Source organism: Arvicanthis niloticus, chromosome 30, assembly GCF_011762505.2.
Source record: "Arvicanthis niloticus isolate mArvNil1 chromosome 30, mArvNil1.pat.X, whole genome shotgun sequence".
NCBI lineage: Eukaryota > Metazoa > Chordata > Mammalia > Rodentia > Muridae > Arvicanthis > Arvicanthis niloticus.
In genome coordinates this window covers 9,050,964-9,167,031 of record NC_133438.1, presented here as the reverse complement: position 1 = coordinate 9,167,031, position 116,068 = coordinate 9,050,964, and the positions used below count along the sequence as shown (strand labels likewise).

At 39.2% G+C, this 116,068-nt stretch overlaps 1 protein-coding gene and 2 pseudogenes across 2 annotated transcripts; 1 reads left to right on the top strand and 2 right to left on the bottom strand.

The window, feature by feature from the left end:
* Positions 1–19,506: 19,506 nt before the first annotated feature.
* LOC143440930 (vomeronasal type-2 receptor 116-like) lies at positions 19,507–27,820 on the top strand (annotated as a pseudogene).
* Positions 27,821–50,185: 22,365 nt separating this feature from the next.
* On the bottom strand, positions 50,186–82,316 carry LOC143440928 (uncharacterized). The gene is given in 7 exon segments (XM_076927852.1): positions 50,186–51,336; positions 51,339–53,243; positions 54,130–54,256; positions 56,691–56,738; positions 75,843–76,005; positions 80,480–80,559; positions 82,164–82,316. Coding segments are annotated over 4 exon segments (2,145 nt in total). The 5' UTR covers positions 56,721–56,738; positions 75,843–76,005; positions 80,480–80,559; positions 82,164–82,316; the 3' UTR covers positions 50,186–51,253.
* Positions 82,317–88,866: 6,550 nt separating this feature from the next.
* Positions 88,867–113,695, bottom strand: LOC143440929 (uncharacterized; annotated as a pseudogene). Its single transcript, XR_013108239.1, has 6 exons — positions 113,542–113,695; positions 112,340–112,428; positions 107,793–107,955; positions 94,979–95,026; positions 92,363–92,489; positions 88,867–91,475 (listed from the first exon to the last, which is right to left on the bottom strand). The product of XR_013108239.1 is annotated as an uncharacterized LOC143440929 (transcript).
* Positions 113,696–116,068: the final 2,373 nt, after the last annotated feature.

Sequence of the window (116,068 nt, the reverse complement as noted above, 5' to 3'; positions counted from 1 at the left end):
ATACAGTTAGAGCCTAACTATACCAATTTATGTCAGTATGGTGCAAGATAGACCTAATACCCAGTTCATCAGTTTGTTGACTAAGCAGAACCTCTGTCATCTCTCCTAAATAAAAGACTTAGTTCTGAACCTGGCTTTTTTTTTTTTTTTTTTTCTTGGCTTTAGAATGAATGTCAGCTGAAAACCATCCTCTCAAATCTTTTCTCTCAAAGTAAATAGCAAGCATTGGCTATGAGACTATAAGTTTTCAACCCAGGCAGAAATCCAGAATGACTGAGTTAACTGATGTTATGGGAAGCACAAAGCGTAGCTTCTAAAACTTAGCCAATTTATAGAGACCGCTGAACACTTGGACAGTCCCTATACTACAGAATGTTGGAGCATCCGATCTTCAGCCTTCTGGCCCAGGATCATCTGACAGACCTTAGTGATGCAGAATTATTAAGGGCTGATTACTCTGTCTAGGCAGATAAAATCAGTCGACTATTCTGCAGGTGTGTCCTTTTCTGGACAGTGATTTGTCTGTAGATGGAAAGAGGCAATTTTTGTCTAGTGGCTGACTCACCACAACTGGAATAACTCCAAAGATGCTCAATTTCTTCTTAGAATCCAAGACAGGAAGCTCTCAGGAGCAGACAGATCCTTAATCAAAATGAACATTAATACAGAAATGTTTGTAACGTCAATTCTGTGGATTTCTGATGTTTTGAAAACCAACTATTTATGTAAGGCAATCTGGACTGTTGTCTGTTAACGCCTCTCAGCTATTTCTTTTTTTTTCTTTTCTTTTGTTTGATTTTTTTTATTAGATATTTTATTTACACTTCAGATGGCATCCCCTATCCCCATTTCCCCCCCCCACCCCCCTTAGGAAACCCCTATCCCATGCCCCCTTTCCCTTTTTGCATTTATACATTTTTTAAGATAATGTTAATCATAGGCTTTATAAGTTTGGTATTGTTCAATCAGAGGTGTAACCCACTGACCAACCTAGATATAACAACTATCTTTGACTGTTGGAGATACATGAATATCTGCCTCCCTGTCCCCCCCCCCTTCTCTTTCATGACCTAGCTTCTCCTCTCCTTCTTCTTCTCCTCTTCTTACTCCTTTTCTTCCTCTCAGTACTCCTCCTACCTTAGCTCCTCCTACACATCACCCTTCCTGTTAAAATGAAACTTTTCTCTCAAAATACAATTAGAGCATAATTATGCCAATTTGTACCAGTGAGGTACAGGATAGTCCTAATACCCAGTCCATCCTTTTGTTGACTGACCAGCTTCTCTGTCATCTATTCTAACTTAAACATTTAGTTCTGAACCTGGCTTTAGGATGAATGTCAGCTGACGACCATCCACTCAAATCTTTTCTCTTAAGGTCAATAGCTATATGTTTTCAACCCCATCAGAAATCCAGAATGACTGAGTTAACTATAATTGTGGGAAGCACAAATCGTAGTTTCTAAAACTTAGCCAATTTATAGAGACCTCTGAACACCTGGACACTCGCTCTACTTCAAAACGTTGGAGCATCTGTTCTTCTGCCTTCTGGCCCAGGATCATCTGACAGAACTTAGTGCTGCAGAATTATTAAGGGCTGATGTCTATTATGTCTAGGCAGATATAATCAGTCGACTATTCTGCAAGTGTGTCCTTTTCTGGACAGTAATTTGTCTGTAGAAGGAAAGTGGCAATTCTTGCCCAGTGGCTGTCTCATCACAGCTGGAGTAACTCCAAGGATGCTCAATTTCTTCTTAGAATTCAATGTAGGAAGCTGTCCGGAGCAGACAGGTCTCTAATGAAAATGAACAATAATACTGAAATGTTTGTCATGTCAATTCTAAGGATTTCTGACGTTTTGAAAACCAGCTATCCATATAGGGTAATCTGGACTGTTGCCTGTTAACTCCACTCAGCTATTTCTAAATAAAACATAGAGAACACCCTTATAATAAACTCCCAAGTCATGAATTTGCTATAGTCCCTTAACTCACAGGCTGACCATCTCAAATCCATTAAAAAAAGTTAAGGAAGGACTGGGTCTAAGCTTTATATTCCTAAATGTGTTATACTGGTACAATGCCTATGAGAGTAACAATATTCATCTCACTCTTATATCACTAAGAAGCTCATGCCAATGAAAACCTTAAAATTTGTAAACAAAGTAAATTGGTGCCATTTAAGAATTTATATCTTCATCTTGATATTAATTATACAGATTTTTACTAATAGGTTATGGCTATGCAATAAACCCTAGCTAATCCTCTCTATTCCGACAGAACCACTACTTTTCCCTAGAGAGATAGCCCAACATTTACCACCTTAGTCCCCAAGCCCAGGGAATAGGGGTGCTGACTCTTCATTAGCTTCTTCAAGTTGACTATGGGCGTTGAGATATTAGAAGAGGAGTGGGGGGGGGAGGAGAGCAAGTTGACAATCCTCTGATGCTGTGTCTTCGCTGCCTCCAGATGGAGTTCCCGGACCTCAGAGGTTTGAGCAGGTCTGCCCAGCTTGCTTGTTGAGTAGATACACCAAGGCTGATCATTCTGCAATATACAATTCTCAAAACAAATTTTAGTATCAAGATAGTTTTTTTTTTTTATTAAAGAGGGCTGACATTTTATTAAGAATGTTGGTTCTAGCCGCTTTTCTATTTTTCTCCTCTTTTATTGGATATAATATTTACATTTCAAATTTTATCCCCTTACCATATTTCCCCCACCACCCAGGAACCCCTTATCCCATCCCCCCTCCTTCTGCTTCTATTAAGGTGTTTACCCACCTACCCGCAGCCCCCCTCTCCACCCTCAGATTCCCCCTCCCCCCAGTGCTCAGCCTTCAGGGTACCAATGACCTTGTCTCCCACCTATGCCTAACAAGGCCATCCTCCCCTACCTATACAGCTGGAGTCATGTGTCTCTCCATATGTGCTCCTAGGCTGGTGGTTTAGACCCTGGGGAGCTCTGGCTGGTTGGTATTGTTGCTCTCCTCACGGGGCCACCAGCCCTTAAGGTTCCTTCAATTTACTCTCTAACTCCTCCATTGGGAACCTTTGATCAGATTAATGGATAGCTGTGGGTATCTGTCTCTGGGTATGTCCGACTCTGGGGGACCTCTAAGGAGACAGCCTTATCAGGCTGCTGTCAGCTTTCCCATCCTGACATCCCTATCAGCGTCTATTTTTGGTGACTGCCCATGGAATGAATACCCAGATGGAATGGTCTCCCTACAACCCCGCCTTCAGATTCTGTTCCACACTCTGTCTCTGTATTTGCTCCCTTGGGTATTTAGTTACTCCTTCTAAGAAAGACCTAGGCATTCTCACTTGTTCTTTCTTCTTCATGAGCTTCATGTCTGGTAGTTGAATCTTTGTTGTTTCAAATTTTTGGGCTAATCTCTGCTTATCAGTGAGTAAATACCATGTGTGTTCTTTTGTGATTGGGTTACCTCACTCAGGATGATATTTTCTAGTTCCATCCATTTACCTAAGAATTTCTCGAATTCATTATTTTTAATAGCTGAGAAATATTCCATTGTGTATATGTACCACATTTTTTGTATCCATTCCTCTGTTGAAGGGCATCTGGGTTCTTTCCAGCTTCTGGCTATTATAAATAAGGCTGCTATGAACATAGTGGAGCATATGTCTTTGTTATTTGTTGGGGCATTTTCTGGGTATATGCCCAGGAGTGGTATAGCTGGGTCCTCAGGTAGTGCTATGTCCAATTTTCTGCCAGTCTACCCGCAGCCCCCCTCCCCACCCTCAGATTCCCCCTCCCCCCAGTGCTCAGCCTTCAGGGTACCAATGACCTTGTCTCCCACCTATGCCTAACAAGGCCATCCTCCCCTACCTATACAGCTGGAGTCATGTGTCTCTCCATATGTGCTCCTAGGCTGGTGGTTTAGACCCTGAGGAACCGCCAGACTGACTTCCAAAGTGGTTGTACCAGCTTGCAACCCCACCAACAATGAAGGAGTGTTCCTCTTTCTTCACATCCTCGCCAGCATCTACTATCACCTGAGTTTTTGATCTTAGCCATTCTGACTGATGTGAGGTGGTATCTCAGTGTTGTTTTGATTTGCATTTCCCTGATGACTAAGGATGTTGAGCATTTCTTAAGGTGCTTCTCGGCCATTCGAGTTTCCTCAGTTGAAAATTCTTTGTTTAGCTCTGTACCCCATTTTTTAATGGGGTTATTTTGTTGTTTGGCGTCTAATTTTTTGAGTTCTTTGTAAATATTCGATATTAGTCCCCTATCGGATGTAGGATTGGTAATGATCTTTTCCCAATATTTTGGTTGCCGTTTTGTCTTGTTGACAGTCTCCTTTGCCTTACAGAAGCTTGGCAATTTGATGAGGTCCCATTTGTCGATTCTTGATCTTAGAGCATAAGCCATTGGTGTTCTGTTCAGGAACTTTTCCCCTGTGCCTAGGTATTCGAGGGTCTTCCCCAACTTCTCTTCTAATAGTTTCAGTGTATCTGGCTTTATGTGAAGGTCCTTTATCCACTTGGAGTTGAGCTTTGTGCAGGGGGATAAGAGTGGATTAATTTGCATTTTTCTGCATGTTGACCTCCAGTTGAGCCAGCACCACTTGTTGAAAATGCTGTCCTTTTTCCACTGGATGGATTTAGCTCCCTTGTCAAAGATCAAGTGACCATAGGTGTGCGGGTTCAATTCTGGGTCTTCAATTCTATTCCATTGATCATCCTGTCTGTCTCTGTACCAATACCATGCAGTTTTTATCACTACTGCTCTGTAGTACAGTTTGAGGTCCGGAATGGTGGTTCCCCCAGAGGTTCTTTTATTGTTGAGAATAGTTCTCGATATCCTAGGTTTTTTGTTATTCCAAATGAATTTGTAAATTGCTCTTTCTATCTCTATGAAGAATTGATTTGGAATTTTGATGGGTATTACATTGAATCTGTAGATTGCTTTTGGCAGGATAGCCATTTTTACTAAGTTAATCCTTCCAATCCAGGAGCATGGGAGATCTTTCCATCTTCTGAGATTTTCTTCAATTTCTTTCTTCAGAGACTTGAAGTTCTTGTCATACAGATCTTTCACTTGCTTTGTTAGATTCACTCCAAGATAATTTATTTTATTAGTGGCTATTGTGAAGGGTGTCATTTCCCTACTTTCTTTCTCTGCCTGTTTACCTTTGAATAGAGGAAGGCTACTGATTTGTTTGAGTTGATTTTATATCCAGCCACATTGCTAAAGTTGTTTATCAGATTTAGGAGTTCTCTGGTGGAAGTTTTAGGTTCACTTAAGTATACTATCATATCATCTGCAAATAGTGAAATTTTGACTTCTTCCTCTCCTATCTGTATCCCTTTAACTTCCTTTTGTTGTCTAATTGCTCTACCTAAGACTTCCAGTACTATATTGAATAGGTAAGGTGAGAGTGGGCAGCCTTGCCTAGTCCCTGATCTTAGTGGGATTGCTTCAAGTTTCTCTCTATTTAGTTTGATGTTGGCTACTGGCTTGCTGTATATTGCTTTTACTATGTTTAGATATGGGCCTTGAATTCCTGATCTTTCCAAGACTTTTAACATGAAGAGATGTTGAATTTTGTCAAATGCTTTCTCAGCATCTAGTGAGATGATCATGTGGTTTTTCTCTTTGAGTTTATTTATGTAGTGGATTACATTGATGGATTTCCGAATATTGAACCATCCCTGCATTCCTGGGATAAAGCCTACTTGATCTTGATGGATAATTGTTTTGATGTATTGTTGGATTCGGTTTGTGAGAATTTTATTGAGTATTTTTTGCATCAATATTCATAAGAGAGATTGGTCTGTAGTTCTCTTTCTTTGTTGGGTTTTTCTGTGGTTTAGGTATGAGTGTAATGGTAGCTTCATAGAATGAGTTGGGTAGTGTTCCTTCTGTTTCTATTCGATGAAATAGCTTGAAGAGGATTGGTATTAGGTCTTCCTTGAAGGTCTGGAAGAATTCTGCACTGAAACCATCTGGCCCCGGACATTTTTTGGTGGGAAGATTTTTAATGATTGTGTCTATTTCTTTAGGTGTTATGGGACTGTTTAGATGGTTTATCTGCTCCTCGTTTAACTTTGGTACCTGGTATCTATCTAGAAAATTGTCCATTTCCTCCAGATTTTCCAATTTTGTTGAGTATAGGCCTTTGTAGTAGGATCTGATAATTTTTTTAATTTCCTCTGTTTCTGTTGTTATGTCTCCCTTTTCAGATCTGATTTTATTAATTTGAATGCTGTCTCTGTGCCCTTTGGTTAATCTGGCTAAGGGTTTGTCTATCTTGTTGATTTTCTCAAAGAACCAGCTCCTGGTTTTGTTGATATTTTGTATAGTTCTTTTTGTTTCGACTTGGTTGATTTCAGCCCTGAGTTTAATTATTTCCTGCCGTCTACTCCTCTTGGGTATATTAGCTTCTTTTTGTTCTAACTCTTTCAGGTGTGCTGTCAATTTATTAATGTACGTTCTTTCCACTTTCTTTTTGTGGGCACTTAGAGCTATGATTTTTCCTCTTAGTACTGCTTTCAATGAGTCCCACATGTTTTGATATGATGTGTCCTCATTTTCATTTAAATCTAAAAAGTCTTTAATTTCTTTCTTAATTTCTTCCTTGACCAAGTCATCATTGAGTAGAGCATTGTTCAGTTGCCAAGTGTATGTGGGCTTTCTGTTGTTTTTGTCCATGTCAAAGACAAGTCTTAATCCATGGTGGTCTGATAAGGTACTAGGGATTATTTCAATCTTTTTGTATCTGTTAAGGCCTGTTTTGTGACCAATTATGTGGTCTATTTTGGAGACGGTACCATGAGATGCTGAGAAGAAGGTATATTCTTTTGTTTTAGGATGAAATGTTCTATAGATGTCAGTTAAGTCCAATTGGTTCATAACTTCTGTTAGTTTCATTGTGTCTCGATTTAGTTTCTGTTTCCATGATCTGTCCATAACTGAGAGTGGGGTGTTGAAATCTCCCACTATTATTGTGTAGGGTGCAATGTATGCTTTAAGTTTTAGTAAAGTGTCTTTTATGTATGTGGGTGCCCTTACATTTGGGGCATAGATGTTGAGAATTGCGAGTTCCTCTTGGTACATTTTTCCTTTGATGAATATGAAGTGTCCTTCTTTATCTTTTTTGATTACTTCTGGTTGAAAACTGATTTTATTTGATATTAGAATGGCTACTCCAGCTTGTTTCTTGGGACCATTTGCTTGGAAGATTGTTTTCCAACCTTTTACTCTGAGGTAGTGTCTGTCCTTTCCACAGAGGTGCGTTTCCTGAATGCAGCAAAATGTTGGGTCCTGTTTACGTATCCAGTCTGATAGTCTATGTCTTTTTACTGGAGAATTGAGTCCATTGATATTAAGAGATATTAAGGAAAAATGAGTGTTGTTTCCTGTTATTTTTGTTATTGGCAGTGGAGATATGTTTGTGTAGCTACCTTCTTGTATGGTTTTTGGAAGATTACTTTCCTGCTTTTTCTAGGTTGTAGTTTCCCTCCTTGTGATGGATTTTCCACCAATTATCCTTTGAAGTGCTGGGTTTGTGTTGAGATACTGTGTAAGTTTGGATTTGTCATGGAATATTTTCGTTTCTCCATCAATAATGATTGACAGTTTTGCTGGGTATAGTAGTCTGGGCTGACATTTATGTTCTTTTAGGGTCTGTATGATATCGGTCCAGGATCTTCTGGCTTTTATGGTCTCTGGTGAGAAGTCTGGTGTAATTCTTATAGGTCTGCCTTTATATGTTACTTTGCCTTTTTCCCTTACTGCTTTTAGTATTTTTTCTTTGTTTTGTACATTTGATGTTTTGACTATTATGTGGCGGGAAGTATTTCTTTTCTGGTCTAAACTATTTGGAGTTCTGTAGGCTTCTTGTATATTTATGGACAGCTCTTTCTTTAGGTCAGGGAAGTTTTCCTCTATAATTTTGTTGAGGATATTTACTGGTCCTTTAAGTTGGGAGTCTTCCCCCTCATCTATTCCTATTATCCTTAGGTTTGGCCTTCTCATTGTGTCTTGGATTTCTTGTATATTTTGGGTTAGTACTTTTTGTATTTTGCATTTTCTTTGACAGTTGTGTCAATGTTTTCCATGGTATCTTCTGCACATGAGATTCTCTCTTCCATCTCTTGTATTCTGTTAGTAATACTTGTGTCTATGACTCCTGATCGTTTTTTTTTTAAGTTTTCTATTTCCAGGGTATTCTCCCTTTGTGATTTCTTTATTGTTTCTACTTCCATTTTTAGATCCTGCATGGTTTTGTTTAATTCCTTCTCCCATTTGGTTGCATTTTCTTGCAATTCCTTAAGGGATTTTTGTGTTTCCTCTTTAAGGGTTTCTATCTGTTCTTTGAGAGTGTTATTTATGTCTTTCTTAAAGTCCTCTATCATCATCATGAGAAGTGATTTTAATTCTGAATCCTGCTTTTCTGGTGTGATGGGGTGTTCAGGGTGTGCTATGATAGGGGAACTGGGTTCTGATGATGCCATGTAACTTTGGTTTCTGTTGCTTGCGTTTCTCCACCTGCCTTTTGCCATCTGGTTAAATCTAGTGCTACCTGTACTTCTGTCTCTGATTGAAGCCTGCCTTTCCAGTTGTCTCGCTTGTGTTTGGTCTTCTAGGGGTCCAGATGTCTCTGTGATTTTTTCCAGCTGCACTGAATACTGTCGTATCTCTAGGATGCCTCAGGATATGATGCCTCCAAGGTAGCAGTCCAGCTAGTTGTCTGCTGTTCTGGGTGCAGTGTCTCCTCTTGGATATCTCAGGATATGTTGTCTGACACGCTGAGTTCAGTTGTTCCTCTGCGGCTCTGGTTTGAGTGGACCTTCCAGTATGTCTCAGGCGGAATCCAGGGTCCACACAACTGCAGACCTGACAGAGGTCTGGACCAGGCCTCAGACCCGGGAGATGGGCAGAAGGGGGGTGCTAGCCGGCAGGGGCGGGGGGGGGTATCTGCTGGATTCTGAGCACTCAGGGCACCCAGCTATGAGCTCAGGGTAGTATGTGGGTTTTCCTACCTAAAGCTGGTTGTGAGATCTGTGGGTCCCCCAGAATGTGTCTGGCAGTATCCGGGGTACACTCACCAACAGGCCTCAGAGTGGAAGATGGGTGAGCGGAGGAGGAAGGGGAGTGCTAGCACTGGCTATGGGTTCTATGGATCCCCCAGAATGTGTCTGGTGGTATCGGGGTGCACTCACCAACAGGCCTCAGAGCGGAAGAGGGGCGAGCGGAGGAGGAAGGGGAGTGCTAGTGCTGGCTATGGGTTCTATGGATCCCCCAGAATGTGTCTGGCAATATCCAGGGTGCACTCACAGGCTGGCCGGGCAGAGGTCCGGCCCAGGCCTCAGAGCGGAAGAGGGGGCGAGCGGAGGAGGAAGGGGAGTGCTAGCGCTGGCTATGGGTTCTATGGATCCTCCAGAACTCTCAGCTATTTCTAAATAAAATATATAATACACCCTAACAATAAACTCAAAGCCATCAATTTGCTATAGGCCCTTAACTCACAGGCTAACCATCTCAAATAATTTAAAAAAGTTAAAGAAGGACTGGGTCTAAGCCTTGTATTCCTAAATGTGTTGTAGAGGCGCAATGCCTATGATAGTAACAAATCATCTCCCTTTTATATTAATAAGAAGCTCGTACTAATGAAAATCTTAAATTTGAAATCAAAGTAAATTTTGTACCATTTAAGAAATTATAACTTCATCTTAATAACAATTATACATATTTCTATCAGTAGGTTATGGCTATGCAATAAATCCTAGCTAATCCTCCCTGTTCCACCAAAACCACTACTTTTCCCTAGAAAGACAGCCCAATATTAACCACCTCAGTCCCCAAGCCCAGGGAATAGAGGCGCCGACTCTTCATTAACTTCTTCAAGCTGATTATGGGTGTTGAGATATTATAAGATGGGTGGGGGGAAGAGTAAATTGATAAGCCTCTGACACTGTGTCTTCACTGCATCTTCACAGCTGGAATTCCAGGACATCAGAGGTTTGAGCAGTTCTGCTCAGCTTGCCTGCTGAGTAGATAAACCAAGGCTGTGTATTCTGCAATATACAATTCTCAAAACAAATTTTAGTATCAAGATAATTGTTTGTTTGAATTCTGGAATCTAGTCTTCTGGTGGCCTGCCTCTGTCATGTCTAATCCATATAATTCTGTGAGTTTCTATAAGGGTGTGCTCCCACCATCCTCCCATTTTTGCCTTCCTGCTCTCAATTTCCCAACATCAGGTAATCCAAACTTTTGGGCACCTAGGCCCTCCACTTCCACTGATGCCTAACCCCTTACCCCATCTTTCCTCCTCCAATTACTATGAGGGTGTACTCCCACCATCCTCTCATTCCTGCCTCCCTGCTCTTGCAATTCCCCAACACTAGGGAATCCAAACTTTCAGGTACTAAGGCTGTCCACTTCCACTGATGCCTGGCAAGGCCACCCTCAACTACCTATACAGATGGAGCCATGAGTCCCCGCCATGGTGTTCTCAGGCTGGAGATTTTAGAATGGCTACTCCAGCTTGTTTCTTAGGACCATTTGCTTGAAAATTTGTTTTCCAGCCTTTTACTCTAAGGTAGAGTCTGTCTTTGCACTGAGGTGGGTTTCCTGTATGCAGTAAAATGCTGGGTCCCGTTTATGTGTCCATTCCATTAGCCTATGTCTTTTAATTGGGGAACTGAGTCCATTGATGTTAAGAGATATTAAGGAACAGTGATTGTTGTCTCCTGTTATTTTTGTTATTAGAGGTGAAGTTATCTTTGTGTGGCTATCTTCTTTTGGATTTGTTGGAAGAGGGTTACTTTCTTGCTCTTTCTTGGGTATAATTTCCCTCCTTGTATTGGAGCTTTCCTGCTATTATCCTTTGTAATGCTGGGTTTGTGGAAAGATATTGTATAAATGTGGTTTTGTCATGGAATATCTCCATCTATGGTAATTGAGAGTTTTTCTGGGTATAGTAGCCTGGGCTGGCATTTGTGTTCTCTTAGGGTCTGTATGACATCTGTCCAGCATCTTCTAGCTTTTATAGTATTTGGTGAGAAGTCTGGTGTAATTCTGACAGCTCTGCCTTTATATGTTACTTGGCCTTTCTCCCTTACTGCATTTAATATTCTTTCTTTGTTTTGTGCACTTGGTATTTTGATTATTATGTGATGGGAGGTATTTCTTTTCTGGTCTACTCTATTTGGTGTTTTATAGGCTTCTTATATGTTTATGGGCATCTTGTTCTTTAGATTAGGGAAGTTCTCTTCTATAATTTTGTTGAAATATTTATTGGCCCTTTAAGTTGGGAATCTTCACTCTCATCTATACCTATTATCCTTAGGTTTGGTCCCTGGATATTTTGTGTTAAGAACTTTTTGCATTTTGCATTTTCTTTAACAGTTGTGTTGATATTTTCTATGGTATCTTTTGCACCTGAGATTCTCTCTTGTATCTCTTGTATTCTGTTGGTGATGCTTGTGTCTATGACTCCTGATTTCTTTCCTAGGTTTTCTATCTCCAACGTAGTCTCCCTTTGTGATTTCTTGATTGTTTCCACTTCCATTTTTATGTCCTGTATGGTTTTGTTCAATTCCTTCACCTGTTTGGTTGTGGTCTCTTGTAATTCTTTAAGAATTTTTTGTGTTTCCTCTTTAAGGGCTTCTCCCTGTTTCCTGTGTTCTCCTCAAATTCTTTGAGAGTGTTATATATGTCCTTCTGAAAGTCCTCTATCATCATCATTAGAAATGATTTTAAATCTGAATCTTGCTTTCCTGGTGATATGGGGAATTCAGGACGCTCTAGTATGGGAGAACTAGGTTCTAAAGATGCCAAGTACCCTGGGTTACTGATGCTTATGTTCTTGTGCTTGCCTTTTGCCATGTGGATCTCCTTAGTGCTACCTGCACTGTCTCTGACTGGAGCCTGTCTTTCCTATTATCTTGGTTTTATCAGAACTCTGTGGGGTGGGTGTTCCTACTGGGGTAAGAGCTGTGGCCCAAAATCTGCTCCGTGCTCAAGCGCAGATAGGATGCTGCCCAGGTTAGAGCTCTGGGAGCCCCGTTTCCTCTGGGTTCTTAGAGATTGGGCACAGAGCTGCCACCCAAGATCTGCTCAGTGCTCTGGCCCAGACCAAAGGGAACTAGTGCTCCAGGCCAGGAGTGACTTCCAGAGTCCTTGTGGGTCCCAGTTACTCCTTGTTTGGGGTGGGCCTTGCTGTCTGCTTACCTAAGATACTGCAGTAGTTAGGGCACCTGGGATCCCAGCTTCCTCTTGGTTCTTAGAGATTGGGGGCAGAGCTGCCTCCCAAGATCTCCTCGGTGCTCTGTCCCAGACAGGAAGGAACCAGTGCTCTGGCCGGGAGTGACTTCCTGGTTTTTTGTGGGTCCCAGTTACTCCCTGTTTGGGGTGAACGTTGCTGTCTGCTTACCTAAGATACTGTCCTGGTTAGAGTTCCTATGAGCCCCGCTTCCTCTGGGTTCTGTTTGATTGGGGGCAGAGCTGCCGTCTTGGATCTGCCAAGATCTACATTTTCAATTGAGCCAATTTCTTGAGCAATAATTTGCTCAGAATTAGTGAAGAGATAGTATAATGTTTACTCAGCTTAATAGATTTGTTTTGATCACAGATAATCTTTCTACTTCAGCTGAATGAGTTTTCACACAGGCCACTTATTTACAGATTTTTTTTTAAAAAAACTATTCTGTAGAGAATATGAGATTTCTGAAATTGTTATTCACCTGTATTGGTTGTGTGTGTGGTTTTTTTTTTTTTTTTTTTTTGAAAAATTAAGATAATATTAACACTGTCTCTTGTTTTTTTTCTATTTATGGTTGTCAAAATACTCTCATAACTTCCAAAATATTGATTCTGTTTCTTCGTTGAAACATTGGTTGAATGCAGTGATGTTTTGTACTCCTTAGTGTTAAAAAAAAAAAAAAAGAACTATTTGACTTTTGACTCATCCAAGAATTTGGCATTGTTTTAGAAAGCGTGCAGCACTGCACATAGGCCTTCGCATCTGAACTTAGCATTTTAGATTAGAGTCAACTGGGACCCAAATGCAGACAGATTGATCTAGACTTCATATTTCAACAGGATCAAAAGTTATAGAATTTGGAAGTACAGTTTTGTTCATTATAACTTCTCCATCTGAGAAGAAACACTGTGATCCTGTTTGATATCAATAGATCCTTTATAGAATTACATTTCTACATCCAGACCTCTAATGTGTATTTTATATTCCCTCCAAGCTTGCTGATTGTGAGGCCATCATCACGATGACCCAATTTTCACAGAGATAGAAAATATTAGAGAGAGCATGACTGTTCTAGACCGAGTCCTTTTGACTTATTTATTTGATTTAAAAAAAAAAAGATGTATTTTATGTGAGTACACTGTTGCTCTCTTCACACACACCAGAAGAGGCCATTGGATCCCATTACCAATGGTTATAAGCCACCATGTAGTTTCTGGAAGTTGAACTCAGGACCTCTAGAAGAAGTCAGTGGTTTTAACCAATGAACCATCTCTCCAACCCCTATTTATTTAATTTTTTGGAGACAGTTTGTGTGTGTGTGTGTGTGTGTGTGTGTGTGTGTGTGTGTAGCTCTGGCTGCTTTGGACCTGTCTCTGTAGACCAGGCTGGCCTTGAACTCACAGAAATTTGCCTGCCTCTGCCTGACAAATCTTGGGATTAAAGTCATGTGTCACTTTGCTCAGCTCAAACTAATCCTTATTAAAATTAGCTTTCTTTTTATTTTATGTGAGTATATTTGCATTAATATATTCATGAATGCTGTGCCTTCAGAATTCAGAAGAGAGCATTAAATCTGATAGAACTGGATGTAGAATCTCTTGTTTAGCATGATGGAGGTGCTGGGAACCAAGTGTCAGTCCTATGGAAGAGCATCTCGTTCTTTCCTTCTGAACCATCTCTGTAGCACCTCTAGAGAACTTTTGTCATTTAATAATTGTCCTGGTTCATATCACAAAAATGTCTCTAATTCATTACCTCTAGTTCATTAGGTAATTTTCTTTTTCCTAAGAAAACATTTTTCCCCCAGCAGCACATGGTAAATGGGTAAGTTTCCAATATAGGGTCTGTTGACATTCAGGGATGTGTCTGTGGACCTCTCTTAGGAGGAGTGGGAATGCCTGGACTCTCCTCACAGGGCTTTGTACATGGATGTGATGTTGGAGGATTACAGCAATCTAGTCTTTGTGGGTAAGAATGTTCTTCTTGTAGAATACCTGACTTATCCTTTGTATTTTCCTACTTAGTATGTATGTAAATTCTCTGAACTGTCTAGAGACCATCAGAAATAAGGGAGATTCTGATAATGAACACTTTTTCATGGTGCTCCTTTTACATTTGTCTTTGTTCTCTGCAACAGTAACCAATGCTATATTCTGTGCAGTCTCTCCAGCTCTCTGATGTAGATTTTAAGGAAAACTTCAAAGTTTAAAGAAAATTAAATATTCAGAGCATGGAAATACCTTGCTGTATGCTTAATTAATTGGACTATTTTGATTTTCATATTGAATTAAACTATTTCTTCCTGATTTTTAAAAATTGAGAGGTTTTAAAATAAAGAACTGTGGACAGTAAGCATGTTGTTGTTGTTTTCTTTGACATTTGGTCTCTATAGTCCTGGCACAGCATGATTTTTATCCTAGCGCTAGGGATGCTGAAGCATGAGGAGTTGGTGAGTTTCTAGAAAGCCTAATTTAAGTAGTGTGTTCTTAGCCAAGAAAGGCTGCGTAATAGACTCTATCTCAAAATATAAACTACAAGAAAATAGAGAAGCATGCTTCATATGACACTTCAGAGAGCTACTATCTCAAAGCTTATTATTGCTCCATCACCCATTTGTCCATCCTCTGAAAGGTAAGTAGTATCATAAGAATGAGGAGACTTATTGGTTCTTTCCCTTTGATGGAGATCAGAGTGGAAATTTTTGCTGAGCTTCCATTTAATGATAGTGAAACACAAAAGTTCTCTGCTGAGAGTGGTATTCCTAAGAATTGCTATTGTTACATGCTTTAGTGAACTTAAGGAATCATTATTGAATCTGTTACTCATGCATCAATCCCTGTTATCCATAATTGTGCTAACTTTCCAGAGAATTATTGTATAAGTGGAAAATATGAAAAAATCCTCTATCAAGGCACACAGTTCATCAGCCTGTGAATATCCAAGAGAAGTCTTATAAATGTAACGAGTTAGAAAAAATGGTTCATGAATCCTTCCAATGTATACCTTATGACACACATGATGCTGCAGAAAACTGCAATAAGTGCAGATATGGTAAACACAAGGATGCTTCTGTTGAGTCATCACCCATAAACAGACATAAAAGTGGGGATTCTAGAGAAGAACCTTCTAAGTTTAAAGACTGAATACTGTTTAAATTTGTTTCCCATCATCAATCAGAATCAAAGAATCCATTTGTGCCTCAGTATACACCAGAGAAATCATTCTGGAAAGAAACCCCACAAATGTAAGGCCAAGTGCTTTTATCAGTTGTATCAGGTTAAATACCATTACAAAAACCCATATTGGAGAGACCTTATAAATGCAGTTAATGTCACAAATGTTTTAGCCAACTCAAACACCTCAGAAGCCATCAGACAATTCATACGGGGGAGAAACATTACAAATGTAATGAATGTGGCAAAAACTTTACTCAACTGACATACTTAAGAACCCATCAAGAGAATTCATACAGGAGAAAACCCTTACAAATATAGTGAAACACTTCATTCAAAAAGCCCAACTTACAATACATCAGAGAATTCATACAGGAGAAGAACTGTACAAATGTAGTGAATATGAGAAGTACTTTACATTTTGCTCAGGACATAGAAAACATCACAGAATTCATACAGTAGAAAAACATTACAAATATAGCAAATGTAACAAATCTTTACCAGTGGCTCATATCGTAGAAGACATAGAAAATTCACGGTGGAGAGAAACCTTAGAAATGCAGTGAATGTGACAAATGCTTTATTCAGAAAGTCCAACTTAGATTACATCATGGAATTCTGTACTGTCTACTTTTGTGTTAACGACACACTGAGGCATCCAGCCATCATAGAACCAAGGGCCTCATCTCCCACCTATACAGGACAAGGCCATCCTCCCCTACATATACAGCTGGAGCCATGGGTCCCTCCCTATGTACTCCCAGGCTGGTGATGTAGACCTTAAGAGCTCTGGTTGGCTGTTATTGCTGCTTACCCCATGGGGCTGCAAACCCCCTTCAACTCCTTCAGTCTTCTCTCTAACTCTTCCATTGGGAACCCCATGATCAGTTCAGTGGTTAGCTGTGAGCATCCTCCTCTCTATATGTCAGGCTCTGGCATTTGATTTCTAATGGGTGACAAAAACAAACTTGATATAGAGAGATAGTGATGAACTCAGAGAAGCCAAGGGTGAGGACACCAAAACCAAAATATATTATGTGAAAACTATTTTCTTACCTTTTTTATTGGATATTTTATATGTTTACATTTCAAATGTTATCCCATTTCCTGGTTTTTCCTATGGAAACCTCAAATCCCATCTCCCCACTCCCTGCTTTTATTACAGTACTCTCTTTCCCACCCACACCCTGGCACTCTCCTACACTGGGGAATCCAGCCTTCAAAGACCCAAGGGTCTCTCCTCCCACTGAATATGCAACTTGAGCCATTGCTCACTCCATGTGTACTCTTTGGTTGGTACTTTAGTTCCTGAAAGCTCTGGGCTATCTGTTTTGTTGATATTGTGGTTCTTCCTATGAGATTGCAAACAAAATATTTTCAATAAAATTAAAAAAAATTAAGTATGTTTTCATGACATAATTACTCATTTTTATACACTAGTTTTTTTGCAAAATGCTTTTGAAGAAACAACAAAAAGGAACAAAGACTTTAAGAGAAACATTATTATGTGTATATATATTATCTGTATATTTTTAATATATTAACAGACTACCAAGAAGACACAATTTTATGTAATAAAATTTATAGTGGCTGGTATAAATTGTGTTGGCAGTAATTATGAACACTATATGTCTATCAAGTGTAAAATTTTGATAAAATATTGAAATTCCTTTTCTTGTTTTCCATAACAGTATAGTTCATGATATCAGACTTATTGTCTGATGGCAATAAATGATTCATTAATACAAACTGGGCTTTATGGTTTGGAGGTTTTATGGAAAAAAACATGGAAGAATTGTTACCAACAAACCAACTTGGCTATGTGCTTTGCATGTTGCTGAAGCAACATATCATGCCAGTTATGACACATTACGTCAAAAATTCTATGTGTATATTCATAACCGCTTTCAATGCTTTGAATATATCTTGCCTCTCTGCTGTATCAAACTAAGTTTCAAGTGATTGAAGAAACAATAAACACCATCCAACTAATGAGAAACAAGCAAGGCAAGTTTTCCCTAATGAATGTTATCAAACATTTAATGAAAATATAACACCAATTCTTCTAATATTTTTCTTTGAACTACCAGGGGAACAGAAACTATCACATGTTCCACATAGCCCAATATTGTATCAGATACCTGATACCAACAAGAAATAAAGACATAAGGAATCATAGGGACTCTCTAGAATAATATTTGTTAAACATCGAAGCAAATTTTTATTTTAAATATTCTTCAAGTGTTACAGTATCTTGAGATTGCCAGCCAACAGAATAACCTATGAGGAAAAAAGAAACCAAAGATTTTCCTTGATATATCAGTAAGAACATTGTAGTGTGTGGTATGTATTGTATTCACTATATTGACTCAATAAAATGAGCTTTAGACAAAAAGAAAAAGAAAGTGAACTACTAGGGTCCCAAGCAACATGATGTATGTCTCTGTAGAAAACATCATGGAGGCTAACCTCTCAGTCTGGGCAAAAGCAAATTCAATATTATCGAAAAACTGACCTATAGGCTTCTTGGATCCAAGTCCAATGTTTATGTACGCTAAATGATATCCCAAAATACTGCCTCAGCTCAGGATGTCATTTTAATAGCTGCTATAAGGAATGATGCTGTCACAATGGAGTGAAGAGTCAGTTGTCTTGGAGAGGATGCACATTCCCAATTCATTCACATGGCATCACCTTCCAGAATACAAAAAGGATAGAAAATCACAAGCATCAAGACAATTAACTCATCCTATCAGTAAGTATAAAAAAGTACTAAAAAATTAAACTAACAAAGACATAATTCAACCAATGTATAAAATAAATTCTAATTTATAGAACTAAGAAAATTCAATGAACTCTATTAGCAATATTCTCCTATAACCCAATGAAGTACCAACCATCCAGAAAAATGTATCCAGTGATGATGGATAGATGGAATTAAAGACTCCACTTGATTCCTAGTGGGAATATAAATCAGTGTGGCCATTATGGAGACCAGTACAAGATTAAAAATCAAATTCAATGCCCCATATGTGTCACACATTGTAATCTAACCCAGTTACTTAAATTAGTATATCAGACATACATTTGTAATGTTGCAAAGTACTAGAAGTCAGTACTATATCAAAACAAATAAGAACTAGATATGAATGAAAAATATAAGTATATACTAACAGGAATAAAATACTCTCATTTCATTTGAGTAAAATATATGAAATTGTTCTCAATCACCTTAGTGAGGTGTGAATAAACCTCAACCAAAGAAATGTTTCATCAAAAGGCAGTCACCAACAGGGGCTGAAGATCAGGCAAGAGAACAGTATTATAACACAGACTGAGAGTGAATGTATTCCTGGTACTGAGAGTGGACAGGACGAGTGTTGAGCCTGTATAATTCCAGGTGCTATTGAATTTTTACATACTGACAGGTTGTCCTGATAACAAGAATCTTAGTAAGCTTGAGGAGATTTTGCAAACATGAATATCATACAATAGTATATGAACAACAGAAAGCATTCTCAACTCCTGCCTCAGTGTTGCAAATGAGACTGCCCTTCCAGACACTACACAATGGAAAGCATAAATCCCATGATTCAAATCAAAATCTGACTGACATGGGACCTTTATGACCTTCTCAACTCTTGTCTTACTATAAAAGTTCTGGTGAAATACATGATCATGATAGCCAATTGTGTTCATACTTATCGCCGTTGACACATGATCTAGCCCAGATGGCTGAGGAAAAGATTGTCATTGGAATTCATGCCATAGATAAGAATGAAGTCATGGCACCTGAGTATGGAAAACACAATCTTCACAACATGTTTTCAGAAATGTGTTGATCAAAATTTTCAGACCTCAGATGCAGAGCCTGAGGCCCTAATTTTCCAGATGTACCCTGGCAGCAAGTCACGGGATAAGTGAAAATAAAATATGGAATATAATTAAATGGATCTCCAGACTGCAACAGTATTAAAACAGATGCATAGGTGTAGGTGTGTGTGTATGTGTGTGTGTGTGTGTGTGTGTGTGTGTGACGTTTGTCTTCATGAGAAATTGATTTCACAACTGCTTCATATAATATCCTAGCAGACATGAAGAAGCTGTTTGTTTTCACTATTTCCTTCTTCATCCTCAAGTTTTCTCTCGTCTTTTGCAGTTTGACCGAACCTGGTTGTTTTTGGAGAATAAAGAATAATGAAGATGATGATGGACATTTGCAAAATGACTGTGGGTTTGTTCTTATAGTGGATGACATACCCATGGAAAAATCACATTATAATAACACCATTTTTGAGTAAGTCATCAACTTAATTACCATGTTCAATGTCATGAATTAGCAATATGTAGCTGTGCATGCAAACTGTGATTTTTCTGTCCTGTTCTACCCACAGTAACATTAGTAAGTACTGAAAATTAACTCTCATGTTACTTACAGTGTGATACTTTCAAATGTGTCACAGTTTAGTTTGGATTTAGTATATTGAGCTCCAATTCACAAAGCTGGACAATGAGAAAATGTAAATTCTATAATTTGCCTTCTTGTGGATTTCATTTGCTGAAAGATGCCATTGCACAAGGTGTCTTGATCTGCCTTGAATTCACAATCAACACCACTATAAAGAGTTCAATATGAAGAGGCTCTATCACTGTCTATTTTCAATTGTCTGCCCAGGGTTCCTATATCAGCATGCATTCTAAAGACCTTCATAAAAATTATTGAATATTGGTCTTTATCAGTTGGGCATACATTCATACATTGAAATACATATGTGTGTAGTATACATGATTAAATGTATAATATTACAAATATAGTTGTGAATATACATGTAGAAAACCTGCCATGTTTGAGATTCTGTTACTAGCGTATTATTTTGGTCCACTTGTGCATATGTACAGTCACAGACTAGTTTATGATCAGTATCAGATAGGTGGTCAATATTGCTATTAATTAGTGAATAAATAAAACAATAGAGAAATTCTAGGAGGATTATTTTACTTCCTGTGTATAAGAATCTCTTCTCAATGTCTACATAGTTCTCAGATTTCGTGTGTGAGATGATATCAGTGGTGACAGCAGATCAGAGTTATGAAGGAAGAAGTGTTGAAATAGCTCACCTAGTCACTGTGTCTAAGACTTCTTTCTTTTATGAACTGAAGTTTCCTGTGCTTTACTGTCTCTGATGCTCATCCCATCTCTTATTAATTTCTACATCTTTTGGACTTTAAGAATACATTTTCCAATTGTTAGCCACAATACACTGTGCAAACTTTGATACTAATGGTTGCATCGTATTACTACTATCTTTGGATGTTATTTCAGTATGAACTGTATTTTTGTTTTATCCTATGTTATTCCACACCTCACCAGTAAAATAATAGAAATTCTCATTAATGACTCTTTTACAAGCAGTAATAATGTTTATAATTGAAATATATGAACTATGTAAATCCACGTTTGTGGTTTAAAATGAAAACAGCTCTAAAGACTCAATTGAAATATGCAAATCTGAGCAAAAGTGCATGTTTAGTGTTTTTACTCCTCATGAGAGGGAAAAGCCAATAGTAATAGATGTACTAGGAGGCTGTGATGGAACATATGAACACATTTCAAGTCGAGAAAAGATCTCAGTGCACAGACATCATGTAAAGGATGGCAGAATATTAGTAAAACTGAGGTGGTAAGAGAAATCTGATACATTTTTTAGTACATCGACATAGTAACATTGACACTAAAAGGCAACATCAAATTGATGTGTAAACAAGCCCTAAAGGATAATAACATTGTTATGTGGTATATTTTCTCATTTTGCATATTTCAACTGGATATATAAATTTAAGTGACATGTATCATAGAGAAATTTATGAAATGAGCATTTTCTTAATATTTAACATGAAAAAGTTTTTCATATTTTCCTATTTGTAAAATTTTACCACAGATTAAACAAATTCTCTCATAGAAACATGAATAAATTGTTTTCGTAATCTTATCGTTAGACAATTTATATAGATAAATTTTATATAATAAATTTTGAATACTCTACCTGAAATAGTACTATATGATAGCTCTTGAATATATTTCTTAATGATTTACTCTTAAATATTTTATGTTCTTTTACTATGCTTCAATTGTAAACAATATCTTGTATGCTTTGAAACATACTTTTGTACTCAGGTATTAGAAATAGAATCCTGAGGGCCAGAGAGATGGTTCCATAGTTAAGAGCAATAACTGTTCTTCCCATGGTCCTGAAGTCAATCCCCAGCAACCACATGGTGGCTCACAACCATCTGTAATTGGCTTTGATGCCTCCCTCTGGTATCTCAGAAAATAGTGACAGTATACACACATGTATAAAATAAATAAATCTTTTTAAAAAGAAATGGGATTCTGAGTTGTGGATATTGTTGCATATATGTCAATGATATTTTAAGGTACTAAAATATATGAAAGTTGAATGAAATATCTTGAAGTATTATTTGATTCTTAAAATACTTGATATGATTAAGATATTTGATATTTAAAATTTTTAAATAAAAAAATTAAAAAGAATGTGTTATGGATTAGATATATGGTTCAAGCCATGGGGGTTTGTTTCTGTGGAATTAGAACTCTAAGACTATTGTATAGTATGGAGTCTTACTCTCTAGGTATGTAATCAACTCATGGGTGACATTCAGAGATAAATCAAGCTCTTTATGGATTTTCATGAATATAAAAATTATCATATCAGACCAACCTATGTTTATGAATTCTTATATTGTTTTCAATAATGTCTAATTACCCAGGTTTATTTTTAGAAAAAAAAAAACAGAATATAGACAGAAATGTATCATGTCTTGTAGTGCAACATTTACTGCAATTGAAGAGAAAATTTCATGTTTTGTACATTCTTTTTAATCATCCCTGTGACTTCCTTTAGAATACCACCAAGAAAATATGAGGTTTTTTTGGCATTGTTTTTTGTTACCAATGAGATCAACAAAAATCCTCTTCTTTTACCCAACATGACTTTGAAATTTTCCATCATTATGGGCATGTGTGAAGATACATTTGGACTTCTGGATAATAAATATTTAGAAAAAAACAGTACTTCGAGGTTTCTTAATTATGACTGTATACGACACCATACATGTGATATACAACTTACAGGACCATCATGGATGACAGCCTTAAAACTGGCAGTTAGTAATAGAAAACCAAAGGTGAGAATGTGTGACACTGGATGAGTTAACACCTTCTTTATTCCATTCCATGTTTCTAGGAAGAAAACTTGGGCAGCATGCATTTGTGAGTGTGCTGTTATACATATTTTGAAGGATTAGATACTCAGATAATAGATGTATTGGGGGAAGAGGCAAAAGTGTTTCCTAGACTATTCAGACTTTTCAGGAATATTATGGAATCTGATAGGAATAATACATAATATTGATATGGGAATGATACTATCCTTAATAGGAATTCTGATGGTATTCTGAAAATAACATTACTCATATATAAGACAAAACTTTCTAAAATCATATTCCTCTTGTGGATGTTTTCATTCTTTTTTCCATATCCTTTAGGTTTTTTTTGGACCATTTAACCCAAACTTGAATGACCCTGATCAATTTCCCTATGTCTGTCAGATAGCAACCAAGGACACATGTTTGTCCCCTGCCATGGTCTCCTTAATGTTTCATTTTAAATGGACTTGGATAGGAGTAGTCATCCCAAGTGATGACCAGGGTATACAGTTTCTCTCAGACTTGAGAGAAGAAATGCAAAGACATGGGATCTGTTTAGCCTTTGTGAATGTGATACCAGAAACCATGCAGCTATACTTGGCAAGGGCTACGATATATGATAAACAAATTATGACACCATCAGCAAAGGTTGTTGTCATTTATGGTCAAATGAACTCTACTCTAGAAGTCAGCTTTAGAAGATGGGAAGATTTAGGATTATGGAGAATCTGGATCACAACTTCACAATGGGATGTCATCACATATAAAAGAGATTTCAGCCTTGATTTCTTCCATGGGACTGTCACTTTTGCACACCACCATGGTGAGATGTCTAAATTTTGGAAATTTATACAAACAATGGACACCTCCATATACCCAATAGATCTTTTTAAAACTAAACTTGGGTGGAATAATTTTAATTGTTCAACCTCCAAAAACAGCAATAGCACAATTGATCATTTTAAATTTAACAACACATGGGAATGGTTAGCACAGCAGAGATTTCATATGGACCTGAGTGAAGAAGGTTACAATTTGTATAATGCTGTGTATGCTGTGGCCCATACTTACCATGAACTCATTTTTCAACAAGTGGAATTCCAGGAAAAGACAAAAATCATAGGAATATTCCTTGACTGTCCAAAGGTAAAGTTTCTTACATTTCATTATGCTTAGATTTATTAATGTGATATTTTAAATGGCCCCTGACGAATTCACATTCATTTGTTAGAGACTATTCTCTCAATAAAAATATTTCTATACTACAAATTCTCTAATGAATATTTCACAAGGATAACATATAATAGGACAGAATATTTATTGTATAAATATCAGTTACTTTTTTGAGAATTGGTCTTAACATTTTAGCAAATAAGTTTAATATTTAAAATAGGAGTCAAGAGTTTTATCGTAAAAACCTTAAATTAACTAGACTAGAATAATTTTCTCAAGAATTGATATATGGACTATGATTAATAGTTATCCATTTAAAGTAACACTTATAAAAACACAATTGATGAAGACCGGGCCTTTTATTTTGTTTATATTTATTTCACTTATGTATGCTATATGTACATTATTGATGAACTGCCATTATTTTTTCCACAACTTCCAGACATTCAGGCTTCCAGCTTATTCTCACATTCATGATTTCACTTTGTTAATAATTTTTACTACAAATGTGCATGTGTGCATGCCCATGTGCACATGTGCACACGCACACACACGCACACACCATGTTCATTGTTATTTGGTAAGCATTTGTTCTATCACTTTTTCCTTAAAACATTAATATGAAGTATATTAATTTTCAATTACCAATGAGATATATTACATTTTACTACATGGACTAACTTTAGTACAGCTGTCTTTCTGTAAGCTGTTTAAAAATCAGGGGACATTCTCAATTTCACATTGCCTTAATTGATATGCATATATAATCATGTAATGATGCATCTCATTTAGGTGGCTTCTGTTCTGAAGACCAGAGTATTTATGAACCCTCTAGGAGAAGTGGTGAAGATGAATCATAGAGAAAGTCAGTGTGCCATATATGACATTTTTGACATTTGGAATTCTCCACAAGGTTTTGGATTAAAAGTGAAAATAGGAAGCTATTTTCCTTATTTCCCATAGAACCAAAAACTTCATATATCTGAAGATTTGGAGTGGGCCACAGGGATAACATCGGTGTGTATGTCACAATTTTCATTCTTTTCAGTATACCTAAAATGTAAATATGTGGCAATGTAGCATTAGCTCTGTGGTTAAGATCAATCGTTGCTCTTGCAGAAGGCCCATCCTCAGTCACCAGCATCAAAATTTGGTGACACACAACTTCCTATAAATCAAGGTCACAGGGATGAAAGGCCTCTGGATTATACATTCTTATTCACCCCACACTATGTAAACAAGTTTATGAAATATATGTATATATATGACTATTTGTATATATCATAAAATTTTGTGATTTGATGTAAATATCTTGATAGCCTAATGAAAAACTGCATATACCAATTAACAGATATATTTCTCCACATTTAAGGCTTTTTTAAGCTCATAAAAACTTCTGTAAGAGTCTTATACAACATACTTTGTTCATATTCATCAAACAAATTTTCCTGATCTACCCTATCATCTCCCCCACCAAATGCAGTATCCTTATTTTTTTATTTATACATCATGTGATAGAAACTGGTACCACATAAATATTCTTTTTGGATTTAATCAGCTTAGAAAGGAAATTTTAATATCTACTACACAAGCATTGAACATATAATATCAGATAATGTAGTAAATATTTTGTAACATTCAAGGCAGTACACAAATTAATAAAGTACCTGAAATTGATCTGATGCTTGATGGCAGTGGAATATGTATAGTCATATCTGTTAATGACCATGAATATGTATGTACATATACATGTGCATATGTTTGTGTAAGTGTACATGATGTATGTGCACTTGTGTATGATGTATACATATATGATGCATATTATATATGATCTATATCTATACCTAATACATCAGGTTCCAACCTCTACTTGTAGTGTGACATGCACACTTGGATTCAGGAAAATTCATCAGGAACAAACACCAGACTGCTGCTTTGATTGTGCTCAGTGCCCAGAAAATGAGATTTCCAATGAGACAGGTACATATTTGCAAGCAGGAAAAAATTTCTTATTTTGAGTATCTTCTCTTTCCAAACTAGAAATGTGAAATGGCCTACCTAGATGGAAACTGAAGGCCTGAAATCTCGATTTCAGAATTTAATCCTTTGAATGGTTTCAAAAGTTTTGGACCAGAAAATAACCTGAAATATATTCTACAAACAACTCATTTTTCTCACAATATCATAGTTATTGATTTTATATTTTGCAGAAGACATTTAGGGGGACAAACATCTGTCACTATTCATAAACAAAATATTAGGCATAGTCTATGCATATGTTCAGTCTTCCTAATTCCATGTACAAAGCAGCTTCACTATATGATTGGTTCCATAATCTTTCTCTCCTATCAGCCAGTTTTGTCCCTGGCAAGATGATCAGGATAACACTTGTTATTTAAGGAAAAACACTTTAGAAGATTAGATTGATTAGAGGAAAAAAGCATTTGCTTTCAAAGAACTAGAAGAACAGTGAAGATATCAAGAATGCACACAAAGATGTGATAGTGCTCACCAGTAATCACAGCCTAGCTAAGGAAACAGAGATGAATGTGAATGTCCATAAACTTCATGCCATCCAGCTTGGAAAGTGTAGTTGGGAAAAAAGAGACCTTAACACAATGAGGGGGACATAGATAGGTGTATGAGCCATACAGCTTCAATAAGGGAAATACTGCTTTATGCAAACATCATTTGCATAAAGAATTGTATGCTCTTGTGCATATGTGAATATATAGAGGGCACAATCCATAAAGCCAACAAAGTGCATAATGCATTTCATCAGTTGGCATTGAGAACTATGTCTGCCAATCACTCAGATCTGTAACTAGTAAGTTCAAGGTTAGTGGAGATTATGTAAACTATTATTCATAAGGCACTGAAAAAAACAAAGCGCTTCCTTCTTGTTTAAAAATATAAGTATTTTTTCTGCTCCATTCCCCTTATTGGTGGAGATTTTTTTCATCACAAAACAGGTTAATAGGCAGCAACGTTAAGTTACTGGTTCCTAGAGCAAAACGGAATGTAACAGATAGATGTTCAACAACAAAGTATTTATGGAGATATCCTCTGGATAACACAAACTCTAAATTATCAAGTACATGATTATGATACCTCATGAAGGTCTGTTGTTATTCACCAGCAGATATGGAACAATGTGTGAGATGTCCAGATGATAAGTATGCCAATTTTGAACAAACCCATTGTCTCCAAAGGACTGTGTCATTTCTGGCTTACGAAGATCCATTGGGGATGGCTCTAGGCTGCACAGCTCTGTCCTTCTCTGCCCTCACAGTTCTAGTACTAGTCACTTTTGTGAAGTACAAGACTACTCCTATTGTGAAAGCCAATAACTGCATTCTCAGCTACATCCTGCTCCTCTCTCTCATTTTGTGTTTTCTCTGCTCATTGCTCTTCATTGGACATCCCAACAAGGCCACCTGCATCCTGCAGCAGACCACATTTGGAGTATTTTTCACAGTGGCTGTTTCTACTGTGTTGGCCAAAACAATAACTGTGGTCATGGCTTTCAAGCTTACTACACCAGGAATAAAGATGAGAGGGATGCTGGTATCAGGGATACCTAATTTGGTCATTCCCATTTGTACCCTAATTCAACTTGTTCTCTGTGGAGCCTGGCTTCTAGCATCTCCTCCCTTTATTGACAGAGATACACAGTCTGAGCATGGGAAGACCATCATTGTTTGCAATAAAGGCTCAGCCATTGCATTCCACTTTGTCCTGGGCTACTTGGGCTCCTTGGCTCTGGCGAGCTTCACTGTGGCTTTCATGGCCAGGAACCTTCCTGACAGATTCAATGAAGCCAAGTTCCTAACATTCAGCATGCTGGTGTTCTGCAGTGTCTGGATTACATTTCTTCCTGTCTACCACAGCACCACGGGGAAGGTCATGGTGACTGTGGAGGTCTTTTCCATGTTAGCTTCTAGTGCAGGGGTACTAGGGTGTATCTTTGTCCCAAAGTGTTACATTATTTTAGTTAGACCAGATTAGAATTCTCTTGAAAAGTACAAAGGTAAATTATTGAAACTTTAACAATTTCAAGTGTTAGATGATACTCAATACATCTTGTTGATGATACTAAAGGAGTCCTAGTAACTCATACAACAACTTTAAATAATGTCCAAAGTCAGTACTTACAACACAGGACAATACTGCCTAATGTAATACCAACTACTAAGTGTGAGTTTCATTCTTGAGTACACAATCCAAAACATATTGAGATTAGAAATCCTCAACTGAGGAATGGCTTCCATTATTCTGACCCTTTTCTCCACTTGATGTTTTTCTGCTGGAAGTGGACTCTACTAGTTCCTTCTCCCTACTTGTGAATATTTCATTTAAGGTCTCTTTTTTGAGTTCTGAGAGTCTCTTACCTCCCAGGTCTCTGTTACTTTCTAAAAGGTACCTCCAACACCCACCCTCAAAGGTGGCATATTTCCATTTATTCTGCTGGCCCTCAGGGCTTCTTTTTGTCTCCATTTCTATACCTCATCATGTTCTTGTTTTTCCCTCTCCCTTCCCTCTTGAACCCAGTTCCCTTGCTCCCTTCGGCTCCCATGATTGTTTTTCTTCATCCTAATTAGGAATGAAACATCCTTCCTTACTTGGGCCCTTCTCCTTATTAACAGTTTTGTGTTATGTGGATTGTATCCTAGGTATTCTGTACTGTTTTGACTAATATCCTGTGGGGCAGTTGACTGTTAAAGGCATCTGGTACCTAATGGAGCACAGGCTTTAAACATGGGTCACTCTCATGGACAATAGGCATTTTGTTATGCTCCTCTGTTCCTGGCTCTTCTCACATAGCTACAGCCCCCACAGCCTCCTGCAGTGAGGTCTGTGACCATCAGTCACATAGTGACAGTACCCCAAGCCTTCCCACATTTAGATAAGGTCCCCTTAAGATCTCAAGCTAAGTCAATAGGCAGTATCTGCTGTCATACTCTGACCCATCCCAAAACTGTATATAAGAATTCTATCCAGAAGGAATAAAGGTGTGCAAGAATTACTCTGTCATCTGAGAGCTTTTGTCATAAGAGCTATGACACTTGGGAAAAGATCTGTTCTCCAAAAATGCCAGGAGGCCCTTCCCTGCACTCCTTGCTGGATAGCAGGCCTCTGGCTGGATCAGCCCACCCCAACTCAGCACAGAGTGAGGGGAGCACTGTCTTGGAACAACTGAGGTGGTGACAGTGAAGAGGAAGATGGAGGTGGATACAGCTGCAGCAGAAGAGGAAGCAGAGGTCCTTGACTCTCCCCGCTGGCACACTCTCCCATTTGCCTGAACCTTTGCATGGCAAGGCCAGAGATCTCTGTGGAAAGCCTCCAGCACATAGGCCCACAATATTCACTTAGTGAGTACATACCATGCATGTCTTTTTGGATTTAAGTTACCTCATTGAGGATGATATTTTCTAGTTCTACGCATTTGCCTACAAAACTCAGAATGTCCTTGGTCTTAATAGCTGAACAGTATTTCATTGTTTAAATGAACCACATTTTCTGTATCCATTCTTTCATTGTGGGACATCTGGATTGTTTCCAGCTCCTGGCTATCACAGATACGGCCACTAGGACAGAGTGGAACATGTGCCCCTGTGTCATGTTGGGGCATCTGTCCAAGAGTATGTGTCCAAGAGTGGTAGAGCTGGGTTTTCAACTGGAGCTCTTTCCCATTTTCTGAGAAACCTCTAGAATGATTTCCAGAAAGATTTTACCAGTTTGCAATCCCACCAACAATGGAGGAGTGACCCGAACAACAGGTCCTATGTTATTCGTGAGGGACAAGGAGGATTACAATCTGAAAGAACAGGTGAGAGAGAGAATGGACTCAAGGAAGCAAATGCTTGTCAAGAGTCATATATTTGGGCACAAAGTGCTTATTTATAATACATTTTGCAAAGGGAGGGGTAAGAGGAATCCAGGTGATGGGAAAGTACAGAATCTTCTTGGCCTGTGCCCTGAAACAATGGCGGTCTAACTGCTTACTTCAAAAGATATGGTACACTGCTTTACATCTATAAATCTATTTGTAACTATCAAGCCGAACCTTGTGGTTGCCAGGGAGATGAAGCTGCAGGGGACATTGTGCAGGTGGGGAGAAGTAGGGGGTGAGGGTAAGAGGCGAGGGTCCTGGCTTCTGACATCTCCCCCTTCTCTGTTAAGATGGAGAGGGCATCTTGTGATCAATCCCAACTACATGAGTTTAGAATTTGGAGGTCAAATTTGGGGGGTCTTGGACAAGTTCATAATCCCAAGACATTGATGTGAGACAAGTCCCGTTGATGGTCGAGGGCTTTAGGCTATCGACAATGGGCAACATCAAGGGACCCTGAGGTGGGTGAAAGGAGGGTGAGGGCCCTGTCTTAGGCTATGTAGGCTGCACCCACTCCCAGCACCATGCACTCCTTTCTGGCTGCATTGGGTGGTCCCCTGGGAAGTGGACCTACAATAATCCCATCATTGGGCTAACTCACAGCCATCCTAATCCCTGTGTGAATGCCTAGGTTATCAGCCATTTGTCATTTGGGGTGTAATATTGTCATAGTGGAAGACTCCCCCATATTAGAGGGCCACATCAAAGGCAGGCCTTAGTTTAGGAAAAAGTCATTTTTTGTCAGGGTGATCAAGAGGCCAGGCTCCCTAGCAAGAGAAACGAGGGCAGAGCCAGGCATGCCAGGAACGTTTCTTGAGGGCGTGAAAGTCTAGGGGTCAGCCATAGGGGGAGGCAGGGGGGCTGGCAGCTCCGCCTGTCTCCGGCAGAATCATTTCTGGATCTCCTTCAATCTTCAGTTGATGGTAATGAACTTCAACCGGCTTCTTGATGGCAGCATCAATCTGGTTCTTAACAAAACTTGTGAGACGGTTAAGAGCCCAAGGGCCAAAAGACAGAAGCAATAAAATGCCAACAAGGGGTCCTAGTAAACTAGGCAACAGGGTAGTAAGCCAAGGAGAAGTAGAGAACCAATTTTTTTACTATGACTCTTGTTGTTCTCTGGCTCTTTTTCTTTCTTCTAAACTCTTTTTGACTTTGTCCAGGCTATTTTGGACAAGGTCTGTCTTATCAGAGTAAAAGCAACACTCCTTTTTGAAGGCCACGCAGAGACCCCCTTCCTTAAGGAAGACAAGGTCAAGTCTTCTCCTGTTTTGTAACATCACCTCAGAAAGAGAAGCCACAGAGTCCTTAAGGTCTTGTACTCCTTCCCTCAAATTATTTAAATCTTTATCAATGAGGGACTGGAGATGAGCATAGTGATTATTGAAAGTCACCAAAGAAGCTATATCTGTGTCTGCACCAATGGCACTAATCCCTAGTATGACAGACAAGGTGAGGGCAGTCAGGAGTTCTTTCCTGGTTCTCAGAGAAGCTCCTTGATCTATGATGTTAAGGAAGGACTCTGGGTCATGTATGAAAAAATATGGAAAAATAATAACAACTACACAATAATCTCTAAAATATAAAAAGCTGGAATTATATATATAAAGAATCAAATCAAAAGCACAGGCAAAATATATATCATTGGACATCAGGGTATATAAAAAGATATAATTAAGAATCAATGTCTGGTTACACACACCAGAATCAAGTCTCTAGGGGGGAGCATGGATTGCCCCAAAAGGCAGAGGCCTATTCCTGAAATGGAGCTAGGGGTAAAACCTCTTTCAGATGAATGAATCCCAAGGAATCTGTCACCATCATTGGTAAAAGTGGGAGGGGAGAAGATAGCTATCTCCTCATAGAAGGGAGAATTAGGTAAAAAGCAAATCCAGCATTGTTGATAATTAGGATCACTGGTATTATGGATAGCCTCAAGAGAAGCATTTACCAAGAGAATAATGAGGTCAGCAGAACTAAAATGTCAAAAGCCATAATGGGACAAGCTAACAATGAGCAGACGATCATCCTGAAATGCTTGCCTCAGATTATTATATAATCTTCGACAAATGTGCCCCATTAGCAAGGCTGTAATAAATATGATTTTAGGAAAGATTCTTGTTATGAATATGTTTTTCTCATTATTATTATTATTATTAAATTAATATCACCAAGCAATAACACTCTCCTTTATAGCAGATCTCTGTAGATCCACAAAAATGTATTATCTTATAATGATATTATATAGGCAAATAAATAACTTCTTAAATCTTAATAATAACCCTATAAAAAATTTTAAAATTATATCAATAATTATTAAGCTCATTTATAACAGGACTGCTACTAAATCCCTCAAACATAATCAAACTGCTATAAGTACTCTGTCAGTCTCCCGAGTGTTAGCAGTCAATTGTCCCGAGAGAAACAGCAACTGGACCTTCTCCTGCCTAGAGCACACTCCAAGAGGTCACAAAACAACCAACCTAAATTACTAAAAAAAATCCACAATTTATTATAAATACCAGGACAAAAAAAAATATTGCCTGGGTTTATCTATATAAAACTTCACTAATTTCTTAAATTATAATTTCAAACTTTCTATAAACCTATGGAGCTAGACAAATAATGAATGTCTAGCTAAACAATTATTCTTAATAGGTATTCATATAAACATTCTGTGTTATAAACTTCTATTTTAATTTATAACTTGAAATTTGGTATAGACTTGTGATAAACCTTGTAACATGTAACCATGTACTCTGAAAGATGTGTAAGTTCTGAGGACAAAGAGATGAGAATTAGTTAGTTAAAATGGTCAGTTAGAATAGTGAATTAGTTAAATTAGCAAATTAAAAATTAGCAAGTTAAAAATCAGTTAGTTAGTTAAGACCCCGTCACTTAGAATTTTATTTTGTTAGAATCTCTTCTTCTTCTCCACTCAGGACCTTTCCACATTTCCCCTCAGATAGCTTTCATAGAATACTTTTTATACTTAATAAACTCTATAGCAACTTTTAAAAATGTCTTTTCTTCCTGTGACCCAGCAGTTAGAGCCCAGCAGTTCCTGTTGAGATAGAACAAAGGCCAATCCTCTGTTGTTAGGCTACAGGTGTTAATCACCCTAGCCTGAAGTCTCTTATTCTCAGAAGAAGTTTTTAGGATAGTACAAGGCTATTTACTTAACTCCTTGTTGGTCTTAAGGCTGGGCTACAAGTGTCAGTTTCTGGCCACAGGATCGCTGACTGTAGGGGGGTGTCTGCCAAGACTTGGAATCAGAACCTGTAGGTTTCTGTAAGGAAGGAACCTGTGATCGGGTAACAGGAAAGGCTAGGTGGAAGGAATCTGGAGGAGAGGCAGAGAAAGAGCAAAGAACCGAGAAATGCGAAACTTGTTTTTGGAGGCAGAGAATGTCCCTCAGTTTACAAACCTGAGAAAAAAGGCGGTCTCGCATATCAGAAAGAGAATTAGACAAAGTGGCACGGAGGGTCGGAAAGACAAGCCTGGGGGAGGGGAGCAGAAGGTGACGTGAGAGAAGGCCAGTCAGGATTGTGAAAGCGGCTTCATCACCAAAGTTCAAAGGCTCTGGGTCAGGGAAAGCAGCCAAAACTGTCTGAGCTGTGGGCTGCGGCTTCTGCTGCTGCTGCTGCTGCTGCTGCTGCTGCTGCTGCTGCTGCTGCTGCTGCTGCTGCTGCTGCTGCTGCTGCTGCTGTGGCTGCCTGGGGAGCTCAGCCGAAGCTGAGGGAGTGGCAGAGAAGAGGAGGAATGACGCTTAGCAGCAAGGCAGGGGGAACAGAGGGAAGCAGATTTTTTAAGGACAGGGTTGCAAAGGTGAGTGGAGGAGGGAGTCAGCAACAGACAAGAATTATCATTTCCCTCTATCTCTATCTGCATCTTCAATAATGTCCCTAATAATACCTCAAAAAAAATTATCACAGTAACAATAATATCAGCTTCACTTTTAATTTTCTCATTTAATTCATGACCTATCTTCTATCACTTCTTGGAATGGATGGTAGGACACAAGACAATACTGCCTAATGTAATACCAACTACTAAGTTTGAGTAGAAAATGGTTTCATGAGTACACAAACCAAAACATATTGAGATTAGAAAATCTCAACTTAGAAATGGCTATCATTATTTTGACCTGTAGATATATGTTTAAGTCATGTTTTTTTTTTAAGTCTAACTCAAGGTTTTATTGGATATTATGTTTACATTTCAGATTTTATCTTCTTACCCCATTCACCCCACCACCCAGGAACCTCCTATCCCATCCGCCTCCTCCTGCCTCTATGAGGATGTGCCTCCACCTACCCCCCCACTTTCACCTCCCCACCCTTGCATTCCCCCCCACTTAGTGTTCAGCCTTTATGGGACCAAGGATCTGCTCTCTCACCTACGCCTAACAAGGCCATCTTCTCCTACATATACAGATGGAGTCATGGGTCCCTTCCTATGTGCCCCCAGGCTGGTGGTTTTGACCCTGGAGAGCTCTGGTTGTTTGGCATTGTTGCTCTCCAAATGGGGCCACAAGCCCTTTCAGCTCCTTCAGTCTTCTAACTTCTTCATTGGGAACCCTTGATCAGATCAGTGGTTAGCTGTGAGCATCTGCCTCTGAATATGTCAGACTCTGGTAGACCTCTAAGGAGACAGCTATATCAGGATCTTGTCAGCATGCACTTCCTAACATCCACATCAGCATCTACCTTTGGTGACTTCATATGCGATGGACACCCAGGTGGAATGGTCTCCAGACAGCCCCTCCTTCAGTATCTGTCCCAAACTTTGTCTCCATATTTGCTCCCTTGACTATTTTATTACTCCTTCTAAGTAGGATGGAGGCATCCACACTTGATCTTTCTTCTTCATGAGCTTCATGTGGTCTGTGAGTTGAATCTTGGCTATTTCAAGCTTTTGGGCTAATATCCACTTATCAGTGAGTAATACCATGTGGGTTCTTTTGTGATTGGGTTACCTCACTCAGGACATTTTCTAGTTCCATCCATTTACCTAAAAGTTTCTCAAATTCATTATTTTTAATAGCTGAGCAATAGTCCATTGTGTAAATGTACCACTTTTTTTTTTATCCATTTCTCTGTTGAAGAACATCTGGGTTCTTAAGTCATGTTCTTAATTCACAATTAATATGAAATGATGGTACTACTTGTAGACTGTAGCACTTTTAGACAAATTATTCTGGGAGCTATAAGAAAGAAGACTTTAAGCCGGGCGGTGGTGGCACATGCCTTTAATCCCAGCACTTGGGAGGCAGAGGCAGAGGCAGGTGGATCTCTGAGTTCGAGGCCAGCCTGGTCTACAGAGTGAGTTCCAGGACAGCCAGGGCTACACAGAGAAACCCTGTCTCGAAAAACCACCAAAAAAAAAAAAAAAAAAAAAAAAGACTTTAGACATCATGAAGCCAGTAATCAGAATTGTTCCATGGACTCCCATTGAGTTCCGGCATCAAAGTGCATGCCTTGGCTTCACTCACTCAACTGTGACAACAGTACATAAGTAACCTAACACTTTTCTCAAATGTTCCTTCTGACCAAGGTGTTTTGTTACAGCAGCAGAAACTAAGATTTAAGCAAAATGTTAAGTTGCCTCCATTGTGATTGGGAATACAATAGATTACTGATGCAATAAAAGGAACTGATTTGAAAAGAGAAACAAGAGTGAAGGTTAGCAGAGTGTAGTTCTTAAATATAGCATTGCACACTGTTGAAGACCATCACAGAGGCCTTGGATTTTGGAATAGTTTTCAAATACTATGAAGATATTAATATCAGCATCTTGAACTACAGTCAGTAGAGGTGAAGCTAATAGTTAGGGATCAGCTTGACTTTTCCATATGTGAAGACATAAGTAAGGTTTGTCTTCAGGAGTATCTACTTACCACCAACTTCTATATAGCAGCAATACCACTCAAGGCTCAGAGATCTATGTGGAAAACCAGTTCAATGATGGTAAGGGGCAGAATTCATGGGTGAGTTCAAGGAAGCAATATCATCAATACAAAAAAGGACTGATATGTACTCAAAGAAAAATTTGCAGCATTCATAAGATCTGCACAGGTTCAAGTCATATAGAAGCCCAGTATGTACAAGGAGACACAGACAACTGCAGACACATTGTAAATTAAGAATAGGTGGCACTGCCTGTTGAGGAATATTCTTTTAGGTTTAAATTACAGACATAGTCAAAAAATAGCCGCCTCAAGTATCAATATCCTAATACAGTACTTTGTCACTGTACCGAATACTTCCCTTTCTTTTTTCAATACTTCAACATGATCTTCCAGGACACCACTGAGAAAGCCTAAGCTCTATTTTAGCATGCATGTATTGTCTTGCTCATAAGGTATCTCTTTAAAGCTTCGTAGTTTCTTGATATTTGTGGAAATGGACTAAAAAACATTCAATCAAGTTGAATATATGGCTTTATTAATACATTTTCCTGAGTTTTAGTTCATGGTTTTTCTGAAATGTCTACAATATTGCCCATTGAGCAAATGATTTAACAAAATTCATTTCATATCATGAAGCTTATGGGATGGAATTTCTATGGCAAAGCAGGACATAAGGAGAGCATGATGGCAGTCAGTATTTGTTCACAGGCAGTAGTGTACTGAAGGTCATTGCTCTTTTACTGAACCATGGATGAGTTCAGAGCCATGCACAGACACAGCCCAATTTGGACCATGTCTGTCACGGACAGTTTTGTAACTGTATTTTCATTTCTCCCCCTATAGACCTCTCACTCTCTCTTGCAGGAAAGAGAGTAGCTTCCACTCTTTGTTTTTCTTAAACCTCTACATTCTGTTTCTGTTCAGCCCTTTTAACAAGACCAAATATTACTGTGGCAGTAAGCCTGGAGAAGTAAGCACATACAATTTTCCCTATTTTGGTTGATTAAATGCTTTCTCTTTAATATTGATTTTCTGTTGAACATGATAGGAGAAAATTTAACAGGTTCAGAACCTGTATGGGAGACTTTCCCTGGATTGGGGACTAATAACAAAATATGCATGCCACCTACATCCATCTTGTTGACCTAAATGGGTCTTTATTGGAGCTCCTTAAAGCAGAAAAATGGATGTAAAGACAGATGCCATCATGAAACTCCAACCCAACATGGAAAACAACTTATAGGCACTGGACAACAGAAACATAGTGTACAAATACAGGAAAATCTACTGGATACAAGGTATCCTATATTGGTTGTTCAGGTTATCAAAGCTTCTACTAAATAGCATGTGATCTGAGCTTCTTCATGGAAGTCAAGTAGAGTGAATCCTGTCAGTTTTACGAACTTCATGAAGCCATTTGGGAATTATATTTCCTGCCCTTATCAGCTTCTCTTCACGAGAAACCATTTCAGTCTCCCAGAAACTGCAACATAAACAGCACCTTCTTCAGGCTTTTCCATATTTTCTTTATTATGAAGTATTTGAGGTTGAAAAGGTAGAATGTTATAATAAAGTATTTTGTACATTGTCACATATTAATTTTTTTCTGAGTATAAACTCTTGATATTTTCTAAGATTTGAACCTTACAGGATTTCAGAAGTTTCTCATGTTCATAATGATTTTCTAGTGTGGTGCATGCCATGGTTTTTAAGGGCAGAACTTGGATAAAGCACGTGCTACATTCATTACTAACGGAAACTTTCCTTCAGTACTATGAATTTTCTGATGTTTCTTAGACCTGAGAGGTGGGTAAAGACTTTGACACATTTACTCCATTTGTAATTTCCATCTCCTGTATGAATTCTATGGTGTATTCTAAGTTGGACTTTCTGAATATAGCATGTAGGAAGCTGACCTGACAGACCTGACGGCTGGAAGGCACCGCAGGTCTGTCACGTCAGCTTGAAAAGCGGGCCGATTCAAAGCTGCTAAAAGCGGCGGAACTGCCGCCACTTCAAAGCAGCTACCTGTTTTTTCTTACGGTGCAGCCGCCGACTCAAGGCGGCTGCCCGTTTTTTCTCTCGGCGCCACAGACTAAAAGCGGCTGTGGCTGCCAGCCGAGAGAAGCAGCGCCGCAGCCTCAAAAGCGGCTGACGGGCTGACATTCGCCCGTCAGCCGCTGAGGCGACTATCCAAGATGGCAGCTAACTCAAGGCTTTCAGGGAAAACCATCAGTGCACTGCACATGTGCAGTGCATTTAGGAACTTGACTCCAGCCCCTCCCAAACGGGGCATGCAAATAAGGTACAACTAGGGTACCACGAACCTGGCCAATCACCCCACCCGGGCGGGGTATGCTAATGAGTATGCTAATGAGTCATTGCAAATTGACCAATCGGACACCTCCATGTGCTTTGCCACGCCCAGGGCTGGGGGTATATAAGTAGCTCATTCTGAGCATTCCAGTTAGTCTCTCCCAGAAACCTAAAAGAGCGCTTCCAATAAAGGCTGTTGAGAAGAATCCGGTTTGTCGCGTCTTCCTTGCTGGACAAGCGGGGCGCGACAAAGTGGTGCCGAAACCCGGGTAGAAGAAAAGAAGAAAAGAAGAAAAGAAGAAAAGAAGAAAAGAAGAAAAGAAGAAAAGAAGAAAAGAAGAAAAGAAGAAAGAAGAAAGAAGAAATCCGGGACAGAAGAAAGAAAAAAGAAGGCATCTGAGAACGGGGGACCTGAGGAGAAATTCTCGCGAATTCAGAACTCTTCACCCTGAGAAGCGGCAGTACCGGTAAGTTCCCTGATCAAATGGGATAAAAGGTCCTCAGAAAGAGAGGATTCGAAAATCTGCAGATTCAGAAAGACCTCGGTAAAGAGGCACCTCAGAAGACCTCAGAAAAGAGGCAGTTCAGAAGTCCGCAGTCTAGCGGCAGTTTGCCCAAGGGAAAGTTCCTGAGGGAACGGGACAATATAAGCCCAATTTTTGATTAGGACAGACGGGGTTAGGCCACTCCACCTGTCCACCCGTGTGTAAACCTCACATAGCTAAGTGAGTAACATGGGGAATACTCAATCCAGCCAATTCTTGAGTGCGTTGCAAGAGCTCCTTGAGCAACGACACCTTGATATAAAAAGAAAAATCCTAGAGGGATTTCTACGTGAGATAGAGCGAGTAGCCCCATGGTTTGCGCTCACAGGGTCTCTAACCATTAGCTCATGGGAGAAATTGGGTCGAGAGCTTGATAAGGAGCTTGATAAGAAGAGTCAGTGAAACCTGGGGTGAGGCCTCTTTGGCGCATAATACGTGCCTGCTTGGAGGATAAAAGATGTGTTGAGGGTGTGAAAGCAGGACAGAAATTGCTTCAAGAGCATCAGGAGAGCATGTCAGAAGAGGAAAGGGCCTTTAAGGAGAAAAAAGAGGATAAGGGGTACAAAGATAAAGAAAAGGGAAAAGCTAGCATAGCCAAAGACAGGTCTAAACGACCTGAAAAGGATAAAAAGGAGAAAAGGGTAGAGGGATCCAGAGGGATTTACCCCTCTTTGAAAGAATTAGAAACTTCAGATGAGTCCGGGTTAGCTTCTGAGGAAGAAGCAGAGCTGGAAAGGGGAGCTGCTAAGTATAGACAAAAAAGATGTGATTTTGGTCGGGGAAACATCAGTAAGGCCAAGGATAAACAGGAAGAGGATAAGTTAGACAAAAGGGACGAGGAGCTGAAGGAGTTCCTAGCCGAAATGAGATCAATGACTCTTTCAAGAAAGAAACAGGAAGAGGGGAGAAAAGATGGGAAAAAGGGATCTTCTTTTTTCCCTCAGACGTGGAAGGAGGCAGCGGGGGCCTTTCCTATTTTTGAGGATGATAATCGGCAGAGATTTTATGAGCCTTTAGAGTTTAAGCAACTAAAGGCCTTGGCTGAGTCCGTCCAGGCGTATGGGGTTAATGCATCTTTTACTCAGGCATTGTTGGAAAGACTAACCTTGCGTGCTATGACCCCATCCGATTGGATGAGCACAGTCAAAGCCTGCTTAACTATGGGTCAGTATTTGAACTGGAAGGCCCTGTATATCGAGTACGCTCAAAGCCAGGCTCGGGCCAACCAAATTGATGGCCAAGATGCCTGGTCCTTTGACATGTTAATGGGTCAGGGTCAATGGGCCGCAAATCAGACAGGTTATCCCATACCAGTTTACAACCAGATTAACGCCATGGCCATAAAGGCATGGAGGTCCCTGCCCAACAGAGGAGAGGTATCAGGAAACCTAACAAAGGTCATCCAGGGGCCCACGGAGCCATTTTCTGACTTCGTGGCAAGAATGATAGAGGCAGCAGAGAGGATTTTTGGTGACCCAGATACAGCCATGCCATTGATAGAACAGCTTGTCTATGAGCAGTGTACGAAGGAATGTAGGAATGCTATCACTCCATGGAAGGCTAAAGGATTGCAGGCATGGATGAAGGCATGCAGGGAAATAGGAGGCCCTTTGTCCAATGCAGGATTAGCAGCTGCTGTCCTACAAGCTACAAAAGGAATAGAGAGAGCCAAAACCTGCTTTATTTGTGGGAAGTCTGGACACTTCAAAAGACAGTGCCCCCAGAGGAGTAACAGTGCGGGACAACACGGACAGGGCCCTGGGCCTTGTCCCAGATGTAAGAAGGGGAATCATTGGGCAAAAGAATGTCGCTCCTTCAGAGATATTAATGGACGTCCCCTACGTAACAACTATGGTGGTGTTTGTCCAAAAAACGGGCAGAAGGGCCCACGACCCCAGGGCCCGCAAATATATGGGGCCATTCAGAGTCCATCTCTGCAAGCCCCTCGGAACCAAGGAGGGCCACTCCGGGTTCTGCAGGACTGGACCTCAGTGCCACCATTAGAATCGTGCTGACACCGCAAATGGGAGTGCAGCCTATAGAGTCTGATTTTTCAGGACCATTGCCCAAAGACACTGTAGGCCTACTTTTAGGACGATCATCCTCAGCTCTGAGGGGATTACAGATCGTTCCAGGAGTCGTAGATGCAGACTATACGGGGAAGGTCAAAATATTGGCCTCCTCTCCAAAAGGAATTACGGCTATTTCCCCAGGAGATAGGATAGCTCAGTTGTTACTACTGCCCAGTTTGCATAGCTATTTTCCATCCCATAACAAGACTAGAGGTAATAGCGGGCTCGGGTCTACCGGGTCTCGCTTTGCCTATCTTTCTTTAGAATTACAAGATCGTCCTATGATGACACTATGGGTAGAAGGTCGATCTTTTTTGGGACTGTTGGACACTGGGGCAGATCGTAGCATCATATCTGCCCATGACTGGCCTGCCAAATGGCCGACCCAGAGGTCTGCCCAAAACATCCGGGGATTAGGCTATGAATCCTCCCCCATGATGAGCTCTAAGGAGCTAGTGTGGAAAAACCAGGAAGGGAAAACAGGAAGGTTTACTCCGTATGTTCTGGACCTCCCGGTCACCTTGTGGGGAAGAGACGTACTAGTACAATTAGGCATGAAACTCACAAATGATTACTCTGCTCAATCACAAAATATGATGCAGGGCATGGGCTATAGGCCAGGCAAGGGACTGGGAAAGAATCTGCAAGGCAGCCCAGATGTGATAACTACACTTCCCAAACATGATAGGACTGGGCTGGGTTTTTCTTAGGGGCCACTGAGGGAGGTACACCTATCACTTGGAAAACGGGGGACCCAGTGTGGGTCCCTCAGTGGCCATTGCCTATAGAAAAGTTACAGGTGGCAAGAGCCTTAGTGCAAGAACAATTAGAGGCAGGACATATAGAACCATCCCAATCCCCCTGGAACACTCCAATCTTTGTAATAAGAAAGAAATCGGGTAAATGGAGATTGTTACATGATTTGCGGGCCATCAACGCCCAGATGCAACCTATGGGCCCCATTCAACGAGGCCTTCCTTTACTTTCTAGTCTACCAAAGGAATGGCCTATCTTTATAATTGACATTAAGGATTGTTTCTTTTCTATACCATTGGCCCCCGCCGATTGCGAGCGGTTTGCTTTTACTGTCCCCGCAATAAACAATGAAGAACCTGATGCCCGTTACCAATGGCGGGTACTACCACAAGGAATGGCCAATAGTCCTACTATGTGTCAGCTGTATGTAGGGCGAGCTTTGCTGCCAATTAGGCAGACCTTCCCAGAGATTAGAGTTTGTCATTACATGGATGACATTTTACTGGCCGCTCCCACCAGAGACCAGTTGGATTCTGCTTATGCAGCATTGATTAAACGACTGAAGAAAGCACAATTATATGTGGCTCCAGAGAAGGTACAGACAGAAACGGTAGGACGATTCCTGGGAGCAGTAATATCTCCCAGGGACATTAGACCTCAAAAAATAAATATCAGAAAAGATCATTTACGTACGCTAAATGATTTTCAACAATTGTTAGGAGATATCAATTGGATTAGACCCTATTTAAAGATCCCCAATCATGAGTTGGTTCCCTTGTTTGACATCTTGAAAGGGGATCCTCACCTGACCTCCCCCAGGAGCCTCACACCAGATGCTAGGTTAGCCCTGCAAAGGGTAGAAACTGCTCTAAGTAAGGCACAAGTTACTCGCATCCACGATGTGCATACCATCCTTTTATGTATTTTACGGACACTAAGACAACCTACTGCGGTACTATGGCAGGAGGGCCCCCTATTATGGATACATCCTCATGTTTCTCCTAGTAAAACTGTGGAACACTATCCCACGGTCATCGCACAGTTAGCTTTAATGGGCCTTAAATCGTGCTTGGCACACTTCGGTGTGCCTCCAATGAGGATTATTACCCCTTACACTAGTCAGCAGATACAAACTTTGTGTGCTGTGATAGATGATTGGACTATTCTCAGATGTAGCTTTGATGGGGATTTTGATAATCATTTCCCCAAGAGCCCTATCCTGCAGTTTTTTACCAATCACCCCATTATATTTCCAAAGGTTACAGCCTCATTACCTATACCTGAGGCAGTGGATATATACATGGATGGCTCCAAAACAGGAGTTGGCAGTTACGTTGTTGGCTCTGAACCCCCAGTACACATTCAGTTTACCCCTGGAACTCCACAACTCGTGGAGTGCCAAATTGTGTTGGTAGTCTTTCAAACCTTCCCTGGTCCATTTAATTTGGTATCAGACTCCAGGTACATAGTTAATGCTGTAGCTTCTTTGGAACTTGCAGGACCTATTAAGTCAAATAGTCCTGTTTGCCACCTTCTCCAACAAATCCAGAAGCTTATTTGGCTAAGGGAAAATAAGTTTTTCGTCCAACATATGAGATCCCATACTATGCTGCCAGGTCCCATGACAGAGCGCAATGCTCTGGTGGATGCAGCCACCCGCATGGAATTTGTCTTCCACACGGATGCAATTACTAAAGCCTCTGCTTTTCATAAGCAGTTTCATGTACCATCCACCACACTCTGCCATATGTTTCGCTTGCCACGAGCAGCAGCCAGAGATATTGTAACCAATTGTCCAGATTGTGCACAGTTTCTTCATCCGCCTCATACCGGCATTAACCCTAGAGGCTTGTTGCCTCTCAAACTGTGGCAAATGGATGTTACCCACATATCCCGGTTTGGGACTCTTAAGTATGTCCACCTTTCCATAGATACATGTTCAGGCATCGTCTATGCCTCTCCCCTAAGTGGGGAAAAAGTCCGCAATGTGATAAGCCATTGCCTTGCGGCTTGGGCGGCATGGGGAAAGCCCGATGTCATTAAAACGGACAATGGACCGGCCTATGCATCTAGGCCTTTCGCCACATTTTGTCAACACATGAAGGTGAAACATATCACTGGTTTACCCTACAACCCTCAAGGTCAGGGTATTGTGGAACGTGCCCATTGCACACTAAAGGAACTGCTAATAAAACAAAAAGGGGGAGTAGCTCATGGGCACTCCCCAAAAGATCAACTTTCTTTAGCCCTCTTCACTCTAAATTTTTCGACATTGGATTCGGACGGACGCTCAGCGGCCGACAGGCATTCACTGTCCACCCCAACTGTTAAGCAAGAAGTAAAATGGAAGGATGTCTTAACAGGCTCATGGCATGGTCCGGATCCGGTCATTTCCAGATCCAGGGGAGCTGTCTGTGTTTTTCCACAGGACCAGGAAGATCCGATTTGGGTCCCTGAACACCTCACTAGACGTATTGAACCACCCCAGGACCAGAACGACGCGGAAGACATACGTGATGATCCAGATGATGAGTCTACTGCTGATGGTAACCCAGGGATTAGCCATTCAACTATGGGCAATAGCCAAAACCTGGCCGGTTCCCATGCCCATTCATAGCAATTCCCCAGTTCTGCCCACCTTTTTCTCCACCTCTTGTGACCAAGATATGCCCTGCACTATTCCCACTCAGGAGGCCCCTGCAAGATATACAGCCACTAATTACACCTTGGCAGGCACCTTATGTTTCACCTTTAATAGGAATGTTGCTCCATGCATTTTTCTAGCATCCCGGTATTTGGTGAATTGGCTAGATCCCATAGATTTAGGGGGAACAAGCACCGGAGTATTACACGCAGCTCTATCAAAGCTGAGCTCCGGCCTTAGCCAGGGTTCAGGAAAGACAGGCACTAATTCTAGTGCCTCCCTCAATATCACCACCTTTCTTATGTCGCAATATTTAGTTATACCCTCTAATGGTAATTCCACCCAAGCCAAGTCCACTAAGCGTAAAATCCTGCCTATTTGTCCACCATACCAAGAGTTTCCCCCCGATTTCTCTCCTTGCCAGAGTCCCGATCACCGGCACACTCAGATATCTTCTGGGTTTGAATTTAGCCCCCCGTTGTTTAAAGCAAAGTATACCAATAACTTAAGGATTCCATCCAGGCTAGGTAACATCTGGCCCTGGTATCAATGGCTACTCTCTAATAACAAGTCAGCCTTTACTTCTCTCACCCCATTCTATAGGTTGAGAGGGGGCAATTTCTCATTGGTTAACATTACTGCCATCAGGCACCCCAATGTGAGTTTGTCAGATATCAAGATTAAGGGGCAATTACAGAATCTTTCTTATGCAGAGGCTCCCGTTTGTGTGAAGCCCCCCTTTTTCTTCATTCTGACTAACTCCTCAGGGGTAGTGCTAAGTTGCAATGCCTCTGGGGTTGCCTGCTTGATATCTGAGTGCTGGGATGGGACAAGTACCACAGCTCTGGTGGTGCAGTTACCAACCTTTGTACCCGTCCCTGTCGAAGCTGATCCTGAACAATTTCCAATACTTACCCTGTTGCGCCAGAAGCGTGATTTTGGTATCACAGCAGCGATAGTAACTGCTGTTGTAATAGCTGCTGCCACGGCCACAACTGCTGCGGTCGCTATGACCTCTCAAGTACAGACGGCAGAGACAGTCAATTCCATAGTAGAGCAGACAGCTACTGCACTGACTACCGAGAGAGAGATTAATGCCCATCTTACCTCTGGAATACTACTGGCTAACCAACGCATTGATATAGTCCAAAACCAAGTAGAGGAACTATTCAAAGTCATTCAGGCCTCCTGTGTGTACTCCATGAGAGGCCTCTGTGTCACCCCCCTACAAACTAACTTTTCTCAGTCTATCAATCAATCTAGGATGCTGTCAGAATACCTGCGAGGCAACTGGTCATTGCAAGCAGAAGAGATGGTGACCAGATTGTTTGTCCAGGTTGCCCAGCTGAACGGGACCAGACTGCAGCCTCTCTCCCTCAGTGACCTCACATCCTGGATGGCCAATGCCTTTTCCTTCTTTAAAGAGTGGGCGGGAGTCCTGGTTTGGGGAGCCATGATGTTGGCCGGTTGTGTCTTTTGCATATGGCTTCTATGCAGACTAAGGAGAGATCATGCCAGGCACAAAACTGTAGTCTACCAAGCCTTAGCCGCCCTCGAGAATGGTGAATCTCCCCATGTTTGGCTAGCAACCCTGAAGGAAATATGAGCAGGTTTCATAGATACGAGCCCTTAAGGAGTACTCTACTGGCAGTTTGAGGTGTTTGCGAGTGGGTACTCGACAGGGAATGTTCCACGAGTATGGATAGATTTCCCGAAAGTATGCCTGATTGCATAAAGGTTTGATGCCAAAAACCTCCTCTCCTGGTGGCGCCCCAGGGTGAAGGCTCCCTTTCCCCGTCAAAAGGCATCGAGATGGGTATGGGGAGTATTCAAGAGAAGAAACCCATTACAATATCTCATCTTGCACAGGGGATCAGGCCTCTGCTTTCCCTCACTGTACAACTATACTCATAGGGCAACTATCGTGTACCCGTTCTATGACTCAGGGTTTGCAATTAAAACAAAAAAGGGGGAGATGTAGGAAGCTGACCTGACAGACCTGACAGCTGGAAGGCACCGCAGGTCTGTCACGTCAGCTTGAAAAGCGGGCCGATTCAAAGCTGCTAAAAGCGGCGGAACTGCCGCCACTTCAAAGCAGCTACCTGTTTTTTCTTACGGTGCAGCCGCCGACTCAAGGCGGCTGCCCGTTTTTTCTCTCGGCGCCACAGACTAAAAGCGGCTGTGGCTGCCAGCCGAGAGAAGCAGCGCCGCAGCCTCAAAAGCGGCTGATGGGCTGACATTCGCCCGTCAGCCGCTGAGGCGACTATCCAAGATGGCGGCTAACTCAAGGCTTTCAGGGAAAACCATCAGTGCACTGCGCATGCGCAGTGCATTTAGGAACTTGACTCCAGCCCCTCCCAAATGGGGCATGCAAATAAGGTACAACTAGGGTACCACGAACCTGGCCAATCACCCCACCCGGGCGGGGTATGCTAATGAGTATGCTAATGAGTCATTGCAAATTGACCAATCGGACACCTCCATGTGCTTTGCCACGCCCAGGGCTGGGGGTATATAAGTAGCCCATTCTGAGCATTCCAGTTAGTCTCTCCCAGAAACCTAAAAGAGCGCTTCCAATAAAGGCTGTTGAGAAGAATCCGGTTTGTCGCGTCTTCCTTGCTGGACAAGCGGGGCGCGACAATAGCATTTGTCCCGTTAACTGCATTTGTAAATTTTCTCTCCAGTATGAATTTTCTGATGTCTTCTAAGATCTGAGCCCCTGGTAAAAGATTTCCTACATTCCCTACATTTGTAAGGTTTTTCTCCTATATAAATTCTCTGATGTTTTCTAAGACCTGAGCAACCTATAAGGGATTTCACATGTTTACTGAATTTGTAAAATTTTTCTCCTATGTGAATTCTCTGATGTATTATAAGTTGGGCTTTCTGAATGAAGCGTTTTTCACATTCACTACATTTGTAAGGTTTCCCCCCCTTACGAATTCTCCGATGGGTTCTCAGGTGTATCAATCAGGTAAAGTTTTTGCCACATTCACTACATTTGTAGTGTTTCTCCGTGTATAAATTGTCTGATGGTTTCTTAATTATGTGAGTTCGCTAAAACATTTGTGACATTCACTGCATTTGTAAGGTCTCTGTCCAATATAAGATTTGTAATGGTATTTAACCTGATAGAACTGATAAAAGCACTTGCCACCAGCCTTACATTTGTGGGGTTTCACTCCAGAATGATTTCTCTGGTGTATACTGAGGCACGAATGGATTGATTTTGATTGATGATGGGAAACAAATTTAAACAGTATCCAGTCTTTAAACTTAGAAGGTTCTTCTCTAAAATCCCCAATTTTATGTCTGTTTATGGATGAAGACTCAACAGAAGCATCCTCGTGTTTACCATATCAGCACTTACTGCAGTTCACTGCAGTATCATGTGTGTCATAAGGTGTACACTGGGAGGATTCATGAACCATTTTTCCAAACTCGTTGCATTTATAAGACTTCTCTTGGATATTCACAGGCTGATGGACAATATACTGTATGCCTTGCTAGGGGAATTATCTGGAAAGTTAACACAATTATGGATAATAGGGATTGACACATGAGTAAAAAATTCAATAACTGATGTTTCCTTAAGTTCTCTAAAGCATGTAACAATAACAATTCTTAGGAATACCACTCTCAGCAGAGGCCTTCTGTGTTTCACTATCATTAAATGGAAGACCAGAAAAAAGACTCCACTGTGATCTCAATCATACGAAAAGAAAAAATAACAGTCTGCTCATTCTTATCTAAACTACCCACCTTTCAGAGGATGGACGAATGGGTGATAGAGCAATAATGGAACTTTGAGACAGTAGTTCTCTGAAGTATTATAGTTTCTCTACTTTCTTGTTGTTTATATTTTTGAGATAGAGTCCATTACGCTGCCTTTCTTGGCTAAGAATACACTACATAAATCTGGCTTTCCAGAAACTCACCAGCTCCTCATGCTTCAGCATCCCTAGCGCTAGGATAAAAATCATGCTGTGAGACTGAATGTCAAAAAACAAAGAAAACACCACCACCAACAACATGCTTCCCACCAACAGCTATTTATTTTAAAACCTCTCAATTTTTAAAAATAAGAAAGAGATAATTCGTTTAATTCAATATGAAAATCAAAATAGTACGATTAACTAAGCACACAGCAAGGCATCTCCATGCTCTGAATATTTAATTTTCTTTGAACTTTGAAGTTTTCCTTAAAATCTACATCAGAGAGCTGGAGAGACTGCACAGAATATAGCATTGGTTACTGTCACAGAGAAGAAAGACAAATGTAAAAGGAGCACCATGAAAAAGTGTTCATTATCAGAATCTCCCTTATTTCTGATGGTCTCTAGACAATTCAGAGAATTTACATACATACAAAGTAGGTACATACAAAGGACAAGTCAGGGATTCTACAAGAACATTGTTACCTACAAAGACTAGATTGCTGTAATTCTCCAACATCACATCTATGTACAAAGCCCTCTGAGGAGAGTCTACTCCTCCTGTGAGAAATCCACAGCCACATCCCTGAATGTCAACAGATCCTATAATGGGAAATTACCCATTTACCATGTGCTGCCGGGGGAAAATGGTTTTTTAGGTAAAAGAAAATTACCTAATGAATTACAGACATTTTCCTGATATAGACCAGGACAATTACAAATGACAAAAGTTTTCTAGAGGTGGTACATGGGTGGTTCAGAAGGAAAGAGCACTAGATGTTCTTCCATAGGACTCCCACTGGGTTCTCAGCACCCACACTGTACAAAGCAGGGTTTCTACCTCTAGTTCTATCAGATCTAATGCTCTCTTCTGAATTCTGGAGGTATACCATTCAAAAATACATTAAAGCAAAGATACTCACACACATAAAATAAAATGAAAGTTAATTTTAATAAGGAATACTTTGAGCTGGGCATGGTGGCACATGCCTTTAATCCCAGCAATGTTAGGAAGAGGCAGGCAGACCTCTGTGAGTTCCAGGCCAGCGTGGTCTACAGAGAAAGTTCTTGGGCAGCCATTGCTACTCTCTCTCTCTCTCTCTCTCTCTCTCTCTCTCTCACACACACACACACACACACACACACACACACACACACACACACATACACACACACTTTCTCAAAAAATCAAATAAATAGGGACTGGAGAGTTGGTTCAGCAATTAAGACCACTGAATATTCTACCCGAGGTCCTGATTTCAAATTCCAGCAACTACATGGCGGCTTACATCCATAATGGCAAATGATGCCCTCTTCTGGTGTGTCAGAGGAGAGCAGCAGTCTACGCACATATGTAAAATAAATTTTTTTTTAGAAAATCAAATAAATAAGTCAAAACAACACTCTCCAGAACAGTCATGCTCTATCTTGTATTTCCTATCTCTGTGAAAATACGATTGTGATGATGGCCTCACAATCAGCAAGCTTATAGTGAATATAAAATACAAATTTGAAGTCTGCATGTAGAAATATAACTCTATAAAGGCTGTATTGGTATCAAACAGTGTCTCCTCTCAGATGGAGAAATTATAATGAGAAAAACTGTACTTTCAAATTCTACAACTGTCGATCCTGTTGAAATATGGATTCTATCTAGATCAATCCTGTCTACAGTTGGGTCCCAATTGACTGTATTTTAAAATGCTCAGTTCAGATGCTAAGGCCTATATGCAGAGCCACACCCTTCCTTAAAAAATGGAATGCAGAATACATGTACGAGTCAAAATTCATGGATAGGTGGAATTTGGCGTGCTGGGGTTTTGGGGGGGCTAATGGGTTCTGAGTCCACTGGGTTCCCCATGGATGTGGGCCTTTGGGAGGGTCCCTTACCAGTTACCCTGTGTTCATTAGAACTCATGGGATGCCTTCAGGCTGTGGTGTCCTCAGGGCAGCAGATCTGCAGGGTAGAACACGCCTGCTGGAAGAGCTCTACATCATTTTCATAGAATTCAAAGTACTTGTTATGAAGGCAGAGTAACCAGGAGACAAAATAATGGTATCTCAGTCCTAAGACCAATGAAAATATGTGTGCTCTTATGGTTTTTAGCAACCCCTGTGAGAGGTTCATTCCATCCTCAAAGGTGTTGCTATCCATGGGTTGAAAAACATTGTTCTAATATTCATTTTATGTTACAAGTTTGCAGAAAATATTAATGGGTTTCGTACCTTTTTGTGGGACATGCAACATATATATATCCATCTACCCATCTCAAGTGGAAATTGAAAACAATCAAGTCCAACTTGTTGAACCAATGATCTTTATTGGAGTTTCATACAGGACTCAGGGGAAGGAGTCAGTAAATGAGAGCCTGAAGGACTCAAAGACAATTGCTATCCTGAAATTGAAAACCATCATATGATACAAGTTATAAATACCAGTCACTAGGAGAAAACTGCATATCCATAGGCATATCTACAGGATAGAGAGCATCCTATATTTGAGGCTCAGTTTGTTAAATCCACTTTAAGAAGTATAATTTGTCTAAGTATCTTAATTTGAGTTAAGCACACAAGTGCTGTCAGTTTTACTCTAGTTTGAGACATGTATTTCCCAGCTGCTCTTTGAAATAGATCATTTCAGTCTCCAGGAACCTTTATACAATTCCATGTTCTTCTAGCTTCACCATCGTGTCTTCATTATGACATAGTTGAAAGTGAACAAGTAAAAATATTTAATGAAATATTTCTTTCATTGTCACATTTTCAGTTTCTCTCATCATAAACCCTGGGTAGTTTCTAAGATTTGAGCATTAATTAAACACTTTCACAAGTTTCTCATATACGTAATAAACAATTCTTTAGTGTGGAGCCTCAAGTGTTGCAAACAATACAGCTTGGATAGAGGACATGCCAGTTTTTTCTAGTGGACACTTTTTTTCTGACTAAAAATTTCCAGGTATTTTCTTAGTTCTGAGATTTGGGTTGTCTGAGGTTTTTCTCCTGTCTGCATTCTTTGATGATCCAACAGTAAACGGTCTGTGTATTTATAAGTACTCTCTTATATGTGTCTCCTGATGAATTCTAAGATGACATTCCTTGGACATGGTTTTTCTCATTGATTTCACTTGTGAAGTTTGTCTACTGTAAGCATTCTCTGATGAGTGCCAAGATTGTTTCTGGCTAAAGAAGTCATCACATTCACTATATGTAAGGTTTTTCTCCTACATGAATTCTCTGATGAATTCTAAGACTGCTTTTGCAGTAAAGTATTTGTCACATTCACTACATGTGAAAGGTTTCTCTGCAGTTTGAATTCTCTGATGAATAAGAAGACTGAATTTTGGGGGAAATCATATGTCACATTCATATTCATAACATTTTTTCTCCTGTATGAATTATCTGATGTTTTCTAAGATCGCCTTTGTGGGAAAAGCATTTGTCACATTCACTAATTTGAAAGGCTTCTCTCCTATATGAACTCTCTGATGAACATTAAGACCGCCTTTGTGGGTAAAGCATCTGTCACATTGACTACATTTGTAAGGTTTCTCTCCTGTATGAATTCTCTGATGAATAATAAGACTGCATTTTTGAGTAAAGACTTTGTCACATTCACTACATTTATAAGGTTTCTCTCCTGTATGAATTCGCTGATGAATTCTAAGATTGCCTTTCAGGGTAAAACATTTGTTACATTGACTGCATTTGTAAGGTTTCTCTCCTGAATGTATTCTCTGATGCATTCTAAGAAGATATTTCTTGGTAAAGCACTTGTCACATTCCATACATCTGTGAAGATTTTCTCCTGTATGAATTCTCTGATGAATACTAAGATAGCCTTTGTGGGTGAAGCATTTGTCACATTCACTACATGTGTAACCTTTCTCTCTTGTATGAACTATCTGATGAAGAATAAGACTGAATTTTTGGGTAAAGCCTTTGTCACATTCACTACATTTGTAAGGTTTTTCTGCCATATGAATTATCTGATGTTTTCTAAGAACCCATTTGTGGGTAAAGCATTTGTCACATTCACTACATTTATAAGCTTTCTCTCCTGTATGGATAATCTGATGATTTCTTAGGTCACTTTTGTAGCGAAAGCATTTGTCACATTCACTGCATTTGTAAGGTTTTTCTCCTGTATGAAATTTCAGATGTTTGCTAAGACCACCAATTTGGGAGAAGCATTTGTCACATTCACTACATTTGTAATGTTTTTCTCCTGTATGAACGATCTGATGAATAATAAGACTGAATTTTTGGGTAAAGCCTTTGTCACATTCACTACATTTGTAAGGTTTTTCTGCCATATGAATTATCTGATGTTTCCTCAGACCACCTTTGTGGGTAAAGCATTTGTCACATTCACTACATTTGTAAGCTTTCTCTCCTGTATGGATAATCTGATGACTTCTAAGGTCACTTTTGTAGAGAAAGCATTTGTCACACTCACTGCATTTGTGAGGTTTTTCTCTTATATGAATCTTCAGATGTTTGCTAAGACCACCAATTTGGGAGAAGCATTTGTCACATTTACTACATTTGTAAGGTTTTTCTTCCATGTGAATGCCCTGATGTCTTCTAAGACTGCCTTTGTGGGTAAAGCATCTGTCACATTCACTACATTTGTAAGGTTTCTCTCCTGTATGAATTCTCTGATGACTTCTAAGACCGCCTTTGTGGGTGAAGCATTTGTCACATTCAGTACATCTGTAAGGTTTCTCTCCTGTATGATTTCTCTGATGAATAATAAGACTGTGTTTGTGAGTAAAGTATTTGTCACATTCACTACATTTGTAAGGTTTTTCTCCTGTATGAATGCTTTGATGTCTTCTAAGATCGCCTTTGTGGGTAAAGCATTTGTCACATTCACTACATTTGTATGGGTTCTCTCCTGTATGAATTCGCTGATGAATTCTAAGATTGGCTTTCCGGGTAAAACATTTGTCACATTCACTACATTTGTAAAGCTTTTTTCTATTATTGGTTTGTTTCCGCATGAGATTTTCTTTAGAGTCAAAATCCTTATCAAGTTCTGTATTATTGTATTCTTTCTTTCTTCTGTGGATTCCCTGAGTTAAACCAATGGTAGAGCAGGAATTTAAACAGTTTATAGGGTTTTTATATTTGCAAGGTTCTCTGTTGTTTCCAGTTTCAAGCCTGCTTACGTTTGATGACTCAACCGATGTATCCCTGATGTTAGTTTTATAAGGTGCACTTTGGGTGGATTTATGAATGATTTTAACAAGCTCATGACATTTATAAGACTTCACTTGGATATTCACATGCTCGTGGACAATATGGTGCAGGTCTTGATCTAAGATGTTCTCATATTTATGACAAATGCGATGATTCTCTAAAAAATATATATATAATTAGAGATGACAGGGATTAGTAGATGAACAAGACAATATACCACCATATTCCCTGAAATTTTCTAATATAAATTAGTAATCTCAAAGACAGAGCTCTCAAAAATGGTCTTTCCTGTTTCACAATCATAACATGGATGGTTAGAACAACCTCAAATCTCATCTATATGAAATGACAGGAAACAATAGCCTTCCATATCTTATTTAAACAGGGTGCCTTGCAGAAGGTAAAAAGAATAGGTGATGAAATAGTAAAGGACTTTGAGAAAGGAGCTCTCTGAAGGACCATATTTAAAAAAAGTTTCTCTATTTTGCTTGTCATGTTTTGTGACAGAGTAATACAGTATAGCTTTGGTCAGCTAGGAATTCATTATGTAATCCACATTGGCATGGAACTCATGATATAAAAGCCATGCTGTACCAGAATTAAACATAAAACCCACAGGTCAAAAACTAAATAAATAAGGAACAACAAAATTCTCACAACCAACAGCTCTTTTTCTATTTAGAAACTTCTGCATTTTTAAAATTCATAAACAATTAAAGACTTAAATGCAACATTAAAATTAGAATATTCCAATTATTACAGGTGTGGCAATACATTCTCTTGCTCTGAATATTCAGGTTTCTTTGAATGTTGAACTTTTGATTAAAAGCAGATACAATGTTTTGAGAGATTACATAGAATACAATACTGGATCCTATTCTAAAGAGTGGAGTGAAATGTAAATGAAACACGATAAAGAACAGATGTTGGTATCCAGAATTTCCCTTATTCTGGGAGTCTCTAGACATGTCAGAGAATTTATATACACATGCTAGATAAAATCAAAGAATGAATCAGGAATTTTACGAGAAGGTTATTCTTACCCACAAAAACCAGATTGCTGTAATTCTCCAACATCACATCCATGTACAATGCCCTCTGAGCACGGTCAAGACTTTCCCATTCCTCCTGTGAGAAGTCCACAGCCACATCCTTGAATGTTAACTGACCCTGTAATAGAAAATTACCTGTTTATCATGTGCTGCTGGACAAAAGAGTTTTCCAAGATGAAACAGACCTAAAGAATAAGAGTCACATTGTGATAAATATGAATCATGGGAAATATTCAAGGACAAACAGCATCTTCTAGAAGTGCTACAGAAATGTGTCAGAAGTTAAGCATTGCAAAGTATATTGAGTACATTCCTCAGGTCTCTCTGTTACATGAATTTTCAACAGATGAAGATGCCACCATTACTCCATTTGAAAATATGTGTGCAGGTTCGATTATTTCTCAGCACCCACATGAACTACAGAACAGATATTTATTTCTAATCCTTTAAAATCTAATGCTGTCTTCTGAACTCTAATGGCTGGAGAAATATACAGCACATATGCATACATTCAGGCAAATGTACCAACATACAAAAAAAAATGAAATGTAATTTTAATAAAGAATGTTACCTACCATAGTCTTAATCTTTATTGTATTTCACTATTCTCTAAAACAGGATTATATAATGGAATCATAAATAGGAAACTAATAGGGAATACAACATGTGAGATCTAGATGCTGGAATTTACCATTATGAATTATAGGGTTGTTATCAAGTAGAATCCCAGTGACACATCACAAATGGTTAAATTACAATGAGTAAAACTGTGCTTCTAAATTCTACAGCTGTCAGCCTTGCTCAAGCATGGACATTATATTAATCCTGTCTGCAGCTGGGTCTCACCTGACTCTATTCTAAAATTCTTAGTTGACATCCTGAGATGTAGGTACAATGCTGTACCCTTTCTAGAGCAAAGATGTAGAAAGTAAAATGCAGCATTGTTGGATGAATTAAGAACCACACTTTTTTTAAACAATAAATGTGTAATATCAGTGAACTCATTCAATGTCCCAAAGGACACACAGAATATGGTACTTTAAAAAGATGTTTTATGAGACTATATTCACAACATTAAAATATACAAAAGAAAAACAGTATTAGAGAACATTAAAATTATTTACAGTTTTCCCAAAGTTGACATATTGGAATACATATAATATCAATTTCATAAATTACATATGGTCTTTTACTACAGAATAATTAGACATGTATGTATAAATAAGTGGTATATGTGACAATGCACTTAGATGAAGTAGAATAATTTTCTTGGATCAAATTGTCTTTTTAAATTGAGAAAATTATACTCTTTTAAATATATTATTGGTAGTGAGATTGACTTAAGTGAAAACTTGAGTCTTTTAATAGTAAGGTTTTTTTTCTTTTCTTTCTGCACACAATGCAGTTACTACCATGCCTGACTTCAGTCCGAAGAGCTTGATGTTGAACTCAGGGATTCACAGGAATAATGTGTCACTCAGTACACATAAAAACATGCAGATAAACACTTAAAATATCAAACATGTGAAAAGAATACTATTGTAAAGAAACAGCACCACAGCCCTTCAGAGATTTTCCCCTATGTAATACATAGCCTGGAAGAGAGAGAGAAAAAAAACATACGAAGGATGGAACATTGTTTCCATTAAAGAAGAGAAGAGAAAAATTAAGAGGGACATTCAGTAATGGTTGAAATTTCATGGCTTATACAAAGTACCAAGGCGATACTCTCTAGAAAAATCTTACTAATACATTCCATGTGCTGCAATAAAAAAAGGTACACACAGCAGTGTTTATACTACTTCTAAAAAATGATGAAACAAAGGAGAAATAGAAAATAATCATCTGTATCTTGAGAACTTACCACACTGAGCACTGGTCAGACTCTCCAGAGACAAACAGATTTCATGTGTCAACAGGTCCATGATTACTGTGTTACTCAAAATGCCAAAGAGATACCAGAATACTACAATCTGCATTCCCTAAAAACACATTAATTTTATGGCAAGAGAGAGCCACATATTCGTTCCATCATCTGTGCCTTTACAGATCTGACATATTTACTATTAGAATTCAATACAGTGAGTGAATTCTAATTCTACTTTCCCATAAACTCTACTCTTCCATATATTTGCCTATCCACATCCACAAGCTTGTTTCTAGAAACTTGACCATTCCTGAAACAGCATTTGTGTAGCACGTGAGACCTTTGTTCTACACTAATATAAAAAGGGCACAAGTTTATCCAATGTAGAAATTAGCTATCATTGAGAATCATTTTCAATAGATTCTCTTTCAGACCTGAAGGTCTTCAGTCCTTGGAAATTTATGTCCTCACAGGATAAAATCAAGTGAAATACAATAGGCACAAGGATGTGCTTGTCCCATTTGAAGTGAAAGATCTAAAGGCTCAATTTTGATCACTGGAGAAGAACAAAGATAAATTACAGAAACGAAACACTTTAGATAACATTACCAGAGGTAGAGAACTAAAGTCTCAGATGGTTTAAAGACTAACAGGGATTTCAAAGAAATGTGGAAAGGGCACTAACCTGAGGAGCATTTATGAGAGAAGCATTCATTCTTCTTGTCACTCTTCTCTGAAAAATCAAAAGCTAAAATAAATACAACTCTGTTATGAACAATGATAAACCATATAAAAACACATAAAAAGAAAAATGATGCCAGTAAACTTGACAACATTCCTACCGACAGGAGAGCATGGAATGGTATATTTAATGTGGCAAGGAAAATTACTACAATCTGTGGCCGTTTTCAAACCTTAGCAGGTACCAGGCACAGATAAAAAGTATATGTAAACCAGCTGCAAAAAAGTACTACTCAGGGTTATTACTGAGAACTTATGATTCAGGAACTAGAGTCAGAGGCAAATGGTTAGTGGGGCCCTAATGGATGCCTAGCATTAAATAAAGTTCATTAGCTATCACACTAGAACACAATATATGACCCTTTGGTCATGTTTCATTTCATTCCTCCTGGCAGATACAGTACATCTCTTTTCCATGTGTGTCCTGTTGTCTTGTACAGACACATATTCTACCTGTCAAATAGCTTATTTTACTCAAATTGATAAATCATGATCAGGTCGAGTTACAGCCATTTCCATCATCATCTAAGAAGGCTTTACATTGTCTCTGAGGTAAAATGTATCTTTCCAATTACTCTTCCTTTCAATGAGAAATTCTCTTCTAAGTTGCATGCATACCTTTGTGTGAGAATATTGACCACTGAAATCCATGTGAACCCGTTTATAAGGAGAACATTAAAATTCAGGACACACCTGTCTTTAAATGGCATGTCCATGTGCTAAATGTCTAAGCCACTGGTTCTAGGCCTTTCTAATGCTGAAATCTTTTAATACAGCACAAGAAACTCATGAGTTAATGTATGTACATGTGCAGGCCCATCTGCCACAGGGGAGTGGCGTATCAGTTCCTAAGACCATCAGAAATATATGATTTATGATAGACATATGTGACCCCTGTGAAAGGGTCAACTGACCCCCTACCACTCCCCCCCCACACACACAGGGTCAAGACCCTCGGGTTGAGAATTGTCCTAGGCAATGCTAAATCATCAAGAGGCAGGCATGGAGGAAACTGTCTGCTACTCATAAAAGGCTATGCATAGAGATAAAGTAAATCATTTCAGGATATGCTCTTGGGAGGATTCACACATTATGTCAGATCCATCAAAATTCTACCACTGCTGGAAACATCTTCCTGAACGTGCATATATCTGTGTTTTGGGGTTGTTCTAGGCAGTTCTCAGGTTCCCAATTATTAATGAATATTTCTCAAGGGACACCCCTTAGTTCCTGGCTGCTATGGATTTCCTTTATGATGATAATTCTCACAATTCCACATGAAAGTAAAAATGTGTGACACAGGTCTCCTGTCATATATACATATACATTCATACAAGGCATACAAATATATGTATATAAATACATATTTTATGTATGTCTCAAAAATAAGAACTTATTCTGAATGTTGAAATAGCAGTACTACACAAAGTCGTCTTGACCACAACAGTAGCATATATGGAACTCTTTTTATGTGTTATGTTGACCTTATGTTTCTCTCATATCAAATGTTTTTCCAGATGTTGGTCTCTTTCTATGCCACTTCGCAGGTAGTTTAGTGTGATAATAGAAAATAGCAGAGTGATGGCATGGTGTGGAAAGTCATACAAAATTAATGAGAATTGAAGAGAAAAAATGATTTTACTAGAAACAAGTGAAAGTCAACATTTTATGTCTTAAAACTAGGCCAGGCAATGAGCAAGTGCTGACACACTGTCTCCACTAACAATCTTTGAGGACTGCACAGATTGAGCAATGAATTCTCCAATTTTTTTTAGAAAAACTTATAATAATCTTGCACCGAGGATATTGCAGAATGCTGAAAGAAACAGGAAGTTAGATAGTCATCACACAAACCTGACTTTACCTTGACTTTAAGAAAAAGAGATGAAAAAAACCAATATTTACAAATAAATAAAGATCATAGAGCAGTTACAAGGATGTACATTGACACAGAGATTCTCTCTAACTCATACAGAAGGGGAATGAATTGATTTCATTCCAATGATCTAAGACTGTTTCAAGACCCACAAAACAAACTATTCAAGGCACAAAATATGTAAAATCAGTGAGGGAAGACACACAACCTTGTCAAGATATCCATGAAAGGCCTGGGGCAAAATGTCACATTGGTTCACTATAAAAGTACTAAAGTACTTGAGAACAGAAGGAACATACCCCAGCATAATCAAGATAGCCAACATTCTAACCCAGCATTCCATAATTTGAACCCAGCCTCCATTATTCAACTGTACTCAGAAGAAAGAAAAGGATGTGCAATGGCTTCACACTAACTCATAACAGTGTTATCCCTGCTTACAAAGAGCAAGTAAGACTTAGAACATTTTAATGAATAAAATATGAAAACAAAGATGCATGTTTTCCCAAATTACATAATTGGTGAAACATGATTCTTCAATTCAAAAACTACAAACATTCCACAAGAAACCTCCAATCTGATAATACTCTTAATGCACTGTATAAAAACACAAGAAAATATCCCTTGTCCTTTGCACATTGCTAGAGAATATGCTGAAACTGGAAGAACAAGTCCCCTTAACTGCTGAGCCACATCCAGTGTTCTTAATTATTTCTTAATTACCTACTATAGAGACTTAATGAACAGTGAGACAGAATTCATGGGAGCACCAATGAAACTTTCTTACAGTGTCAGGGTGAGTGCCAGCTCAGAAAGACACAGAAGTGAGGTGACAGAGCCACATTGAAAAGTTTGGCAGCAATAGGCACTGGTTGGGAAAGTCCAATAACTATTTAACTCAGGGCTTAAAAATATGTAAGTTTAACTTTTAGGGAATAATCTTGCAGGGGCTGTTTTGTCCAGCTGCCATGGCTCAGGGTGGTTGCCCTTTTCCTCTGCCAGGTTCTTAATCACCTGGACCCTGCCTATCTTTTTGTAGATGCCCTCGAATCCCTCAGCACTAGCCATGGAGAATGGGGAGAAGCTGCAGACACTGTGCTCCTCCCCTCTGATGCTGGAGGCCACCAGAAGGGGCCAGAGATCAAGGTCTCCACAGGAGGCAGGTGGGAAGCTTCTGGCTGTTATAGGAGTGATCCTGATGTCTCCAGCCCAGCCATGCATGCCAGGCTAGCCAGCTGTCGCACTCTGCCTGGCTGCCACCTCTGCTGACAGCAGAGGGACAGAGCTTTCTTTTCTTGGCGGCCAACTTGCTCGGCCAGGCAGTTCAAGGGCACCACGCTAGGGGAGCTGCGAGCCGAGAGTGGGCTGAGTGAGGGCACCCTCCATGCAGTGCTACCTGGAGAACACCCTACGTGCAGTGGGCAGGCTGCCAGAACCGGAACCGCCTTGCCCACTCGTCAAAGGACCTGCCTCTCTGCTCTTGTACCTGCGGCTCCATCTCCTTCTCTGCCGGTGGCCATGTTACCTCTTTTTAACTCAGGATGTTTAACACAGTAGACTCAGTCCAAAATAACGTCAGTCAAAGTCCAAGAACACAAAGATCAACAACCAACACACAGACAGGTCGCCAAGAAAACAGAGATAAACAACATAGACAGCTCACCACTGTCTTGGGCAGTGCATAAACCTGGTTATACAAACAGATTTTGCCCCTGTCACAGGCACAAAAACCAGGTTACACAATCAAGACATAGAAAAACTGCCAGTGGAAGACTCCAATAACCACACGACTTGGCCAGTCTACACTGGACCTAATTTAACAGATTAAGACAACTTGGTCAGCTTACGCTGGACCAAATCTAACATATTTCTAACCCCACCAGCAAAGAACAACACACTGACGTCTGACACACGGGACTGCCACAAGAGAGCAACAGATGCCACCTCCAGGTGGTGATGGCTGCAAAACCACCTTCAAATGGAAAAGGGTCGTTAACCAGAAAACTTGGCTAACTTACACTGGACCAAATCTAACAGATTCAGACCCTATCTTCCAGACTGACTTTGTGGCGTCCCCCAAAGTCTTGTGGCCTGCAAAGTGTGGGTACATCTACCCTCCCCCTTCGCTTCCACTCCCACAAATCCCCTCTCGGAACTTGTAATCTGACCCTATCCCAAGATTGCAAACTGCCCTCCATGCCTTGCCTAGTTCTTGCCCCTGCTACAAGCAAAGAAACCAGGCTAGACAGACGGTCGCCCATGACCCGGGCACACAGACACTTCACAGACACAGATAGTTGCCCCTGCCACAGGCACAGACATTTCACAGACACAGTACACACACACACACAGTTGCCCCTGCCACAGGCAAAGACATTTCACAGACACAAAAACAAAGGACAGAGAGATAGCACACAAACCAGCTTGAGTGAGTGGACCTCCGATCTCTGGAGCAGTGGGGTCTGAGAGAATGAATCCCGGTGGGACCTCTAAAATGTTGGACACTAAGATCCAAAACTAGGGGACGCGCTCCCCCAGAGACACTCACAGACGGGATTCACTGCAATAACATGAGGTTTATTGATGATAAGATGTTAGCCAGTATACTGGGGTTCCCCTATACAAAGACAAGAGGAACCCCAAGCCAAAGCTGGGGGCAGCTTTTATACAGAGCTCATCAGGGCAACCACAAAGGCTGACCTTTTCAGGTCTGGTCTATAGATGACTCAGATTCACACATTACTTTTATGACAACGAGTGTCTTCCATTTGCCCAGGATTATTACATTAAAGGCTCAGTTTCTTAACCCCTCCCATCTTGGGCCCCTCTCCTGGAATGCGTCTCCCTGCTCTGGGCCTTCCCCACCTACAGATGGGTTCCCTTCCCTGTGGTCTGAGAAATGTTAATTAGCCTCTCCCTTTCTCTTCTGAATGTTAACTCAGAAAGTGTCCTCTGACTAAGGAATGTACCCTTTCCAGAATGTATTCTGGAATTCTAAGTTCAAACCGAGACCTGAATATCTCACATTTAGTTCCTACAACAGGAACCCAAAAATGAAGTGACAAAGAAACACTGAGACGTTTTGGCAACAATAGATACCACTTGGTTTGTTTTTTGTTTTTTAGTTTTTTGTTTTTTTTATTGGACATTTTATTTATTTACATTTCAGATGTTATCCCCTATCCCCATCCCACCCCCCTCCTGAGAAACCTCCTAACCCACCACCTGCTCCTTTTTTTCTTCTGTTAACATTTTAATCACATGCATGTATTAAGGTCAGTTATAGTTTAAGAAACTAGCAATACAATAGATGCAAAGAGTCAAAAAGCAAGAAAGACAATAAACACAAACAGTCTAAGTTCTCCAGTGATCACTATGTCTAAAGGCTTATCAGGATGACCAAAATATCTGAGCCTGCTTCCCTGTCCTAGCCCAAAGTCATTTCCATGCCTGAATCCTACTTCATTGTTCTAGCCAAAGGTTTATATTCCTGCCTGTAATCACTTCTTTGTTCTAGCCTAAGATTTAGATCCCTGCCTGAAAGTATTTCTTTCTTCTAGCCTATGATTTAGATTTGTGCCTGAAATGAATTCTTTGTTCTAGCCTATAATTTAGATTCCTGCCTGAAAGTACTTCTTTGTTCTAGCCTAATGTCTGATTCCTGTCTGCAGCCCATTTCCTTCTCTTTGGCCAATGTTTAATTCCTTCCAAGCAGCCTATTCCCTTGTCCTTGAATAGGTGACAGTTGTGCTGAGGGCTTACAAATATAAGAACAAGTCAATCTGAAATAGTATATTTAAATATATTAGTAAGGTTGTGTAGAAATTTAAGCACACACACATACACACACACACACACACACACACTCAAGATTCATGACATTCCAATGAATCAAGGACACAGACTTGGTTCTGTGAAGAGACAAAATATTTGAGAAAGAATTTTCCCCCTACTCCAAACTAAAAAAGTAAATCCCCAAGTAAGAGAATTAGAGCTGAACAGGGATCATTGTAATGTCTGCCAGGGACAACAATGAACCTTATGCAGTGCTGTAGAAAATCAGACACAGACACAGACACACAAACACACACACACACACACACACACAAAGGAATTGTGAAGGAAATGACAAACTCTTAGAAATAAGTGAACAATTCAACCTTCTAAGTTATAAACCTAAAAATGGCTTTAGCAGTGCTGAGACTGAAGCAGGAAGTATTTGCCTTACCAATGTCTGAGGAATACACAGATTCAGCACATAGTCATCCTTTCTTTTAAACAAATCGTATTCTAATACCACAAGAAAAAAATAGTATCAAACACACAAAAAAGGAACACTAGAAAGACATCACACATACCTAGGTTTACCTCAACATTAAAAGCAGTTAAGCCCAAATACATACAAATAAAAATTATGGACCACTTGCCAAGGATGGACACAGATGAAGAGATTGTCTCTAAGTGACATGAGAATAAAATGAGCTGACGTAATGCCAAAAATATAAGATTTTTTTTAGCACTTATGAGTTAATGAATGTGAGACACCAAATATGTATCCTCAGAAGAAACATGACCATTTCATTAGATCCCTAAAACACCTGTGGCTAAACATCACAATTGCTCATTATAAAAACTCTGAAGAATGTGTGAATATGATGAATATACATCAGGACAATGGATACAATGAGACACAAACATACAAATCCATACTAGAAAGGAAATACATAAAGATACAGAGAATGAAGAGTCTTTTGACTTTGAATATAAACCCACATTAAACGAATACGAAATGCAGAGAAACCATACCAACACTAGAAATGTGGATGAGGCTTTAAGCCATGTTCAAACCTTAGTAGACATAAAGCAACTCATAGAGAAGAACTACTTTATAAATGTACAGAATGCTGGAAGCCCTTTGGCATGTCATAACTCACGTGTAGACTTTGATGTATGTAACTACATGCGCTACATGCATCATGGGGAAGAAACCTGACAACTGTACAGAATGTGGAAATTGCTCTCATTGTGCATGAGATTTAGAAAAACAATACAGAATCTACACTGGAAAGAAAACTTACAAATATAATGATTATGATAAATCCCTCACTTGATGTTCAGGTATTAGAAAACATCAGAAATTCATACAACAGAGGAAAATTCCAAGTGTAACAAATGTTCCAAATGATTGAGATATATATATATATATATATATATATATATATATATATATATAAAATATATATATAACAAATGTACAAATGTATATTATATATATATATATATATATATATATATATATATATATATATATATATATCAACAACTTAGGAGACATTAGACAATCCATACAGGAGAGAAGCTTTATAAATCCCATGAATGTGAGAAATCCTTTACCATTGATTCAGCTCTTAAATTACACAAAAACATTCATATACATGAGAAACTTTACAAATACAATGAATATGGCAACAGTTTTATCAATAAACATCATCCTTTACCCATCTGCTCTGCTTGCAGAGCACTCTGGGCCAAGCCAAGCTGCCCTGAGCAGCCTGACATCCCAGGGAGTCCTCAATTCTGCTGCCACCTTTCCCCGCACCTGCATTAGACCTGCAGATTCTGAACCAAAAAGGTAAGATTCCTTTCCCACTCCCATATTTCTTGCTGACTGAGCCCTCTCATGCAGGCCAAGCTGCCCTTAGCAGAATGTTATCCCAGAGGGCCCTTCCTTCTATTACTACCTCTGCTCCACCTTCATCAGACTCTAGAAACATACAGGTAAGCTTCCCTTCCCTTCCCCAACCCATCTTATCTATTCACTGAGCCCTCTGAGCCAAGCCAAGCTGCCCTTAGCGGGCTGTGACCCCAGGGAGACTTCCATTCTCCTGCCACCTCTTGCCACACATTCACCAAACCTCAAGATACTGATCCATACAGGTAATTTCCCCTTCCCCTTCCCACAGTCCCTGCTTGCTGAGATCTCTGGGCATGGGCATATTGCTCAGAGTAGGCAGCTATCCCAGGAAGACATCCATTCTTCTACAACTTCCTAACCCATTTTCATCAGAACTGAGACTCCTGAACCACAGAGGTGAGGTTCCCTTCCCCCACCCATTTTCCCTGCTCTCTGAGCCACCTTGGCCATGCCAAGCTGCCCTGAACAGTCTGTTAGTAAAGGGGTACCTCAATTCTCCTGCCACCTCTCCACCCACCTTCACTGGACCCATGGCTCTTGAACCATACAGACCTGCAGACCCTGAAACATACAAAGAAAAATACCCATCAGAGGCCTGCCACACCAGGACCGTTGAGGTTTACCTCATTCCAATATTTACTATAAAAACATCCAGAACATCTCCTAAGGAAAAATAAAATAATTATAAGAGTCAGATGGAGGTAGGGAAATGAGATACTTAAAGAATGAGGAAGAAAATAGGGGACTCAGCCTCAGGTGTGTGGAAGGATAGGAGAAATGGATGGCCATGAAAGTGGATGAAAACCTCCAACTGATAGGGGTGAAGAGGTGGGGTCCTCTTCAGGATGAGACAAAGACCTGGGATAAGGGGGGCACCCAATTATCAATGGCGTTGATGTCAGCTGTGAGTGACAACACTGGGGATAATGAACCTGTAACCAGGCAGGATCTCCAATGAAGTGAGAGAGATACCAACCCATCCACAAAATTTTGAACCCCAAATTTATCCTGTCCATAAGTAAGGGGATGGGGCAGGGACCAAGGGAATGGCCAGTAACTGGCCCAACTTGAGACACATCCCATAGGCAAGCACCAATCCCTGACACTATTAAGGATACTCTGTTATGCTTGCAGATAGAAGCATATTGTCCTTTGAGAGGCTCCATCAAGCAGCTGACTCTGACAGATACAGACAGCCACAGCCAAACAGTGGATGGAGCTTGGGAACTCTTATAGAAGTGTAGGAGGAAGGATTGCTGGCCCCAAAGAGGATAGGACATCCACAGGAAGACCAAAAGTGTCAACTAAACTGGACCCTTGGTGATCTTAGAGTCTGAACCAAAGAGCATACACAGGCTGGACCTAGGCTTCCTCACTCATGTAGCAGAAGTGCGGCTTGGTCTTGATGTGGTTCCCAAACCACTGAAACAGTCTATCCCAAAAGCTATTGCTTGTATATGGTTAAACTCTTCTAGCTAGGTTGTTTTGTTTGATGTCAGTGGGAGAGAAAACTCCTAGCTTTGCAGCAACTTGAAGTACCATGGTAGTGGGATACCCAGTTGGGCCCTTGCCTGCTCAGAAGAAAAAGGAAAGAAGGGAAAAAGAATTGTGGGAAAAGGTGATGGGGGGGGGGGTACAGTGAGCAGGATATAAAGTGAATACATAAAAAAAGTGAATACATAAAAAAAATTAGGACACATCAATTTATACAAGAGATAAACCTTATGGATGCACTGGATGTGAGAAGTCCTTTCAGTTGGTTCAGGTCTTAGAAGCCATCAGAATATTCACCCAGGAGAAACACCTAAGAAAAGTAAGGAATGTGGGAAATTGTTTACCGGTCCCTCACCTATTAAAATGATTGGATAATTGAAACAGGAGAGAAATCTTAGAAATGTAGAGAATGTGAGAAATCTTTTACTACCACCTCATGTCTTAGATTGCATGAGAAAATTCATAGAGGTGAGAAACCATAAAAATGTAAAGCATATGACAAAGTGTTTACCTAACATTCATGCCTCTGAAAACATCAGAAAATTCATACCATAAAGAAAATTGTCCATAGTAAATAAAGTGGCATGGGCTACATCCTTATGGACCACCATAGGCTCCACACTAGAGATTCACTGTGAACATAAGAAACCTGTGAGACCTTTATGTGATGATCAGGTCATAGGAAACATCAAAAGTTCACACTGTGAAAAGTTCTGAAAATGGTGGGTGACACGCAGGAGGAGCTGCAGTGGGCAAATGAGCTTCTTGGGAGATAGCCCACTCTATTGGACAACTTTCCCATAGATCAAGAGGATGATGACCTATCATAAAATAATATTGTTTGGATCAATTAATGATTTTACAAAATTCCTGATTTGATTTAAAACTTTGTGAAAGTTGGGGTAACTGATAAAGTTTAAGGAGATGGCTTAGGTATAATAAAGGTAGAATTAAGAATAGACTGAGCCACCTCCCTTGTAGTAAGGGCTACATAAGTTGGAATAGGAGTACAGTGAGCTTCATGAGTTACAAGCATGGAATTATACTTGGACTAGAAAAATATGTTTGAGACAAATAAATGATCAAACCATTGATTCTGGGTCTGGCTTCATGCATATTGTGATCTACAGATATGGCCCTAAGTTTCAGTGTGTACCATGAAATGGCACGGTGATGAATAGAAAGCAATAAATTCTGAGAATAAAAGTAGACAACAGAGGATTAGGCAGGGTATCTGAACAAGACTTCAAAAATAAATTATAAGATAGATGATGATCTGCATGTTGTAAATAAATTCCAATTGTCTGGTAAGCATAGGAAAAATCTTGCTACTATTAACTGGCTTGCTTAAACATTCTTAATCAATGACAAAAGAATTACTGCATTGGGGTTATGATGAAATTCTGGAAAGAAAGACAGATGGGAAATATTTAGTTAGGAATGAGCTTAAATAAAGAAAACATAGTCAATAATTCTGTTGTAATGATTTTAATCTGCTTTTGTAGAATATGATTTATGGTGATTGTTTTTAGTGAGCATGGAACTTGTGGCAATAAGACAATCATTTTCCTAGAGAGCACTGCCTTAAAAAGGTGGTTAAAAAGAATACAAGAAAATATAAAGTTGTTACAGTCAGCTCTTTAGAGTTTGCTCCATACCCCAAATCTGTGCATATGCATATATGTATATGTATAAAATGGGTTGATGCAGCTTTTTGGAGCTTTGATCTATCCATCAAATATGTCTGTCTGTCTGTCTCTGTCTGTCTGTCTGTCTGTCTGTACATGTATGTATGTGTAAAGTTATTGGACCTTGACTTGCTTCATTCACTCAGTGTGTGCATGTGTGTGTGTGTATCTGTATGCCTGTGTGTGCACGTGTCCATTCGTGTGTGCCTGTGTGCATGCATGTGTATCATTTTTAGTGTTTTTCTCTTTTCATTCCCTTCGGCCCCCAAAGATTTTGAAGAGTTTAGAGAACTTCTTGCCAGATAAAAGGGGTACCAGTACCAGTGGTCAAGATTTATTCCCTCAGAGAAAAGTCTACAGTGTGATCAATTGCTTACTCTACAGGCAGCACTCCTCAGTTTACCCTGTGATGTTAAAACTGGACTTTGGCACAAAAGTATGACAATGTGGAACAAATTTCATAACTTACTTTTTCAATGTATATCATTAAGAACAGAAAATGGAGAATCTGAGAAATGTCCTGTTGTGTAGCAATTTCCAGGAGACTGAAATATTCCATCCTGATAGGAAGCTGATTAAGATAGGTAATAAACCACTAAACATAGCTTCAACAAAATCCCTCAATCTGATAGGATTCACTATGTTTAACTCGCATGAAGAAACTCACACCAATCAAGCTGCTTAGATGTGGCTTTAAGGAACTGAGCCAGGAAGATGGGATACCCTTTAAACTGTGGGTATGATTCCAGGTGAGCAATGTGCTCTAGGATTCCACTGTGCATAACCTGTATCCCATGCTACCTTAGAGTGTCATGATGGAAATTATCTTTGAGTTACTTTTGTTCTCGAAAATGGCTCCTTCCCCATAATACTATTAAGTAACTTCAATAAAGCTCGTTGATTTAACAAGATGGATGGACTTCAGTGGCACGAATGTTTGGTTCTGGTAACAGTTCCAATTTTGGATGAGTAGATGCACATTCATTTTGCATCTCCCCAGGAAGTGAACCTCAAGCAACATGTGATGACCCCATTTGTTTTTGCTCCAAATTTCACATACACCAGAAAACTGATGTTAGAGAAAATATATGTATGCTTCAACTAAATTAGGATAGATTGCTTGTACTCACTGTTCCAGGCTTACTCTCATACTAGTACTTGGTCCTGTTAAAGGACCAAAACAAATAGAATGTACACTTAGGAAGCCTTAGAAAGGAAGCTGGTTTCTTTGTTGCATTCAGGGAGGAGAGAGAGAGAGAGAGAGAGAGAGAGAGAGAGAGAGAGAGAGAGCAGAGAGAGAGAGACAGAGAGAAAGAGGCAGAGAGGGAACAAGAGAAAGAGGGGTAACAAAAAGAGAGAAGAGACAGAGAGATAGACACAAACACACACACACACATACAGAGAAAGAGAGAGAGAGAGAGAGAGAGAGAGAGAGAGAGAGAGAGAAGCAGACTACAGGGATATGAATGAAATTATGCCTACAAACTGTCAGTGAGAGACATCAGCCAAACTGGGCTATGTGTACACATGCCTCTGTACTAAAGCTAAGACCCATTGATGGAGTCATGCTCCTTTGAATCCCTGACCAGTGCTCCCCACTTAGGACGTCCTTATGGCTTGTTTTCCTTCAGAAATTCCAATCTACAAGTCCCTCAAAAACAATGAAATTTCACGTTTCTTAAGTTCTTTAAACAATGCTAGTATTGTAACATAGCAGAAAATTCATCATGAAATAAAACTCATGCAAATGTTTTAAGAAAATAATCTTCAATATAATTCCTTGTGAGTCCATCTGTGCAAATATCAAGAAACCATGAAACTCTAAAGAGCTAACCTATGAATAAGACAATGTATACATGTGAATGCAGAGCTTAGAACTACCCATGAGTGTTTGTGAACATCATTTGGACATACTGAGAAATGTTCAGGAAGTATTTATTCAAAAACCAAATTAGAATATTGGTACTAAAAATAGTGGGACTCAGAAATTTAATACCTTAGACAGGGTAGTGTGATACAGAGCATGAAACCATACTATTCTATAAAAATTTCAGCTTCCGGTCTGGGCCGGAGCACTGAGTGGATCATGGGTGGCAGCTCTGCACCCAACCTCAAAAAAAACCCAGAGGAAGTGTGGCTCCCAGGAGCTCTAACCCGGGCAGTATCTCAGAAAATAGGTCTGGAAAAAAAAAAAAAAAAGATAGTTTACTCATTTCAAATTATTTTCAAAAGTTTCCAGGAGATGCTTATTGGCTAAGATCTTATTTTAAGCTCTCCACAAAAGAATTTAAGTCTTTGTTTAATATTCTCAAGAGAGATGCAAATCCTAATTTCCCTCAACAATTAATTGACAAAAGGCGTAATTTTACAAAAAGTAGAAGAAGCTATCATTAATCGAAATATTATATAGATTAATTAGTTGTTGGCTGTTTTATAATAGTCCTTTGATAAAAGAAATTATTAATAAAGATTTATATTTTTGTAAATAGTGCCTTCATGACTCTCTGAGGGTTGAAGGAGCGGCTGTTGCCGCTTCTGCCCCGATTTTACAAGAACTCTGAAAAATTGGCTTTAAAAACAAAAGAGGGGGAACTCTACCCCAGAATAAGTCTCCCCAAAATACTCTCCATCATGCCTTGTTCACTTTTAACTTTCTAAAACTGAAAGCTCATGGCAGCCGGGCAGTGGTGCTGCACGCCTTTAATCCCAGCACTCGGGAGGATTTCTGAGTTCGAGGCTAGCCCGGTCTACAGAGTGAGTTCCAGGACAGCCAGGACTACACAGAGAAATCCTGTCTTGAAAAACAAAACAAAACAAAACAAAAAGAAAGCTCATGGCAAATCTGCTACTGACTGCCTCTGGAATCACTGAGACCAATAAAAACTATGCCACAGCTATGTGGAAGGACCCTCTTACCCTTAAATGAAATGGCCAGGACCCAGTTCTCATATGGGGCTAAGGATTGATAGGCCTGTTTGATACCACAGAAATGGCCGCCAAAAAGATTAAAGAAGTAAATAGATACAACCACAAAGCCAGGCCCAATTATAAACAAGATGAATAACAACTGACATCCAGGGAAGAGAAATCTCCCTGACAATTCCCTTCTTTTTCCTTTCCAGGTAAAAATGAATAACCTGTGATGTGTGCTGTTAGGAGTTCTAATCCTGATGCTGGCCTCTGGACTTATACTACTCAGACCTTCGATGAGCCTTTGACAAGAACATCAAACAGTTAGAGATTGACATCACTATACTGAAGAAATCCCTCGTTTTGCTGTCTGAAGTAATCTCCAAAAATTGCAAAGGACTTTATTGTACTTGATTTACTCTTTTACAATAGAAAAGACTGTGTACAGCTCTAGACTGTGTACAGCCCTTAAAGAAGAATGTTGATTTTACATAGACAAAATAGGGATGATTAAACAGAGCATGAAAAAGGTTAGAAAAGGCCTTGAGAAAAGACAGACACAGAAAGAGAAAGATGAGAGCTGGTACAAGAATTGGTTTTCAACCTCAGCATGGTTGTCAACCTACTTCCTTCCATCTTGGGACAATTAATTCGGTTATTTTTGCTTATTTCTTTTGGTCTCTGTGCCTTAAATAGGCTGACTAACTTTGTGAAACAACAGATAGATAATTTGATAGCAAAATCTATTCAGATACATTATCATAAGTTAGCTATGGAGGACCACAAGATTCAAGATGAGGTTGTTACTCTATCCAAAGTGTTCCCAAATCCCATCTCCACCCAACCTAAAAGAGGGGACTTCCAGCCCTAGACCAAGCAGAGAGGGGCCACCCAGAACACCCTCTGACTGGCGAATTGAATTCTTGCTTAGGCTGTCAGGCTAAGCACTGCAAGGGAATATAAATAAAAGTTAAAAATATGTTTCTGGGTTCCCTGAGGAACAAGCCTAACTGCATAGGGGTTGATGTCAAAAACATCCCCTATCCAGAAAAAAGACATTGGGATGGGTATGGCCCTCATGCCTCACTGGACAACAACAGGAGGACCAGAGACATTACAAGATCCCCTTTAATTACTGGAGGTCAGGCCTCTATCCTCACCTTGGCAAGATTAGAATCGCCACAGCCCTTCTACACTTGGAGAAGGGAGGAGATGTCAGGGGCAGCCCTGCTTATACACTGAAGGCCTGAAAATCAGCCAAAAACCTAAAATCAGCAATAGGCCTGACATACATGCCTGCTAACACAAAGTCTTGGGTCTCTGTGGAAAAACACTGAAACAGAGGGCTATAAACTATTGTAAAGAGGCAGCTTTTGTGGAAATTTACCAGCCTGATTAGTCATAGACCTTGTAAATAGGCAGCCTTGGAAGATAGTACCAACTTAGATAAGGACAAGTGAATCATAGGCAGAGTCATAATGACCTGGTCCCTGAACCTTTACCCAGCTGATACCCTGTTCTGAAAGATATCTGTACTCCCCCTGAACACCTATGCTCCTGTGTCATCCCCTTCCCCACATCCTGCATTTTATGTTTATAACCCTTGAGTTAAAAAGTAAAAATTACGATTTGATGATTAAAAAAAAAAAAAACTTAAAAAAAAATTTTAGGGATTTCAGGGCAAAATGACACTCATATTCAACAAATAGGAAAATGTAGAAATAACCCACACATGGCAACAACTGGCTATAAAAGTGTATCACTGTGTTCTGAATTGTTAATTACTGAGCTGGGACTGACAGGCTAGCAGGATGTGTAAATGTTTGTCCATTCCTCACCTGCCCAAAAGAAAGGCAATCTGCCATGGAGGAGGAATCTCTCCAAGTATGGTAATAGCTGTTTTGTATGCAAAGTAAGTGTGGCATTACAGCAAGAAAGGCTGTAGGCTGGAGCTGGGGAAGGCAGGAGGAGGCAAAGAAGGAGGGAGAGTTGGACAGAAGAGGAGAACAGGGAGGTAGAGCAGTGAGAGACACATAGAGAGATACAATGGCAAGTTAAGTTAGACAGGCTAGCTGAGGGAGTTTCCCAGCAACCAAGCAAACAGCCTTATAATATACAGATATCTCTGTTTCTTTATTACTAACTTCCAAGAGGGACCCCAAAAGCCCTGCAATAAGAAAATATCATTTACAAACATTAAGATTTGAATACATAACAATAAGTATTAATTGCTGCCGAAGCAAAGATAATGAACCTGAGACAGGAAACAGTGGAAACTTAGGTCTCTGGACTGCACCTTAAGAATCTGGAGATTGTAACCCACTGGACAGACTCCTGGGATGACAATTTCAGGTGTTGCATGAATCAAGGCTCCTCTGCTTGATGACCTTGATATGACTTTCCTAATTATTCATAAACATCCACAAAGTTGTTAATATTCACAATGAAAAGACAGCTCACACCATACCCTTTATGCACAGTTATCATATACAATCCTGGTCTATGATGGCAACGGGCATAAGAAGTCTGCAGAGCAAGTCCATGTCAGCCTGACAGCTGGAGCTGTGGAAAGCAGCCTGTGAATGTGAGACTGATGAGTATCAGTGGGACAGGGACAAGCACTTTATCAGAATAAGGATGGAGAAATGAAGCAGAGCCTATGCAGGCTTAGAAAATTCAGCAGCATGTCCAGACATGGTGACTCAAAGATAAATTCTATCATGAAATTCTAAGCTAGCATTAGATATAGGTTATGCATAGTGGAATCCTGGAGCACACTACTCACCTGCTATCATACCCACAGGATAAAGCATATCCTATCTCCATGGCTCAGTTCCTTAAAGCCACATCTAAGCAGGAGCCAGGGTACCTGAACTAAGTGTAGTGGAATGAATATGTTTGGCCCAGAAAGAAGATAAGAGAGCTGAAGAGAACAAGCAGAATATAACACTGGTCCCACTTCCAGACAACTCCAAGACAATAGAAAGAAAGGATTCTGATAGGACTATGTTGATAACCAGGAATTCCCTCATTTCTGGGAGGCTTTAGACAGTACAGACAGTATATATATGTATATGTATGTGTATGTGTATGTATATACACACAAAGCAGGTAAATACAAAGGCATTCTATAAGAAGAGCATCCTAACATACAAAAAAACATTGTTATAATTCTCCAATATCACACCTGTGTACAATGTCCTCTGAGGACAGCCTCAACATTCCCTGTGAATATTTCACAACCCATTCCTGAATATTAAAAAACCTACAATTGACAACTATCCCTTTATTATAAGCTGTATCACAAAATGCTTTCTGATGTAAAAAGAGATCTAAGATATTAGAGATAGTTTTGTGGTATAGGTGAGATATGGCATTATTTCAAAGATCAAAGTTTTCTAGAAGTGCTACAAAGAATTCTCAGCAGTTAAGCTCTGCTGTCTGTGATAAACAATGTATAGAATTACTACACTGTGTACATTCAGAGGGTCTTTCTTCACAATGAGTTTTCTCAGCAGCAGAAAAAGGATTTGCTGCCATCACTAAGGTTTTAGTTTTCACTTTAGTTCAGAGTCTGTAATGTCTTTTAAAATGCAGTTGAAGTTGAAGAGATGGTTCAGTGGTTAAAAGCACTGTCTGCTCTTCCAGAGATCATGCGTTCAATTACCAGCAACTGCATGGTACATCATAACCATGCACAATGTGATCTGAAGTCCTCATCTGGCAGGCACACATGCAGGTGTACATTCAGAAAGAGTAGTCATATACATAAACAAATCTATTTTGAAAAGGTAAGAATACAAATAGAATTTAAAGAGATATTTTGAGGGTTATATAGAAATTAATGAAATTGATGCAAGCTAATACAATGGTTCAATATAACAGACTTGACACTCAGCAGAGATTAAAGTACTGACAAAAAAATGTTCACCTACCAGAAACTAAACTTGAGACTCGCTGTATTAGAACTAGAGCGAAAGGAGGACACTGCACGTATGACAAGGACATCAGTGTCATCTTACACAGTGCTGAAGAAAGTCATACACAAGTGAATCAGAATTGAAGAGTTCCTACATATAAGTGAATAAATCAACCTCCTACAATACAAAATGACAACAGGCATCAAGTGAATGTACAGACTGAACCAGGAAGCTTTACCTCTAACAGTGTCTGAGGACTGGACAGATTAGCAGGGAACTCTCCTTTCCTTAGACAAAGCCTATACTAAAGGCAAACATAGAATATTCTCATGAACACAAAGAAGAGGAACATTAGAAAGTCATCATACAAAACTGGTGTCACCGGGACACACAGAAGATGAGCCCAAATGAACATATGGAGAGAAAAATCACAAACCAGTTGCCATGATTTACAGACACAGAGACTGTTCTAAATTATACTGAAATAGAAGGAAAGCTGAGTTCACACCAAAAATGCAAGACTGTTTCAATACTTACAAACTAATCAATGTCAGACACCACATAAGCAGACTTAGAAACAGAAGAAAAACTACTATGTCAATAGATACATAGAAAGGCCTGAGCTAAACTATGCATTTGCACTGTACAAAAGCTTTCAAGAATGTGAGGACAGAAGAAACATACCTCAGAATAACAAAGAGATGCAAAGCTGAAGCAAACAGTACAAAACAAGGAAAGTAATTAATCCACCCTAACCAGGACTCACTCAACACAGTGCATCAGTTAGTACACAACTCAAAGACAGAGAAAACGTAGTCAAAAAACAAGTGACACTTCTTGAAAAAAAAAAAAAAAACTCAGCCCAGACAACTCACCCTGACTACAAATACCTAGGTCACCCTGTTTGTAGCATTCACAGTCTCAAAAAGCTGCTATGCAGACCTGAAGCAGAGGGTAGAGTATCAATGGCCATACCCAGACTTGGATCCTGTGTGCTACAATCACAATATGGAAGGCCTACTCGTTGTTGTAATAGTGGTGTCACAGATTATTCTGTGTATAACAGAAGGTTTTCTGGTGCAATCTGAGGGCAGTTGCACAGGAAAAAAAAAAAAAAAAAAAAAAAAAAAAAAAGACTATGGCCTATACTGGAAACCAGGACAAAAGCCAACAATAAGGAGTATCTTAGAACTGACAAGAAAATCCACTACTGACATTTGGTGGTACATGTTCAAATGTATCCATTGACAACCATAGCCTTTCAGTCTGGGTCAAAGAAACTATTTAATGGGCAACAGTCATTCCCAAACCTCAAAACTAACCAAATACTGAGAATACCTGACTGTTTACTGTACAACCTATAACCAGAAATCCATATTACCACACATTAAATTATTATTCTCAGTGAAATTTTCTAGAATCATTAATTAAAGAGAAACTGGAAAAATCCAATTTCAAATCCACTTTCTATTATCACTTCAGCCTCCCCTCTTGCTGTATTCCTCTAACATACCTGGCTCCTTGGCTAGAGTCTCCTCTGTCTTCACCACCCAGGGCTCTTAGTTCTGATTCACAGGTGAGCAGATCTGGCTGAGTGGGAAACCCTCATATGGGAAAAGGATTCTGCAGAAAGCACCTGGAGCTTTTCATGAAACAAAAACGAAAGAAGCTCACATCTGCCAAAAGAATAAACACAAAGGAAAGAGAAAAATACCATGATAAATGTTTCTGCAAGCAAGTAAAAGACTTGTATAATAAAACGTCAATTCTTTGACGAAACTAAAAACAAAATTAAAAGAGAGAAAGATCCATGCTCATGGAGCAAGAGGATTAAGATCTTAAACAAACAGCCATCTTACCAAGAGCATTCAGATTCAAGGCATTCCTCATGCAAATTCCAACACAAGTCTTAATAAATTTTAAATGGGCAATTGCACTTTCTTGCATAAATGAAAGGTGTACTATAGCTAAAACAATCCTGAACAATAAAACAACTTCTAGAGTTCTCTCAACATTCCCAATTTCAAGTTTTCTACAAAACTACAGGATTAAAAACCTCAAAAATGTTAGCAGAAAAACACACTAATCAATAAATATGAATTGAAGACCAAGACATAAATATATTTGGCCATCTGATTTTTGATAAATAAAACAGAAATGCAAACTGAAAAAAAAAAAAAGATAACATTTTCAATAATGGTGCTGGTCTAACTGTCCTCATGTAGAAGAATGCAAATGGATCCATACTTACTGTTATGCCCAGATATCACCAGGAATCCAACTCCTATACAAAACCAAAGCAGCTTTATTTAAGCTGGAGCTCGGACCCTCCAACCTCTCCAGTGCAGTAGATGGGTGGTGAAGCCTTGCCTTATTGTCACCCTTACAGCAGTATTTCCAACCTGAGTTACATGATTGACATTTGAAAATTGCAGCTTGACACACTTCTATTGGCTAGTAATGAGTTCACTTGCTATAAACAGTGGTTGCTTGCTTAAGCAATCTCTTTTGAGACATCTGGACGTCTTGGCACTTTTCTCCCGAGAGCTAATTGGCTATCACTGGGGAAGGAGTGGGGGATGCTATGGATGTCTCAGTTCCTGGAAAAGTTGAGGGTTTTTCAGTAACTAAGTTCAATCTAAGAGCAGGTTAAACATAACATGGAGACAAAGAGTAGCATGGGGTTTGTGCAGCTAAGCAGGGCCATTCACTTATAACCCAGCACAAACCTGGAGTGCAAGCGGGTCAAAGACCTCAGTATAAAACCAAACAGATTGACTCTTCGTGTAAGCCTCCAGAGGTGATCTGTGAAGATGGTTTGCTACTCTCTTGACCCAGAAAGAGCCCCCAAAATCATGCAAATCAAGAGGTTCAAATCTTCCTGCTGTAATGCTGTAATGGGCACCATTCCATCAGTATAATGGTAGTCAGAGGTGCACTCAAGTCAAACAGTGAGTCTGGACACAGGGAAGGGGGCCAAAAAAAAGTGCTGAATTTTTGCTGCATATGGTTAAAAACACAAATAGTAATTCTGAACCTAAGGGTTTAGACTTAGATCCCCCTGTCATTGAACACATCCAGTGAACAAGGCACCTGAGATGTGCAGGTGAACCTCCGGAGCTCAACACAAGATTAACACATACTTGAGCTCCTCAGCACATTGAGATGATCCTCACTCAGGAGGAACAGATTATCCCAAAGCCAGAAGAAGTTACACAGAAGAAAAGGATATCCCAGAAGAAACTGAAGAAACAAAAACACATGGCACAGGAATAAATTCAGCATAAAATAAACACAGATAAAGAACAAAAGAAAACAACAACAATAAAAACCAAACAAATTGAATCTGACAGAAGACAGAGTTGGAAAGAAAGGTGAACATATTGTCAGAGAAGACATTCTTTAAAAAACAAAACAAACAAAAAACCCAAAACATCAATAGCATATGCACCGAGATTAACAATTAATATATGGGATCACAGGAAACTGAAAAGCTTCTATAAGCCCAATGATACCATCACTTGGAAAAAAGCAGGAGCCTACAGAATAGGAAAAGATTCTACTTATTCTACATCCAATAGTGAGCTAATATCCAAAATACAGCAAGAATTCAAGAAACTAGATGTGGAAAAAACAATAATCCAAATTAAAAATGGGTTACATATCAAAACAGAGGATTTTAAATGAAGAAAACTCAAGTGTCAAGAAACATGTAAAATATACTCACCACTCTAAGTCTTCAGGGAAATGCAAATCAAAACTACTTTGAGATTCCATCTCATAATTGTCAGAATAGCTAAAATCAATAACACAAGTGACAGCTCATGCTGGAGAGGATGTGGAGCAACAGAAACACTCCTGCACTGCTGGGGGGAGTGCAATCTTGTACAGCCACTATGGAAATCAGTGTGGCAGTTCCTCAAATTGATGAGAATCACACTCCTTCAAGATCCACCCGTATCGCTCTAAGGTGTATACCCAAAGGACACTCCAACCTCCCCAAGGTCCCTTGCTCAAACATGTTCATTGCATCTTTATCCATAATAGCCAGAAACTGAAATAAACCTACATGACCCTCCACAGAAGAATAAATAAAGAACATGAGGTACACTTACACAAAGGAGAATTACTCTGATATATATATATATATATATATATATATATATATATATATATATATAAATCTGACATAATGGTTCATGCATAAAGAGCCACCAATTCTACTGAGGCTGTCACTATGACCCATTAGAAAGCCACCAACTTTATTTAAAAAATTAAGAAGAATACTAATTGGTAAGACCTATTGAAAGTTTTTAAGCATTTGCTGTCAAGACTGTGGGAAACAATTATCATAGGCAAAATTCATCAACTTATAAAACAAAAAATATTAACAATGGTGTATTTCCAGAAACTATACGATCAACATGAATGCATTTCCCAAAAGTTTCCAAACGTATTAACCAGTCAATGACATGACTGTAAGAAACTGATAGATACTGATAGATACTACACAGAGAAACCATATCTCGGAAAACCAAAAAAAAAAAAAAAAAAAAAAAAAAAAAAAAAAAAAAAAAAAAAAAAGAAACAGATAGATGGTGTTACAGATAAACTTCAATATCTGCCATTTAGAAAGACAACCATGAGCTGAAAACCAGTAATGAGTAGCAGGCCGCCAGAAAACCACCCACACGACAGCAGAAGACACACAATCTTCTCAAACTAATGCAGAATTCTCAAGTGTGGACATGTCAGAACAAGTCAGCATGCCAGGTGGTACAAGCCTTTTACCCCAGCACTGGAGAGGCTGGGGCAGAAATCTCTCAGGCCAAGGGTAGCCTTATCTACAGAGTTCCAGAACTGTCAAGACTTCCTAGACAAAGTGTCTCAAAAAATAAAGACACCAACAAAGAAAAAATTCTTCAAACCTAGTAAGGATTACAAATTCAAAAATGTCTTCTCCACACCTAACACTTGAGAAACTTGAGGCCTCAGGGAAAGGGGAGGTGTGGTGGGGTGGGGGTGGGGATGTCCTCTTGAAGATGGAGGAGGGGGAGTGGGATGGGGACCTGTGGGAGGGCAGACCAGGGGGTGATGGCCACTGGACTGTGAAAAAAGATTAAATAATATTAATACAAATTTGAAAAATTGAAAAATTCTTATCTAAGAACATGGAATGCTGACATCAGTAGAAGACACAAGAACACATAAAAGACATGAATACTGAGTCATGTTCTCATTCAAACATGTGAAGAAATGTAAAAGAATGTTTTTAAGACTAGAAATATCAAAATCATACAGATATTTTTAAATATAAGGAAATCATTCCAAAAATTTATAAATTGAGAAATCACAAAAAAATTTAAAATTTGTGAGAAAAGGATTAAACCCAAGGGTGATTTCACAATATATTACAATTATAGCAGTGCAGATCTTGCACAGATGACAGGAAGACAGACAACATCATGTATCCGTGGGAAGGTAATACAGACAGAGGGTTTTTTTTAATATTTATTTATTTATTTATCTATTTATTCATTCATTTATTTATATATTTTTGAGACAGGGTTTCTCTGTGTAGCCCTGGCTGTCCTGGAACTCACTCTGTAGACCAGGCTGGCCTCGAACTCAGAAATCCTCCTGCCTCTTCCTCCCAAGTGTTGGGATTAAAGGCATGCGCCACCACTGCCCGGCTGACAGAGTTTCATACTACACAAAGTTACTAAACAAATCTTATCAAAATCCTCCTGACATTATTTTTAGGAAACTGAGAAATTAACCATAAAAATTAAAACAACTTAAACGAACTACTATGAACAGGAAATACTATGAGGCATCAATTGTTCTGACTAAGCAATACACTAAAATTATAACAATGATAATATTTAATATTGTTAACAAGATATGATCAGTGATGTGAGTGGGAGGTGGGCAGCATCCCCCACATACAAACAAATTAAATTACATTTGCCTCTGTGTATTAATTCTTACATAATCTTCTAATACCTACAATGAGAATATTGATGCTATTCTCACTACAATATCTAGAAATATTTGGAATGAAATAGAATGTGGTCAAACTAATTTTATGTCCTCTTTCTAATGGCACTTGAGCCCCTCCCAATCCCTTCTTCAATCCCTCTAACATACCTGGATCCTTTGCTACAGTTTCCTCTCTTCACCATCCAGTTCAGACTCACAGGTGCAGGACTGGCTGAGGAGTGTGACACCTGCATATGGGAAAAGAGTCATCAGAAAGCATCAAGAACTTTTCATAGAACAAAAATAAATGATGCCTCAAAAAAAAAGGATAAACATAAGGGAGAGAGAAAATATCACAAATAAAAATATCTCTTTCCTCTAACCATGTATGCTCAGACACATGCATAGTCATTCTCCCTTGAACCATGAGGAGGAGCTAGATAGATTGCAAGAAAACCACTGTCACCCACAGAAACCAGACTGCTGCACTTGTCCAAAGGAAGGTGTCTGCAAAAACCTCTGTCTGCAGGGTCAAGGCATTCCCACTCCTCCTACAAGAAGTCCACAGTCACATCCCTGAATAACAAACCCTAAAATAAAAACAACAATTTGGCCACATGTGTAAGGGCAGAGTGCTTTCCTTCAACCAAAAAGACAATTTTCTGACACAGGGGAGTGACCATAATTATTCAAAAATGCTTTCTAAAATTTTATTTTAGTTTATACTGGGTTTTCTAATTATACTGTTGGATTCTAAAGATCTAATAACAGGTGACATGCTCCCCCAGAGAACTCATGGACAGGACTCGCTGTCATAACCTGAGGTTTATTGATGAGTTGATAATAGCCAGTACCGGGGTTCTCCTATATGAAGATAAAAAGAACCCTGAGCCAAAATTGAGGGAAGCATTTATACCATATTCACAGGGCTCATAAAGGCAGTTATACAATTACTTCTTAAACATTAACCACAAAGGCCAAACTCCAACAGCAGTTCTCAGGCTCAGTTGCTAAGAAACGAACAAAGAAGGTCAGCTTAAGTAGCTTCTATTTACCCAGGTTTTACTGTGTTAAGGGCTACTAACTCTTATCTTGGGTCTTTCTTCCTCTGAGATGTTTGTTGAGCCTCTGGAATGTGCTTCTCCTGGGATGTGTCCCTGGGGGAAGTTAATGTTTGAGTTTAAAACCAAAGTCAGAGCTTTTTATTAATTTTAAGTTTCTACAATACAAATAGTGTGGTCTGATACACGAACACTGAAATACGTGGATTGTCTGGACCTAAGATGTAACATAAAAAACTCAGAATATTAAGGCATATTGGTGAATGTTTAATTTCCATCCCAAACTATACAAAACTCTAATGAAAAAATTCATGGCCACTAAAAAGTATGCTTAGTAAATATTAGTGTTTACACCCATAACAGTAGCGCTCGATAAAGTGTATTATGGGGTTCGACAAATCTGTACTGGTTCTTATATATACAAAGTTCTCTGGGGGTGCCTATTAAGCGGGTCCAAAGGCATTCTCTTGAATAAGCAATTAGTAAAACAAGGCAGTGAGAAAGCAAGAAGGAATTTACTTTCCACTCTCTTTGTAATTGCCTCATTAGGAAATAGAAGATACTGCAATTGCTCCTTTATGAGGTTATTTTATGATTGAATATTCTGGTAAGTGTAGGATAAATGAAAAAAAAAAAAAAAGCACGATAAACCCAAGTTCATAGGATCTCAACTTTCCGACAACAGTAAGACAGCCACAACAGAACTGTGGGAGCCGCCTCCTAAGAGCAGCTGCGGAAAACACCCCCCTGCTCCGCTCCCGCCCGTTTCCCAGCCCCGCAGCTCCTCTGACCTGGGAGGTTCCAGGGTCCCCAGGCTGCGGTTCCCGCCGCTGCGCTGCCGACTGCTGACTCGCCCAGGCTCGCGGTCGGGAAACTGCATCTGAAGAGACTTTTCCGGGGTCCAAAAAGAACTAGGAGGCGGAAACCGGAAGACAGCAAGATGATTGGGGACAGTTCCTGTCACTCTGGCCTAGATCATTCAAACTGCTCTCCTAGACCCGCCCACTAAAACATGGATGCGGTCGCATAGTTCACCTGAGCCTTTTACCCACAAGAGCTTTCTCTTTCTTTATTACTATTGTAGACCCCTCCCTTCTATTTTCCTGTTGTTGTCAATGTCCTGCTCCTGCCAGTAGCCCTGCCCCAGGGATTCCGTTCCCTCCCTCTCAGTCTTAGGCAGCCTGCCACACAGCTCCAGCTGTTAGGCTTTCCTGGACCTGCTCTGCACAGCCTCCCTACATGCTTGCTGACAGCCTAGATGAGAACTGGTTCTGGTAGGACGCTGCACCCCGATATCTGACAGTGAGTTCTGAAACCCTCAGATGATAGATAGGCAGCCTAACTTCTTAGATTGGAATAAAAGCCTCCTGGGCTACAAATGCACAGCAAAATATAACCAACAGACTGAATTCCGATTTCTTATGTTACATTCACAAACACAATACTAAAAATGAGTCACAAAGTTTGTCTCCCTTTCAAAGCATGTGTTAAAACATACATGAAGTACAAGAAGGACCACTGAGATGAAAATGTGCATAAAGACAAATGGGACTGAGAATGATGAGAGGGTGCTCTGTGAGCTCTCTGGGGAGCCCCAGGGACACGGGTCATTCTGTAGAAACAGCAAACAGTACAACAGGGCAGTTGGAAAGCCTGGATAAAGTTAAATTCTGAGAGAGATTTGTCCTAGCCAGAATAGCGAGGAAAATAGATAATGTAAATACTTTGCATGAATATTTTCCTGTAAATAGTCTGACAACCATAACATGAATGAAAACATCACCATAAGCCCCAGTTCATGTAAGCAAAAATATAATGATAGCAAAATAGAATTTTGATATCCAAAAAAAGTAAAATACTCTTGTGAGTTTATAGTACTTAAAATTCCATGCACGCAGGATTTATGGAGAAGATCAGATGGCAAGAAAAATGGATGTAGCAATACTTGAATTTTCAAGGGAAAGGCCATTTGTGCCTGGCACATCACTTTGTCACTCTGGTCTGTAACATACAAGCTGGAATTTGGATAAGGAATGCAATGAATATTTCTTTTGGTAGGATGGCCTGTTTTACTATGTTGTTCCTTCTCATCCATGAACATGGCAGATCTTTCCATGTTCTAGTATCATCTTCAATTTCTTCCTTCAAAAACTTGAATTTTTAAAAATGCAAGTCTTTCACTTCCTTGCAATATGTTGAGGAAAACATTTCGTTCGAACTGTTGTTTCTACCCAGCTTTTGATTATTCATTTCCAAGGTAAAACACACACACAATCTTTATAATACACTTTTATCAGTGCTAAAGCTGGGAAGCTACCTATCATCTATGCTATTATCATGTCTGTTCCCCAGCTATTAATCCCATGATATTTTGCCACATTTTATCTGGGCTGCTTTTAACTCCAAATAGCCAGCCAACATGGCCATTATTCTAAGACTCAGACCATGGTGGCTTTCTCTGCTTCCACCTTCTTCTTTCTCCCCATGGTTCTTCTCTGGCACGCCCCCCTCCCGCCCCCAACCTAATTCTTTTCTGCACATCTATTAGCTGTAGGCATCCCTATTCACCAGTAAGTGATACTTGGAGAGCAAGGTTACAGAGCATCGCCTGGGTACCTGCAGAATCTCTGATAGGAGGCAACAAGGCCTTGAGGACACTATTTGGCATTACAGTGTAAGCAAAAGACAAAGCATCAACACAATAGAGTTAGCACCCGCTGGGCGGTGGTGGCACATGCCTTTAACCCCAGCACTTGGGAGGCAGAGGCAGAGGCAGGCGGATTTCTGAGTTCGAGGCCAGCCTGGTCTACAGAGCGAGTTCCAGGACAGCCAGGGCTACACGAGAGAAACCCTGTCTCAAAACAACAACAACAACAACAACAACAACAAAAAGAGTTAGCACCAACAAACTTTATATTTTTTGAGGCTATTCTAAAAGGCATTGTTTTCCTGATTTTTTTTCTTTATTTGGTTTGTCATATATTGGAAGGCTATTGATTTTTTTTGTGCATTAATATTGTATTCAGCTATTTGGGGGGAAAGCATTTATAAGTTACAGAATTCCCTGGTGGAAATTCTTGTTTCACTTATGTATACTATCATATCATTTGCATATAGGGTATGTTTACTTCTTTACTTGCCATGCAAATTGTATCTTCTGGATTTTCAGCTGTCACAGTACTCGAGCTCAGACTTCAAGTACTATATATTAGAAAGAGAGAGAGAGAGAGAGAGAGAGAGAGAGAGAGAGAGAGAGAGAGAGAGAGAGAGATCCTCGGCTTGCTCATGACTTTACTGCTGTTGTTTGAGTTTCTTTCCATCTAATTTGACCCTGGTTCTAGGCTTGCTGTAAGCTGATTTTATTATGTTCAGTTATGTCCCTCAAATCTTCTGTCTCTACAGGACATTTATGATGAAGTGGTGTTTGATTTTGTCAAAGGCCATTTCTGCATGTGATGAAATCATCGTGTCTTTTTTTTTTTTCAATTCTTCTTTAGTTTGATGGATTACATTTATTGATTTTGTATATTGAACTATCCCTTCCTCTCTGAGACAAAGCCTGCTTGATCGTCTTCAGTAATATTTTTATTTGTTCTTGGAAGTATTTTATGGGTATTTTTGCATGTATATTCATAAGGTTCTCTAATTCTCTTTGTACTTTTGTATCTGGGTAACTGGACCCTCATAAAGTGAATTTGGTTATGTTCTTTCTGTTCATGTTTTGTGGGATAATTTGAGGAATATTAATTTTAACTATTCTATGAAAGTTATAGAATTCTGTGCTGAAATTATTCGGCCCTGGGTTTTTGTGGTTTGGAGACTTTTAATGACTGCTTTTATTTCACTGTGGGTTAGTTAAATAGGTCTCTTTGTTTATCTGATGTTGGTTTCACTTTGGAACCGGGTACCTAAGAATAAAATCATCTGTCTCCTTTTGATTTTACCAACTTGTTGGAGTAGAAGTTTTAACATATGTCTTGTGATTCTCATGATTTTATCAATGTCTGTTATTATGTCCACATTTTTGTTTCTGATTGTATTAATTTGGGTACTTTCTCTCCATCTTTTAATTAGTTTGGATAAGGGTTTGTCTATCTTGTTGCTTTTGTCAAAGAACAAACTCTTTGTTTCAATGATTGATTGTGTTACTCACTATGTTTCTATTTTATTATTATTTAGTCAAGAGTTTGATACTCTCGCACTGTCTACTCCTTTTGGATGTGATTATTTTTTCACATGTGAGAGTTTTTAGTTGTGCTGATCAGTTGTTTTATGACATCTCTTCAGTTTTAGTTTGTTTTTATACTTGGCTCTTGACCCATTTTTAATTCAGTACAGAAATGTTCTCTTTGTATGTATTAATGAGCATGATGTAACTGAATTCTTTATGCTTTAAGTTGGGATCAATGGACTGACAGCCCACTGACTTCTTGAGACAGCTAAATCCTTTCCAAATCATAAGTTTCTGAAACGTCTTCCCTCATGCCAATATTGCTAATAGTGTAATGCTACATATTTGACTTGTAATCATGGAAGTTCGTGAGGGAAGAATAAAGAGTTTTTATAGTGTCACTTAATTTACATAGTGTAGAAAATGACTTTATTCACCTTCCCACTAAATCTCTCCAGAGTGACTTACTATGTCAGAAATTTGAAATATTTCACATAAGTGTATACCTTGCAGAATGAATTGCACTTTTACTTTAACTAGTGTTACTTGCAGGGGGCATTTTATTTTACTTCATTAATTTCTTTGTTTATTCACTTTACATTCTGATCTCAGCCTTCTTACTCTTCTATTACCAGTCCCCTCCCCACCACTTCTCCAACCCAGGTCCCCCTTTCCATCCATTTTCTCTATCTATTTTCTTTACTCTGCTGAGTTAGATGCAAGCATCCTCTCTTGGGCCCTCCTTGTAACTCAGCTTCTTTCATTCTGTAGATTGTACCATGGTTCTCCTCTACTTTATGGCTAATATCCATGTATAAGTGAGAACATATCATGTGTCCTTCTGGGTCTGGGAAACCTCATTCAGGATGATATTTTCTAGTTCCATTCATTTGCCTGCAAATTTCATGATGTCCTTCTTTTTAATAGCTCAAAAGTGTTTCATCTTGTAAATGCAATACATTTTCTTTATCCATTCTACAGTTGAGGGAAATCTGACTTGTTTTCAGTGTCTGTCTATTACAACTAAAGCCGATGTGAAATAGTTGAGCAAGAATTTTTATGGTATGGCATAGCATCTTTTGGATATATACCCAGAGTGGTATAGCTAGGTATTGGTTAGAAGTATTCCCAGTTTTCTGAGAAACCATCAAATTGATTTCCAAAGTGGTTGTACAAGTTTGCCCTTCCACCTTCAATGAAGGAATGTTTCCCTAAGTCCAGCATATGATGTCACTTGAGTTTTTGATCTTAGCTGTTCCCACTTGTATAATATGGAATATCTGGCTTGTCTTCATTTGTATTTCCCTGAAGACTAAGAATGGTGAACATTTCTTTAAGTGCTTCTTGATCATTAGAGATTTGTTTGTTGAGAACTTCTGTGTTCAGCTTTGTATCCATTTTTTAATTGGTTATTTAGTTTCTTGGTGTTCAATTTGTTGAGTTCTTTATATATTTTGAATATTAGCCCTCTGTCAGATGGAAGGTTGGTAAAGATTCTTTTCCTAGTTAGTTGGCTGCCATTTTGACCTATTGACAGTGTCCTTTGCCTCACAGAAATTTTTTTAGGTTCATGAGGTCACATTTATTAATTATTCATCTTAGCATTTGCAATTTGTCCAGGAAGTTTTTATATTATTTACAGCTATTGTGAAGATTGTTGTTTCCCTAATTTCTTACTCAACCTGATTGCCATTTGTATAAAGAAATGCTACAACTGTTTTTGGAATTAATTTTGTATCCTGCTACACTGCTAAAAGGGCTATTTTATTTAATACAAAAGCTTTCTAGAGTTGCTACAGAGATGGTTCAGAAGAGCACTAGATGATCTTCCATAGGACTGACACTTGGTTCCCAGCACCTACATCATGCTAAACAAGAGATTCTACATCCAGTTCTATCAGATTTAATGCTCTCTTCTGAATTCTGAATGCACAGCATTCATGAATAATGCAAATATAGTCATATACATAAAATAAAAAGAAAGCTAATGTTAATAAGGAATACTTTGAGCAGGCCAAAGTGGCACATGAATTTAATCCCAGCATTTGTTAGGCAGAGACAGGCAAATTTCTGTGAGTTCCAGGCCAGCCTGGTCTACAGAGAAAGTTCTAAGGCAGCCAGAGGTTCGTTCTCTCTCCACTGAATATTCTTCCCAAGGTTGTGATTTCAAATTCCAGCAATTACATGGTGGCTTACATCCATAATGGGAAATGATGCCCTCTTCTGGTGTTTCAGAGGAGAGCAGCAGTGCACTCACATACGTAAAATAATTTTTTTTTTTAGAAAAATCAATTAAATAAGTCAAAAGAATACTCTCCAGAACAGTCATGCTCTGGTGTGTCAGAGGAGAGCAGCAGTGCACTCACATACGTAAAATAAATTTTTTTTAGAAAATCAATTAAATTAGTCAGAACAGTCATGCTTTATCTTGTATTTCCTATCTCTGTAAAAATAGGATGATTGTGATGATGGCCTCACAATCAGCAAGCTTGTAGTAAATATAAAATACACATTTGAGGTCTGCATGTAGAAATGTAACTCTATAAAGGCTGTATTGGTATCAAACACAGTGTCTCCACTCAGATGGAGAAATTATGAGAAAAACTGTACTTTCAAATTCTACAACTGTTGATCCTGTTGAAATATGGACTCTAGATCAATCCTGTCTGCAGTTAGGTCCCAAATGACTGTATTCTAAAATGCTCAGTTCAGATGCTAAGGCCTATGTGCTGTGTCACACCCTTTCTTAAAAAAATAATATGGAATGCAGAATATATGTGAGTCAAAATTCATGGATAGGTGGAATTTGGCATGCTGGGGTTTTGGGGGGGCTAATGGGTCCCAAGTCCACTGGGTTCCCCATGGATGTGGGCCTTTGAGAGGTTTCCTTACTAGTTACTCTGTGTTCATTAGAACTCATGGGATGTTTTCAGGCTGTGGTGTCCTCAGGAGAGCAGAACTGAAGGGTAGAACATGACTGATGGAAGAGCTCTACTTAATTTTCAAATAATTCAAAGTACTTGTTATGAAGGAAGAGGAGCAAAAAGACAAAATTATGGTATTTCAATCCTAAGACCACTGAAAATGTGTGTTCTTATGGTTTTAAGTAACCCCTGTGAGAGGTTCATTCCATCCTCAAAGGCGTTGCTAACCATGGTCTGAAAAACATTGCTCTAATAAGCATTTTATGTTACAAGTTTGCAGAAAATATTAATGGGTTTGGTACTTTTCTTTTGTGGGAGATACAACATATATATCCATCAACATGTGCCAATTGGAACATCAACTATGTCACATGGAAATTGAAGACAATCAAGTCCAACTTGTTGAGCCAATGACCTTTATTGGAGTTTCATACAGGACTCAGGGGAAGGAGTTAGTAAATGAGAGCCTGAAGGACTTAAAGACAATTGCTATCCTGAAATTGAAAACCATCATATGATACAGGTTATAAATACCGGACACTAGGAGAAAGCTGCATATCCATAGGCATATCTACAGGATAGAGAGCATCCTATATTTGAGGCTCAGTTTGTTAAATCCACTTTAAGAAGTATAATTTGTCTAAGTATCTTAATTTGAGTTAAGCACACAAGTGCTGTCAGTTTTACTCTAGGTTGAGACATGTTTTTCCCAGCTGCTCTTTGAAATAGATCATTTCAGTCTTCTAGCTTCACCATCGTGTCTTCATTATAACATAGTTGAAAGTGAACAAGTAAAAACTTTTAATGAAATATTTCCTTCATTGTCACATTTTCAGTTTCTCTCAGCATAAACCCTGGGTAGATTCTAAGATTTGAGCATTGATTACACACTTTCACTAGTTTCTCACATACATAATAAGCAATTCTTTAGTGTGGAGCCTCAAGTGTTGCAAACAATACAGCTTGGATAGAGGACATGCCAGTTTTTTCTAGTGGACACTTTTTTTCTGACTAAAAATTTCCAGGTATTTTCTTAGTTCTGCGATTTGGGTTGTCTGAGGTTTTTCTCCTGTCTGCATTCTTTGATGATCCAACAGTAAACGGTCTGTGTATTTATAAGTACTCTCTTATGTGTGTCTCCTGATGAATTCTAAGATGACGTTCCTTGGACATGGTTTTTCTCATTGATTTCACTTGTGAAGTTTGTCTACTGTAAGCATTCTCTGATGAGTGCTAAGATTGTTTCTGGCTAAAGAAGTCATCACAGTCACTATATGTAAGGTTTTTCTCCTACATGAATTCTCTGATGAATTCTAAGACTGCTTTTGCAGTAAAGTATTTGTCACATTCACTACATGTGAAAGGTTTCTCTGCAGTTTGAATTCTCTGATGAATAAGAAGACTGAATTTTGGGGGAAATCATATATTACATTCATATTCATAACGTTTTTTCTCCTGTATGAATTATCTGATGTTTTCTAAGATCGCCTTTGTGGAAAGAGCATTTGTCACATTCACTAATTTGAAAGGCTTCTCTCCTATATGAACTCTCTGATGAACATTAAGACCGCCTTTGTGGGTAAAGCATCTGTCACATTGACTACATTTGTAAGGTTTCTCTCCTGTATGAATTCTCTGATGAATAATAAGACTGCATTTTTGAGTAAAGACTTTGTCACATTCACTACATTTATAAGGTTTCTCTCCTGTATGAATTCGCTGATGAATTCTAAGACCACCTTTGTGGGAAAAGCATTTGTCACAATCAATACATTTGTAAGGTTTTCTTCTTGTATGAAATTTCAGATGTTTGCTAAGACCACCAATTTGGGAGAAGAATTTGTCACATTCACTACATTTGTAAGGTTTTTCTCCTGTATGAACTTTCTGATGAAAAATAAGACTGAATTTATGGGTAAAGCCTTTGTCACATTCACTACATTTGTAAGGTTTTTCTCCTGTATGGATATTCTGATGACTTCTAAGGTCACTTTTGTAGAGAAAGCATTTGTCACATTCACTACATTTGTAAGCTTTCTCTCCTGTGTGTATAATCTGATGACTTCTAAGGTCACTTTTGTAGAGAAAGAATTTGTCACATTCACTGCATTTGTAAGGTTTTTCTCCTATATGAATTTTCAGATGTTTGTTAAGACAACCAATTTGAAAGAAGCATTTGTCACATTCATTACATTTGTATGGTTTTTCTTCCATATGAATGCCCTGATGTCTTCTAAGACTGCGTTTGTGGCCAAAGCATTTGTCACATTCACTACATCTGTAAGGTTTCTCTCCTGTATGATTTCTCTGATGACTTTTAAGACTGTCTTTGTGGGTGAAGCAATTGTCACATTCACTACATCTGTAAGGTTTTTCTCCTGTATGAGTTCTCTGATGAATAATAAGACTGTGTTTGTGGGTAAAGTATTTCTCACATTCACTACATTTGTAAGGTTTTTCTCCTGTATGAGTTCTCTGATGTCTTCTAAGATCAACTTTCTGGGTAAAGCATTTGTCACACTCACTACATTTGTATGGGTTCTCTCCTCTATGAATTCCCTGATGAATTCTAAGATTGCGTTTCCGGGTAAAACATTTGTCACATTCACTACATTTGTAAGGCTTTTTTCTATTATTGGTTTGTTTCCGCATGAGATTTTCTTTAGAGTCAAAATCCTTACCAAGCTCTGGACCATTGTATTCTTTCTTAGCTCTGTGGATTCCCTGAGTTAAACCAATGGTAGAGCAGGAATTTAAACAGTTTATAGCGTTTTTATATTTGCAAAGTTCTCTGTTGTTTCCAGTTTCAAGCCTGCTTACGTTTGATGATTCAACAGATGTATCCCTGAGGTTAGTTTCATAAGGTGCACTTTGGGTGGATTCATGAATGATTTTAACAAGCTCATGACATTTATAAGATTTCACTTGGTTATTCACATGCTCATGGACAACATGCTGTAGGTCTTGATCTAAGATGTTCTCATATTTATGACACATGCCATGATTCTCTAAAAACAAAAAATACAATTAGAGATGACAGGGATTAGTAGATGAACAAGACAATATACCACCATATTCCCTGAAATTTTCTAATGTGAATTAGTGATCTGAAAGATAGAGCTCTCAAAAATGGTCTTTCCTGTTTCACAATCATAACATGGATGGTTAGAACAACCTCAAATCTCATCTATATGAAATGACAGGAAACAATAGCCTTCCATATCTTATTTAAACAGGGTGCCTTGCAGAAAGTAAAAAGAATAGGTGATGGAACAGTAAAGGACTTTGAGAAAGGTGCTCTCTGAAGGATAATGTCTAAAAAAAAAAGTTCTCTATTTTGCTTGTCATGTTTTGTGACAGAGTAATACAGTGTAGTTTGCTCAGCTAAGAATTCATTATGTAATCTACATTGGCATGGTATCATGATATAAAAGCCATGCTGTACAAGAATTAAACATAGAAACCACAAGTCAAAACTAAATAAATAAGGAACAACAAAATTCTCACAACCAACAGCTATTTTTCCATTTAGAAACTTCGGCATTTTTAAAATTCATAAAAAATTGAAGACTTAAATCAACATTTAAATTGGAATATTCTAATTATTGCAGGTGTGGCAATATATTCTCTTGCTCTGAATATTCAGGTTTCTTTGAACATTGAACGTTTCATTAAAAGCAGATACAAAGTTTTGAGAGATTACATAGAATACAATATTGGATCCTCTTCTAAAGAATGGAGATAAATATGAAGGAAACACAATAAAGAACTTACGTTGGTATTAAGAATTTCCTTTATTCTGGGAGTCTCTAGATATGTCAGGGAGTTTATATACACACACACTAGGTAAACATCAAAGAACGAATCAGGAATTTTACAAGAAGGCTATTCTTACCCACAAAAACCAGATTGTTGTAATTTTCCAACATCACATCCATGTACAATGCCCTCTGAGCACGGTCAAGACTTTCCCATTCCTCCTGTGAGAAGTCCACAGCCACATCCTTGAATGTTAACTGACCCTGTAACAGAAAATTATCTGTTTATCATGTGCTGCTGGACAAAAAAAGTTTTCCTAGATGCAACGGACCTAAAGAATAAGAGTCACGTTGTGAAAAATATGAGTTACGGGAAATATTCAAGTACAAACAGCATCTTCTAGAAGTGCTATAGAAATGTGTCAGAAGTTAAGCACTGCTGCTCTTATGAGACAATGTAGACAATGACATACTATATTGAGTATATTTCTCAGGTCTCTATGTTACATGAATTTTCAACAGATGGAGATGCCACCATCACTCCATTTGAAAATTTGTGTGCAGTGTGAATTCTGTAATCCTAAATTCTTTCCCCGCACCCACATGAACTACAGAGCAGATATTTATTTCTAATTCTTTACAATCTAATGCTCTCTTCTGAACTCTAATGGCTGGAGGAATATACAGCACATATGCATGCATTCAGGCAAATGTACCAACATACAAAAAAGAAAACGGAAATTTAATTTTAATTAAGGATGTTACCTAACATAGTCTTAGTCTTCATTATATTTTACTATTCTCTGAAATAGGATTACATAATGGAATAATAAATAGGAAACTTTTAGGGAATATAACATGTGAGGTCTAGATGTTGGAATTTACCATTATAAATTATAGGGTTGTTATCAACCAGAATCCCAGTGACACATCACAGATGGTTAATTACAATGAGTAAAACTGTGCTTCTAAATTCAACAGCTGTCAGCCTTGCTCAAGCATAGATATTATATTAATCCTGTCTGCAGCTGGGTCTCACCTGACTCTATTCTAAAATTCTTAGTCGACATCCTGAGACCTAGGTACAATGCTGTACCCTTTGTAAAGCAAAGAGGTAGAAAGCAAAACGCATCAATGTTGGTTTTAGAACCAACACTTTTTTTTTAAAGAAAAAAGTGTAATATCAGTGAACACATTCAATATTTCAAAGGACACACAGAATAAGGTACTTTATAGAGATGTTTTATGAGACTATATTTACAACATTAAAATATAGAAAAGGAAAACAGTATTAAAGAACATTAAAATTATTTACACTTTTCTCAAAGTTGACATATTGCAATGAGATAACATCAATTTCATAAATTGTGTATGATCTTTTAACAGAGAATAATTAGACATGTTTGTATAAATAAGTGGTATATGTGACAATGCACTCAGATGAAGTAGAATAATTTTCTTGGATCAAATTGTGTTTTTAAATTGAGAGAATTACACTCTTTTAAATATATTTTCGTAGTGAGATTGACTTAAGTGAAAACTTGAGTCTTTTAATTTTAAGTTTTTTTTTTTTCTTTTCTTTCTACACACAGTGCGGTTACTACCATGCCTGACTTCAGTCCGAAGAGCTTGATGTTGAATTCAGGGATTCACAGGAATAATGTGTCACTCAGTACACATAAAACCATGCAGATAAACACTTAAAATATCAAACGTGTGAAAAGAATACTATTGTAAAGAAACAGCACCACAGCCCTTCAGAAATTTTCCCCTATGTAATACATAGCCTGGAAGAGAGAGAGAGAAAAAACATACGAAGGATGGAACATTGTTTCCATTAAAGAAGAGAAGAGAAAAATTAAGAGGGACATTCAGTAATGGTTGAAATTTAATGGCTTATACAAAGTACCAAGGCAATACTCTCTAGAAAAATCTTACTAATACATTCCATGTGCTGCAATAAAAAAGGTACACACAGCAGTGTTTATACTACTTCTAAAAAATGATGAAACAAAGGAGAAATAGAAAATAATCATCTGTATCTTGAGAACTTACCACACTGAGCACTGGTCAGACTCTCCAGAGACAAACAGATTTCATGTGTCAACAAGTCCATGATTATTGTGTGACACAAAATGCCAAAAAGAGATACCAGAATACTACAATCTGCAGTCCCTAAAAACACATCAATTTTATGGCAAGAGAGAGCCACATATTCGTTCCATCATCTGTGCCTTTACAGATCTGACATATTTACTATTAGGATTCAAGACAGTGAGTGTATTCTATTTCTACTTCCCCATAAACTCTTCTCTTCCATATATTTGCCTATCCACATCCATAAGCTTGTTTCTAGAAACCTGACCATTCCTGAAACAGCATTTATGTAGCATGTGAAATTTTTGTTCCCCACTAACATAAAAGGGCACAAGTTCATCCAATGTAGACATTAGCTAACAATATATTCAGTGAGAATCATTTGCAATAGATTCTCTTTCAGACCTGAAGGTCTTCAGTCCTTGGAAATTAATGTCATCTCAGGATAAAATCGAGTGAAATACAAAAGGCACAAGGCTGTGCTTGTCCCATTTGAAGTGAAATATCTAAAGGCCCAATTTTGATCATAGGAGAAGAACAAAGATAAATTACAGAAACAAAACACTTTAGATAATATTACCAGAGGTAGAGAACTAAAGTCTCAGATGGTTTAAAGACTAATAGGGATTTCAAAGAAATGTGGAAAGGGCACTAACCTGAGGAGCATTTATGAGAGAAGCATTCATTCTTCTTGTTACTCTTCTCTGAAAAATTAAAAGATAAAATAAATACAACTCTGTTATGAGCAATGCTAAACCATATAAAAACACACAAAAGGAAAATTATACCAGTAAACTTGACAACATTCCTACCGACAGGAGAGCATGGAATGGTATATTTAATGTGGGAAGGAAAATTACTACAATCTGTGGCCGTTTTCAAACCTTAGCAGGTACCAGGCACAGATAAAAAGTATATGTAAACCAGCTGCAAAAAAGTACTACTCAGGGCTATTACTGAGAATTTATGATTCAGGAACTAGAGTCAGAGGCAAATGGCTAGTGGGGCCCTAATGGATGCCTAGCATTAAATAAAGTTCATTAGCTATCACACTAGAACACAATATATGACCCTTTGGTCATGTTTCACTTCATTCTACCTGGCAGATACAGTACATCTCTTTTCCATGTGTGTCCTGTTGTCTTGTACAGACACAGATTCTACCTGTCAAATAGCATATTTTGCTCAATTTGATAAATCATCAGGTCGAGTTACAGCCATTTCCATCATCATCTAAGAAGGCTTTACATTGTTTCTGAGGTAAAATGTAGCTTTCCAATTACTCTTCCTTTCAATGAGAAATTCTCTTCTAAGTTGCATGCATACCTTTGTGTGAGAATATTGACCACTGAAATCCACGTGAACCCATCTATAAGAAAAATATTAAAATTCAGGACACACCTGTCTTTAAATGGCATGTCCATGTGCTAAATGTCTAAGCCAGTGGTTCTAGGCCTTTCTAATGCTGAAATCTTTTAATACAGCACAAGAAACTCGTGAGTTAATGTATGTACATGTGGCAGGCCCATCTGCCACAGGGGAGTGGCGTATCAGTTCGTAAGATCATCAGAAATATATGATTTATGGTAGACATACTGACATACTGACCCCTTTGAAAGCGTCAATTGACCCCACCCCCAACACCACACACACAGGGTCAAGACCCTCAGGTTGAGAACTTTCTAGGCAATGCTAAATCATCAAGAGGCAGGCATGGCAGAAACTCTGTGCTACTCCTAAGAGGATATGCATAGAGATAAAGGAAATCATTTCAGGATATGCTCTTGGGAGGATTCACACATTATGTCAGATCCATCAAAATTCTACCACTGCTGGAGACATCTTCCTGAACATGCATATATCTGTGCTTTTGGCAGTTATATATCTGTTGTTCTAGGCAGTTCTCAGGTTCCCAATTATTAATGAATATTTCTCAAGGGACATCCCTCAGTTCCTGGCTGCTATGGATTTCCTTTATGATGATTACCCTTGTAATTCCACATGAAAGTAAAAATGTGTGACACGGGTCTCCTGTCATATATACATTCATATAAGGCATATATATATATATATATATATATATATATATATACATACATACACATACACACACACACACACACACACACATATGACTGAGCAGATCTTGGGTGGCAGCTCTGCCTCAAATCTCTAAGAACACAGAGGAAGTGGGGATCCCAGGTACTCTAACTTGGACAGCATCATATGTAAGCAGACAGCAAGGCATGCCCCAAACAGGGAATAACTGGGACCCACAAGGACCCAGGAAGTCACTCCCAGTCTGGCCCAGTCCAGCCCAGTCCGGCCCGGAGCACTGGTTTCCTTTGTTCTGGGTCACAGCACTGAGCAGATCTTGGGCGGCAGCTCTGTCCCCAATCTCTAAGAACCCAAAGGAAATGGGGCTCCCAGAGCTCTAACCTGGGCAGCATCCTGTCTGCGCTTGAGCACTGAGCAGATTTTGGGCCACAGCTCTTACCCCAGTAGTTACATCCACCCCACAAAGTTCTGATACAACCAAGATAATAGGAAAGACAGGCTCCAGTCAGGGACAGGGCAGGTAGCACTAAGGAGATACAGATGGCAGAAGGCAGGTGCAAGAACATAAGCAACAGTAACCCAGGGTATTTCGCATCATTAGAACCTAGTTCTCCCCCACTAGAAAGTCCTGAATTCCCCATATCACCAGGAAAGCAAGATTCAGATTTAAAATCACTTCTAATGATGATGATAGAGGACTTTAAGAAGGACATAAATAACACTCTCAAAGAATTTGAGGAGAACACAAGTAAACAGGTAGAAGCCCTTAAAGAGGAAACACAAAAATCCCTTAAAGAATTACAGAGACCACAACCAAACAGGTGAAGGAATTGAACAAAACCATCCAGGACATAAAAATGGAAGTAGAAACAATCAAGAAATCACAAAGGGAGACTACACTGGAGATAGAAAACCTAGGAAACAAATCAGGAGTGACAGACACAAGCATCACCAACAGAATACAAGAGATACAAGAGAGAATCTCAGGTGCAGAAGATACCATAGAAAATATCAACACAACTGTCAAAGAAAATGCAAAATGCAAAAACTTCTTAACACAAAATATCCAAGAAATCCAGGACACAATGAGGAGACCAAACCTAAGGATAATAGGTATAGATGAGAGTGAAGATTCCCAACTTAAATGGCCAATAAATATTTCAACAAAATGATAGAAGAGAACTTCCCTAATCTAAAGAAAGAGATGCCCATAAACATACAAGAAGCCTATAGAACTCCAAATAGACTAGACCAGAAAAGAAATACCTCCTGTCACATAATAATCAAAACACCAAGTGCAAAAAACAAAGAAAGAATATCAAAGGCAGTAAGAGAGAAAGGCCAAGTAACATATAAAGGCAGAGCTATCAGAATTACACCAGACTTCTCACCAGATACTAGAAAAGCTAGAAGATGCTGGACAGATGTCATACAGACCCTAAGAGAACACAAATGCCAGCCCAGGCTACTATACCCAGCAAAACTCTCAATTATTATAGATGGAGAAATCAAGATATTCCACGAGAAAATCAAATTTACACAATATCTTTCCACAAACCCAGCATTACAAAGGATAATAGCAGGAAAGCTTCAATACAAGGAGGGAAATTATACCCTAGAAAGAGAAAAAGTAACCCTCTTCCAACAAATCCAAAAGAAGATAGCCACACAAAGATAACTTCACAGGAAGTTAGACAGTCATCACACAAAGCTGACTTTACCTTGACTTTAAGAAAAAGAGATGAACAAAAAAATTATAAAGGAAAAAAGATCATAGAGCAGTTGCAAGGATGTACATTGACACAGAGATTCTCTCTTAACTCATACAGAAGGGGAATGAATTGATTTCATTCCAATATCTAAGAATGTTTCAAGACCCACAAAACAAACTATTCAAGGCACAAAATATGTAAAATCAGTGAGGGAAGACACACAACCTTGTCAAGATATCCATGAAAGGCCTGGGGCAAAATATCACATTGCTTCACTATAAAAAGTACTAAAGTTCACTAAAGTACTTGAGAACAGAAGGAACATACCCCAGCATAATCAAGACAGTCAACATTCTAACCCAGCATTCCATAATTTGAACCCAGCCTCCATCATTCAACTGTACTCAGAAGAAAGAAAAGGATGTGCAATGGCTTCACACTAACTCATAACAGTGTTATCACTGCTTACAAAGAGCTTGTAAGACTTAGAACATTTTAATGAATAAAATATAAAAACAAAGATACATGTTTTCCCAAATTACATAATTGGTGAAACATGATTCTTCAATTCAAAAACTACAAACATTCCACAAGAAACCTCCAATCTGATAATACCCTTAATGCACTCTATAAAAACTTAAATCAATGAACAGAGAGAGACTTCATGGATTATTGAGGACACCTTCTTATAAGTAAAACCCTGAGTTTGAGCTTATAAAAGACAGTGTTGGACTCTAAGATCCAAAACCAGGGGACGCACTCCCCCAGTGATACTCATGGACGGGATTCAATACAATAACATCAGATTTATTGATGATAAGATGTTACCCAGTATACTGGGGTTCCCCTATACACAGACAAGAGGAACCCCGAGCCAAAGCTGGGGGCAGCTTTTATACAGAGCTCACCAGGGCAACCACAAAGGCTGACCTTTTCAGATCCGTTCTACAGATGACTCAGATTCACACATTACTTTTATGACAATGAGTGTCTTCCCTTTGTCCAGGTTTCTTACATTAAAGGCTCCTTTCTTGACCCCCTCCCATCTTGGGCCCTTCTTCTAGAATGTGTCTTCCCTGCTCTGGGTATTCCCCAACTGCAGGTGAATTTCTTTCCCTGTGGTCTGAGGAATATTAATCAGCCTCCCCCTTCCTCTTCTGAGTGTTAATCCAGCTTGGAGAAGCCAAGCTGCCCTGAACAGTCTACTAGCACAGGGGAACCACAATTCTCCCGCCACCTCTCCACCCACCTTCACTGGACCTGTGGCTCCGGAACCATGCAAACCTGCAGGTTCTAAAACATACAGAGAAAGGATACTCATCAGAGGCCTGACACACCAGGACCATTGAGGTTTACCTCATCCCAATATTTACTATAAAAACATCCAGAACATCTCACAAAGAGGAATAAAATAATCATAAGAGTCAGATGGAGGGAGGGAACAGGGATGTAAGGAAAACGAGGAGGAGAACAGGGGACTCAGCATCAGGTGTGAAGAAGGATAGGAGAAATGAACAGATGGCCATGAAAGTGAATGAAAATCTCCAACTGACAGGGGAGAAGAGGTGGGGTCCTCTTCAGGATGAGACAGAGACCTGGGATAAGGGAGGCACCCAATTATCAATGGCGTTGATGTCAGCTGTGAGTGACAACACTGGGGATAATGAACCTGTAACCAGGCAGGATCTCCAATGAAGTGAGAGAGATACCAACCCATCCACAAATTTTGAACCCCAAATTTATCCTGTCCTTAAGTAAGGGGATGGAGCAGGGACCAAGGGAATGGCCAGTAACTGGCCCAACTTGAGACACATCCCATAGGCAAGCACCAATCCCTGACACTATTAAGGATACTCTGTTATGCTTGCAGATAGAAGCATATTGTCCTTTGAGAGGCTCCATCAAGCAGCTGACTCTGACAGATACAGACAGTCACAGCCAAACAGTGGATGGAGCTTGGGAACTCTTATAGAAGTATAGGAGGAAGGATTGCTGGCTCCAAAGGGGATAGGACATCCACAGGAAGACCAAAAGTGTCAACTAAACTGGACCCTTGCTGATCTTAGAGTCTGAACCAAAGAGCATACACAGGCTGGACCTAGGCCTTCTCACTCATGTAGCAGAAGTGTGGCTTGGTCTTGATGTGGTTCCCAAACCACTGGAACAGGCTATCCCAAAAGCTATTGCTTGTATATGGTTAAACTCTTCTAGCTAGGTTGCTTTGTCTGATGTCAGTGGGAGAGAAAACTCCTAGCCTTGCAGCAACTTGAAGTACCATGGTAGGGAAATACCCAGTTGGGCTCTCGCCTGCTCGGAGGAAAAGGTGAAGGAGAAGGGGGAAAGAATTGTGGGAAAAGGTGATAGGGGAGGGGGTACATTGAGTGGGATATAAAGTGAATACATTAAAAATATATTAGTAAATAAATTTAAAAAAAATAGGACACATCAATTTATACAAGAGATAAACCTTATGGATGCACTGGATGTGAGAAGTCCTTTCAGTTGGTTCAGGTCTTAGAATCCATCAGAATATTCACCCAGGAGAAACACCTAAGAAAAGTAGGGAATGTGGGAAATTGTTTACCGATCCCTCATCTATTAAAAATGTCTGATAACTGAAATAGGAGAGAAATCTTAGAAATGTAGAAAATGAGAGAAATCCTTTAACACTGTCTCATATCTTAGATTACATGAGAAAATTCATAGAGGTGAGAAACCATAAAAATGTAAAGCATATGACAAAGTGTTTACCTAACATTCATGCCTCTGAAAACATCAGAAAATTCATACCATAAAGAAAATCGTCCATAGTAAATAAAGTGGCACGGGCTTTAGCCAAGCTACATCCTTATGGACCACCATAGGCTCCACACTAGAGATTCACTGTGAACATAAGAAACTTGTGAGACCTTTATGTGATGATCAGGTCGTAGGAAACATCAAAAGTTCACACTGTGAAAAGTTCTGAAAATGGTGGGTGACACGCAGGAGGAGCTGCGGTGGGCAAGTGAGCTTCTTGGGAGATAGCCCACTCTATTGGACAACTTTCCAATAGATCAATAGGACAATGACTTTTAATAAAATAATATTGTTGGATCAATTAATGATTTTACAAAATTCCTGATTTGATTTAAAACTTTGTGAAGGTTGGGGTAACTGATAAAGTTTAAGGAGATGGCTTAGGTATAATAAAGGTAGAATTAAGAACAGACTGTGCCACCTCCCTTGTAGTAAGAGCTACATAAGTTGGACTGGAATTATACTTGGATTAGAAAAATAGGCTTGGGACAAATTAATGACTAAAGTGCTCATTCCGGGTCTGACTTCATGCATCTTGTGATCTAGGGATATGGCCCTAACTTTCAGTGTGTACCATGAAATGACACCGTGATGAATAGAAAGCAATAAATTCTGAGAATAAGAGTAGGCAATAGAGGATTAGCCAGGCTAGCTGAACAAGACTTCAAAAATAAATTATGAGACAGATGATGATCTGCATGTTGTAAATAAATTCCAATTGTCCGGTAAGCATAGGAAAAATCTTGCTACTATTAACTGGCTTGCTTAAACATTCTTAATCAATGACAAAAGAATTACTGCATTGTGGTTATGATGAAATTATGGAAAGAAAGACAGATGGGAAATGTTTAGTTAGGAATGAGCTTAAATGAAGAATACATAGTCCATAATTCTGTTGTAATGATTTTAATCTGCTTTTGTAGAATATGTTTTATGGTGATTGTTTTTAGAAAGCATGTAACTTGTGGCAATAAGAAAATCATTTTCCTAGAGAGCACTGTCTTAGGTGGTTAAAAAGAATAAAAGAAAATATAAAGTTCTTACATTCAGCTCTTTAGAGTTTGCTCCATACCTCAAATGCATGCATATGCTCATATGTATATGTGTAAAATTGATTGATGCAGCTTTCTGGAGCTTTGATCTACCCATCCAATATGTTTGTCTGTCTGTCTGTCTATCTGTACATGTATGTATGTTTAAAGTTATTAGAGCTTGACTTGCTTTATTCACTCAGTGTGAGCATATGTGTATGTCTGTCTGTGTGTGCACATGTCCATTCGTGTGTACCTGTGTGCATGCATGTGTATCACTTTTAGTGTTTTTCTCTTTTCATTCCCTTCGGCCCCCAAAGATTTTTAAAGAGCTTAGAGAACTTCTTGCCAGATAAAAGGGGCGCCAGTACCAGGGATCAAGCTTTATTCCCTCAGAGAAAAGTCTACAGAGTGACCAGTTGCTTACTCCACAGTCAGCACTCCTCAGTTTACCCTGTGTTGCTGAAGCTGGCCTTCGGCACAGAAGTATGACAATGTGGAACTGAACATAGCTTCAACAAAATCCCTCAATCTGATAGGATTCACTATGTTTAACACCCATGAAGAAACTCACACCAATCAAGCTGCTTAGATGTGGCTTTAAGGAACTGAGCCAGGAAGATGGATACCTTTAAACTGTGGGTATGATTGCAGGTGAGCACTGTGCATAACCTGTATCCCATGCTACCTTAGAGTGTCATGATGGAAATTATCTTTGAGTTACTTGTGTTCTCGAAAATGGCTCCTTCCCCATAATACTATTAAGTAACTTCAATAAAGCTCATTGATTTAACAAGATGGATGGACTTCAGTGGCACGAATGTTTGGTTCTGGTAACAGTTCCAATTTTGGATGAGTAGATGCACATTCATTTTGCGTCTCCCCAGGAAGTGAACCTCAAGCAACATGTGATGACCCCATTTGTTTTTGCTCCAAATTTCACATACGCCAGAAAATTGGTATTAGAGAAAATATATGTAGCCGGGAGGTGGTGGCACACGCCTTTAATCCCAGCACTTGGGAGGCAGAGGCAGGCGGATTTCTGAGTTCGAGGCCAGCCTGGTCTACAGAGTGAGTTGCAGGACAGCCAGGACTACACAGAGAAACCTTGTCTCGAAAAACCACACACAAAAAAATTTTATATATATACCTGCTTCAATTAAATTAGGATAGATTGCTTGTACTCACTGTTCCAGGCCTACTCCATTACTAGTACTTGGTCCTGTTAAAGGACCAAAACAAATAGAATGTACCCTTAGGAAGCCTTAGAGAGGAAGCTGGTTTCTTTGTTGCATTCAGGGAGGAGGGAGGGAGGGAGGGAGGGAGGGAGGGAGGGAGGGAGAGAGAGAGAGAGAGAGAGAGAGAGAGAGAGAGAGAGAGAGAAAGACAGAGAGAAAGACAGAGAGAGAGAAAGAGAGAGAGAGACAGAGAGAGACAGAGAGAGACAGATACAAAGACAGGTAGAGTTAGAGAGGGGAAGTGAGAGAGAGAGCGAGCGAGAGAGCAGACTACAGAGAGACAAATGAAATTATGCCTACAAACTGTCAGTGAGAGACATCAGCCAAACTGGGCTATGTGTACACATGCCTCTGTACTAAAGCTAAGACCTATTAATGGAGTCATGCTCCTTTATCTCTGACTAGTGCTCCCCACTTATGACATCATTATGGCTTGTTTTTTTTTTTTTTTAAGAAATTCCAATCTACAAGTTCCTCAAAAACAATGAAATTTCACATGTTTCTTAAGTTCTTTAAACAATGCTAGTATTGTAACATAGCAGAAAATTCATCATGAAATAAAACTCACAGAAATGTTTTAAGAATATTATCTTCAACATAATTCCTTCTGAGTCCATCTATGCAAATAAAAAGAAACCATGAAACTCTAAAAAAATAACCTATGAATAAAACAATGTATACATGTGAATTCAGAGCTTACAACTACCCAAGATTGTGTGTGAACGTAATTTTGACATACTGAGAAATGTTCAGCAAGTATTAATTCAAAAAGCAAATTAGAATATTGGTACTAAAAATAGTGGGCTTAAGAAATTTAAGACCTTAGTCAGGGTAGTGTGGTACAGAGCATGAAACCATACTATTCTATAGAATTTTCAGGGATTTCAGTGAAAAAGGACACTCATATTCAACAAATAGGAAAATGTTGAAATAACCCACACATGGCAACAACTGGCTATGAAAGTGTATCACTGTGTTCTGAATTGTTAATTACTGAGCTGGGACTGACAGGCTAGCAGGATGTGTAAATGTTTGTCCATTGCTCACCTGCCCAAAAGAAAGGCAATCTGCCATGGAGGAGGAATCTCTCCAAGTATGGTAATAGCTGTTTTCTATGCAAAGTAAGTGTGGCATTACAGCAAGAAAGGCTGTAGGCTGGAGCTGGGGAAGGCAGGAGGAGGCAAAGACTGAGGGAGAGTTAGCCAGAACAGAAAGATAGAGCAGTGAGAGACACATGGAGAGATAAAATGGCAGGTTAATTTAGACAGGCTAGCTGAGGGAGTTTCCCAGCAACCAGGCAAACAGCCTTATAATATACAGATATCTCTGTTTCTTTATCACCAACTTCCAAGAGGGAACCCAAAAGCCCTGCAATAAGAAAATATCATTTACAAACAGTAAGATTTGAACACATAACAATAAGTATTAATTGCTGCCGAAGCAAAGATAATGAACCTGAGACAGGAAACAGTGGAAACTTAAGTCTCTGGCTGCCCTTTAAGAATCTGGAGATTGTAACCCACTGGACAGACTCCTGGGATGACAATTTCAGGTGTTGCATGAATCAAGGCTCCTCTGCATGATGACCTTGATATGACTTTCCTAATTATTCATAAACATCCACAAAGTTGTTGACATGCACAATGAAAAGACACCTCACACCGTACCCTTTATACACAGTTATCATATACAATCCTGGTCTATGATGGCAACGGGCATAAGAAGTCTGCAGAGCAAGTCCATGTCAGCCTGACAGCTGCAGATGTGGAAAGCAGCCTGTGAATGTGAGACTGATGAGTATCAGTGGGACAGGGACAAGCACTTTATCAGAATAAGGATGGAGAAATGAAGCAGAGCCTATGCAGGCTTAGAAAATTCAGCAGCATGTCCAGACATGGTGACTCAAAGATAACTTCCATCATGAAACTGTAAGCTAGCATTAGATATAGGTTATGCATAGTGGAATCCTGGAGCACACTGCTCACCTGCTATCATACCCACAGGATAAAGGTATCCTATCTCCATGGCTCAGTTCCTTAAAGCCACATCTAAGCAGGAGCCAGGGTATCTGAACTAAGTGTAGTGGATTGAATATGTTTGGCCCAGAAAGAAGATAAGAGAGCTGAAGAGAACAAGCAGAATGTAACACTGGTCCCACTTGCAGACAAGTCTAATAAGACAATAGAAAGGAAACATTCTGGTAGGACTATGTTGATAACCAGGAATTCCCTCATTTCTGGGAGGCTTTAGACAGTACAGACAGTATATATATGTATGTATATGTGTAGGTGTATGTATATGTATATACACTCAAAGCAGGTAAATACAAAGGCATTCTATAAGAAGAGCATCCTAACATACAAAAAACCATTGTTATAATTCTCCAATATCACACCTGTGTACAATGTCCTCTGAGGACAGCCTCAACATTCCCTGTGAATATTCCACAACCTATTCCTGAATATTAAAAAACGTACAATTGACAACTATCCCTTTATTATATGCTATATCACAAAATGCTTTCTGATGTAAAAAGAGATCTATGATATTAGAGATAGTTTTGTGGTATAGGTGAGGTATGACATTATTTCAAAGATCAAAGTTTTCTAGAAGTGCTACAAAGAATTCCCAGGAGTTAAGCTCTGCTGTCTGTGATAAACAATGTATAGAATTACTACACTGTGTACATTCAGAAGGTCTTTCTTCACCATGAGTTTTTTCAGCAGCAGAAAAAGGATTTGCCGCCATCACTAAGGTTTTAGTTTTCACTTTAGTTCAGAGTCTGTAATGTCTTTTAAAATGCAGTTGAGGCTGAAGAGATGGTTCAGCGGTTAAACGCACTGCTCTTCCAGAGATCATGAGTTCAGTTACCAGCAACTACATGGTACATCATAACCATGCACAATGTGATCTGAAGCCCTCATCTGGCAGGCACGTATACAGGTGTATATGCAGAGAGAGTAATCATATACATAAAATAAACAAATCTATTTTGAAAAAGTAAAAATACAAATAGAATTTAAAGAGGTATTTGAGGGTTATATAGAAATTAATGAAATTGACACAAGGTAATACAATGGTTCAATATAACAGACTTGACACTCACCAGAAATTAAAGTACTGACAAAGGAATGTTCACCTATTATAAACTAAACTTGAGACTGTATTAGAACTAGCGGGAAAGGGGGACACTGCATGTACGACAAGGACATCAGTGTTATCTTATACAGTGCTGAAGAAAGTCATACACAAGTGAATCAGAATTGAAGAGTTCCTATAAATAAAGGAATAAATCAACCTTCTACAATATAAGATGACAACAGACATCAAGCGAATGTACAGACTGAACCAGGAAGCTTTACCTCTAACAGTGTCTGAGGACTGGACAGATTAGCAGGGAACTCTCCTTTCCTTAGACAAAGCCTATACTAAAGGCAAACGTAGAATATTGTCATGAACACAAAGAAGAGGAACATTAGAAAGTCATCATACAAAACTGGTGTCACCTGGACACACAGAAGATGAGCCCAAATGAACATATGGAGAGAAAAATCACAAACCAGTTGCCATGATTTTACAGAGACTGTTCTAAATGACACTGAAATAGAAGGAAAGCTGAGTTCACACCAAAAATGCAAGACTGTTTCAATACTTACAAACTAATCAATGTCAGACACCACATAAGCAGACTAAGTGAGGGAAAAAAAAACTACAATGTCAATAGATACATGAAAGGCCTGAGCTAAACTATGGCATTTGCACTGTACAAAAGCTCTCAAGAATGTGAGGACGGAAGGAACATAGCTCAGAATAACAAAGAGATGCAAAGCTAAAGCAAACAGTACAAAACAAGGAAAGTAATTAATCCACCCTAACCAGGACTCACTCAACACAGTGCATCAGTTAGTACACAACTCAAGGACAGAGAAAACTTAAGTCAAAAAGCAAGTGACACTTCTTGAAAAAAAAAATGAAATAACAACTCAGATCAGACAACTCACCCTGACTACAAACACCTAGGACACCCTGTTTGTAGCATTCACAGTCTCAAAAAGCTGCTATGCAGACCTGAAGCAGGGGGTAGAGGTATCAATGGCCATACCCAGACTTGGATCCTGTGTGCTACAATCACAATATGGAAGGCCTACTCATTGTTGTAATAGTGGTGTCACAGATTATTCTGTGTATAACAGAAGGTTTTCTGGTGCAATCTGAGGGCAGTTGCACAGAAAAAAAAAAAAAAAAAAAAAAAAGACTATGGCCTATACTGGAAATCAGGACAAAAGCCAACAATAAGGAGTATTTTGGAACTTACAAGGGAATCCACTACTGACATTTGGTGGTACATGTTCAAATGTCTCCATTGACAACCATAGCCTTTCAGTCTGAGTCAAAGAAACTATTTAATGGGCAACAGTCATTCCCAAACCTCAAAACTAACCAAATACTGAGAATACCTGACTGCTTACTGTACAACCTATAACCAGAAATCCATATTACCACACATTAAATTATTATTCTCAGTGAAATTTTCTAGAATCATTAATTAAAGAGAAACTGGAAAAATCCAATTTCAAATCCACTTTCTATTGCCACTTCTGCCTCCCCTCTTGCTGAATTCCTCTAACATACCTGGCTCCTTGGCTAGAGTCTCCTCTGTCTTCACCACCCAGGGCTCTTAGTTCTGATTCACAGGTGAGCAGATCTGGCTGAGTGGGAAACCCTCATATGGAAAAAGGATTCTTCAGAAAGCAACTGGAGGTTTTCATGAAACAAAAATGAAAGAAGCTCACATCTGCCAAAAAAATAAACACAAAGGAAAGAGAAAAATACCATGATGAATGTTTCTGTAAACAAGTGAAAGACTTGTATAATAAAACGTCAATTCTTTGAAGAAACTGAAGACAAAATTAAAAGAGAGAAACATCCATGCTCTTGGAGCAAGAGGATTAAGATCTTAAACAAACAGCCATTTTACCAAGAGCATTCAGATTCAAGGCATTCCTCATGCAAATTCCAACACAAGTCTTCAGGATTTTCAATGGGCAATTGCACTTTCTTACATAAAGGAAAGGTGTACCATAGCTAAAACAATCCTGAACAATAAAACAACTTCTAGAGTTCTCTCATCATTCCCAATTTCACGTTTTCTATAAAACTACAGGATTAAAAACCTCAAAAATGTTGGCAGAAAGAGAGACACTAATCAATGAATATGAATTGAAGACCTAGACATAAATATATTTGGCCATCTGATTTTTGATAAATAAAACAGAAATATAAACTGAAAAAAAGATAACATCTTCAAAAATGGTGCTGGTCTAACTGTCTGCATGTAAAGAATGCAAATGGATGCATACTTATTGTTATGCCCAGATCTTGAGGTCCTCACAGAAACCCAGAGACCACCAGGAATCCAACTCCTATCCAAAACCAAAGCAGCTTTATTTAAGCTGGAGCTCGGACCCTCCAACCTCTCCAGTGCAGTAGATGGGTGGTGAAGCCTTGCCTTATTGTCACCCTTACAGCAGTATTTCCAACCTGACAGTTACATGATTGATTGACATTTGAAAATTGCAGCTTGACACATTTCTATTGGCTAGTAATGATTTCACTTGCTATAAACAGTGGTTGCTTGCTTAAGCAATCTCTTTTGAGACATCTGGACCTCTTGGCACTTTTCTCCTGAGAGCTAATTGGCTATCACTGGGGAAGGAGTGGGGGATGCTATGGATGTCTCAGTTCCTGGAAAAGTTGAGGGTTTTTCAGTAACTAAGTTCAATCTAAGGGCAGGTTAAACATAAAATGGAGACAAAAAGTAGCATGGGGTTTGTGCAGCTAAGCAGAGCCATTCACTTATAACCCAGCACAAACCTGGAGTGCAAGTGGGTCAAAGACCTCAATATAAAACCAAACAGATTGACTCTTCCTGTAAACCTCCAGAGGTGACCTGTGAAGATGGTTCGCTACTCTCTTGACCCAGAAAGACCCCCCAAAATCATGCAAATCAACAGGTTCAAACCTTGGTGTTCACTTTAAGAACACCCAGAAAATTGCCCAAGCCATCAACGTATGCATATCCACAAAGTGTATCTAAAGGATGTCGCTTTAATGTAGTAATGGGCACCATTCCATCAGTATAATGGTAGTCAGTAGGTGTGCCCAGGCCAAACAGTGAGTCTGGACACAGGGACGGGGTTGGGGGGGTGGGGTGGGGGTGGGGCCTAAAAAGGGTGCTGAATTTTTGTTGCACATGCTTAAAGACACAGAGAGTAATTCTGAACCTAAGGGTTTAGACTTAGATCCTCTAGTCATTGAACACATCCAGTGAACAAGGCACCTGACATGTGCAGGTGAACCTACAGAGCCCATGGCCAGATTAACACATACTTGTGCTCCCGTGCCCTTCCCCCAGGCCTGAGTAGGCCTGGGAGCCATTTACCACAATAGACCAAACAAGAATAGGACCTAGGAGGAGGCATTGCATTGCATTGTGGTCTGCTACCAGAGCTAGAAGAATGGGCTGCCTGCTGAGCTTGCCTTGACATCTTCTGGCTACTTTCTCCTTTCCCAGCCCTTGAGCAGAAAAGAGAAGAGACTCTGGGGGGTGGGGCTTACCCTTTATATGTGAAAGCAAAATATTAAACTTTGGGCCTTGATCAGAATACATTGTCTTGGCATCATGATTATCTCACCCTCCATTCCCTTTTATTCCCAGCCTTCCTCTCAGGTGAAGCCAGTTCCCTTAGCCTCCATCAGCTACATGCTCCCCCTGCCACATTGAGATGATCCTCACTGAGAAGGAACAGACAGTTCCAAAGCCAGAAGAGGAGGCTGCACAGAAGGAAAGGATATCCCAGAAGAAACTGAAGAAACAAAACCGCATGGCACAGGAGTAAATTCAGCATAAAATAAACATAAGGTATAGGGAAAAAAAAGATTGAATCTGACAGAAGACAAAGTGGGGAAGAAAAGTGAACATATTGTGAAAGAAGACATTCTTTAAAAAAAAAAAACAAACAAAAAACCCAAAACATCAATAGCATATGCACCGAGATTAACAATTAATATATGAGACCACAGGAAACAGAAAAGCTTCTATAAGCCCAATGATACCATCACTTGAAAAAAGCAGGAGCCTACAGAATAGGAAAAGATTCTACTTATTCTACATCCAATAGTGAACTAATATCCAAAATACAGCAAGAATTCAAGAAATTAGATGTGGATAAAAATAATCCAAATTAAAAATGGGTTACAAATCAAAACAGAGGATTTTAAATGGAGAAAACTCAAGTGCCAAGAAACATGTAAAATATACTCATCACTCTAAGTCTTCAGGGAAATGCAAATCAAAACTACTTTGAGATCCCATCTCATAATTGTCAGAATAGCTAAACTCAATAACACAAGTGACAGCTCATGCTGGAGAGGATGTGGAGCAACAGAAACACTCCTGCACTGCTGGGGGGAGTGCAATCTTGTACAGCCACTATGGAAATCAGTGTGGCAGTTCCTCAAATTGATGAGAATCACACTCCTTCAAGATCCACCCGTATCGCTCTAAGGTGTATACCCAAAGGACACTCCAACCTACCCAAGGTCCCTTGCTCAAACATCTTCATTGCATCTTTATCCAAAATAGCCAGAAACTCAAGTAAACCTACATGACCCTCCACAGAAGAATAAATAAAGAACACAAAGGAGAATTACTCTGATATATATATATATATATATATATATATATATATATATATATATATAAAATCTGACATAATGGTTCATGCATAAAGAGCCACCAATTCCTCTGAGGCTGTCACTATGGCCCATTAGAAAGCCACCAACTTTATTAAAAAAATAAAGAAGAATACTAGTTGGTAAGTTTTAAGCATTTGCTGTCAAGACTGTGGGAAATAATTATTATAAGTAAGAGGAAAGGCAAAATGTATCAACTTACAAAACAAAGATTATTAACAAATGATCAAATGGTGTATTTGCAGAAACTATACGATCAACATGAATGCATTTCCGAAAAGTTTCCAAACGTATTAATCAGTCAATGACATGACTGTAGGAAACAGATAGATGGTGATACAGATAAGCTTCAATATCTGCCATTTAGAAAGACAACCATGAACAGCACTGAAAACCAGTAATGAGCAGTAGGCCTCCAGAAAACTATCCACACAACAGCAGAAGACACACAATCTTCTCAAACTAATGCAGAATTCTCAAGTGTGGACATGTCAGAACAAGTCAGTAAGGCCAGGTAGTGCAAGCCTTTTACCCCAGCACTGGAGAGGCTGGGGCAGAGGATCTCTCAGTTGAAGGGTAGCCTTATCTATAGAGTTCCAGAAATGTCAAGACTTCCTAGAAAAAGTATCTCAAAAATATAAAGATACCAACAAACAAAAGATTCTTCAAAACTAGTAAGGATTACAAATTTAAAAATGCCTTCTCCACACCTAACACTTGAGAGACTTGAGGCCTCGGGGAAAGGGGAGGTGTGGTGGGGTGAATATGGGGATGTCCTCTTGAAGATGGAGGAGGGGGAGTGGGATGGGGACCTGTCATGGGCAGACCAGGGGGTGATGGCCACTGGACTGTGAAAAAAGATTAAATGATATTAATACAAATTTTAAGAATTGAAAACTTCTTGTCTAAGAACATGGAATGCTAACATCAGTAGAAGACATGAGAACACATAAAAGACAGTTCTCATTCAAACATGTGAAGAAACATAAAAAATGTTTTTAAGATTGGAAATATCAAAATCATACAGATGTTTTTAAATATAAGGAAATCATCCCAAAAATTTATAAAATGAGAAATCACAAAAAATTTTAAAATATATGAGAGAAGGATTAAACCCAAGGGTGATTTCAAAATATATTAAAATTATAGCAGTGCAAATCTGGCACAGTTGACAGGACGACAGACAAGAGCAGGTATCAGTGGGAAGGTAATAAAGACAGAGTTTAATACTGCACAAAGTGACTAAACAAATCTTATCAAAATCCTCCTGGCATTGTTTTAGGAAACTGAGAATATTCAGATGCTATTCTCACAATATCAATATCTAAAACTATTTAGAATGAAACTGAATGTGGTCAAACTAATTTCATGTTCTCTATCTTTTGGAGCCCCTCCCCATCCCTTCCTGCATCCCTCTAACATACCTGGATCCTTTGCTACAGTCTCCTCTCTTCACCATCCAGGGATCTTAGTTCAGACTCACAGGTGCAGGACTGGCTGAGGAGTGTGACACCTGCATAATGGAAAGAGTCATTAGAAAGCACCAGGAACTTTTCATGGGACAAAAATAAATGACGCCTCCAAAAGGATAAACATGAGGGAGAGAGAAAATATCACAAATAAAAATATCTCTTTCCTCTAACCATGTATGCTCAGACACATGCATAGTCATTCTCCCTTGAACCATGAGGAGGAGCTAGAGAGATTTCAAGAAAACCACTGTCACCCACAGAAACCAGACTGCTGCACTTGTCCAAAGGAAGGTGTCTGCAAAACTCTGTCTGCAGGGTCAAGGCATGGCCACTCCTCCTACAAGAAGTCCACAATCACATCCCTGAATAACAAACCCTAAAATAAAAACAACAATTTGGCCACATGTGTAAGGGCAGAGTACTTTGCTTCAACCAAAAAGACAATTTTCTGACACAGGGGAGTGATCATAATTATTCAAATATGCTTTCTAAAACTTTAGTTTAGTTTATAGTGGGTTTTCTAATTATACAAAGAGTGCGGTCTGATACACTCACACCGAAATACCGGGCTTGCCTGGACCTTAGAAGTAACATAAAAAACTCAGCATATTAAGGCATATTTGTGAATGTTTTACTCACATCCTAAACTATACACGACTTTCATGAAAAAATTCATGGCCACTAAAAAGTATGCTTAGTAAATATTAGTGTTTACACCCATAACAGTAGCGCTCGATAAAGTATATTTTTGGGTTCGATAAATCTGCACTGGTTTCTCCTAAAATATTACATACAAATCTCTCTGGGGGTGCCTATTAAGCAGGGTCAAAGGCATTCTCTTGAATAAGCAATTAGTAAAACAAGGCAGTGAGAGAGCAAGAAGGAATTTACTTTTCACTCTCTTTGTAATTGCCTCATTAGGAAATAGAAGATAGTGCAACTGCTCCTTTATGAGGTTATTTTATGACTGAATAGTCTGGTAACTGTAGTATAAATGAAAAAAGCACGATAAACCCAAGTTCATAGGATCTCAACTTTCCGACAACGGTAAGACATCCACAACAGAACTGTGAGAGCCGCATCCTAAGAGCAGCTGCGGAAAACAGCCCCCTGCTCCGCTCCCGCCCGTTTCCCAGCCCCGCAGCTCCTCTGACCTGGGAGGTTCCAGGGTCCCCAGGCTGCGGTTCCCGCCGCTGCGCTGCCGACTGCTGACTCGCCCAGGCCCGTGGTCGGGAAACTGCATCTGAAGAGACTTTTCTAGGGTCCAAAGAAAACTAGGAGGCGGAAACCGGAAGACAGCAAGATGATTGGGGAAAGTTCCTGTCACTCTGGCCTAGATCATTCAAGCTGCTCTCCTAGACCCGCCCACTAAAACGTGTATGTGGTCACGTGCTTCGCCTGAGCCTTTTACCCACAAGAGCTTTCTCTTTCTTTATTACTATTGTAGACTCCTCCCTTCTTTTTCCCTGTTGTTGTCAATGTCCTGCTCCTGCCAGTAGCCCTGCCCCAGGGATTCCGTTCCCTCCCTCTCAGTCTTAGGCAGCCTGCCACACAGCTCCAGCTGTTAGGCTTTCCTGGACCTGCTCTGCACAGCCTCCCTACATGCTTGCTGACAGCCTAGACAAGAACTGGTTCTGGTAGGACGCTGCACCCCGATATCTGACAGTGAGTTCTGGGACCCTCAGATGATAGATAGGCAGCCTAACTTCTTAGATTGGAATAAAAGCCTCCTGGGATATGGGATGGCTAAAGAACAGTGTAAGAATGTAGAGTGAAAAATTATAAAGGCCATTTCATGAAATATGTGTAGATTTTCCGCCTTACAGAACTCGGAACTGAAAATAAGATTTCAGGCCTTCACATTCCAGGTGAAGGACACTTGCTGGATTACATTCCCCAAGCCTCACCCAAGGCAGGAAGGCATTCCTGACTACAGATAAAGATGCTATCACCTAGGTTGGGCCATAGCCCTATAGCCGGAAAAAGTAAAGATAGTAATCTGAAATGGCAGGATAGGACACAACAGCATGGTGAAAACCACATTTTTGAGAAGACAGAGTGTGCAGAGTGATCTCACATGACTCTAGATCATTTGGGCTAGATTCTCTGAAATGTTCCACTGTTCTTGGTTACCCCTCCCTTGGTCTTCCCAGTGCTATGTTCAATATTTGTAAAACAACCAATCATGTGTAAGCGCTTGAAAATGCCTTCCTCCCCCCACTCCATGCTATAAAAGACCCTTTAACCTACCACAGGTGGCCAAAAACCCTGCTCTTCGAGCTAAAGAGCTTGTTGGTTTTGACCGCCGGCTCCTCCCCTAATAAACCTCTGCTGATTGCATCCAGGTATGGTTTCTTGTGATTTTTGGGTGGTCGCGATTCCAGAGGCTTGAGGAAGGGTCTCCCGAGTATGGGGGTCTTCAAGAACACTAGAGCCAGGGCAATAGGGCGCCATCAGAGCCCAGGTATCCTATGACAGAAAGCCACAGTACAAAATTTTGACCTTAAGTCCAATCTCATGAAAACGATACGGGTCTTTAAACAGGAAACTAATAAATCTCTGAAGGTAATGAATAAAACTGTCCAAGACTTGAGTCTGGAAGTAGAAACAATAAAGAACACACAAACTCTGAAATTCTGGAGATGGAAAACCTAGAGAAAAGAACAAGAACTACAGACACATGCATCACCAACAATAATATAAAAGAGGTGGAAGACATAATCTAAGTCACAGAAGATGCAATTAACGAAATTGATACATCAGTCAAAGAAAATCTTAAATCTAAAATGATCCTGACAGGAATCATTCAAAAAATTGGGAACATTATGAAAAGACCAAATTTACAAAGAATAGGAATACAAGAAGCAATCTTTCATCTCCAAGACCAAGAAAACACTTTCAACAAAATCACAGAAAAAAAATTTCCCCAACCTAAGGAAGAAGATGCCTATAAACATACATTGTTTACAAGAGAATACATTGAAGCAGAAAAGAAAATTATCCTGACACATAATAATCAAGGCACTAAATGCATGGAGCAGTTTCTTTTAATGAAACATTTTTTGACTGAATCCTCCTGCTCTTCTACCTTGTCTTCAAACATGATATTCTGCCTCCTACTCCATCTCTGAGTTACTAGATTTATTCTATTTGTTTATTTCTTGTTCCATCTCAGTTTGTTTTTATGCTATTTGTAACTAATTCATCTCAGTTTTCTTATCCAGCCTAATGCTCATTTCATTCGGCTATATGCTCATTTCTTTCCCATCAATCATTTTGCCTATAATTAGGCCCTTCATGACTCTGAGTCTTGATTTGGGATACTATTTAAATTGCTCTTTAGGGGATACAGCTATGATTGTGATTTGAGTCCATTACATGTTGTCTTATTTTTAGCATTTTGTGTTGGGAATGAGATAAAAAAAAAAAAAAAAAAAGTCAGAATTTATTGGTTGTCTTTTGTTGTGCATTTTTAGCCCAGGACGCATGTGTTCTGAGCTAAAACCGTAGGGTTCCTATCTTTTATATGATGGGTTCAGAATTTACTATGCGGCTCAGATATTGAGGTGCTACTGTTTCCAGTTCAGGTCCAGGCTGTCAGAGAGCGTGTGAAGAGGCTGTGCAGAGAAGGTGCAGAGCAGTCTGGCAACTGGAGCTATGTGGCAGGAAACTGGAGAGTGA